This window comes from Oratosquilla oratoria, chromosome 4 (genome assembly GCF_046742065.1).
Source record: "Oratosquilla oratoria isolate Oo_2021 chromosome 4, ASM4674206v1, whole genome shotgun sequence".
Classification (NCBI taxonomy): domain Eukaryota; kingdom Metazoa; phylum Arthropoda; class Malacostraca; order Stomatopoda; family Squillidae; genus Oratosquilla; species Oratosquilla oratoria.
Window position 1 is genome coordinate 5,606,375 of NC_134780.1, and position 144,179 is coordinate 5,750,553.

A 144,179-nucleotide genomic window follows, 5' to 3' on the forward strand; every position below is an offset into this window, starting at 1 on the left:
TGACTGACTCGGTGAATTGAGTCACTCAAATACCCGATTCTCTTCAGTCACTCATAAAAACTCGAGTCACTAATAAAATTCGGATTTTTCATCACTACAGAGCTCAACAGGATATATTCAAGTCACCCCTGTACATATAGTAGCACATAATCTTTATAAATATATAATGTTAATATAACATATATATTTGCAATTGACAAATATTCTGTTTTATGAGTAATTTATAGTAATCATATAGTATCAAAGGCTTTTGCACATATTATTATACATGTTCTTCTTGCTACCGGTTTCTCTAGCTTGTATTTGTGTCTATATTACGTTTTACCCTGAAATTTGTGAGGTAATATTGCACTGATTAATTTAGTAAAGACAACTTATCTAGAGATCGTCTCCACATCATTGACATTGCCTTAAAGGATACTTCTACGAGAACCTTAGTACAACTAGGTAGCGACTGAGTGTATACGTGCCATTCACCTGCACTTTTTACCTTTTCATCTCTACTTGATTCGCCTCCTCTTCTCTTAATTTCATTCCAAAACATCTTTTTTATTACAAATAAAAAAAAAATTGTTACAATTATTTCTTTTTCCTGGCGCGAGAGGCGTTTGGGGGTAAATCGGTTACACCGCCAACTGCGGTGAAGAAGAACTCGCAGAAGAAGAAATCGAAGAACTCGATGAACTCAAAGAAGAAGAACTCGAAGAAGAAAAAGAAGAAGTAGAACTCGAAGAACTCGAAAAACTCAAAGAACTTGAAGAACTCGAAGAAGAACTTGAAGAAGAAAAAGAACTCGAAGAAGAACTCGAAGTAGAACTCGAAGAAGAACGAATGAAGAAGGAGGCTAGAAAGGAACGGAGAGAGGCCAAAGCAAAACCTTTAACAATTCGCAAAGTTTTGAAACAAGAAAAAATAAAAATTATTACTTAAAGGAAAAAATTAAAAATATATATAAAAAGGTGTTTTGAACGGAAATTTAACACCAGCACAAATCGCCTATGTAGATGACTTGCGAGAATAGCTAGATGTTGACAAGAAATAAAAAGCAATATGATTTTGATATTTTATTTTCCTAAAAAGGGGCGTAGCCCAGGGCGCTCAGGCCGATATTAACCTATTTCCTCGAGCAAGTCAAGCATACTAAACACCATTCCAAAATAGTACAAGTCTGCTGACCCTTGCGATTGCCCCAAATGTGGGTAACTCGAGCGCGCAATTTTTGGTAGTAGGGGACTGCGTTCGCGCTATCCCCTTAACTAATACATTGCCTAAGGAAGTGACAGAGCATTGTGTTAGTACTGAGCCCCTACATCGCGGTTAACCCATTAGTCTTTTCCTCGAGAAAGTTAAGCAAACGAAACAATCCCATTCAAAGATGGTAGAACACACTATATAAAGTCCCGGGATCGGAGCTCCGCGAAATGGGTCACATTTGTAAATCACAAAAACGCCACTGTCGACACTTAACTCAAAACGCTATGTCTGCCAGGCTGTTTCTTCCATCATGAATTCCAGAAGAAAAAAATCTCCACATATTTTCAGGTTCTCTCAATTTATCGTTCGTCCACTTTTTTAACATGCTTTCTCTGGGCCAGGTTTGCCAGATGTAAACTGCCGAAAGTCGCGAGCTGCAGGACTAAAAGTCGCAAATTTCTGACTAAAGTAGCCCAATATATAAGTATACATATATATATGTATATATAATATATATATATATATATTATATATATATATACTTACCTACAATCAACTTCTAGAGTGGTAATTTTCTGATTCTCCCCTCAAAGATGATGCGAGATGCGAGCGGGACGATCTACCACGTTGAATACGTTCCTGTAATATTCATATTCGAATACGTACATTTCGTACTGTGAGTCTGCGGGCCGAGAAGCGAGCGGGACGATCTAGCACGTTGAATACGTTTCTTTTAATTTTCATCCTACTGTTGGAAGGGGGTTTTGGTGGAGAATCACGGCTGAGTTTCTTCTGTTTAATTTCGTGAGTCTACAAGTTCTGCTTACAGTTATGGCTGGCAGATCCGAAGAAAACTTCGGAAGTGCCAGATCTTCCTAGCTAATTACAAAAATGGGCGTGCCCCACAAGAAGGCAGCAAATAGAACATATGATTACAAAAATAGGCGTGTCCTAGGAGAAGGGCAGCCAACAAAAATATTCTAGGTTTCGTAGATGGCAATCTTGTGGTGCCAGAGGCGTAGGCGTGAACTCTGACCCTGGATGAGCTAGATTTCATGTTGTTGGGATGATCTTGGCAGATGTATAGTGAAGGTCACTTCGTGACCTTCCGAGCGCACCTGCGGTCCAGGGAAGGCTCGCGCGATGAAAGGGCCCGTTCTCTTCGGTGGAGGTGAAAGAAATCACCTGATGAAATTTGTTATCATTTGTCGTTTGATTTTCATTTATTATTAGCTATGTGCCAATTTGTTATAATTTACTGTTTACCTGTTTGTTTGCTATTCAACTATACCTATTTATTTATTTATGTATTTTGTTTGTTGCAGACATTATTATATATATTTTTTATTATTCTATTATTGTTATTGATTTTTTTAGCATCCGACCTAGATATGGACCAAAAGGTCTCCTGTCGGCATGCTCCGCCTTTGTAATCCTTTGTGTTAGTACTGAGCCCCTACATCGCGGTTAACACATTAGTCTTTTCCTCGAGAAAGTTAAGCAAACGAAACAATCTCATTCAAAGATGGTAGAAGACACTATATAAAGTCCCGGGATCGGAGCTCCGCGAAATGGGTCACATTTGTAAATCACAACAACGCCTCTGTCGACACTTAACTCCAAACGGTATGTCTGCCAGGCTGTTTCTTGCATCATGAATTCCACAAGAAAAATAATCTCCACATATTTTCAGGTTCTCTCAATTTATCGTTCGTCCACTTTTTTAACATGCTTTCTCTGGGCCAGGGTTGCCAGATGTAAACTGCCGAAAGTCGCGAGCTGCAGGACTAAAAGTCGCAAATTTCTGCCTAAAGTAGCCCAATATATAAGTATACATATATATATATGTATATATATATATATATATATATATATATATATATATAATATATATATATATATATATATGTATATTATATATATATGTATATATATATATATATATATACTTACCTACAATCAACTTCTAGAGTGGTAATTTTCTGATTCTCCCCTCAAAGATGATGCGAGATGCGAGCGGGACGATCTACCACGTTGAATACGTTCCTGTAATATTCATATTCGAATACGTACATTTCGTACTGTGAGTCTGCGGGCCGAGAAGCGAGCGGGACGATCTAGCACATTGAATAAGTTTCTTTTAATTTTCATCCTACTGTTGGAAGGGGGTTTTGGTGGAAAATCACGGCGGAGTTTCTTCTGTTTAATTTCGTGAGTCTACAAGTTCTGCTTACAGTTATGGCTGGCAGGTCCGAAGAAAACTTCGGAAGTGCCAGATCTTCCTAGCTAATTACAAAAATGGGCGTGCCCCACAAGAAGGCAGCAAATAGAACTTATAATTACAAAAATGGGCGTGTCCTAGGAGAAGGGCAGCCAATAAAAATATCCTAGGTTTCGTAGATGGCAATCTTGCGGTGCCAGAGGCGTAGGCGTGAACTCTGACCCTGGATGAGCGAGATTTCATGTTGTTGGCATGATCTTGGCAGATGTATAGTGAAGGTCACTTCGTGACCTTCCGAGCGCAGCTGCGGTCCAGGAAAGGCGCGGGCGATGAAAGGGCCCGTTCTCTTCGGTGGAGGTGAAAGAAATAACCTGATGAAAGGGCCCGTTCTCTTCGATGGAGCCTCGCGTAATGAAGGGGCTTCTCTTCGGTGGTGAGAGAATTCATCTGCCGGCCGCCTCACACTACGTAGAACTCTCAAATCGGACTAAGGTTGCCTGGTTGGTTCTACCAAGAAAAAAATGACAACTGTCGCCAAAAACATGCCAAATCATGCCAAAATTACTTCCTGAATGCAGAAATAATCACTACTCCATTAGTCTTCATGAATGCAGAAGTAATAACTACCGGTCTTCTCATTAGTAGCCCAACTGACTTCAAAAGTAGCCCAAAATGTCGCAAGTCGCAAAACTCAAATTTAAGTCGCGCCGAGCTTTCAAAAGTAGCCCAATTTGCGACACGAACTTATTTGAATGGTAAATAGAAAGGAATATGATCCAATGTGGAAACTTCAGCGATGACGTCCAGGATCTAGCACACACACACACACATACACACACACACACACACACACACACACACACACACAAATTGAAAACGCATCGTATGTTTTTTTTCTCATGCTTGTTGTAGTTTTATAAATGAGACAAAAATTATATTTGGGTGATAAGATAGAAACTTTGTACAGAAGTTAAGTTCTGCCAAACATTGTGGAAATTTTCCATAGGATATGGTGAAGAGATTTACCCTTTGAGTCAGCGGCACCGTCCAGTTGGAGGGCTTGTACACTTCTATATAGCATACTTACCTGGCGCAGGAGATATACCATGATCACGAAGGTGGTTCTCCCAAGGCGAGGCTCCCCATTGCACTCCGGAGTTGCTGACCCTTGCGATTGCCTCAAATGTGGGTAACTCGAGCGCGCAATTTTTGGTAGTAGGGGACTGCGTTCGCGCTATCCCCTTACACAAAATAATCGTATAAAATATTACCAAGCTTAGACGTCTAGACTTCTGAGAGCATACATCGGAATTCACCGATATTAACCTACTTGCTCGAGCGAGTCAAGCATACTAAACACCATTCCAAAATAGTACAAGTCTCCTGACCCTTGCGATTGCCCAAAATGTGGGTAACTCGAGCGAGATATTTTTGGTAGTAGGGGACTGCGTTCGCGCTATCCCCTTAACTAATACATTGCCTAAGGAAGTGACAAAGCATTGTGTTAGTACTGAGCCCCTACATCGCGGTCAACCCATTAGTCTTTTCCTCGAGAAAGTTAAGCAAACGAAACAATCCCATTCAAAGATGGTAGAAGACACTATATAAAGTCCCGGGATCGGAGCTCCGCGAAATGGGTCACATTTGTAAATCACAAAAACGCCTCTGTCGACACTTAACTCGAAACGCTATATCTGCCCGACTGTTTCTTCCATCATGAATTCCACAAGAAGAAATCTCCACATATTTTCAGGTTCTCTCAATTCATCGTTCGTCCACTTTTTTAACATGCTTTCTCTGGGCCAGGGTTGCCAGATGTAAATTGCCAAAAGTCGCAAGCTGCAGGACTAAAAGTCGCAAATTTCTGACTAAAGTAGCCCAATATATAGGTATACATATATATATGTATATAATATATATATATATATATATATATATATATATATATATATATATATATGCTTACCTACAATCAACTTCTAGAGTGGTAATTTTCTGATTCTCCCCTCAAAGATGATGCGAGATGAGAGCGGGACGATCTACCACGTTGAATACGTGCCTGTAATATTCATATTCGAATACGTACATTTCGTACTGTGAGTCTGCGGGCCGAGAAGCGAGCGGGACGATCTAGCACGTTGAATACGTTTCTGTTCATTTTCATCCTACGTACAAGTCTCAAATCGGACTAAGGTTGCCTGGTTGGTTTTACCAAGAAAAAATGACAACTGTCGCCAAAAATATGCCAAATTATGCCAAAATTACTTCCTGAATGCAGAAATAATCACTACTCCATTAGTCTTCATGAATGCACAAGTAATAACTACCAGTCTTCTCATTAGTAGCCCAACTGACTTCAAAAGTAGCCCAAAATGTCGCAAGTCGCAAAACTCAAATTTAAGTCGCGCCGAGCTTTCAAAAGTAGCCCAATTTGCGACTTGTAGCCCAATCTGGCAACCGTGCTCTGGGCTGTGAAAAATCATTTCGCGAGTTAGGGTGGTCGGGGGATGGGTTGCTTATTAGTAATTTCGGACGTTTTCATTTTATTGATATGCCCAACTGGTTTTCATCAATAGTTCTATTGGAAATCAAATGTAAACCAAAGCAAAAAAATTAAGCCTTAAACTAGACGAACTTATTTGAATGGTAAATAGAAAGGAATATGATCCAATGTGGAAACTTCAGCGATGACGTCCAGGATCTAGCACACACACACACATACACACACACACACAAATTGAAAACGCATCGTATGTTCTTTTTCTCATGCTTGTTGTAGTTTTATAAATGAGAAAAAAATTATATTTGGGTGATAAGATAGAAACTTTGTACAGAAGTTAAGTTCTGCCAAACATTGTGGAAATTTTCCATAGGATATGGTGAAGAGATTTACCCTTTGAGTCAGCGGCACCGTCCAGTTGGAGGGCTTGTACACTTCTATATAGCATACTTACCTGGCGCAGGAGATATACCATGATCACGAAGGTGGTTCTCCCAAGGCGAGGCTCCCCATTGCACTCCGGAGTTGCTGACCCTTGCGATTGCCTCAAATGTGGGTAACTCGAGCGCGCAATTTTTGGTAGTAGGGGACTGCGTTCGCGCTATCCCCTTACACAAAATAATCGTATAAAATATTACCAAGCTTAGACGTCTAGACTTCTGAGAGCATACATCGGAATTCACCGATATTAACCTACTTGCTCGAGCGAGTCAAGCATACTAAACACCATTCCAAAATAGTACAAGTCTGCTGACCCTTGCGATTGCCCCAAATGTGGGTAACTCGAGCGCGATATTTTTGGTAGTAGGGGACTGCGTTCGCGCTATCCCCTTAACTAATACATTGCCTAAGGAAGTGACAGAGCATTGTGTTAGTACTGAGCCCCTACATCGCGGTTAACCCATTAGTCTTTTCCTCGAGAAAGTTAAGCAAACGAAACAATCCCATTCAAAGATGGTAGAACACACTATATAAAGTCCCGGGATCGGAGCTCCGCGAAATGGGTCACATTTGTAAATCACAAAAAAGCCACTGTCGAAACTTAACTCCAAACGCTATGTATGCCAGGCAGTTTCTTGGATCATGAATTCCAAAAGAAGAAATCTCGAAATATTTTCAGGTTCTCTCAATTTATCGTTCGTCCACTTTTTTAACATGCTTTCTCTGGGTCAGGGTTGCCAGATGTAAACTGCCGAAAGTCGCGAGCTGCAGGACTAAAAGTCGCAAATTTCTGACTAAAGTAGCCCAATATATAGGTATACATATATATATGTATATAATATATATATATATATATATATATATATATTTTTTTCAATTTTTCTAATAGTTTGTTTGATTCTTGAGGGGAGGTCAAACACAATACTTCCGAGATCCATTATGTTATTGATGTTATTTTGATGTTATTTTGTGTTATATTTTTCGTTCAATAACATCATGGATCTCGGAAGTATTGTGTTTGACCTCCCCTCAAGAATCAAACAAACTATTAGAAAAATTGAGAAAATCACTAAGAAGATAGTTGATATTGAATTAGCTCTGGTCTTCAATCGAACATGTCTACAAGAAAACTTACTGCCCATTTATACTAATATATATATATATATATATATATATATATATATATATATATATATATATATATATATATATATACTTACCTACAATCAACTTCTAGAGTGGTCATTTTCTGATTCTCCACTCAAAGATGATGCGAGATGCGAGCGGGACGATCTACCACGTTGAATACGTTCCTGTAATATTCATATTCGAATACGTACATTTCGTACTGTGAGTCTGCGGGCCGAGAAGCGAGCGAGACGATCTAGCACGTTGAATACGTTTCTGTTCATTTTCATCCTACGTACAAGTCTCATATCGGTCTAAGGTTGCCTGCTTGGTTTTACCAAGAAAAAAATGACAAACTGTCGCCAAAAATATGCCAAAATTACTTCCTGAATGCAGAAATAATCACTACTCCATTAGTCTTCATGAATGCACAAGTAATAACTACCAGTCTTCTCATTAGTAGCCCAAAAGGAGCCCAACTAACTTCAAAAGTAGCCCAAAATGTTGCAAGTCGCAAAACTCATATATAAGTCCCGCCGAGCTTTCAAAAGTAGCCCAATTTGCGACTTGTAGCCCAATCTGGCAACCGTGCTCTGGGCTGTGAAAAATCATTTCGCGAGTTAGGGTGGTCGGGGGATGGGTTGCTTATTAGTAATTTCGGACGTTTTCATTTTATTGATATGCCCAACTGGTTTTCATCAATAGTTCTATTGGAAATCAAATGTAAACCAAAGCAAAAAAATTAAACCTTAAACTAGACGAACTTATTTGAATGGTAAATAGAAAGGAATATGATCCAATGTGGAAACTTCAGCGATGACGTCCAGGATCTAGCACACACACACACATACACACACACACACACACACAAATTGAAAACGCATCATATGTTTTTTTTCTCATGCTTGTTGTAGTTTTATAAATGAGAAAAAAATTATATTTGGGTGATAAGATAGAAACTTTGTACAGAAGTTAAGTTCTGCCAAACATTGTGGAAATTTTCCATAGGATACGGTGAAGAGATTTACCCTTTGAGTCAGCGGCACCGTCCAGTTGGAGGGCTTGTACACTTCTATATAGCATACTTACCTGGCGCAGGAGATATACCATGATCACGAAGGTGGTTCTCCCAAGGCGAGGCTCCCCATTGCACTCCGGAGTTGCTGACCCTTGCGATTGCCTCAAATGTGGGTAACTCGAGCGCGCAATTTTTGGTAGTAGGGGACTGCGTTCGCGCTATCCCCTTACACAAACTAATCGTATAAAACATTGCAAAATTAGGACGACTCCTGAGAGCATACATCGGAGTTCACCGATATTAACCTACTTGCTCGAGCGAGTCAAGCATACTAAACACCATTCCAAAATAGTACAAGTCTGCTGACCCTTGCGATTGCCCCAAATGTGGGTAACTCGAGCGCGATATTTTGGGTAGTAGGGGACTGCGTTCGCGCTATCCCCTTAACTAATACATTGCCTAAGGAAGTGACAAAGCATTGTGTTAGTACTGAGCCCCTACATCGCGGTTAACCCATTAGTCTTTTCCTCGAGAAAGTTAAGCAAACGAAACAATCCCATTCAAAGATGGTAGAACACACTATATAAAGTCCCGGGATCGGAGCTCCGCGAAATGGGTCACATTTGTAAATCACAAAAAAGCCACTGTCGAAACTTAACTCCAAACGCTATGTATGCCAGGCAGTTTCTTGGATCATGAATTCCAAAAGAAGAAATCTCGAAATATTTTCAGGTTCTCTCAATTTATCGTTCGTCCACTTTTATAACATGCTTTCTCTGGGCCAGGGTTGCCAGATGTAAACTGCCGAAAATCGCGAGCTGCAGGACTAAAAGTCGCAAATTTCTGACTAAAGTAGCCCAATATATAGGTATACATATATATATGTATATAATATATATATATATATTTTTTTTTCTTCAATTTTTCTAATAGTTTGTTTGATTCTTGAGGGGAGGTCAAACACAATACTTCCGAGATCCATTATGTTATTGATGTTATTTTGATGTTATTTTGTGTTATATTTTTCGTTCAATAACATCATGGATCTCGGAAGTATTGTGTTTGACCTCCCTTCAAGATACAAACAAAACATTCGGAAAATTGGGAAAATCACTAAGATAATAGTTGATATTGAATTAGCTCTGCTCTTTAGTCGAACATGTCTACAAGAGAACTTACTGCCCATTTATACTAATATATATGTATGTGTATATATATATATATATATATATATATATATATATATATATATATATACATATAAATATATATATATATATATAAATATATATACTTACCTACAATCAACTTCTAGAGTGGTCATTTTCTGATTCTCCACTCAAAGATGATGCGAGATGCGAGCGGGACGATCTACCACGTTGAATACGTTCCTGTAATATTCATATTCGAATACGTACATTTCGTACTGTGAGTCTGCGGGCCGAGAAGCGAGCGAGACGATCTAGCACGTTGAATACGTTTCTGTTCATTTTCATCCTACGTACAAGTCTCAAATCGGTCTAAGGTTGCCTGCTTGGTTTTACCAAGAAAAAAATGACAAACTGTCGCCAAAAATATGCCAAAATTACTTCCTGAATGCAGAAATAATCACTACTCCATTATTCTTCATGAATGCAGAAGTAATAATTACCAGTCTTCTCATTAGTAGCCCAACTAACTTCAAAAGTAGCCCAAAATGTTGCAAGTCGCAAAACTCATATAAAAGTCCCGCCGAGCTTTCAAAAGTAGCCCAATTTGCGACTTGTAGCCCAATCTGGCAACCGTGCTCTGGGCTGTGAAAAATCATTTCGCGAGTTAGGGTGGTCGGGGGATGGGTTGCTTATTAGTAATATCGGACGTTTTCATTTTATTGATATGCCCAACTGGTTTTCATCAATAGTTCTATTGGAAATCAAATGTAAACCAAAGCAAAAAAATTAAGCCTTAAACTAGACGAACTTATTTGAATGGTAAATAGAAAGGAATATGATCCAATGTGGAAACTTCAGCGATGACGTCCAGGATCTAGCACACACACACACATACACACACATACACACACACACACACAAATTGAAAACGCATCGTATGTTTTTTTTCTCATGCTTGTTGTAGTTTTATAAATGAGAAAAAAATTATATTTGGGTGATAAGATAGAAACTTTGTACAGAAGTTAAGTTCTGCCAAACATTGTGGAAATTTTCCATAGGATATGGTGAAGAGATTTACCCTTTGAGTCAGCGGCACCGTCCAGTTGGAGGGCTTGTACACTTCTACAAAGCATACTTACCTGGCGCAGGAGATATACCATGATCACGAAGGTGGTTCTCCCAAGGCGAGGCTCCCCATTGCACTCCGGAGTTGCTGACCCTTGCGATTGCCTCAAATGTGGGTAACTCGAGCGCGCAATTTTTGGTAGTAGGGGACTGCGTTCGCGCTATCCCCTTACACAAAATAATCGTATAAAATATTACCAAGCTTAGACGTCTAGACTTCTGAGAGCATACATCGGATTTCACCGATATTAACCTACTTACTGGAGCGAGTCAAGCATACTAAAACACCATTCCAAAATAGTACAAGTCTCCTGACCCTTGCGATTGCCCCAAATGTGGGTAACTCGAGCGCGATATTTTTGGTAGTAGGGGACTGCGTTCGCGCTATCCCCTTAACTAATACATTGCCTAAGGAAGTGACAAAGCATTGTGTTAGTACTGAGCCCCTACATCGCGGTTAACCCATTAGTCTTTTCCTCGAGAAAGTTAAGCAAACGAAACAATCCCATTCAAAGATGGTAGAACACACTATATAAAGTCCCGGGATCGGAGCTCCGCGAAATGGGTCACATTTGTAAATCACAAAAAAGCCACTGTCGAAACTTAACTCCAAACGCTATGTATGCCAGGCAGTTTCTTGGATCATGAATTCCAAAAGAAGAAATCTCGAAATATTTTCAGGTTCTCTCAATTTATCGTTCGTCCACTTTTTTAACATGCTTTCTCTGGGCCAGGGTTGCCAGATGTAAACTGCCGAAAGTCGCGAGCTGCAGGACTAAAAGTCGCAAATTTCTGACTAAAGTAGCCCAATATATGGGTATACATATATATATGTATATAATATATATATATATATTTTTTTTTTCTTTCTATTTTTCTAATAGTTTGTTTGATTCTTGAGGGGAGGTCAAACACAATACTTCCGAGATCCATTATGTTATTGATGTTATTTTGATGTTATTTTGTGTTATATTTTTCGTTCAATAACATCATGGATCTCGGAAGTATTGTGTTTGACCTCCCCTCAAGAATCAAAAATAATATTAGAATTATTGAGAAAATCACTATGAAGATAGTTTATATTGAATTAGCTCTGGTCTTCAATAGAACATGTGTATTCTCTTGGTCTTTGGGTCTTTGGATCTCATGTCTACAAGAAAACTTACTGCCCATTTATACTAAATATAAATTTATATATATATATATATATATATATATATATATGTATATAATATGTATACATATATATATATATATATACTTACCTACAATCAACTTCTAGAGTGGTCATTTTCTGATTCTCCACTCAAAGATGATGCGAGATGCGAGCGGGACGATCTACCACGTTGAATACGTTCCTGTAATATTCATATTCGAATACGTACATTTCGTACTGTGAGTCTGCGGGCCGAGAAGCGAGCGAGACGATCTAGCACGTTGAATACGTTTCTGTTCTTTTTTTTTTTTTTTTTTTTTTTGTTGGATCTTTAAGGCTATCGACCTATAATGAGGTCATTAAGCCTGGTGTGAACCTGCGATCCTTTTTATTCTACCATTATAATTTCCACAATAGTCCTGATGTGCGCAAATAAAATACTACTTTGTCAATAAGTAAACGGTCATCGGTCAAAAGGTTTGTAGTGCTTAGTTGATTTTTTTTCAGTTTACAATATTGTATAAGCGCTTGGCGCTGTGTGTTGTACTTGGAGCAGTGTAGGAGTATGTGTCTTATGGATAATATGGTGTTGCAGGTGTTGCATTGGGGAGGAAATACGCCGTTTATGTATGGGTTTAAGTGGGTGAGGCGGGTCGAGTTCATCCTCAGTCTTGCTATGGCGATTTCCTCGAGTCTGTTGTTTCTGTATGATGTCGACCAATCTGTTATGTTTTCCTTTTGTTTGTGCAAGATGTGAAGGTTGTTCCACTGGAGTTGCCAGTGGGTGTGTAATTGTTTTCTTAGTATGGAATTGAAGGTACCTTTGTCCAGGGGTATGTCTGTAATAGAGTCCTTTTCTAAGGCAGATTTAGCTAAGGTGTCCGCTTTCTCATTCCCGAAGATCCCAATGTGACTGGGAACCCAAGAGAGAGTAATGGACTTGTTAGTCGTCGACAATGTGCTAATGATTTTGCCCAGGAGGAAATTTTCCATATGATTACTTATCTTAATTGTTTGAAGTGCGCTCAGAGAGTCTGTGAATATGACAAACTTACTATGTGTGTCAGATTGAGCGTTTTCTATGGCTTTGTATATGCCGAAGAGTTCTGCAATATATATGCTCGTATGGTCCGGCAATCTGAACATCATCCGGGTTTTGTTGGTGTATAACCCTGTCCCAGTTTTGTGGCCGCACTTGGAGCCATCCGTGTACAGTGCCCTGTGGTCATTGTACTTGTTAATCATTTCTAAGGTTTTCTGTCTTGTTTCTTCTATTGAGGATGATTTCTTCCTGAGGTCCTGGTTGGTGTTGACATTCAGGGCGATGTTTTTCCACGGCGGTGGGTACGTATGTTCTATCTTTTCTATTGACCACAGTGGCACCGAATACTGCTCGCACAAGAATCGGATCCTGGTGGAAAGGGAATTTAGGCTGGAGTTGGTGAAATGTTCGTGTTGGTTTACCGCTTGCTTGCAGGGATGTTGTTGGGTACGAAGCACTTTGGCGGCGTATCGTAGTGTGAGGTGCTCGCGCCTGTAGTGGAGGGGGGGTACGTTTGCTTCAACCTCCAGCCTCTCGATTCTTGTGCAGCGTAATGCTCCAAGTGCTATTCTTAGGCCTTTGTTTTGGATGATGTTCAGGGGTTGTAACGTGGTTGGTGTTGCCGAACCATAAATCTGACACCCATAGTCTAATTTAGATCTAATTAGGGACTTATAAATCATTAGCAGGGATTTCCTATCTGCTCCCCAATTTGTGCCCGTTAGTTTACGTAGCAAATTAATTCTCTTGTTGCACGCATCAACTAGGTATTTTACATGGGCCTTCCAGTTTAGCCTGGAGTCCAGTCTCAGGCCAAGGAAAAAGGTTGAGTTTTGTACTGGAATGGGAGTACCATGTAATTGCAGATTTATTTCTGCCTGGGCTCTGCGTGAAAATACAATTACTGTTGACTTTAATTCCGAAAACTTAAATCCCCATTTGTCGGACCAGTCCTGGAGCGAGTCCAGGGCCAGTTGTACGCGAGAGCCGGAAAACTTGGCATTCGGTGAGGAATGCCAGATTCCGACATCGTCAGCGTATAATGAGTATTTAAGGTTCCGAGGTGGAGCGGGTAGAATATCGTTTATAAGCAACATGAATAATGTGGGACTTAACACACTTCCCTGTGGTACGCCATTTTCTTGGGTGCGTATTGTTGAATAAAAGTTTTGATTTTTAACGGAAAAAGTTCGTTCATTTAAGAAATTTTGAATGAAAATAGGGAGATTCCCTCTAAGGCCAAGAGCATAGAGTTTTTCGAGGATACCACGTCGCCATGCCATATCGTAGGCTCTTTCCAAATCTAAAAAGCAAGCAACAAGGTATTCTTTCCTCTCGAAAGAGGAAAGGATATCGTGTTCTAAGTTGACCAAATGGTCAAGACTACTTCTATTTTTCCTGAAACCACATTGGGCAGGAACTATTAAATTTTGAGACTCTAGAATGAATTTTAATCTGTTATTGGCCATACGTTCTAATACTTTGCATAAGCAGTTGGTAAGCGCTATAGGGCGATAGGAGGAGGGACTCTTTGGGTCCTTCCCCCTTTTGAGAATAGGTATGACGTGGGCATGTCTCCATGTTTTTGGGAACTCATGACTAATCCAAATTGCGTTGTATATGTCTAGTAATTTTTTCAGTGAAATTGAATTCAAATGTTGCAGCATCTCATACCTAATCCCGTCTGGGCCAGCAGAGGTTCCTCTACACGAGCTTAAGGCTTGTTCAAGCTCGTGTAGTGTGAAGGGGGTGTTATAATCGTGGTGTGTCTGTGTATGGAAGATCAGTGGTTCTGCTTCCCGTCTTTGTTTTAGTTGTAAAAAGATTGGAGAATAGTTATTTGTGCTGCTTGTTTGCGTGAACGTGTCTGCGATTGTGTTTGCGATGTCCGTGGGAGCATCTACAAACGTGTTTCCAATGTTCAGGGTCTTGATGCTGGGGGTATATTTGCCGTCGATTTTTCGAACGGCTGACCAGATTTGTGTTAGAGGAGTGTTTGCGTTTATTGTGGAGATGTAATCACGCCAAGACTTTCGTTTGGCGTGTTTGATGGTTCTACGGGCCTCTGCTTGCGTCTTTTTAAAAGTAATAAGGTTTGGTGCAATGGGGTTGTTTTTAAAAGTTCGATATGCCCTATTCCGCTTGCAAAGTGCTTTTCTGCAGTCTGATGTCCACCAGGGAACTCTATGCTTGAGAAATACCGAGGGTTTTTGGTATATGCTTATGCGCTGAATTCAAAATTGAGTTTGATAAATTGAATATTTTGTCATCCATATTATCCCCTGTGATGTTGACGTTTGTGGTTGTGCGATACATTTCCCAGTTGGCTTTTTTGATGTTAAATTTGGGACAGGGAGGGGGTGGGTTGTCTCCGTAGGCTGGAGGAGCCGTAGCGTTATCACCCCCTGTTTTTAGGATTACTGGGAAATGATCGCTAAGCATGGTGTCGTCATGCGTGCTCCATTGGAGAATGTCAGACAACGCAGGAGATGATATGGATAAATCAATGCATGAAAAGGTACCCCTAGTATTGTCTACACGGGTGGGGCTGCCAGTATTTAGGAGGACCAGGTTGTTGGTATTGAGCACCTCGTCCATCTGCTCCCCTCGAGGAGACGTGTGGTTACTACCCCACGTGTGATGGTGGGAGTTAAAATCTCCCACTATCAGTTTGTGGTGGGGTAGCTGGCTGATCAACTCGTTGATTTCCACTAGTGGAAATCGAGGGTCGGGAGGTAGGTAAATGGAGCAGATGGTGACTAGTTTGTTTTGCAGTTTTGTTTTGATTGCGACTGCCTCCAAGTTGGTAGATAGTGGTAATTCCACTTGGGGAAGGCAGTCGCTGACTGCAACTGCGACCCCCCCTCCAGGCGCTAACCTGTCCTTCCTATATATGGTATAGCTTCGTAGTGTGAAGTCTACACTGGGCTTAAGATGTGTTTCCTGTAGACATATTACTGAGGGGTTGTTGAGGGCGTTTAATTTACTTCTAACACCTCGGCAATTCCACTGGATTATTTTCATTTTTATTTATTTTTTATTTATTTATTTATTTAATTTATTTTTTTTTTATTTTTTTTTTTTATTTTTTTTTATTTTTTTATATATATATATTTTTTATCTGCTTCGGTTTCTTCCTTTCTTGGCCTTAGTGGGAGAGGTGTGTTTAGCCCCGGCTGAACGGTCTGGGCTGGTTAGAGGACTTAAAAGTCGTTTTTGAGAGACGGAGATCTCCATATGGACATCCTCTTCAGTACGTGTGGACACACGTTTGGAAGGCTCTGGGATGGCCGGGGAAGGAAGGTGCGAGTGAGTTTGCCTGTTAGTTTGGCGGTGTTCTTTGTCCTTGGAGTGCTTGGTCTCAGTTTGCGTTTCAATGGTTCTGTAGGTTTTTTTTACTGCCGAAGCATAGGAAGTTGCTCCGGAAGTACCAGTTGGGGTAACTAGTCTTTCCATCACACGCTTCCTTGCTTCGTAAAAGGATATGCCACAAGTTGCTTTCTCGGTACAAATTTGTTTCTCTATATTGAAAGTGGGACATTCTCGGGAGGTTGATGCATGGTTGTTATTGGAGGGGCAGTTGACACATTGAAGCACCTTTGCAGAGCAAGCATCCATAGGATGTTCGCCTGCACATTTACCGCATACGACTGTTTGTTTGCTGCAGAATTTGGCTAGGTGACCATATTTAAAGCATTTGTTGCAGCGCAAAGGGTTGGGGACATATGGTCGTGTTGGGACATGTATATATCCAATTTTGACATGATCAGGGAGGGTTGTGGAATTGAACGTGAGGATTATCAGGGGCGTGTTCACTCGCATGTTTCTTTCCCGGTCCAGTCGCGTGATAAATTTAACATCCAAAATGCCTTCAGATTTCATCTCTTCGAGGATGTCACACTCTTCCATGGTCATCAAATCTCTGCAGTGGATTACTCCTCTGCAGGAGTTGAGTGACCTAGGGAGGGATGCAACAACATCGAAGGAATGAAACTTCCTGGCCTTGAGCAAATCGCGAGTCGCTTTCCCAGAGTTGGTGGTGATTTGGAGATCTCCGCTTCTAAGTTTCTTCACTTGGTTGATATCATCGGTAAATTGAGACAGACATTTCTTTAGCATGAATGGGTTAAGGTCAGCTAATCGGGTTTGGTCGGAATGTAAGAAAACATGTCTAGCCTTGTCCGGGTCGATATTGGGGTCGTCAGGGGAAGTCTTCCTAGTTTGCAGGGATGGAGTTGAGGACTCCATCCTGCGCGTTGGGGTGGGGGGACGAGCCCCCTGGTACACAGAAAAAATGTGCTCAGCAGAGCAAAAATACAATATAAAGGGGGTCACACAGCTTCCTTTGGCGACTGGTGACAGCCGCGTAATAGGACCACTGTGTGCCCAGTGGTACGGGGTCTACACTACTTCTAAACTACGATAGATGTTGCTAGATTTCGCCGGGCCGGACGACGAAGAAGTCTCACGAGCCAACAAGGGCTCGTGCGGATCCCGGAGAGCTACGAAATAACGAGAAAGGTGGTACAAGGAAAAAGTACTGGGAAATGCCCAGAGGTGGGTGGCAGTGTAACTGCCAAAAAAGCTTTCCAACGTAAAGCTGGACCACGATTACAGTTAACTCTAGGGAGTAGCCCTAGCAAGCTTAACTATGCTCGTGTGAGTGCGTCTGTCTGCTGCCAAGGGCTGCCGACGACTGTGGTTTCTGTTCATTTTCATCCTACGTACAAGTCTCAAATCGGTCTAAGGTTGCCTGCTTGGTTTTACCAAGAAAAAAATGACAAACTGTCGCCAAAAATATGCCAAAATTACTTCCTGAATGCAGAAATAATCACTACTCCATTAGTCTTCATGAATGCACAAGTAATAACTACCAGTCTTCTCATTAGTAGCCCAAAAGGAGCCCAACTAACTTCAAAAGTAGCCCAAAATGTTGCAAGTCGCAAAACTCATATATGAGTCCCGCCGAGCTTTCAAAAGTAGCCCAATTTGCGACTTGTAGCCCAATCTGGCAACCGTGCTCTGGGCTGTGAAAAATCATTTCGCGAGTTAGGGTGGTCGGGGGATGGGTTGCTTATTAGTAATTTCGGACGTTTTCATTTTATTGATATGCCCAACTGGTTTTCATCAATAGTTCTATTGGAAATCAAATGTAAACCAAAGCAAAAAAATTAAGCCTTAAACTAGACGAACTTATTTGAATGGTAAATAGAAAGGAATATGATCCAATGTGGAAACTTCAGCGATGACGTCCAGGATCTAGCACACACACACACATACACACACACACACACACACAAATTGAAAACGCATCGTATGTTCTTTTTCTCATGCTTGTTGTAGTTTTATAAATGAGAAAAAAATTATATTTGGGTGATAAGATAGAAACTTTGTACAGAAGTTAAGTTCTGCCAAACATTGTGGAAATTTTCCATAGGATATGGTGAAGAGATTTACCCTTTGAGTCAGCGGCACCGTCCAGTTGGAGGGCTTGTACACTTCTATATAGCATACTTACCTGGCGCAGGAGATACCATGATCACGAAGGTGGTTCTCCCAAGGCGAGGCTCCCCATTGCACTCCGGAGATGCTGACCCTTGCGATTGCCTCAAATGTGGGTAACTCGAGCGCGCAATTTTTGGTAGTAGGGGACTGCGTTCGCGCTATCCCCTTACATATAATAAACGGATAAAATGTTACAATTTTGACTTCTGAGAGCATACATCAGAGTTCACCGATATTCAACCTACTTACTCGAGCGAGTCAAGCATACTAAACATCATTCCAAAATAGTACAAGTCTGCTGACCCTTGCGATTGCCCCAAATGTGGGTAACTCGAGCGCGATATTTTGGGTAGTAGGGGACTGCGTTCGCGCTATCCCCTTAACTAATACATTGCCTAAGGAAGTGACAAAGCATTGTGTTAGTACTGAGCCCCTACATCGCGGTTAACCCATTAGTCTTTTCCTCGAGAAAGTTAAGCAAACGAAACAATCCCATTCAAAGATGGTAGAACACACTATATAAAGTCCCGGGATCGGAGCTCCGCGAAATGGGTCACATTTGTAAATCACAAAAAAGCCACTGTCGAAACTTAACTCCAAACGCTATGTATGCCAGGCAGTTTCTTGGATCATGAATTCCAAAAGAAGAAATCTCGAAATATTTTCAGGTTCTCTCAATTTATCGTTCGTCCACTTTTAACATGCTTTCTCTGGGCCAGGGTTGCCAGATGTAAACTGCCGAAAGTCGCGAGCTGCAGGACTAAAAGTCGCAAATTTCTGACTAAAGTAGCCCAATATATGGGTATACATATATATATGTATATAATATATATATATATATATATATATATATATATATATATATTTCAATTTTTCTAATAGTTTGTTTGATTCTTGAGGGGAGGTCAAACACAATACTTCCGAGATCCATTATGTTATTGATGTTATTTTGATGTTATTTTGTGTTATATTTTTCGTTCAATAACATCATGGATCTCGGAAGTATTGTGTTTGACCTCCCCTCAAGAATCAAACAAACTATTAGAAAAATTGAGAAAATCACTAAGAAGATAGTTGATATTGAATTAGCTCTGGTCTTCAATCGAACATGTGTATTCACTTGGTCTTTGGGTCTTTGGATCACATGTCTACAAGAAAACTTACTGCCCATTTATACTAATATATATATATATATATATATATATATATATATATATATATATATATAGATATATATATATATATATACTTACCTACAATCAACTTCTAGAGTGGTCATTTTCTGATTCTCCACTCAAAGATGATGCGAGATGCGAGCGGGACGATCTACCACGTTGAATACGTTCCTGTAATATTCATATTCGAATACGTACATTTCGTACTGTGAGTCTGCGGGCCGAGAAGCGAGCGAGACGATCTAGCACGTTGAATACGTTTCTGTTCATTTTCATCCTACGTACAAGTCTCAAATCGGTCTAAGGTTGCCTGCTTGGTTTTACCAAGAAAAAAATGACAAACTGTCGCCAAAAATATGCCAAAATTACTTCCTGAATGCAGAAATAATCACTACTCCATTAGTCTTCATGAATGCACAAGTAATAACTACCAGTCTTCTCATTAGTAGCCCAAAAGGAGCCCAACTAACTTCAAAAGTAGCCCAAAATGTTGCAAGTCGCAAAACTCATATATAAGTCCCGCCGAGCTTTCAAAAGTAGCCCAATTTGCGACTTGTAGCCCAATCTGGCAACCGTGCTCTGGGCTGTGAAAAATCATTTCGCGAGTTAGGGTGGTCGGGGGATGGGTTGCTTATTAGTAATTTCGGACGTTTTCATTTTATTGATATGCCCAACTGGTTTTCATCAATAGTTCTATTGGAAATCAAATGTAAACCAAAGCAAAAAAATTAAACCTTAAACTAGACGAACTTATTTGAATGGTAAATAGAAAGGAATATGATCCAATGTGGAAACTTCAGCGATGACGTCCAGGATCTAGCACACACACACACATACACACACACACACACACACAAATTGAAAACGCATCGTATGTTCTTTTTCTCATGCTTGTTGTAGTTTTATAAATGAGAAAAAAATTATATTTGGGTGATAAGATAGAAACTTTGTACAGAAGTTAAGTTCTGCCAAACATTGTGGAAATTTTCCATAGGATATGGTGAAGAGATTTACCCTTTGAGTCAGCGGCACCGTCCAGTTGGAGGGCTTGTACACTTCTATATAGCATACTTACCTGGCGCAGGAGATATACCATGATCACGAAGGTGGTTCTCCCAAGGCGAGGCTCCCCATTGCACTCCGGAGTTGCTGACCCTTGCGATTGCCTCAAATGTGGGTAACTCGAGCGCGCAATTTTTGGTAGTAGGGGACTGCGTTCGCGCTATCCCCTTACACAAAATAATCGTATAAAATATTACCAAACTTAGACGACTTCTGAGAGCATACATCGGAGTTCACCGATATTAACCTACTTGCTCGAGCGAGTCAAGCATACTAAACACCATTCCAAAATAGTACAAGTCTCCTGACCCTTGCGATTGCCCAAAATGTGGGTAACTCGAGCGAGATATTTTTGGTAGTAGGGGACTGCGTTCGCGCTATCCCCTTAACTAATACATTGCCTAAGGAAGTGACAAAGCATTGTGTTAGTACTGAGCCCCTACATCGCGGTTAACCCATTAGTCTTTTCCTCGAGAAAGTTAAGCAAACGAAACAATCCCATTCAAAGATGGTAGAAGATACTATATAAAGTCCCGGGATCGGAGCTCCGCGAAATGGGTCACATTTGTAAATCACAAAAACGCCACTGTCGACACTTAACTCCAAACGCTATGTCTGCCCGGCTGTTTCTTCCATCATGAATTCCACAAGAAGAAATCTCCACATATTTTCAGGTTCTCTCAATTCATCGTTCGTCCACTTTTTTAACATGCTTTCTCTGGGCCAGGGTTGCCAGATGTAAATTGCCAAAAGTCGCAAGCTGCAGGACTAAAAGTCGCAAATTTCTGACTAAAGTAGCCCAATATATAGGTATACATATATATATGTATATAATATATATATATATATATATATATATATATACTGTATATATATATATATATATATATATATATATATATATATATGCGTAAATAACCACTAGGAAAAAGTAAACTAACGAAGCAGAGCGCTTTCGTGTAATTACATCTTCAGTGCAGATACAAAGAAGGAATTATAAGATGAAGAAACAAGGTACAGAATATATGACATAGTGAAGAGGGCATTCGGAGAGGTAGTGGAAGAAGTACACGTGACGGACGCATGGGCCGTCCTGGTAGCCAACAAGTATGGGACGTTTGGGCTGTCCTGGTAACCAACAAATATGGGACAACTGCTCATAATTTATATTACAATTCAAACAATTTTGAAATTTCATGAGAAATAAAACTATCTAATTTGTACAAACCTTGATGAAGATTAACATTTATCCCCTTACTAGATTTGATCAAACTGCATTCAATTAAATTTCTTTCTGTTATGTTGTTGTTGTATGTGATGACTTTAGCGTTATCCCAGTCAACTGGGTGGTTAAAATGGTTCATGTGGTTGAATATACCGCTAGATTGGTTTCCCTCTCTAACGTATTTCTTATGTTGATTAATTCGTGTTGTGAGTGCTTTAGCAGTCTGACCAACATAAAACTGATTACATGATTTGCAAGGTATTTTGTACACACACCCTTTATTACTATTGACAGAATTATTTATGAGCAGTTGTCTTACAGTGTTCTTGTTATTGAAAACTACATTAATGTTAAATTTACGTAACATATTTGGAATATTTTGCAGGTTCTCTTGGTACGGTAAAATTAGCAAGTTATTCATATTGAAAGTTTGAGTTGACCTAAGGTTGTAAAATGTCCTTTTAGCACGATTGTAAGCTTTATCAAGAACATGTGTGGGGTATTGTAGCTTAGTACCAATGTCGTAAATACATCTTATTTCATCATCGATGTACTCTGGGCTGCAAATGCGTAGGGCCCTGAGATACATCGACGAGAAAACAGATACCTTCACGCCATCAGGGTGTGAGGAATAATAGTGTATATATGAACAAACGTTGGTTGGTTTGCGATATACACTAAACTTCAACTCACTTTCACGGCGGTAGATATTACAATCAAGGAAAGGCAAAACGCCTTCTTTCTCTATCTCCACCGTGAACTTAATGGAACTGACCAAATTATTAAGCTTACATAAAAAATCATTTACATTATCTTGAATGGGCCACAGACATAGGATGTCATCAATGTACCGCATCCATGTAATGTTGGGGGGAATGATCTTACTTAAAATTTTGGTTTCAAAAAACTCCATATATAGATTACTCAATACGGGGAGAGAGGATTACCCATGCTCATTCCAAATTTCTGAGAATAGAATTTATCATTAAATTGGAATTTGCAATCTTTAACACACAATTTGATCAGTTCAATTAAGGTGCCTGAAGGTAATGGTAAATCGTGCTTATTTAACTCTTCTTTAAGATAGATTAAAAGGTCATCCAAGGGAACTTTCGTAAACAAACTAACAATATCATAACTTACCAATTTAAATTCATAGTCTGGTTTTACCTCACTTAGTTTGTTAATGAGGTCCAAACTGTTCTTAACATGTGAAGTGGAAATAGTTCCAACTAGTGGACTAAGAATTGTTACCAACCATTTCGAAAGTTTGTATGAAGCTGAACCTATTGAAGAAACGATTGGTCTTACCGGGTTATTTGGTTTATGTGTCTTAATTAGACCATACATGTAAGGCAAAGGAGGGCTGATAGAAATAAACTTTTTGATTAGTTCACTATTTCCACTTAACAATTCTTTTATCTTCTTATTGAAATGGCTATTCACTGATTCAGTAGGATTCTTTAAAAGTTGGATGTAAGTAACTTGATCTCTAAGTAGTTATTTACGCATTTGTGAACACACGCTCCTAGTGTTTTTATTGCATTATGGATACCACACGATTCTTCGAGAACTTTACTCACCTGAACCCTGGACTTGCTCCTTATGTACACGACTTTTCCTGGTCATTGGTTAAAGCCCACAAGCTGCGACTACGTCTACAGTTTCTACAAAACTGCATGAAAGAACAAGTATTACCCAAGTCGGTCTTACCCCAACGGCTTGTGAAGATGTCTGATCGTCCATTTGATGATTTTCAGCGCATCATTCTTAAGAAACGAATCGACATTGCCAAATTAGAAGTCAAAGAAGCCTTTAGGATCAAGCGTATTAGTTTGCATAAATTCCAGTGTTGTGTATCATCTGATGTCAAAAATGTGCTTTTGGACTATTGTTATGGAAAAATGAGGATGGAGTGTGAGTACTTGTCAAGGAAGTTAAACATGAAATTACTAGCCCTCATTAATGACAGTGACTGGACCAAACATGCTAACCCAGATTTCGTGGTTAACTTGTCATCTAAGCCACTCACCAAGGTTCAATCCACAGCATTAGGATTTGGGCTCAGCTTTGCCAATAATTCTAATCCATCTAACATCATTAACATTGGTAAAGCTTTTTGTAATTTAAAATGTGATAAAGATCTGCCTATAGATGACGTTAATATATGTAAAGGTATTGTTTATGGTGCTTTAGCTAATCAGGTACCTCCCAGCTGTCCTGAACGTTTTATCACTGCTATTAATTCTCTCAAAAAGGATAGTGATTTACATATCACAAAAGCTGATAAATCAAACGCTGTAGTAATTATGAACAAAAATGATTATCTAAACAAAATGGATGTACTACTTAAAGATCAAGTTACTTACATCCAACTTTTAAAGAATCCTACTGAATCAGTGAATAGCCATTTCAATAAGAAGATAAAAGAATTGTTAAGTGGAAATAGTGAACTAATCAAAAAGTTTATTTCTATCAGCCCTCCTTTGCCTTACATGTATGGTCTAATTAAGACACATAAACCAAATAACCCGGTAAGACCAATCGTTTCTTCAATAGGTTCAGCTTCATACAAACTTTCGAAATGGTTGGTCCCAAGTCTTAGTCCACTAGTTGGAACTATTTCCACTTCACATGTTAAGAACAGTTTGGACCTCATTAACAAACTAAGTGAGGTAAAACCAGACTATGAATTTAAATTGGTAAGTTATGATATTGTTAGTTTGTTTACGAAAGTTCCCTTGGATGACCTTTTAATCTATCTTAAAGAAGAGTTAAATAAGCACGATTTACCATTACCTTCAGGCACCTTAATTGAACTGATCAAATTGTGTGTTAAAGATTGCAAATTCCAATTTAATGATAAATTCTATTCTCAGAAATTTGGAATGAGCATGGGTAATCCTCTCTCCCCCGTATTGAGTAATCTATATATGGAGTTTTTTGAAACCAAAATTTTAAGTAAGATCATTCCCCCCAACATTACATGGATGCGGTACATTGATGACATCCTATGTCTGTGGCCCATTCAAGATAATGTAAATGATTTTTTATGTAAGCTTAATAATTTGGTCAGTTCCATTAAGTTCACGGTGGAGATAGAGAAAGAAGGCGTTTTGCCTTTCCTTGATTGTAATATCTACCGCCGTGAAAGTGAGTTGAAGTTTAGTGTATATCGCAAACCAACCAACGTTTGTTCATATATACACTATTATTCCTCACACCCTGATGGCGTGAAGGTATCTGTTTTCTCGTCGATGTATCTCAGGGCCCTACGCATTTGCAGCCCAGAGTACATCGATGATGAAATAAGATGTATTTACGACATTGGTACTAAGCTACAATACCCCACACATGTTCTTGATAAAGCTTACAATCGTGCTAAAAGGACATTTTACAACCTTAGGTCAACTCAAACTTTCAATATGAATAACTTGCTAATTTTACCGTACCAAGAGAACCTGCAAAATATTCCAAATATGTTACGTAAATTTAACATTAATGTAGTTTTCAATAACAAGAACACTGTAAGACAACTGCTCATAAATAATTCTGTCAATAGTAATAAAGGGTGTGTGTACAAAATACCTTGCAAATCATGTAATCAGTTTTATGTTGGTCAGACTGCTAAAGCACTCACAACACGAATTAATCAACATAAGAAATACGTTAGAGAGGGAAACCAATCTAGCGGTATATTCAACCACATGAACCATTTTAACCACCCAGTTGACTGGGATAACGCTAAAGTCATCACATACAACAACAACATAACAGAAAGAAATTTAATTGAATGCAGTTTGATCAAATCTAGTAAGGGGATAAATGTTAATCTTCATCAAGGTTTGTACAAATTAGATAGTTTTATTTCTCATGAAATTTCAAAATTGTTTGAATTGTAATATAAATTATGAGCAGTTGTCCCATATTTGTTGGTTACCAGGACAGCCCAAACGTCCCATACTTGTTGGCTACCAGGACGGCCCATGCGTCCGTCACGTGTACTTCTTCCACTACCTCTCCGAATGCCCTCTTCACTATGTCATATATTCTGTACCTTGTTTCTTCATCTTATAATTCCTTCTTTGTATCTGCACTGAAGATGTAATTACACGAAAGCGCTCTGCTTCGTTAGTTTACTTTTTCCTAGTGGTTATTTACGCATTTGTGAACACACGCTCCTAGTGTTTTTATTGCATATATATATATATATATATATATATGCTTACCTACAATCAACTTCTAGAGTGGTAATTTTCTGATTCTCCACTCAAAGATGATGCGAGATGAGAGCGGGACGATCTACCACGTTGAATACGTTCCTGTAATATTCATATTCGAATACGTACATTTCGTACTGTGAGTCTGCGGGCCGAGAAGCGAGCGGGACGATCTAGCACGTTGAATACGTTTCTGTTCATTTTCATCCTACGTACAAGTCTCAAATCGGACTAAGGTTGCCTGGTTGGTTTTACCAAGAAAAAATGACAACTGTCGCCAAAAATATGCCAAATTATGCCAAAATTACTTCCTGAATGCAGGAATAATCACTACTCCATTAGTCTTCATGAATGCACAAGTAATAACTACCAGTCTTCTCATTAGTAGCCCAAAAGTAGGCCAACTGACTTCAAAAGTAGCCCAAAATGTCGCAAGTCGCAAAACTCAAATTTAAGTCGCGCCGAGCTTTCAAAAGTAGCCCAATTTGAGACTTGTAGCCCAATCTGGCAACCGTGCTCTAGGCTGTGAAAAATAATTTCACGACTTTAGGTGGTCGGGGGATGAGTTGCTTATTAGTAATTTCGGACGTTTTCATTTTATTGATATGCCCAACTGGTTTTCATCAATAGTTCTATTGGAAATCTAATGTAAATCAAAGCAAAAAAATTAAGCCTTAAACTAGACGAACTTATTAGAATGGTAAATAGAAAGGAATATGAAAATTAAGCCTTAAACTAGACGAACTTATTTGAATGGTAAATAGAAAGGAATATGATCCAATGTGGAAACTTCCGCGATGACGTCCTAGATCTAGCACACACACACACATACACACACACACACAAATTGAAAAAGCATGGTATGTTTTTTTTTTTTCTCCTGCTTGTTGTAGTGTTATAAATGAGAAAAAAATTATATTTGGGTGATAAGATAGAAACTTTGTACAGAAGTTAAGTTCTGCCAAACATTGTGGATATTTTCCATAGGATATGGTGAAGAGATTTACCCTTTGAGTCAGCAGCACCGTCCAGTTGGAGGGCTTGTACACTTCAATATAGCATACTTACCTGGCGCAGGAGATATACCATGATCACGAAGGTGGTTCTCCCAAGGCGAGGCTCCCCATTGCACTCCGGAGTTGCTGACCCTTGCGATTGCCTCAAATGTGGGTAACTCGAGCGCGCAATTTTTGGTAGTAGGGGACTGCGTTCGCGCTATCCCCTTACAAAAAAAAATCCAAAAAAATATTACAAAGCTTAGACGTCTAGACTTCTGAGAGCATACATCGGAGTTCACCGATATTAACCTACTTGCTCGAGCGAGTCGAGCATACTAAACATCATTCCAAAATAGTACAAGTCTGCTGACCCTTGCGATTGCCCAAAATGTGGGTAACTCGAGCGAGATATTTTTGGTAGTAGGGGACTGCGTTCGCGCTATCCCCTTAACTAATACATTGCCTAAGGAAGTGACAAAGCATTGTGTTAGTACTGAGCCCCTACATCGCGGTTAACCCATTAGTCTTTTCCTCGAGAAAGTTAAGCAAACGAAACAATCCCATTCAAAGATGGTAGAACACACTATATAAAGTCCCGGGATCGGAGCTCCGCGAAATGGGTCACATTTGTAAATCACAACAACGCCTCTGTCGACACTTAACTCCAAAAGCTATATCTGCCCGGCTGTTTCTTGCATCATGAATTCCACAAGAAGAAATCTCCACATATTTTCAGGTTCTCTCAATTTATCGTTCGTCCACTTTTTTAACATGCTTTCTCTGGGCCAGGGTTGCCAGATGTAAACTGCCAAAAGTCGCGAGCTGCAGGACTAAAAGTTGCAAATTTCTGAATAAAGTAGCCCAATATATAGGTATTATATATATATATATATATATATATATATATATATATATATATATATATATATATATATATATTTGAATAATTCGCTAGTGGACAGCGACATCAATCATACAATCCATGACCGTCGCGCAGAGGATTCGAACCACCGCCTATAGACTCGAGTGGTCTGTGGTCGAGTGGTTAAAGGCGGGTGCTGTGGACTCTCTCGAGTCTATAGGCGGTGGTTCGAATCCTCTGCGCGACGGTCATGGATTGTATGATTGATGTCGCTGTCCACTAGCGAATTATTCAAATAGTTACGATGGCGAAGCGTGAGGGGGATTCGATCTAGTCCTTACCATTCCCACTGGTGCGATTAGGTGTACTGTAAAAAATGGGGGTTATATGGGTGGCAGTTAGCAACCTCCCCAATCTCGGTAATCAGTTAGATTACGAGTTAGTACACTTTTAGATCGTCTGTGGTCGAGTGGTTAAAGGCTGGTGCTGTGGACTCTCTCGAGTCTATAGGCGGTGGTTCGAATCCTCTGCGCGACGGTCATGGATTGTAAGATATATATATATATATATATATATATTGGAGTAACGCGGCAAAATATTTTCTTTAAGGCATATAGAATTGTATGCAACAGCAAATTGAGCTCTGATGAGTTTCCGATGAAGAGTTTCAAGTCTTCTAAAGATCTCTCTAGCATGGAGAGGTAAAGAAAAAACCAAGTTGCCGATAGAAGCCATCTAATGGGGTAGAACAGGATACAAGACGTTTCGCTAATCACAGTTAGCATTTTCAATTGTGACAATAGCAAAGAAATGGAAGATTATAAATACAGAAAGTAAACACTAGGAAAGATTACAAAGAAATGACCGTTATTCTGGTCTGAAACTGGGAAAGGACACTTTGAATATCGGGGAAAGGAACGCGGGATGGGGAACTGTGACCACTGGGAAAGGACACTCAGATGACCGTTACTGTGGCCTGGGTGTCCGTCGCGGACGGAGTGACTGCTCATGGGAGGGCTGATTTGTCTCGTAGCTGGGTTGTCTGGTTTGGCGGATTCTGAATGGTTTGAGGCTGGGAAGAATGGTGGGGGCTTCCTGTTGGGTGTTCAGTGTAGGTTGGCTGTATTTAATGTGGAGGGCCTCAAGGAGGGCAAGGCGGACCACCGACTCTGAGGAGCGTGAACACCTTCACTGCCTCCTTCAGGAAGTGTCAGGCCTTCGATTTACGACGGAGGAGGCGACAGACGGCGTCCTTCCTTTTCTTGATGTGCTCCTCACCCAGAAAACCGACGGGAGCACCCACACAGCAGTGTACACCAAGCCAACTAATCCTGGATTGTGCTTGAATGGAGAGAGTGAGTGCCCTCAAAAATATAAGGACTCTACTATTGCATCCTTCTATAGGAGAGCCCTCACCCATTGCTCCAGTTGGACCTCCACCCAGAAAGAAATTGACCGGTCTACACAGCTCTTAGTCAACAATGGCCACTCAAACAGCGACTGCCAACGTGTACTGCGGGCCGTCATGAGCAAGTGGTACGAAGGGCAACAGACTCCTGTAGAAGAAGGCAATACCTTTACCTTGTTCTATAGGGCCTACATGTCGAGCGCTTATAAGGAGGATGAGAAAGCGCTTCTTCGTATCATCAAGGACAATGTGACCCCCACCAACGAGATGGACCGCATTAAACTTGCCATTTATTATAAGAACAAGAGGACTAAAGACCTTATAATGAAAAATAACAGCTCCCCACGCCCATCCGACATCGAGTGTGTGAGTCTGGTGTACCAGTTTAAGTGTCCTTTTGGGGACTGTACGCCCCAAGATTCCTACATCGGACTCACTACCACTCGCCTTTCCAGACGGTTGACATACCACCTTAACAATGGAGGCCCTAAGCGACACCTTCAGGAGACCCATAACATTCCAATCACCAGATCCATCCTAGTGGACAATACCACCATTTTAGACCAAGAAAGTGACAAGCGCCGCCTTGCCCTCCTTGAGGCCCTCCACATTAAATACAGCCAACCTACACTGAACACCCAACAGGAAGCCCCCACCATTCTTCCCAGCCTCAAACCATTCAGAATCCGCCAAAACCAGACAACCCAGCTACGAGACAAATCAGCCCTCCCATGAGCAGTCACTCCGTCCGCGACGGACACCCAGGCCGCAGTAACGGTCATCTGAGTGTCCTTTCCCAGTGGTCACAGTTCCCCATCAAAGTGTCCTTTCCCAGTTTCAGACCAGAATAACGGTCATTTCTTTGTAATCTTTCCTAGTGTTTACTTTCTGTATTTATAATCTTCCATTTCTTTGCTATTGTCACAATTGAAAATGCTAACTGTGATTAGCGAAACGTCTTGTATCCTGTTCTACCCCATTAGATGGCTTCTATCGGCAACTTGGTTTTTTCTTTACCTCTCCATGCTAGAGAGATCTTTAGAAGACTTGAAACTCTTCATCGGAAAACTCATCAGAGCTCAATTTGCTGTTGCATACAAAATATATATATATATATATATATGCTTACCTACAATCAACTTCTAGAGTGGTAATTTTCTGATTCTCCCCTCAAAGATGATGCGAGATGAGAGCGGGACGATCTACCACGTTGAATACGTTCCTGTAATATTCATATTCGAATACGTACATTTCGTACTGTGAGTCTGCGGGCCGAGAAGCGAGCGGGACGATCTAGCACGTTGAATACGTTTCTGTTCATTTTCATCCTACGTACAAGTCTCAAATCGGACTAAGGTTGCCTGGTTGGTTTTACCAAGAAAAAATGACAACTGTCGCCAAAAATATGCCAAATTATGCCAAAATTACTTCCTGAATGCAGGAATAATCACTACTCCATTAGTCTTCATGAATGCAGAAGTAATAACTACCAGTCTTCTCATTAGTAGCCCAAAAGTAGGCCAACTGACTTCAAAAGTAGCCCAAAATGTCGCAAGTCGCAAAACTCAAATTTAAGTCGCGCCGAGCTTTCAAAAGTAGCCCAATTTGAGACTTGTAGCCCAATCTGGCAACCGTGCTCTAGGCTGTGAAAAATAATTTCACGACTTTAGGTGGTCGGGGGATGAGTTGCTTATTAGTAATTTCGGACGTTTTCATTTTATTGATATGCCCAACTGGTTTTCATCAATAGTTCTATTGGAAATCTAATGTAAATCAAAGCAAAAAAATTAAGCCTTAAACTAGACGAACTTATTAGAATGGTAAATAGAAAGGAATATGATCCAATGTGGAAACTTCCGCGATGACGTACTAGATCTAGCACACAAAAAACAAATTGAAAAAGCATGGTATGTTTTTTTTTTCTCCTGCTTGTTGTAGTTTTATAAATGAGAAAAAAAAATGAAAATTGGGTGATAAGATAGTAAGTTTGTACAGAAGTTAAGTTCTGCCAAACATTGTGGAAATTTTCCATAGGATATGGTGAAGAGATTTACCCTTTGAGTCAGCAGCACCGTCCAGTTGGAGGGCTTGTACACTTCTATATAGCATACTTACCTGGCGCAGGAGATACCATGATCACGAAGGTGGTTCTCCCAAGGCGAGGCTCCCCATTGCACTCCGGAGATGCTGACCCTTGCGATTGCCTCAAATGTGGGTAACTCGAGCGCGCAATTTTTGGTAGTAGGGGACTGCGTTCGCGCTATCCCCTTACATATAATAAACGGATAAAATGTTACAATTTTGACTTCTGAGAGCATACATCAGAGTTCACCGATATTCAACCTACTTACTCGAGCGAGTCAAGCATACTAAACATCATTCCAAAATAGTACAAGTCTGCTGACCCTTGCGATTGCCCCAAATGTGGGTAACTCGAGCGCGATATTTTGGGTAGTAGGGGACTGCGTTCGCGCTATCCCCTTAACTAATACATTGCCTAAGGAAGTGACAAAGCATTGTGTTAGTACTGAGCCCCTACATCGCGGTTAACCCATTAGTCTTTTCCTCGAGAAAGTTAAGCAAACGAAACAATCCCATTCAAAGATGGTAGAACACACTATATAAAGTCCCGGGATCGGAGCTCCGCGAAATGGGTCACATTTGTAAATCACAAAAAAGCCACTGTCGAAACTTAACTCCAAACGCTATGTATGCCAGGCAGTTTCTTGGATCATGAATTCCAAAAGAAGAAATCTCGAAATATTTTCAGGTTCTCTCAATTTATCGTTCGTCCACTTTTTTAACATGCTTTCTCTGGGCCAGGGTTGCCAGATGTAAACTGCCGAAAGTCGCGAGCTGCAGGACTAAAAGTCGCAAATTTCTGACTAAAGTAGCCCAATATATGGGTATACATATATATATGTATATAATATATATATATATATATTTCAATTTTTCTAATAGTTTGTTTGATTCTTGAGGGGAGGTCAAACACAATACTTCCGAGATCCATTATGTTATTGATGTTATTTTGATGTTATATTTTTCGTTCAATAACATCATGGATCTCGGAAGTATTGTGTTTGACCTCCCCTCAAGAATCAAACAAACTATTAGAAAAATTGAGAAAATCACTAAGAAGATAGTTGATATTGAATTAGCTCTGGTCTTCAATCGAACATGTCTACAAGAAAACTTACTGCCCATTTATACTAATATATATACATACTTATATGTGTATATATATATATATATATATATATATATATTTCTATATATATATGCTTACCTACAATCAACTTCTAGAGTGGTAATTTTCTGATTCTCCACTCAAAGATGATGCGAGATGCGAGCGGGCCGATCTACCACGTTGAATACGTTCCTGTAATATTCATATTCGAAAACGTACATTTCGTACTGTGAGTCTGCGGGCCGAGAAGCGAGCGAGACGATCTAGCACGTTGAATACGTTTCTGTTCATTTTCATCCTACGTAGAACTCTCAAATCGGACTAAGGTTGCCTGGTTGGTTCTACCAAGAAAAAAATGACAACTGTCGCCAAAAATATGCGAAATCATGCCAAAATTACTTCTTGAATGCAGAAATAATCACTACTCCATTAGTCTTCATGAATGCACAAGTAATAACTACCAGTCTTCTCATTAGTAGCCCAACTGACTTCAAAAGTAGCCCAAAATGTCGCAAGTCGCAAAACTCAAATTTAAGTCGCGCCGAGCTTTCAAAAGTAGCCCAATTTGCGACTTGTAGCCCAATCTGGCAACCGTGCTCTGGGCTGTGAAAAATCATTTCGCGAGTTAGGGTGGTCGGGGGATGGGTTGCTTATTAGTAATTTCGGACGTTTTCATTTTATTGATATGCCCAACTGGTTTTCATCAATAGTTCTATTGGAAATCAAATGTAAACCAAAGCAAAAACATCAAGCCTTAAACTAGACGAACTTATTAGAATGGTAAATAGAAAGAAATATGATCCAATGTGGAAACTTCAGCGATGACGTACAAGATCTAGCACACAAAAAACAAATTGAAAAAGCATCGTATGTTTTTTTTCTCATGCTTGTTGTAGTGTTATAAATGAGAAAAAAATTATATTTGGGTGATAAGATAGAAACTTTGTACAGAAGTTAAGTTCTGCCAAACATTGTGGATATTTTCCATAGGATATGGTGAAGAGATTTACCCTTTGAGTCAGCAGCACCGTCCAGTTGGAGGGCTTGTACACTTCAATATAGCATACTTACCTGGCGCAGGAGATACCATGATCACGAAGGTGGTTCTCCCAAGGCGAGGCTCCCCATTGCACTCCGGAGATGCTGACCCTTGCGATTGCCTCAAATGTGGGTAACTCGAGCGCGCAATTTTTGGTAGTAGGGGACTGCGTTCGCGCTATCCCCTTACACAAAAAAATCGAATAAAAAATTACCACACTACTCAGTCAAGACTTCTGAGAGCAAACAACGGAATTCACCGACATTCAACCTACTTACTCGAGCGAGTCAAGCATACTAAACATCATTCCAAAATAGTACAAGTCTGCTGACCCTTGCGATTGCCCCAAATGTGGGTAACTCGAGCGCGATATTTTTGGTAGTAGGGGACTGCGTTCGCGCTATCCCCTTAACTAATACATCGCCTAAGGAAGTGACAAAGCATTGTGTTAGTACTGAGCCCCTACATCGCGGTTAACCCATTAGTCTTTTCCTCGAGAAAGTTAAGCAAACGAAACAATCCCATTCAAAGATGGTAGAAGACACTATATAAAGTCCCGGGATCGGAGCTCCGCGAAATGGGTCACATTTGTAAATCACAAAAACGCCACTGTCGACACTTAACTCCAAACGCTATGTCTGCCCGGCTGTTTGTTGCATCATGAATTCCACAAGAAGAAATCTCCACATATTTTCAGGTTCTCTCAATTTATCGTTCGTCCACTTTTTTAACATGCTTTCTCTGGGCCAGGGTTGCCAGATGTAAACTGCCAAAAGTCGCGAGCTGCAGGACTAAAAGTTGCAAATTTCTGAATAAAGTAGCCCAATATATAGGTATACATATATATATGTATATAATATGTATACATATATATATATATATATACACTGTATATATATATATATATATATATACTGTATATATATATATATATATATATATATATATATATATATATATATATATACTTACCTACAATCAACTTCTAGAGTGGTCATTTTCTGATTCTCCACTCAAAGATGATGCGAGATGCGAGCGGGACGATCTACCACGTTGAATACGTTCCTGTAATATTCATATTCGAATACGTACATTTCGTACTGTGAGTCTGCGGGCCGAGAAGCGAGCGGGACGATCTAGCACGTTGAATACGTTTCTGTTCATTTGCATCCTACGTACAACTCTCAAATCGGACTAAGGTTGCCTGCTTGGTTTTACCAAGAAAAAAATGACAACTGTCGCCAAAATTACTTCCTGAATGCAGAAATAATCACTACTCCATTAGCCTTCATGAATGCAGAAGTAATAACTACCAGTCTTCTCATTGGTAGCCCAAAAGGAGCCCAACTTACTTCAAAAGTAGCCCAAAATGTCGCAAGTCGCAAAACTCAAATTTAAGTCGCGCCGAGCTTTCAAAAGTAACCCAATTTGAGATTTGTAGCCCAATCTGGCAACCGTGCTCTGGGCTGTGAAAAATCATTTCGCGAGTTTAGGTGATCGGGGGATGGGTTGCTTATTAGTAATTTCGGATGTTTTCATTTTATTGATATGCCCAACTGGTTTTCATCAATAGTTCTATTGGAAATCAAATGTAAACCAAAGCAAAAAAAATTAAGCCTTAAACTAGACGAACTTATTTGAATGGTAAATAGAAAGGAATATGATCCAATGTGGAAACTTCAGCGATGACGTACAAGATCTAGCACACAAAAAACAAATTGAAAAAGCATGGTATGTTTTTTTTTTTTCTCCTGCTTGTTGTAGTGTTATAAATGAGAAAAAAATTATATTTGGGTGATAAGATAGTAAGTTTGTACAGAAGTTAAGTTCTGCCAAACATTGTGGAAATTTTCCATAGGATTTGGTGAAGAGATTTACCCTTTGAGTCAGCGGCACCGTCCAGTTGGAGGGCTTGTACACTTCTATATAGCATACTTACCTGGCGCAGGAGATATACCATGATCACGAAGGTGGTTCTCCCAAGGCGAGGCTCCCCATTGCACTCCGGAGTTGCTGACCCTTGCGATTGCCTCAAATGTGGGTAACTCGAGCGCGCAATTTTTGGTAGTAGGGGACTGCGTTCGCGCTATCCCCTTACAAAAAATAAACGAATAAAATATTATCTAGCTTAGACTTCTGAGAGCATAAATAGTCCACCGATATTAACCTACTTGCTCGAGCGAGTCAAGCATACTAAACACCATTCCAAAATAGTACAAGTCTGCTGACCCTTGCGATTGCCCCAAATGTGGGTAACTCGAGCGCGATATTTTTGGTAGTAGGGGACTGCGTTCGCGCTATCCCCTTAACTAATACATTGCCTAAGGAAGTGACAAAGCATTGTGTTAGTACTGAGCCCCTACATCGCGGTTAACCCATTAGTCTTTTCCTCGAGAAAGTTAAGCAAACGAAACAATCCCATTCAAAGATGGTAGAACACACTATATAAAGTCCCGGGATCGGAGCTCCGCGAAATGGGTCACATTTGTAAATCACAAAAAAGCCACTGTCGAAACTTAACTCCAAACGCTATGTATGCCAGGCAGTTTCTTGGATCATGAATTCCAAAAGAAGAAATCTCGAAATATTTTCAGGTTCTCTCAATTTATCGTTCGTCCACTTTTTTAACATGCTTTCTCTGGGCCAGGGTTGCCAGATGTAAACTGCCGAAAGTCGCGAGCTGCAGGACTAAAAGTCGCAAATTTCTGACTAAAGTAGCCCAATATATGGGTATACATATATATATATATATATGTATATAATATAATATATATATATATATATTTTTTTTTTTTTTTTTTCAATTTTTCTAATAGTTTGTTTGATTCTTGAGGGGAGGTCAAACACAATACTTCCGAGATCCATTATGTTATTGATGTTATTTTGATGTTATTTTGTGTTATATTTTTCGTTCAATAACATCATGGATCTCGGAAGTATTGTGTTTGACCTCCCCTCAAGAATCAAACTAACTATTAGAAAATTTGAGAAAATCACTAAGAAGATAGTTGATTTTGAATTAGCTCTGGTCTTCAATCGAACATGTGTATTCACATGTCTACAAGAAAACTTACTGCCCATTTATACTAATATATATATATGTATATTATATATATATGTATATATATATAATATATATATATATATATATATATACTTACCTACAATCAACTTCTAGAGTGGTCATTTTCTGATTCTCCACTCAAAGATGATGCGAGATGCGAGCGGGACGATCTACCACGTTGAATACGTTCCTGTAATATTCATATTCGAATACGTACATTTCGTACTGTGAGTCTGCGGGCCGAGAAGCGAGCGAGACGATCTAGCACGTTGAATACGTTTCTGTTCATTTTCATCCTACGTACAAGTCTCAAATCGGTCTAAGGTTGCCTGCTTGGTTTTACCAAGAAAAAAATGACAAACTGTCGCCAAAAATATGCCAAAATTACTTCCTGAATGCAGAAATAATCACTACTCCATTAGTCTTCATGAATGCACAAGTAATAACTACCAGTCTTCTCATTAGTAGCCCAAAAGGAGCCCAACTAACTTCAAAAGTAGCCCAAAATGTTGCAAGTCGCAAAACTCATATATAAGTCCCGCCGAGCTTTCAAAAGTAGCCCAATTTGCGACTTGTAGCCCAATCTGGCAACCGTGCTCTGGGCTGTGAAAAATCATTTCGCGAGTTAGGGTGGTCGGGGGATGGGTTGCTTATTAGTAATTTCGGACGTTTTCATTTTATTGATATGCCCAACTGGTTTTCATCAATAGTTCTATTGGAAATCAAATGTAAACCAAAGCAAAAAAATTAAACCTTAAACTAGACGAACTTATTTGAATGGTAAATAGAAAGGAATATGATCCAATGTGGAAACTTCAGCGATGACGTCCAGGATCTAGCACACACACACACATACACACACACACACACACAAATTGAAAACGCATCGTATGTTTTTTTTCTCATGCTTGTTGTAGTTTTATAAATGAGAAAAAAATTATATTTGGGTGATAAGATAGAAACTTTGTACAGAAGTTAAGTTCTGCCAAACATTGTGGAAATTTTCCATAGGATATGGTGAAGAGATTTACCCTTTGAGTCAGCGGCACCGTCCAGTTGGAGGGCTTGTACACTTCTACAAAGCATACTTACCTGGCGCAGGAGATATACCATGATCACGAAGGTGGTTCTCCCAAGGCGAGGCTCCCCATTGCACTCCGGTGTTGCTGACCCTTGCGATTGCCTCAAATGTGGGTAACTCGAGCGCGCAATTTTTGGTAGTAGGGGACTGCGTTCGCGCTATCCCCTTACACAAAATAATCGTATAAAATATTACCAAGCTTAGACGTCTAGACTTCTGAGAGCATACATCGGAATTCACCGATATTAACCTACTTGCTCGAGCGAGTCAAGCATACTAAACACCATTCCAAAATAGTACAAGTCTCCTGACCCTTGCGATTGCCCAAAATGTGGGTAACTCGAGCGAGATATTTTTGGTAGTAGGGGACTGCGTTCGCGCTATCCCCTTAACTAATACATTGCCTAAGGAAGTGACAAAGCATTGTGTTAGTACTGAGCCCCTACATCGCGGTCAACCCATTAGTCTTTTCCTCGAGAAAGTTAAGCAAACGAAACAATCCCATTCAAAGATGGTAGAACACACTATATAAAGTCCCGGGATCGGAGCTCCGCGAAATGGGTCACATTTGTAAATCACAAAAACGCCTCTGTCGACACTTAACTCCAAACGCTATGTCTGCCCGGCTGTTTCTTCCATCATGAATTCCACAAGAAGAAATCTCCACATATTTTCAGGTTCTCTCAATTCATCGTTCGTCCACTTTTTTAACATGCTTTCTCTGGGCCAGGGTTGCCAGATGTAAATTGCCAAAAGTCGCAAGCTGCAGGACTAAAAGTCGCAAATTTCTGACTAAAGTAGCCCAATATATAGGTATACATATATATATGTATATATAATATATATATATATATATATATATATATATATATATATATATATGCTTACCTACAATCAACTTCTAGAGTGGTAATTTTCTGATTCCCCCCTCAAAGATGATGCGAGATGAGAGCGGGACGATCTACCACGTTGAATACGTGCCTGTAATATTCATATTCGAATACTGTACGTACATTTCGTACTGTGAGTCTGCGGGCCGAGAAGCGAGCGGGACGATCTAGCACGTTGAATACGTTTCTGTTCATTTTCATCCTACGTACAAGTCTCAAATCGGACTAAGATTGCCTGGTTGGTTTTACCAAGAAAAAATGACAACTGTCGCCAAAAATATGCCAAATTATGCCAAAATTACTTCCTGAATACAGGAATAATCACTACTCCATTAGTCTTCATGAATGCACAAGTAATAACTACCAGTCTTCTCATTAGTAGCCCAAAAGTAGGCCAACTGACTTCAAAAGTAGCCCAAAATGTCGCAAGTCGCAACACTCAAATTTAAGTCGCGCCGAGCTTTCAAAAATACCCCAATTTGAGACTTGTAGCCCAATCTGGCAACCGTGCTCTAGGCTGTGAAAAATAATTTCACGACTTTAGGTGGTCGGGGGATGAGTTGCTTATTAGTATATTCGGACGTTTTCATTTTATTGATATGCCCAACTGGTTTTCATCAATAGTTCTATTGGAAATCTAATGTAAATCAAAGCAAAAAAATTAAGCCTTAAACTAGACGAACTTATTAGAATGGTAAATAGAAAGGAATATGATCCAATGTGGAAACTTCCGCGATGACGTACAAGATCTAGCACACAAAAAACAAATTGAAAACGCATGGTATGTTTTTTTTTTTTCTCCTGCTTGTTGTAGTTTTATAAATGAGAAAAAAAATGAAAATTGGGTGATAAGATAGTAAGTTTGTACAGAAGTTAAGTTCTGCCAAACATTGTGGAAATTTTCCATAGGATATGGTGAAGATATTTACCCTTTGAGTCAGCAGCACCGTCCAGTTGGAGGGCTTGTACAATAGTATGTAGCATACTTACCTGGCGCAGGAGATACCATGATCACGAAGGTGGTTCTCCCAAGGCGAGGCTCCCCATTGCACTCCGGAGATGCTGACCCTTGCGATTGCCCCAAATGTGGGTAACTCGAGCGCGCTATTTATGGTAGTAGGGGACTGCGTTCGCGCTATCCCCTTACACAAAGTAATCGTATAAAATATTACAAAGTTTGGATGACTCCTGAGAGCATACATCGGAGTTCACCGATATTAACCTACTTACTCGAGCGAGTCAAGCATACTAAACATCATTCCAAAATAGTACAAGTCTGCTGACCCTTGCGATTGCCCCAAATGTGGGTAACTCGAGCGCGATATTTTGGGTAGTAGGGGACTGCGTTCGCGCTATCCCCTTAACTAATACATTGCCTAAGGAAGTGACAAAGCATTGTGTTAGTACTGAGCCCCTACATCGCGGTTAACCCATTAGTCTTTTCCTCGAGAAAGTTAAGCAAACGAAACAATCCCATTCAAAGATGGTAGAACACACTATATAAAGTCCCGGGATCGGAGCTCCGCGAAATGGGTCACATTTGTAAATCACAAAAAAGCCACTGTCGAAACTTAACTCCAAACGCTATGTATGCCAGGCAGTTTCTTGGATCATGAATTCCAAAAGAAGAAATCTCGAAATATTTTCAGGTTCTCTCAATTTATCGTTCGTCCACTTTTTTAACATGCTTTCTCTGGGCCAGGGTTGCCAGATGTAAACTGCCGAAAGTCGCGAGCTGCAGGACTAAAAGTCGCAAATTTCTGACTAAAGTAGCCCAATATATAGGTATACATATATATATATGTATATAATATATATATATTTTTTTTTTCAATTTTTCTAATAGTTTGTTTGATTCTTGAGGGGAGGTCAAACACAATACTTCCGAGATCCATTATGTTATTGATGTTATTTTGATGTTATATTTTTCGTTCAATAACATCATGGATCTCGGAAGTATTGTGTTTGACCTCCCCTCAAGAATCAAAGAAACTATAAGAAAAATTGAGAAAATCATTAAGAAGATAGTTGATATTGAATTAGCTCTGGTCTTCAATCGAACATGTCTACAAGAAAACTTACTGCCCATTTATACTAATATATATATATATATATATATATATATATATATATATATATACTTACCTACAATCAACTTCTAGAGTGGTCATTTTCTGATTCTCCACTCAAAGATGATGCGAGATGCGAGCGGGACGATCTACCACGTTGAATACGTTCCTGTAATATTCATATTCGAATACGTACATTTCGTACTGTGAGTCTGCGGGCCGAGAAGCGAGCGAGACGATCTAGCACGTTGAATACGTTTCTGTTCATTTTCATCCTACGTACAAGTCTCAAATCGGTCTAAGGTTGCCTGCTTGGTTTTACCAAGAAAAAAATGACAAACTGTCGCCAAAAATATGCCAAATTATGCCAAAATTACTTCCTGAATGCAGAAATAATCACTACTCCATTATTCTTCATGAATGCAGAAGTAATAATTACCAGTCTTCTCATTAGTAGCCCAAAAGTAGGCCAACTCACTTCAAAAGTAGCCCAAAATGTTGCAAGTCGCAAAACTCATATATAAGTCCCGCCGAGCTTTCAAAAGTAGCCCAATTTGCGACTTGTAGCCCAATCTGGCAACCGTGCTCTGGGCTGTGAAAAATCATTTCGCGAGTTAGGGTGGTCGGGGGATGGGTTGCTTATTAGTAATTTCGGACGTTTTCATTTTATTGATATGCCCAACTGGTTTTCATCAATAGTTCTATTGGAAATCAAATGTAAACCAAAGCAAAAAAATTAAGCCTTAAACTAGACGAACTTATTTGAATGGTAAATAGAAAGGAATATGATCCAATGTGGAAACTTCAGCGATGACGTCCAGGATCTAGCACACACACACACATACACACACACACACACACAAATTGAAAACGCATCGTATGTTTTTTTTCTCATGCTTGTTGTAGTTTTATAAATGAGAAAAAAAATTATATTTGGGTGATAAGATAGAAACTTTGTACAGAAGTTAAGTTCTGCCAAACATTGTGGAAATTTTCCATAGGATATGGTGAAGAGATTTACCCTTTGAGTCAGCGGCACCGTCCAGTTGGAGGGCTTGTACACTTCTATATAGCATACTTACCTGGCGCAGGAGATATACCATGATCACGAAGGTGGTTCTCCCAAGGCGAGGCTCCCCATTGCACTCCGGAGTTGCTGACCCTTGCGATTGCCTCAAATGTGGGTAACTCGAGCGCGCAATTTTTGGTAGTAGGGGACTGCGTTCGCGCTATCCCCTTACACAAAATAATCGTATAAAATATTACCAAGCTTAGACGTCTAGACTTCTGAGAGCATACATCGGAATTCACCGATATTAACCTACTTGCTCGAGCGAGTCAAGCATACTAAACACCATTCCAAAATAGTACAAGTCTCCTGACCCTTGCGATTGCCCAAAATGTGGGTAACTCGAGCAAGATATTTTTGGTAGTAGGGGACTGCGTTCGCGCAATCCCCTTAACTAATACATTGCCTAAGGAAGTGACAAAGCATTGTGTTAGTTCTGAGCCCCTACATCGCGGTCAACCCATTAGTCTTTTCCTCGAGAAAGTTAAGCAAATGAAACAATCCCATTCAAAGATGGTAGAAGACACTATATAAAGTCCCGGGATCGGAGCTCCGCGAAATGGGTCACATTTGTAAATCACAAAAACGCCTCTGTCGACACTTAACTCCAAACGCTATGTCTGCCCGGCTGTTTCTTCCATCATGAATTCCACAAGAAGAAATCTCCACATATTTTCAGGTTCTCTCAATTCATCGTTCGTCCACTTTTTTAACATGCTTTCTCTGGGCCAGGGTTGCCAGATGTAAATTGCCAAAAGTCGCAAGCTGCAGGACTAAAAGTCGCAAATTTCTGACTAAAGTAGCCCAATATATAGGTATACATATATATATGTATATAATATATATATATATATATATATATATATATATATATATATGCTTACCTACAATCAACTTCTAGAGTGGTAATTTTCTGATTCTCCCCTCAAAGATGATGCGAGATGAGAGCGGGACGATCTACCACGTTGAATACGTTCCTGTAATATTCATATTCGAATACGTACATTTCGTACTGTGAGTCTGCGGGCCGAGAAGCGAGCGGAACGATCTAGCACGTTGAATACGTTTCTGTTCATTTTCATCCTACGTACAAGTCTCAAATCGGACTAAGGTTGCCTGGTTGGTTTTACCAAGAAAAAATGACAACTGTCGCCAAAAATATGCCAAATTATGCCAAAATTACTTCCTGAATACAGGAATAATCACTACTCCATTAGTCTTCATGAATGCACAAGTAATAACTACCAGTCTTCTCATTAGTAGCCCAAAAGTAGGCCGACTTCAAAAGTAGCCCAAAATGTCGCAAGTCGCAAAACTCAAATTTAAGTCGCGCCGAGCTTTCAAAAGTAGCCCAATTTGAGACTTCTAGCCCAATCTGGCAACCGTGCTCTAGGCTGTGAAAAATAATTTCACGACTTTAGGTGGTCGGGGGATGAGTTGCTTATTAGTAATTTCGGACGTTTTCATTTTATTGATATGCCCAACTGGTTTTCATCAATAGTTCTATTGGAAAGCTAATGTAAATCAAAGCAAAAAAATTAAGCATTAAACTAGACGAACTTATTAAAATGGTAAATAGAAAGGAAAATGATCCAATGTGGAAACTTCCGCGATGACGTACAAGATCTAGCACACAAAAAACAAATTGAAAAAGCATCGTATGTTTTTTTTCTCATGCTTGTTGTAGTTTTATAAATGAGAGAAAAAAAATGAAAATTGGGTGATAAGATAGTAAGTTTGTACAGAAGTTAAGTTCTGCCAAACATTGTGGAAATTTTCCATAGGATATGGTGAAGAGATTTACCCTTTGAGTCAGCAGCACCGTCCAGTTGGAGGGCTTGTACACTTCTATATAGCATACTTACCTGGCGCAGGAGATACCATGATCACGAAGGTGGTTCTCCCAAGGCGAGGCTCCCCATTGCACTCCGGAGATGCTGACCCTTGCGATTGCCCCAAATGTGGGTAACTCGAGCGCGCAATTTATGGTAGTAGGGGACTGCGTTCGCGCTATCCCCTTACACAAAGTAATCGTATAAAATATTACAAAGTTTGGATGACTCCTGAGAGCATACATCGGATTTCACCGATATTAACCTACTTGCTCGAGCGAGTCATGCATACTAAACATCATTCCAAAATAGTACAAGTCTGCTGACCCTTGCGATTGCCCCAAATGTGGGTAACTCGAGCGCGATATTTTTGGTAGTAGGGGACTGCGTTCGCGCTATCCCCTTAACTAATACATTGCCTAAGGAAGTGGCAAAGCATTGTGTTAGTACTGAGCCCCTACATCGCGGTTAACCCATTAGTCTTTTCCTCGAGAAACTTAAGCAAACGAAAAAACCTCATTCAATGATGGTAGAACACACTATATAAAGTCCCGTGATCGGAGCTACGCGAAATGGGTCACATTTGTAAATCACAAAAACGCCTCTGTCGACACTTAACTCGAAACGCTATGTCTGCCCGGCTGTTTCTTGCATCATGAATTCCAGAAGAAATCTCCACATATTTTCAGGTTCTCTCAATTTATCATTCGTCCACTTTTTTAACATGCTTTCTCTGGGTCAGGGTTGCCAGATGTAAACTGCCGAAAGTCGCGAGCTGCAGGACTAAAAGTCGCAAATTTCTGACTAAAGTAGCCCAATATATAGGTATACATATATATATATATATATATATATATATATATATATATATATATATATATATATATATATATATATATATGTATATAATATAATATATATATATATACTGCCCTAAAATCAACTTCTAGAGTGGTAATTTTCTGATTCTCCCCTCAAAGATGATGCGAGATGCGAGCGGGACGATCTACCACGTTGAATACGTTCCTGTAATATTCATATTCGAATACGTACATTTCGTACTGTGAGTTTGCGGGCCGAGAAGAGAGCGGGACGATCTAGCACGTTGAATACGTTTCTTTTCATTTTCATCCTACGTACAAGTCTCAAATCGGACTAAGGTTGCCTTGGTTGGTTTTACCAAGAAAAAAATGACAAATGTCGCTAAAAATATGCCAAATTATGCCAAAATTACTTCCTGAATGCAGAAATAATCACTACTCTATTAGTCTTCATGAATGCAGAAGTAATAACTACCAGTCTTCTCATTAGTAGCCCAAAAGGAGCCCAACTGACTTCAAAAGTAGCCCAAAATGTCGCAAGTCGCAAAACTCAAATTTAAGTCGCGCCGAGCTTTCAAAAGCAGCCCAATTTGAGACTTGTAGCCCAATCTGGCAACCGTGCTCTGGGTTGTGAAAAATGATTAAGCGAGTTTAGGTGGTTGGGGGATGAGTTGCTTATTAGTAATTTCGGACGTTTTCATTTTATTGATATACCCAACTGGTTTTCATCAATAGTTCTATTGGATATCATATGTAAACCAAAGCAAAAAAATTAAGCCTTAAACTAGACGAACTTATTAGAATGGTAAATAGAAAGGAATATGATCCAATGTGGAAACTTCCGCGATGACGTACAAGATCTAGCACAAAAAAACAAATTGAAAACGCATCATATGTTTTTTTTCTCATTCTTGTTGTAGTTTTATAAATGAGAAAAAAAATGAAAATTGGGTGATAAGATAGTAAGTTTGTACAGAAGTTAAGTTCTGCCAAACATTGTGGAAATTTTCCATAGGATATGGTGAAGAGATTTACCCTTTGAGTCAGCAGCACCGTCCAGTTGGAGGGCTTGTACACTTCTATTTAGCATACTTACCTGGCGCAGGAGATACCATGATCACGAAGGTGGTTCTCCCAAGGCGAGGCTCCCCATTGCACTCCGGAGATGCTGACCCTTGCGATTGCCTCAAATGTGGGTAACTCGAGCGCGCAATTTTTGGTAGTAGGGGACTGCGTTCGCGCTATCCCCTTACACAAAATAATTGTATAAAATAATACGAAGCTTAGACGACTTCTGAGAGCATACATCGGAGTTCATCGATAACCTACTTCCTCGAGCGAGTCAAGCATACTAAGCACCATTCCAAAATAGTAAAAGTCTGCTGACCCTTGCTATTGCCCCAAATGTGGGTAACTCGAGCGCGCAATTTTTGGTAGAAGGGGACTGCGTTCGCGCTATCCCCTTAACTAATACATCGCCAAAGGAAGTGACAAAGCAAACTATCCGGTAATAGATTCAATTTGGAAGTAGGTAGAAACAACTTTGCCAATCGTGTAGTTAATGAATGGAATAAACTTCCTGCACAGGTAGTGCAATGTAGTTCAGTTCGAAGCTTTAAGACTCATTTAGATAAACACCTAAGCAAGATGCTGTAATAATTATAATCTATTTTATATTATTTGTTTTTGCTTTGTTATCATTTGTCGTTTGATTTTCATTTATTATTAGCTATGTGCCAATTTGTTATTATTTACTGTTTACCTGTTTGTTTGCTATTCAACTATACCTATGCATTTATTTATGTATTTTGTTTGTTGCATACATTATTATAGTTTTTTTTTTAATTATTATTCTATTATTATTATCGATTTTTTTTCGCACCCGACCTAGATATGGACCAAAAGGTCTCCTGTCGGCATGCTCCGCCTTTGTAATCCTTTGTGTTAGTACTGAGCCCCTACATCGCGGTTAACCCATTAGTCTTTTCCTCGAGAAAGTTAAGCAAACGAAACAATCTCATTCAAAGATGGTAGAAGACACTATATAAAGTCCCGGGATCGGAGCTCCGCGAAGTGGGTCACATTTGTAAATCACAACAACGCCACTGTCGACACTTAACTCCAAACGGTATGTCTACCCGGCTGTTTCTTGCATCATGAATTCCAGAAGAAAAATAATCTCCACATATTTTCATGTTCTCTCAATATATCGTTCGTCCACTTTTTTAACATGCTTTCTCTGGGTCAGGGTTGCCAGATGTAAACTGCCGAAAGTCGCGAGCTGCAGGACTAAAAGTAGCAAATTTCTGACTAAAGTAGCCCAATATATAAGTATACATATATATATATGTATATAATACATATATAAATATATATGTATGTATATATATACATATATATATATATATATATATATATATATATATATATCACAACTAACACCAAAGAAAAAGTTGCGTAAGCGGAACTATATATTTCGATTGCTACCTGCAATCCTCTTCAGTAGTACAAAGTGGCAGGGAGGAGGCTATCTTAAGTAGCAACCTCTTACATAAGAAAGGGAACACGAGAAAATACAGAACATCTCTGCCCCAACCCTAGTTGACCTGAGGCTGACACGAGGTCGGGTCAGGGGGAGGGGGAGGAAGCTTGTTGACAATATTTTTGGTGATGAATAGTCCTGAAATGATGTCTGGGGTCCATTGACCCTTGGAAATATTCATCGTGGGCAGATAATCAATGTTGATTCCACCATTTTCCTTCTGAACCCACACCCTGATTTGTAAATGAGATCAGATTTCTCCCAGTCCATCCGGTGATTAAATTTATCAACGTGTTGAAACACTGCTGAATTTATTTGGCCATATCTAATCGACCTTTTGTGTTCATTTAATCTTGTCAGGACTATTCATCACCAAAAATATTGTCAACAAGCTTCCTCCCCCTCCCCCTGACCCGACCTCGTGTCAGCCTCAGGTCAACTAGGGTTGGGGCAGTGATGTTCTGTATTTTCTCGTGTTCCCTTTCTTTTGTAAGAGGTTGCTACTTAAGATAGCCTCCTCCCTGCCACTTTGTACTACTGAAGAGGATTGCAGGTAGCAATCGAAATATATAGTTCCGCTTACGCAACTTTTTCTTTCGTCCGACTGTGGTGTTAGTTGTGATTTATAAATGTGTTACTACATTTCTCACCTGTGATATATATATATATATATATATATATATATATATATATAAATATATATATATAAATATATATGTATATATATACTTACGTACAATCAACTTCTAGAGTGGTAATTTTCTGATTGTCCACTCAAAGATGATGCGAGATGCGAGCGGGACGATCTAGCACGTTGAATACGTTCCTGTAATATTCATATTCGAATACGTACATTTCGTACTGTGAGTTTGCGGGCCGAGAAGCGAGTGGGACGATCTAGCACGTTGAATACGTTTCTCTTCATTTTCATCCTACGTACAAGTCTCAAATCGGACTAAGGTTGCCTGGTTGGTTTTACCAAGAAAAAAATGCAAACTGTCGCTAAAAATATGCCAAATGATGCCAAAATTACTTCCTGAATGCAGAAATAATCACTACTCCATTAGTCTTCATGAATGCAGAAGTAATAACTACCAGTCTTCTCATTAATAGCCCAAAAGGAGCCCAACTTACTTCAAAAGTAGCCCAAAATGTCGCAAGTCGCAAAACTCAAATTTAAGTCGCGCCGAGCTTTCAAAAATACCCCAATTTGAGACTTGTAGCCCAATCTGGCAACCGTGCTCTGGGTTGTGAAAAATGATTTGGCGAGTTTAGGTGGTCGGGGGATGAGTTGCTTATTAGTGATTTCGGACGTTTTCATTTTATTGATATACCCAACTGGTTTTCATCAATAGTTCTATTGGGAATCAAATGTAAACCAAAGCAAAAAAAAAAAAAAAAAAATTAAGCCTTAAACTAGACGAACTTATTAGAATGGTAAATAGAAAGGAATATGATCCGATGTGGAAACTTCCGCGATGACGTACAGAATCTTGCACACATAAAACAAAGTGAAAACGCATCATATGTTTTTTTCTCATTCTTGTTGTAGTTTTATAAATGAGAAAAAAAAATGAAAATTGGTTGATAAGATAGTAACTTTGTACAGAAGTTGAGTTCTTCCAAACATTGTGGAAATTTTCCATAGGATATGGTGAAGAGATTTACCCTTTGAGTCAGCAGCACCGTCCAGTTGGAGGGCTTGTTCCTGTATGTATAGCATACTTACCTGGCGCAGGAGATACCATGATCACGAAGGTGGTTCTCCCAAGGCGAGGCTCCCCATTGCACTCCGGAGATGCTGACCCTTGCGATTGCCTCAAATGTGGGTAACTCGAGCGCGCAATTTTTGATAGTAGGGGACTGCGTTCGCGCTATCCCCTTACACAAAATAATCGTATGAAAAATTACCAAGCTTAGACGCCTTCTGAGAGCATACATCGGAGTTCACCAATATTTACCTACTTGCTCGAGCGAGTCAAGCATACTAAACACCATTCCAAAATAGTACAAGTCTGCTGACCCTTGCGATTGCCCCAAATGTGGCTAACTCGAGCGCGATAATTTTGGTAGTAGGGGACTGCGTTCGCGCTATCCCCTTAACTAATACATTGCCTAAGGAGGTGACAAACCATTGTGTTAGTACTGAGCCCCTACATCGCGGTTAACCCATTAGTCTTTTCCTCGAGAAAGTTAAGCAAACGAAACAATCCAATTCAAAGATGGTAGAAGACACTATATAAAGTCCCGGGATCGGAGCTCCGCGAAATGGGTCACATTTGTAAATCGCAAAAACGCCACTGTCGACACTTAACTCCAAACGCTATGTCTGCCCGGCTGTTTCTTGCATCATGAATTCCACAAGAAAAAATCTCCACATATTTTCAGGTTCTCTCAATTTATCGTTCGTCCACTTTTTTAACGTGCTATCTCTAGGCCAGGGTTGCCAGATGTAAACTGCCGAAAGTCGCGAGCTGCACGACTAAAAGTAGCAAATTTCTGACTAAAGTAGCCCAATATATAAGTATACATATATATATAATATATATATATATACTTACCTACAATCAACTTCTAGTGGTAATTTTCTGATTCTCCACTCAAAGATATTGCGAGATGCGAGCGGGACGATCTAGCACGTTGAATACGTTCCTGTAATATTCATATTCGAATACGTACATTTCGTACTGTGAGTCTGCGGGCCGAGAAGCGAGCGGGACGATCTAGCACGTTGAATACGTTTTTGTTCATTTTCATCCTACGTACAAGTCTCAAATCGGACTAAGGTTGCCTGGTTGGTTTTACCAAGAAAAAAAAATGACAACTGTCGCCAAAAATATGCCAAATTATGCCAAAATTACTTTCTGAATGCAGAAATAATCAATACTCCATTATTCTTCATGAATGCAGAAGTAATAACTACCAGTCTTCTCATTAGTAGCCCAAAAGGAGCCCAACTGACTTCAAAAGTAGCCCAAAATGTCGCAAGTCGCAAAACTCAAATTTAAGTCGCGCCGAGCTTTCAAAAGTAGCCCAATTTGCGACTTGTAGCCCAATCTGGCAACCGTGCTCTGGGCTGTGAAAAATCATTTCGCGAGTTTAGGTGGTCGGGGGATGGGTTGCTTATTAATAATTTCGGACGTTTTCATTTTATTGATATGCCCAACTGGTTTTCATCAATAGTTCTATTGGAAATCAAATGTAAACCAAAGCAAAAAAATTAAGCCTTAAACTAGACGAACTTATTAGAATGGTAAATAGAAAGGAATATGATCCAATGTGGAAACTTCAGCGATGACGTACAAGATCTAGCACACAAAAAACAAATTGAAAAAGCATCGTATGTTTTTTTTCTCATGCTTGTTGTAGTTTTATAAATGAGAGAAAAAAAATGAAAATTGGGTGATAAGATAGTAACTTTGTACAGAAGTTAAGTTCTGCCAAACAATGTGGATATTTTCCATAGGATATGGTGAAGAGATTTACCCTTTGAGTCAGCAGCACCGTCCAGTTGGAGGGCTTGTACTATAGTGTATAGCATACTTACCTGGCGCAGGAGATACCATGATCACGAAGGTGGTTCTCCCAAGGCGAGGCTCCCCATTGCACTCCGGAGATGCTGACCCTTGCGATTGCCTCAAATGTGGGTAACTCGAGCGCGCAATTTTTGATAGTAGGGGACTGCGTTCGCGCTATCCCCTTACACAAAATAATCGTTAAAAATATTAATAAGTTTGGACGACTCCTGAGAGCATTCATCGGAGTTCACCGATATTAGCCTACTTGCTCCAGCGAGTCGAGCATACTAAACACCATTCCAAAATAGTACAAGTCTCCTGACCCTTGCGATTGCCCAAAATGTGGGTAACTCGAGCGCGACATTTTTGGTAGTAGGGGACTGCGTTCGCGCTATCCCCTTAACTAATACATCGCCTAAGGAAGTGACAAAGCATTGTGTTAGTACTGAGCCCCTACATCGCGGTTAACCCATTAGTCTTTTCCTCGAGAAAGTTAAGCAAACGAAACAATCCAATTCAAAGATGGTAGAAGACACTATATGAAGTCCCGGGATCGGAGCTCCGCGAAATGGGTCACATTTGTAAATCACAACAACGCCACTGTCGACACTTAACTCCAAACGCTATGTCTGCCCGGCTGTTTCTTAGATCATGAATTCCAGAAGAAAAAATCTCCACATATTTTCAGGTTCTCTCAATTTATCGTTCGTCCACTTTTTTAACATGCTTTCTCTGGGTCAGGGTTGCCAGATGTAAACTGCCGAAAGTCGCGAGCTGCAGGACTAAAAGTCGCAAATTTCTGACTAAAGTAGCCCAATATATAAGTATACATATATATATATGTATATTATATATATATGTATATATATATATATATATATACTTACCTACAATGAACTTCTAGAGTGGTAATTTTCTGATTCTCCCCTCAGAGATTTTTTTTTTTTTTTTTTTTTCATCTTTAAGGCTATCGACCTATAATGAGGTCATTAAGCCTGGTGTGAACCTGCGATCCTTTTTATTCTACCATTATAATTTCCACAATAGTCCTGTAGTGCGCAAATGAAATACTACTTTGTCAATAAGTAAACGGTTGTCGGTCAAAAGATTTGTGGTGCTTAGCTGAATTTTCTTAAGTTTGCAGTGTTGTATAAGCGCTTGGCGCTGTGTGTTGTATCTTGAGCAGTGTATGAGTATGTGTCTTATGGATAGTATAGTGTTGCAGGTGTTGCATTGGGGAGGAAATACGCCGTTAATGTATGGGTTAAGGTGGGTGAGGCGGGTCGAGTTCATCCTCAGTCTTGCTATGGCGATTTCCTCCTGTCTGTTATTTCTGTATGATGTCGACCAATCTGTTATGTGTTCCTTTTGTTTGTGCGAGATGTCAAGGTTGTTCCACTGGAGTTGCCAGTGGGTGTGTAATTGTTTTCTTAATACAGAATTGAAGGTTCCTATGTCCAGGGGTATGTCTGTAATAGAGTCTTTTTCTAAGGCAGTTTTGGCTAAGGTGTCCGCTTTCTCATTCCCGAAGATCCCAATGTGACTGGGAACCCAAGAGAGAGTAATGGACTTGTTAGTTATCGACAATGTGCTAATGATTTTGCCCAAGAGGAAGTTCTCCATATGGTTACCTGACTTAATTGACTGAAGTGCACTTAGTGAATCTGTGAATATGACGAAATTACTATGTGTGTCAGATTGAGCATATTCTATGGCTTGATATATACCGTAGAGTTCGGCGATATATATGCTCGTATGGTCCGGCAATCTGAACATCATCCGGGTTTTGTTGCAGTATAACCCTGTCCCAGTTTTGGGGCCGCACTTGGAGCCATCAGTGTACAGTGCCCTGTGGTCATTGTAATTTACTCATGGATGGTCTCCAGGGTCTTCTGTTTGAGTTCTTCTGTGGAAGACTTTTTCTTGAGTTCTTGAATGTTGATCTTGAGGGCGATGCTTTTCCACGGTGGTAAGTGGGTGGCTTCCATCTGCTCTATTGACCACAGTGGCACTAAATATTGCTCACACAAGGATCGGGTCCTGGTGGAAAGGGGATTTAGGCTGGAGCTGGTGAAGTGTTTGTGTTGTTTGATCGTCTCCTTGCAGGGATGTCGAGGGATACGGAGCACTTTGGCGACGTATCGGAGTGCAAGGAGTTCGCGCCTGTAGTGGAGGGGGGGTACGTTTGCTTCAACCTCCAGCCTCTCGATCCTTGTGCAGCGTAATGCTCCAAGTGCTATTCTTAGGCCTTTGTTTTGGATGATGTTCAGGGGTTGTAACGTGGTTGGTGTTGCCGAACCATATATCTGACACCCATAGTCTAGTTTAGATCTAATCAGGGACTTATAAATCATTAGGAGGGGTTTCCTATCTGCTCCCCAATTTGTGCCCGTTAGTTTACGTAGCAAGTTAATTCTCTTGTTGCACGCATCAACTAGGTATTTTACATGGGCCTTCCAGTTTAGCCTGGAGTCCAGTTTCAGGCCAAGGAAAAAGGTTGAGTTTTGTACTGGAATGGGGTTACCATGTAATTGCAGATTTATTTCTGCCTGGGCTCTGCGTGAAAATACAATTGCTGTTGACTTTAATTCCGAAAACTTAAATCCCCATTTGTCAGACCAGTCCTGGAGCGAGTCCAGGGCCAGTTGTACGCGAGAGCCGGAAAACTTGGCGTTCGGTGAGGAATGCCAGATTCCGACGTCGTCAGCGTATAATGAGTATTTAAGGTTCCGAGGTGGAGCGGGTAGAATATCGTTTATGAGTAACATAAATAATGTGGGACTTAACACACTTCCCTGTGGTACGCCATTTTCTTGTGTGCGTACTGTTGAATAGAAATTTTGATTTTTGACCGAAAATGTACGGTCTTTTAATTTTTTTTGAATGAAAATAGGGAGATTCCCTCTAAGGCCAAGTGCATAGAGTTTTTCGAGGATACCACGTCGCCATGCCATGTCGTAGGCTCTTTCTAAATCTAAAAAAGCAAGCAACAAGATATTCTTTCCTCTCGAAGGAGGAGAGGATATCTTGTTCTAAGTTGACCAAATGGTCAAGACTACTATTTTTCCTGAAACCACATTGGGCAGGAACTATTAAATTTTGAGACTCTAGGATGAATTTTAATCTGTTATTGGCCATACGTTCTAATACTTTGCATAAGCAGTTGGTAAGCGCTATAGGGCGATAAGAGGAAGGACTTTTTGGGTCCTTCCCCTTTTTGAGAATAGGTATGACGTGGGCATGTCTGCATGATTTTGGGAATTCTTGACTAATCCAAATTGCGTTGTATATTTCTAATAATTTTTTCAGTGAAATTGAATTCAAATGTTGCAGCATCTCATACCTAATCTCATCTGGGCCAGCAGAGGTTCCTCTACACGAGCTTAAGGCTTGTTGAAGCTCGTGTAGTTGGAAGGGGGTGTTATAATCGTGGTGTGTCTGTGTATGGAAGATCAGAGGTTCTGCTTCCCGTCTTTGTTTGTGTTGTAAAAAGGTTGGTGAATAGTTATTTGTGTTGCTTGTTTGCGTAAATGTGTCTGCGATTGTGTTTGCGATGTCCAGATGAGCATCTACAAACGTGTTTCCAAAGGTTAGGGTCTTAATGTTTGGTGTGTATTTGCCGTCGATTTTACGGACGGCTGACCAGATTTGTGATAGAGGAGTGTTTATGTTTATTGTGGAGATGTAATCATGCCAAGACTTTCGTTTGGCTTGTTTTATTGTTCTACGGGCCTCTGCTTGCGTCTTTTTAAAAGTAATAAAATTTGGTGGAATGGGTTTATTTTTAAAAGTTCGGTAAGCCCTATTCCGCTTGCAAAGTGCTTTTCTGCAGTCTGATGTCCACCAGGGAACTCTATGCTTGTGAAATACCGAGGTTTTTGGTATATGCTTAATAGCTGAATTCAAAATTGAGTTTGATAAATTTAATATTTTGTCATCCATATTATCCCCTGTGATGTTGACGTTGGTGGTTGTGCGATACATTTCCCAGTTGGCTTTTTTGATGTAAAATTTGGGACAGGGGGGGGGGTTGTCTCCGTAGGCTGGAGGAGCCGTAGCGTGGTCACCCCCTATTTTTAATATTACTGGGAAATGATCGCTGAGCATGGTGTCATCATGCGTATTCCATTGCGTGTTGTCAGACAACGCAGGAGATGATATGGATAAATCTATACATATTGTCTACTCGAGTGGGACTGCCAGTGTTTAGGAGGACCAGGTTGTTAGAGTTGAGCACTTCTTCCATCTGCTCCCCTCGACGAGAGGTTTTGTTGCTACCCCACATGCGATGGTGGGAGTTGAAATCTCCCACTATCAGTTTGTGGTGGGGTAGTTGTTTTATTAGCTCGCTTAATTCCTCTAGTGGGAAACGAGGGTCGGGAGGTAAAGGGAGCAGATGGTCACGAGTTTGTTGTGTAGCTTTGTTTTTATAGCGACTGCTCCTAAGGTGGTGGCCATTGGTAATTCCACTTGGGGAAGGCAGTCGCTGACTGCTATTGCGACCCCCCCTCCAGGCGCCAACCTGTCCTTCCTGTAGGTGGTATAGTTCTTAAGTCTGAACTGAACACTGGGGTCAAGGTGAGTCTCTTGTAGACATATAACTCGAGGGGTTGTTGAGCAAATTAAAAATTGTTAAGTCATTTAATTTACTTCTAACACCTCGGCAATTCCACTGGATTATTATTATTATTATTATTATCATTATTATTATTATTATTATTATTATTATTATTATTATTTTTTTTTTTTTTAATCTGCTTCGGTTTCTTCCTTTCTTGGCCTTAGTGGGAGAGGTGTGTTTAGCCCCGGATGAACGGTCTGGGCTAGAAATTGGACTTAAAAGTCGTTTTTGGGAAACGGAGATCTCCATATTGACATCCTCTTCAGTACGTGTGGGCACACGTTTGGAAGGCTCTGGGATGGCCGGGGAAGGAAGGTGCGAGTGAGTTTGCCTGTTACTTTGGCGGTGTTCTTTGTCCTTGGAGTGCTTGCTCTCTGTTTGCGTTTCAATGGTTCTATAGGTTTTCTTTACTGCCGAAGCATAGGAAGTTGCTCCGGAGGTACTAGTTGGGGTAACTAGTCTTTCCATCACACGCTTCCTTGCTTCGTAAAAGGATATGCCACAAGTTGCTTTTTCGGTACAAATTTGTTTTTCTATATTGAAGGTTGGACAGTCTCGGGAGGTGGATGCATGGTTATTATTGGAGGGGCAGTTAACACATTGAAACACCTTGGCAGAGCAAGCATCCATGGGATGTTCGCCTGCACACTTACCGCATACGACTGTTTGTTTGCTGCAGAATTTGGCTAGGTGACCATATTTGAAGCATTTGTTGCAGCGTAAAGGGTTGGGGACATATGGTCGTGTTGGGACATGGATATATCCAATTTTGACATGATCAGGGAGGGTTGTGGAATTGAACGTGAGGATTATGTGAGGCGTGTTCACTCGCATGTTCTTTTCCCGGTCCAGTCGCGTGATAAACTTAACATCTAGAATGCCTTCAGATTTCATCTCTTCAAGGATGTCACACTCGTCCATGGTCATCAAATCTCTGCAGTGGATTACTCCTCTGCAGGAGTTGAGTGACCTAGGGAGGGATGCAACAACATCGAAGGAATGAAATTTCCTGGCCTTGAGCAAATCGCGAGTAGCTTTTCCAGAGTTGGTGGTGATTTGGAGGTCTCCGCTTCTAAGTTTTTTAACTTGGTTAATATCGTCCGTGAATTGAGATAGACATTTCTTAAGCATAAAAGGATTGAGGTCAGCTAATCGGGTTTGGTCGCAATGTAGAAACACATGTCTAGCCTTGTCAGGGGAAGTCTTCCTAGTTTGCAGGGATGGAGTTGAGGACTCCATCCTGCGCATTGGGGTGGGGGGACGAGCCCCCTGGTACACAGAAAAATGTGCTCAGCAGAGCAAAATATAATATAACGGGGGTCACACAGCTTCCTTTGGCGACTGGTGACAGCCGCGTAGAAGGACCACTGTGTGCCCAGTGGGTACGGGGTCTACACTACTTCTAAACTACTACAGAATTTACTAGATTTCGCCGGGCCGGACGACGAAGAAGTCTCACGAGCCAACAAGGGCTCGTGCGGATCCCGGAGAGCTATGAAATGACGAGAAAATGGTATAAGGTCAAAGTGCTGGGAAATGCCCAGAAGTGGGTGGCAGTGTTAACTACCAACAAGGCTATCCAACGTAAAGTTGGATTGCGTGAACAAGTTAACTCTAGGGAGTAGCCCTAGCGAGTATAACTATGCTCGTGCAAGTACGGACTGTCTGCTGCTAAGAGCTGCCGACGTCTGATGCCCTCAAAGATGATGCGAGATGCGAGCGGGACGATCTAGCACGTTGAATACGTTCCTGTAATATTCATATTCGAATACGTACATTTCGTACTGTGAGTTTGCGGGCCGAGAAGCGAGCGGGACGATCTAGCACGTTGAATACGTTTCTGTTCATTTTCATCCTAAGTACAAGTCTCAAATCGGACTAAGGTTGCCTGGTTGGTTTTACCAAGAAAAAAATGACAACTGTCGCTAAAAATATGCCAAATTATGCCAAAATTACTTCCTGAATGCAGAAATAATCACTACTCCATTAGTCTTCATGAATGCAGAAGTAATAACTACCAGTCTACTCATTAGTAGCCCAAAAGGAGCCCAACTGATTTCAAAAGTAGCCCAAAATGTCGCAAGTCGCAGAACTCAAATTTAAGTCGCGCCGAGCTTTCAAAAGTAGCCCAATTTGCGACTTGTAGCCCAATCTGGCAACCGTGCTCTGGGCTGTGAAAAATCATTTCGCGAGTTTAGGTGGTCGGGGGATGGGTTGCTTATTAGTAATTTCGGACGTTTTCATTTTATTGATATACCCAACTGGTTTTCATCAATAGTTCTATTGGAAATCAAATGTAAACCAAAGCAAAAAAATTAAGCCTTAAACTAGACGAACTTATTAGAATGATAAATACAAAGGAATATGATCCAATGTGGAAACTTCCGCGATGACGTACAAGATCTAGCACACAAAAAACAAATTGAAAACGCATCGTATGTTTTATTTCTCATGCTTGTTTTAGTTTTATAAATCAGAAAAAAAAAATGAAAATTGGGTGATAAGATAGTAAGTTTGTACAGAAGTTAAGTTCTGCCAAACATTGTGGATATTTTCCATAGGATATGGTGAAGAGATTTACCCTTTGAGTCAGCAGCACCGTCCAGTTGGAGGGCTTGTACACTTCTACAAAGCATACTTACCTGGCGCAGGAGATACCATGATCACGAAGGTGGTTCTCCCAAGGCGAGGCTCCCCATTGCACTCCGGAGATGCTGACCCTTGCGATTGCCTCAAATGTGGGTAACTCGAGCGCGCAATTTTTGGTAGTAGGGGACTGCGTTCGCGCTATCCCCTTACACAAAATAATCGTATAAAATATTACAAAGTTAGGACGACTCCTGAGACCATTCATCGGAGTTCACCGATATTAACCTACTTGCTCGAGCGAGTCAAGCATACTAAACACCATTCCAAAATAGTACAAGTCTGCTGACCCTTGCGATTGCCCCAAATGTGGGTAACTCGAGCGCGATATTTTTGGTAGTAGGGGACTGCGTTCGCGCTATCCCCTTAACTAATACATTGCCTAAGGAAGTGACAAAGCATTGTGTTAGTACTGAGCCCCTACATCGCGGTTAACCCATTAGTCTTTTCCTCGAGAAAGTTAAGCAAACGAAACAATCCCATTCAAAGATGGTAGAAGACACTATATAAAGTCCCGGGATCGGAGCTCCGCGAAATGGGTCACATTTGTAAATCACAAAAACGCCACTGTCGACACTTAACTCCAAACGCTATGTCTGCCCGGCTGTTTCTTGCATCATGAATTCCAGAAGAAAAAATCTCCACATATTTTCAGGTTCTCTCAATTTATCGTTCGTCCACTTTTTTAACATGCTTTCTCTGGGTCAGGGTTGCCAAATGTAAACTGCCGAAAGTCGCGAGCTGCAGGACTAAAAGTCGCAAATTTCTGACTAAGGCCCAATATATAAGTATACATATATATATGTATATTATATATATATGTATATATATATAATATATATATATATATATATATATATATATATATATATATATGTATAACTTATAATATATATATATATACTTACCTACAATCAACTTCTAGAGTGGTAATTTTCTGATTCTCCCCTCAAAGATGATGCGAGATGCGAGCGGGACGATCTAGCACGTTGAATACGTTCCTGTAATATTCATATTCGAATACGTACATTTCGTACTGTGAGTTGCGGGCCGAGAAGCGAGCGGGACGATCTAGCACGTTGAATACGTTTCTGTTTATTTTCATCCTACGTACAAGTCTCAAATCGGACATGGTTGCCTGGTTGGTTTTACCAAGAAAGAAATGACAACTGTCGCCAAAAATATGCCAAATCATGCCAAAATTACTTCCTGAATGCAGAAATAATCACTACTCCATTAGTCTTCATGAATGCAGAAGTAATAACTACCAGTCTTCTCATTAGTAGCCCAAAAGGAGCCCGACTTCAAAAGTAGCCCAAAATGTCGCAAGTCGCAAAACTCAAATTTAAGTCGCGCCGAGCTTTCAAAAGTAGCCCAATTTGAGACTTGTAGCCCAATCTGGCAACCGTGCTCTGGGCTGTTTTTTTTTTTTTTTGTTGGATCTTTAAGGCTATCGACCTATAATGAGGTCATTAAGCCTGGTGTGAACCTGCGATCCTTTTTAATCTACCATTATAATTTCCACAATAGTCCTGTAGTGCGCAAATAAAATACTACTTTGTCAATAAGTAAACGGTCGTCGGTCAGAAGATTTGTGGTGCTTAGTTGAATTTTCTTAAGTTTGCAGTGTTGTATAAGCGCTTTGCGCTGTGTGTTGTATCTTGAGCAGTGTATGAGTATGTGTCTTATGGATAGTATAGTGTTGCAGGTGTTGCATTGTGGAGGAAATACGCCGTTAATGTATGGGTTTAGGTGGGTGAGGCGGGTCGAATTCATCCTTAGTCTTGCTATGGCGATTTCCTCCTGTCTGTTATTTCTGTATGATGTCGACCAATCTGTTATGTGTTCCTTTTGTTTGTGCGAGATGTCGAGATTGTTCCACTGGAGTTGCCAGTGGGTGTGTAATTGTTTTCTTAAAACAGAATTGAAGGTTCCTATGTCCAGGGGTATGTCGGTAATAGAGTCTATTTCTAAGGCAGTTTTGGCTAAGGTGTCCGCTTTCTCATTCCCGAAGATCCCAATGTGACTGGGAACCCAAGAGAGAGTAATGGACTTGTTAGTTATCGACAATGTGCTTATGATTTTGCCCAAGAGGAAGTTCTCCATATGGTTACCTGACTTAATTGACTGAAGTGCACTTAGTGAATCTGTGAATATGACGAAATTACTATGTGTGTCAGATTGAGCATATTCTAAGGCTTGATATATACCGTAGAGTTCGGCGATATATATGCTCGTATGGTCCGGCAATCTGAACATCATCCGGGTTTGGTTGCAGTATAACCCTGTCCCAGTTTTGGGGCCGCACTTGGAGCCATCAGTGTACAGTGCCCTGTGGTCATTGTACTTATGGATGGTCTCCAGGGTCTTCTGTCTAAGTTCTTCTGTGGAAGACGTCTTCTTCTTGAGGTCTTGATTGATTTTGACCTTCGGGGCGATGTTTTTCCACGGTGGTAGATGGGTGGCTTCCAGTTGTTCTATTGACCACAGTGGCACTGAGTACTGCTCACACAAGGATCGGATCCTGATGGAAAGGGGATTTAGGCTGGAGTTGGTGAAGTGCTCGTGTTGTTTGATGGTCTCCTTGCAGGGATGTCGAGGGATACGGAGCACTTTGGCGACGTATCGTAGTGCAAGGAGTTCGCGCCTGTAGTGGAGGGGGGGTACGTTTGCTTCAACCTCCAGCCTCTCGATCCTTGTGCAGCGTAATGCTCCAAGTGCTATTCTTAGGCCTTTGTTTTGGATGATGTTCAGGGGTTGTAACGTGGTTGGTGTTGCCGAACCATATATCTGACACCCATAGTCTAGTTTAGATCTAATCAGGGACTTATAAATCATTAGCAGGGATTTCCTATCTGCTCCCCAATTTGTGCCCGTTAGTTTACGTAGCAAATTAATTCTCTTGTTGCACGCATCAACTAGGTATTTTACATGGGCCTTCCAGTTTAGCCTGGAGTCCAGTTTCAGGCCAAGGAAAAAGGTTGAATTTTGTACTGGAATGGGGTTACCATGTAATTGCAGATTTATTTCTGCCTGGGCTCTGCGTGAAAATACAATTACTGTTGACTTTAATTCCGAAAACTTAAATCCCCATTTGTCAGACCAGTCCTGGAGCGAGTCCAGGGCCAGTTGTACGCGAGAGCCGGAAAACTTGGCGTTCGGTGAGGAATGCCAGATTCCGACGTCGTCAGCGTATAATGAGTATTTAAGGTTCCGAGGTGGAGCGGGTAGAATATCGTTTATGAGCAACATAAATAGTGTGGGACTTAACACACTTCCCTGTGGTACGCCATTTTCTTGTATGCGTACTGTTGAATAATAATTTTGATTTTTAACGGAAAAAGTTCGTTCTTTTAAGAAATTTTGAATAAAAATAGGGAGATTCCCTCTAAGGCCAAGTGCATAGAGTTTTTCGAGGATACCACGTCGCCATGACATGTCGTAGGCTCTTTCCAAATCTAAAAAGCAAGCAACAAGATATTCTTTCCTCTCGAAAGAGGAGAGGATATCTTGTTGTAATCTGGGCTGTGAAAAATTAAGCGAGTTTAGGTAGTCGGGGGATGAGTTGCTTATTAGTAATTTCGGACGTTTTCATTTTATTGATATACCCAACTGGTTTTCATCAATAGTTCTATTGGAAATCAAATGTAAACCAAAGCAAAAAAATTAAGCCTTAAACTAGACGAGCTTGTTAGATTGGTAAATAGAAAGGAATATGATCCAATGTGGAAACTTCAGCGATGACGTACAAGATTTAGCACACAAAAATCAAATTGAAAACGCATCGTATGTTTATTTTTTCTCATGCTTGTAGTTTTATAAATGAGAAAAAAAAAATGAAAATTGGGTGATAAGATAGTAAGTTTGTACAGAAGTTAAGTTCTGCCAAACATTGTGGATATTTTCCATAGGATATGGTGAAGAGATTTACCCTTTGAGTCAGCAGCACCGTCCAGTTGGAGGGCTTGTACACTTCTACAAAGCATACTTACCTGGCGCAGGAGATACCATGATCACGAAGGTGGTTCTCCCAAGGCGAGGCTCCCCATTGCACTCCGGAGATGCTGACCCTTGCGATTGCCTCAAATGTGGGTAACTCGAGCGCGCAATTTTTGGTAGTAGGGGACTGCGTTCGCGCTATCCCCTTATACAAAATAATCGTATAAAAATTATGACTAGTTTACCAGGACTGCTAGGTTCTCTAATTTTTTTGCATTTTGGTTTATATGTGTAGTTAAAAATAATGTGTATAACTACATTACAATATGAAAAATATTTTTTACTGTTGACTAGCCAATATAAAACAATACCATATGATATAACCAAGATCAATTTATATTATTCATGTACATCATCATTTAATTCTAGTGGTACTGTAATGAACCACCATCCTCTGAAATAAATCTACTTACAACACTGTGTGTGAAAAGGAAAGATATGAGCTTCCAAAATAAAATATATTATACTCCATATTATGTGAGAAAGAAAAAATATTAACTAAAAAAAATACATAACGTTCAAGTTCCTAAGAAAAAAAATTGGTATCATCTACAATAAATCAAACGAGTTTATAAAACTGCCTCCTAGAGACTCTGACATACATAAATAAAGAATATATTTATGACTTTTTTATTGAGTCTAACTATAATCAAAAGCACCATCAGATTCAGAAATGTTTGATGAACCACTCCGTTAATATATAATTTCACTGGAGAAGAGCTGAAACATCCTTTGGCTAGGCACAAAATCTTTTCAGCATTTCCCTCTGAAACGTAGATGAGTGCGTATGCGGATAACTTCATCTAACATTTTCACTCCCATCCTGTTTCTTAACTTGTTCTTCACATAAGCCACATGTGAGAACACCCTTTCAACCACAGCATTACTGACAAGGGCACTAGGCATGAAAGTACATATTCGGATATTTCTATTAAAGGGTGGGAGCCTATTACCTTTTTGGAACCTACACCAACCCAAAAAGCTTTACTGTCTTCTGGTATTTTGCCAACTGAACACAGGTTCCTCACCCCAGTTTACATACAAAAATTTCCTGTACTGTTCTTCAATTTAACCAAAGTTACTTTCAATGAAATGTGGGAAGGCGAGATCTTGAAACTTTGCCCTCTCTAACTGATTAAGAATCTTTACTGGGCTCAATGCTGACAACTTCTTGAATGTATTTTCAGTGGGAGGAAGGCGCCTTTCTAACTGCAGTATGGTTTAATTGATGAAAGAAATATACTTGCAACTTGATGCAAGTAGAATGATCTCTTATCATGACTGGGTATTTAAAAACGCCAGAAAAAAATGCCATATTCCAAAAAATGCCACCCAACAAAATTTCCTGCCAAACACAGAAAAAAAAAAAAAAAAAAAAAAATGGCATTAAAAACGCCAATCTGGCAACCCTGGCTATGACGACTTCTGGGCTCATACATGGGGTTCACCGATATAATTCTACTTCCTCGAGCGAGTCAAGCAAACGAAACACTAATCCAAAATAGTACAAGTCTGCTGACCCTTGCGATTGCCCTAAATGTGGGTAACTCGAGCGCGATATTTTTGGTAGTAGGGGACTGCGTTCGCGCTATCCCCTTACCTAATACATCGCCTAAGGAAGTGACAAAGCACTGTGTTATTACTGAGCCCCTACATCGCGGTTAACCCATTAGTCTTTTCCTCGAGAAAGTTAAGCAAACGAAACAATCTTATTCAAAGATGGTAGAAGACACTATATATAAAGTCCCGGGATCGGAGCCCCGCGAAATGGGTCACATTTGTAAATCACAAAAAACGCCACTGTCGACACTTAACTCCAAACGGTATGTCTGCCCGGCTGTTTCTTGGATAATGAATTCCATAAGAGAAAAAAAAAAAAAAAAAAAAAAAAAAATCTCCACACATTTTCAGGTTCTCTCAATTTATTGTTCGTCCACTTTTTTAACATCATTGTAACTTGTATTCCAATATTTTACATATTACCTTTCATGACCACCTTTTTCAGTAGTCCGAACATTCATGATTCCAATTTAATATTTGCTATTGGTTATGACGCGATCTTAATGTCAACCTCACGGGACTTTTATTGTGTCTCTACCATCTTGACAAGGGATTGGTTCGTTTGCTCAACTTTCTCGAGGAAACAAGACAATCAGTTAACCGCGATGTAGGGGCTCAGTAGTCGAATAGACAATACTTTGTCACTTCCTTATACGATTCTATTATCTATGGGGATAGCGCGAACGCAGTCCCCTACTACCAAAAATTGAGCGCTCGAATGATTGATATTTGGGGCAATCGCAAATGTCAGCATCGATGAACTGCGATGTAGGGCTCAGTAGACTTGTACTGTTTTGGAATGGTGTTTCGTTTGCTTGACTCCTCACGGAAGTAAGATTAAATCGGTGAACCCCGATGTATGAGCCCAGAAGTCGTCAAAGCTTGGTAAAATCTTGATACGATTATTTTGAGGTAGGGGATGCGCGAACGCACTCCCCTACTAAAAAAAAATGCGCGCTCGAGTTACCCACATTTGGGGCAATCGAAAGGGTCAGCAGACTTGTACTATTTTGGATTAGTGTTTCGTTTGCTTGACTCGCTCGAGGAAGTAGGATTATTTCGTTGGACTCCGATATGTGAGCCCTGAAGTCGTCATGGCTTGGTATTGCTTTAATACGATTACTTTAGGTAAGGGGATAGCGCGAACGCAGTCCCCTACTATCAAAAATTGCGCGCTCGAGTTACCCACATTTGGGGCAATCGCAAGGGTCAGCATCTCCGGAGTGCAATGGGGAGCCTCGCCTTGGGAGAACCACCTTCGTGATCATGGTATCTCCTGCGCCAGGTAAGTATGCTTGGTAGAAGTGTACAAGCCCTCCAACTGAACCGTGCTGCTGACTCACAGGGTCATCTCTTCACCATATCCTATGGAAAATTTCCACAATCTTTCGCAAAACTTAACTTCTGTACAAACTTACTATTTTATCACTCAATTTTCGTTTTTTCTCATTTATAAAACTACAACAAGCATCAGAAAAAAACATACGATGCATTTTCAATTTATCTTTGTGTGCTAGATCTTGTACGTCATCGCCGAAGTTTCCACATTGGATCATATTCCTTTCTATTTACCATTCTAATAAGTTCGTCTAGTTTAAGGCTTATTTATTTATATATTTTTTGCTTTGGTTTACATTTGATTTCCAATAGAACTATTGATGAAAACCAGTTGGGTATATCAATAAAATGAAAACGTCCGAAATCACTAATAAGCAACTCATCCCCCGACCACCTAAACTCGCCAAATCTTTTTTCTCAGCCCAGAGAAAGCATGAAGGATCACATACGTGTGTGTGTGTGTGTGTGTGTGTACTAGAATATCTGATGTATGCCTTCCAACGGTTTAATGCTTAGGAACATCCCGCTATATCCATTTTCGTATCGAAAACTGACAACCTGATCCGCAAATTCCACTTCTACAAATTAGAAATGCCCTCTTTTATTTGCTACCCACGTGTTAATTAATTTTGTATATATTCTGTATATAGTATAGGAGGCTGTATAGTACAAAAAGTCTCACATTTTTCTCATCAAAACAACGAGTATCCTGTGGCACTTCGGCATGGCAACAGGGAGAAAAAGAGCTCTTGCCATGTGTCACAGAATTTATTCAAATAGTTTTTATTTTAGAATGACTCTCGTTGAACAATGGTTTACAAGACAGTTTCACAACGAGTTGTCATCCAAAATATGTTAATTGCATCGATGTTGTAAAAGTTTTGTTATGCTTTGAAATACAGAGGGCCGAAATTTGGTTATATGAACTTTAAAGTCAAGGGCTACTATATGTCTCAGATATGGAGTTTATGATTTTATGTACTAATATCCTAGTGAGGGATATCTGACTCCATGAGTAATACTATCCAAATCTGCGTTCACTCACAACTGTTCTGACTTTCCCTTTTTGTCCTTCAGAGGCTTAGTTTAGTATAACAATGTTTGATGTTACAAATTGGTTTCCACCTTTGTTTTGCTAGTCATACATTCTGTTGCTAGCAGTGCCCCATTTACAGTTGCTGTCTTCAACCTATTTCTTGCCTTAGTTTTGAAGTTTAATTTGACTAAAAACTCACATTCTGCTTTCGAATGTTGGCGAAGAATCCAGTGCAATCTGTGAAAGGTCTGTTAAGTTTGATTTATATTTTAATAATGCGACCCAAAACTCAAGTTCCTTCACCAAAAACACCTTTCACTTCACAAGTGTTCAACTATGGAACTCACTACCTATGTCCATTAAGCAGGCAAATAGCAAGGTTACTTTCAAGAAAAAAGTCACAGACTATTATATGGCTCTGTTATGGACCGAGAACAGCCTTGATTTTATATACTACTAGCCTAGTGAGGGGTACCAGACTCCATGAGTAATACCATCCAAATCTGCGTTCACTCATAACTGTTCTGACCTCCCCCTTTGTCCTTCGGAGGTTTAGCATAGTATAACAATGATGTTCAAAACTGGTTTCTACCTTTGTTTTGCTTGTCATATGGTATATGTCTCAGGTATGGTCCAAGAACAGATATGATTTGATCATAAAGCCTTTTGAATCAGGGCACCAGGCAACAAGGTAATTGGACCTTTCCCTCGATCTCCTTCTTGTTTTACTCATACGAGTACTGGTCCCCTGTACCCTACTTCTGGTGCTTCAGGTTATATTGTACTACTTCCTAGTGCTCATACTAGTGTGTAATTGCCCACTCCGTCCTGAGGTACAGGTAAATTTTGGATTTAATTAATAGGTGACCATAGCTGCCATATAGCATTCTGTATAACAACATGTTGATATCGTTGATGGCCTGCTACCTTTTATACCGTGGTACTTGATATCTACTCTCACCCTGGGATGGACCCCCCCCCCCTTTATCGTCCTACACTTGCTGCTACACCTGTAGAATAATGTAGTATATCATTAATGGTACTACAGTGATCTGGTACTCATATTGTTTTGGTACCTTTTAGCAATATTTTGTTGTTCCTGATGCATAATACAATGTTCCTTATTGGGATGGTACTCAAGTTTTGGTCTCAATATCCTACGTGTTACGAACATTTTAGCAGTACTAGCAAATCTATAATAATGTTTATGTCATATGTGTACTGATTGGTATTACTCATGATTGTCTCTGGTCCCCTTAACCCCTACGTATGTTGCCTGTGTAACTTAGTGTAGAAAATCAATCTAATGAGGACCACAATGGAAATAAGCTTACTTGTTTTTTGTGTTATCTTGGGCAATTGTAATTGTTATTTCGAACTGTGTGTTCTTTTCATTATCTGCACGTCATGTATATTGATTCAATGCCAAGTAAACTTAATAGGCATGCATAAGTAAATAAAAAACAAATAAACGAATAAACAAATTAATAAGTAAATAGATAAATGTACAAATAATAAATGAAGACCAGTAAAATATATACATATATATATATATATATATATATATATATATATATATGAAGATTTGCAATGGTGTCTGAAAATTCTCGTCCGCCAGGTTGAATTACAAACACAATGTGACTTTCAAAAGCAACTGTCCTGAATGTTAATACACATTTTATCTTTTTTTGCCTCGTTACCAGAGAGGTTAGGGTCCACCTTCTTTGCCATTGTTCTAAAGAAACATAAAAGTAAAATTAAGTTTCTTTAGTTATTGGTAGCCCTGCATTCTTGTTTGAGGCAAAGACATTAGTCATTTCTTTTCATACCATTATGCCCTCGTGAACAGGTATATTCGAAGGTGTGAATTGAACTAAAAAAAATGTGGAACGTGAGAAAAGAATTGTCAAAATATTGCCAGTAATTCTGTATATTTAGCCTAGTTCTAGTTTTTAGAGGAATGGAAAAACTCGCAGTCTCTTGCTTTTCAATTATCATATCTGGCCTCGAGTTCGTATATGGTTCCCAATTGGTATCTATTCCGGTAACAAGCAAACATATTTCTCACTTTTTTCTCTCTTGCATTTGGAAGATCTGAAACATGGACATTTCACACGAAATTTGCGTTGTTCAATAGCTCGTAACTTAACCTAACGAAACCATTCCATACTGGGGAAAAATTCAAATACAAATAAACAAATAAATACATAATAGAACAAATAAAGTGAAAAATGTTTCTGTATGATCATGGAATAAAAGCGAAGGGTCTATTTTCATACAGAATGGTCAGGTTAGGAGATATTAGACAACTTATGTTTCATGTCATATATCTGTGCTTGGGTGTTTCAGGGATTTTAGCCCCTCCCTCCTAATTGTACCCGGTTGTGCTCAAATAGAACGTCTTGTTTTGTCTTTTGGGTTATATTTCAGTATCACACAAACACATTAAATACCATGCTTCTGTGATTCTGGAACTTTAGTCTTTTGTACTAATGGAATAAAATGTTACTTGTTGTCAAACGTGAATATTTTGTGTTTGTCAAAAATAAAATATTGATGATTTTCACTTGGGCCCCTCACACAAGACTTTATACAAATGGATGGCCTGAAGTGTACTGTTATGGGGAACAATAAGCCTTCCATCATGCAAAATCTCACATTTACCTACACGAAATGATCCGAGCACACTTGTGTGTGGCAGAAAATCTTTCAGGTTTTCCCGCGCAATTCGTGAAAGCCACAAACTTCGTATTCTGGTGGATTTTTCATCAGATATATTTCTTTGTCAAGGCTCGTGCCGCTTCAATTGTTTTTATCGGCTTAAGAAACCTGCACAGTGAAGCTATAGTGATAATCCCATACCACACTCCTGGTCATATGGCCACTTCCCGAAGGTTGAGTGTGGTTGAAATTTTCCGCCAGAATCATCAGAAATTTCAAATTCCAGGCTCTGTGCAGGCATGCGCATTGTCAACTCCAGCTCCCCCTCCCTTCTTAGCCGGCTCGTCTGAGTCGTCACTTCAATGAGAAATGAAGGCTTCGCCTGTGGGAGGAGGGAGGGACCCTAAATCTATGCAGGTTTCTTAAGCCGATAAAAACAATTTAAGCGGCATGAGCCGTGACAAAGAAATATTATCGGCTGAAAGAAACCTGCACAGCGAAGCTATGCATGAGACAAGGACAGGTGGGAGGAGAGGTGAAGTCTGATTCAAACCGTTATTACGTGTCTTTCCTATAGGAGACTTATTCATTTTATCACTCAGTAGAGGGGAGAAAAGAAGCGTCATGTACCCACACCCAAGAATGTGACATGCACAACATTGCACTGTTCACACAGTGTAAATTATACGAAAATCATATCCTGTTCAGCGGTTCTTGGGCCCCTCCCCACTCCTTGGTCGCCCTTTGCCCCCTCCCCCTTTTTTTTTGGGGGGGGGGCATATTTTAAAAACAATTTGGCAGAATTTTGTCAGAAGTTGGCATTATTCCTGGGAGAAAACCTAGCAGCCATGGTTACCTTGGCATATTTTTAAAAACGATTATTTTGTGTAAGGGGATAGCGCGAACGCAGTCCCCTACTACCAAAAATTGCGCGCTCGAGTTACCCACATTTGAGGCAATCGCAAGGGTCAGCATCTCCGGAGTGCAATGGGGAGCCTCGCCTTGGGAGAACCACCTTCGTGATCATGGTATCTCCTGCGCCAGGTAAGTATGCTACACTCTCTTGTACAAGCCCTCCAACTGGACGGTGCTGCTGACTCAAAGGGTAAATCTCTTCACCATATCCTATGGAAAATTTCCACAATCTTTGGCAGAACTTAACTTCTGTACAAACTTACTATCTTATCACCCACTTTTCATTTATTTTTCTCATTTATAAAACTACAAGCATGAGAAAAAAAAACATACGATGCTTTTTCAATTTGTTTTTTGTGTGCTAGATCTTGTACGTCATCGCGGAAGTTTCCACATTGGATCATATTCCTTTCTATTTACCATTCTAATAAGTTCGTCTTGTTTAAGGCTTAATTATTTTGCTTTGGTTTACATTTGATTTCCAATAGAACTATTGATGAAAACCAGTTGGGTATATCAATAAAATGAAAACGTCCGAAATTACTAATAAGCAACTCATCCCCCGACCACCTAAACTCGCTTAATCATTTTTCACAGCCCAGAGCACGGTTGCCAGATTGGGCTACAAGTCTCAAATTGGGCTACTTTTGAAAGCTCGGCGCGACTTAAATTTGAGTTTTGCGACTTGCGACATTTTGGGCTACTTTTGAAGTCAGTTGGGCTCCTTTTGGGCTACTAATGAGAAGACTGGCAGTTATTACTTCTGCATTCATGAAGGCTAATAGAGTAGTGATTATTTCTGCATTCAGGAAGTAATTTTGGCATAATTTGGCATATTTTTGGCGACATTTTTTTTTTTTTTTTTGTAAATCCAACCAGTTAACCTTAGTCTGATTTGAGACTTCTACGTGGGATGAAAATTAACAGAAACGTATTCAACGTGCTAGATCGTCCCGCTCGCTTTTCGGCCCGCAGACTCAGTACGAAATGTACGTATTCGAATATGAATATTACAGGAACGTATTCAATGTGCTAGATCGTCCCGCTCGCATCTCGCATCATCTTTGAGGGGAGAATCAGAAAATGACCACTCTAGAAGTTGATTGTAGGTAAGTATATATATATATATATGTATATATATATATATATATATATTGATTAAAATCAACTGCGCTAATAGCTTTGGCTATCTTGAGGTTCAAATTCTTCAACAAAAACAACAAAATCAAGGTGCATCCGAACCCCAACTAGACCAATACCTTCACCAAAACCCTCAGCAGCTTCAAAATTCCCAGCCCACAGGACCCATAACCAGAAGTCGAGCGAGACTTTCCTCCACAAGCTCCGGAACAAGACTGGTGTCCTTGCCTACCTATCCTAGTGACCTCACCCAGGAGCTCCTCCACCCCGTCCCACAACCCGACGGTCGTCTGATTGGGGGGGGGGGGGAGGTTTACTCATGAGAGGGGCCTTTCAGTCCTATACCCGCCGCCGGCGCGGAGGGGAGGAGGGAAGGACCAGGAGGGAGTGTGGTCTGCGCGGCCGGAGCCGGAGGCTCGTTAGAAGGCTGCTCTGGAGGGGGGGGGGGATGCTCTGGTCTGCGCGGCCTGAAAGGCCGGATAGCGGGATAGGGCAGAGTCGAAGACGGGGCCTATCAGGGACGGAAGGAGGGTGGTGCCGTGATCGGGATGTGGAGGGTGTGGACGAGCTGAGCGTCTTAGGCCTCTTGGAAGAGATAGACTCTTTCTCGAGCGGGACTTCCCGTTGGGTCTACGTGAGCGGCTCCGGGAGGAAGGTGGGCTCACGGACCCGCCCGAAAAGGCAAGCCGAAAGGTGTTAGAGGGCCACGGCCTGAGTCTTGGCTTTGGCCTGGGCCTGAGCCTGGGCTTCGGCCTCGGCCTGGGCTCCGGCTTCGGCCTGAGCCTGGGCTTCGGCCTCGGCCTGGGCTCCGGCTTCGGCCTTGGCCTGAGCATGGGCCTGTGCCTGGTCCTGGGCTTCGGTCTGGGTCTGGGTCTCGACCTGGGGCTGCCGAGAGGCCTGATGACCCTCGGGGGCGCCACCCTTCGTACCATAAGACACGTCCCCCTGTCCTTCGAGAGGACTCGGGTTGTTTAACAGGGACGACTCGGAGACGAGGACGGATTGCGAGCGTATAAGGTCAAAGTCTACGCATAGGGCCTGACGAAGCAAGCCGTCAGGCGTTAGAGGACCATTGATGGTCGGAGGTATGGGGCTGCCGAGAGGCCTCATGACCCTCGGGGGAGCCACCCTCCGTATCATAAGACACGTCCCCCCCGTCCTCCGAGAGGCCCGGGTTCTTTCCACGAACGACCCAAAGACGTATGGGGAACGGATTACGAGTGCAAAAGGTCAAAATCCACGCCTAGGGCCTGACGATGCAAGCCGTCAGGCGTTAGAGGACCATTGATGGTCGGAGGTATGGGGCTGCCAAGAGGCCTAATGACCCTCGGGGGCGCCACCCTCCGTCCCCCGAGAGGCCCGGGTTCTTACCTCGGACGACCCGAAGAATCTTCGGACTACTGAAAAAGGTGGTCATGAACGGTATATGTAAAACATTGGAATACAAGTTACAACAATATAATGATAAAAAAAAAGTGGACGAACGATAAATTGAGAGAACCCGAAAATATGTGGATTTTTTTTTTCTTCTTCTTCTGGAATTCATGATCCAAGAAACAGCCGGGCTGACATACCGTTTGGAGTTAAATGTCGACAGTGGCGTTTTTGTGATTTAAAAATGTGACCCAGTACTAACACAATGCTTTGTCACTTCCTTAGGCGATGTATTAGTTAAGGGGGATAGCGCGAACGCAGTCCCCTACTACCATAAATTGCGCGCTCGAGTTACCCACAATTGGGGAAATCGAAAGGGTCAGCAGACTTGTACTATTTTGGAATGGTGTTTCGTTTGCTTGACTCGCTCGAGGAAGTAGGATTATCGGTGAACCCCAATATGAGCCCAGGCGTTATAAGCTCATAGCTGAATTTAATTTCTATACGATTATATTGTGTAAGGGGATAGCGCGAACGCAGTCCCCTACTACCAAAAATTGCGCGCTCGAGTTACCCACATTTGGGGCAATCGCAAGGGTCAGCATCTCCGGAGTGCAATGGGGAGCCTCGCCTTGGGAGAACCACCTTCGTGATCATGGTATCTCCTGCGCCAGGTAAGTATGCTACCCACTGTTGTACAAGCCCTCCAATTGGACGGAGCTGCCGACTCAAAGGGTCATCTCTTCACCATATCCTATGAAAAATTTCCACAATCTTTGGCAAAACTTAACTTCTGTACAAACTTACTATCTATCACCCAATTTTCATTTTTATTCATTTATAAAACTACAACAAGCATCAGAAAAAAACATACGATGCATTTTCAATTTGTTTTTGTGTGCTGATCTTGTACGTCATCGCCGAAGTTTCCACATTGGATCATATTCCTTTCTATTTACCATTCTAATAAGTTCGTCTAGTTTAAGTTTTTTTTTTTTTTTTTTTTGCTTTGGTTTACATTTGATTTCCAATACAACTATTGATGAAAACCAGTTGGATATATCAATGAAATGAAAACGTCCGAAATTACTAATAAGCAACTCATCCCCCGACCACCTAAACTCGCCAAATCATTTTTCACAGCCCAGAGAAAGCATGAAGGATCACCTACGTGTGTGTGTGTGTGTGTGTGTACTAGAATATCTGATGTATGCCTTCCAACGGTTTAATTCTTAGGAACATCCCGCTATATCGATTTTCGTATCTAAAACTGACAACCTGATCCGCAAATTCCACTTCTGCAAATTAGAAATGCCCTCTTTTATTTGGTATCCATGTGTTAATTAATTTTGTATATATTCTGTATATAGTATAGGGGGCTGTATAGTACAAAAAGTCTCACATTTTTCTCATCAAAACAACGAGTATCCTGTGCCACTTCGGTGTGGCAACATGGAGAAAAAGCGCTGTTGCCATGTGTCACAGAATTTATTCAAATAGTTATTATTTTAAAGCGACTCTCGTTGAACAATGGTTTACAAGACAGTTTCACAACGAGTTGTCATCCAAAATATGTTAATTGCATCGATGTTGTAAAAGTTTTGTTATGCTTTGAAATACAGAGGGCCGAAATTTCATTATATGAACTTTAAAGTCTAGGGCTACTATATGTCTCAGATATGGAGTTTATGATTTTATGTACTACTATCCTAGAGAGGGATATCTGACTCCATGAGTAATACTATCCAAATCTGCGTTCACTCACAACTGTTCTGACTTTCCCTTTTTGTCCTTCAGAGGCTTAGTTTAGTATAACAATGTTTGATGTTACAAATTGGTTTCCACCTTTGTTTTGCTAGTCATACATTCTGTTGCTAGCAGTGCCCCATTTACAGTTGCTGTCTTCAACCTATTTCTTGCCTTAGTTTTGAAGTTTAATTTGACTAAAAACTCACATTCTGCTTTCGAATGTAGGCAAAGAATACAGTGCAATCTGTGAAAGGTCTGTTAAGTTTGATTTATATTTTAATAATGCGACCCAAAACTCAGTTCCTTCACCAAAAACAGCTTTCACTTCACAGGTGTTCAACTATGGAACTCACTACCTATGTCCATTAAGCAGTCAAATAGCAAGGTTACTTTCAAGAAAAAAGTCACAGACTATTATATGGCTCAGTTATGGACCGAGAACAGCCTTGATTTTATATACTACTAGCCTAGTGAGGGGTACCAGATTCCATGAGTAATACCATCCAAATCTGTGTTAACTCATAACTGTTCTGACCTCACCCTTTGTCCTTCGGAGGTTTAGCATAGTATAACAATGATGTTCAAAACTGGTTTCCACCTTTGTTTTGCTTGTCATAGTATGGTATATGTCTCAGGTATGGTCCGAGAACAGATATGATTTGATCAAAATACAAGCCTGATTAATCAAGGCACCAGGCAACAAGGTAATTGGACCTTTCCCTCGATCTCCTTCTTGTTTTACTCATACGAGTACTGGTCCCCTGTACCCTACTTCTGGTGCTTCAGGTTATATTGTACTATTTCCTAGTGCTCAATGCTCATACTAATGTGTAATTGCCCACTCCGTCTTGAGGTACAGGTAAATTTTGGATTTAATTAATAGGTGACCCTACCTGCCATATAGCATTCTGTATAACATGTTTATCGTTGATGGCCTGCTACCTTTTATACCGTGGTACTTGATATCTACTCTCACCCTGAGATGGACCCCCCCCCCTTTATCGTCCTACACTTGCTGCTACACCTGTAGAATAATGTAGTATATCATTAATGGTACTACACTGATCTGGTACTCATACTGTTTTGGTACCTTTTAGCAATATTTTGTTGTTCCTGATGCATAATACAATGTTCCTTATTGGGATGGTACTCAAGTTTTGGTCTCAATATCCTACGTGTTACGAACATTTTAGTAGTATTAGCAAATCTATAATAATGTTTGTCATATGTGTACTGATTGGTATTACTCATGATTGTCTCTGGTCCCCTTAACCCCTACGTATGTTGCCTGTGTAACTTAGTGTAGAAAATCAGTCTAATGAGGACCACAATGGAAATAAGCTTACCTGTTTTTTGTGTTATCTTGGGCAATTGTAATTGTTATTTCGAACTGTGTGTTCTTTTCATTATCTGCACGTCATGTATATTGATTCAATGCCAAGTAAACTTAATATGCATGCATAAGTAAATAAAAAACAAGTAAACGAATAAACAAATTAATAAGTAAATAGATAAATGTACAAACAATAAATGAAGACCAGTAATATATATATATATATATATATATATATATATGTATATATGAAGATTTGCAATGGTGTCCGAAAATTCTCGTCCGCCAGGTTGAATTACAAACACAATGTGACTTTCAAAAGCAACTGTCCTGAATGTTAATACACATTTTATCTTTTTTTGCCTCGTTACCAGAGAGGTTATGGTCCACCTTCTTTGCCATTGTTCTAAAGAAACATAAAAGTAAAATTAAGTTTCTTTAGTTATTGGTAGCCCTGCATTCTTGTTTGAGGCAAAGACATTAGTAATTTCTTTTAATTTATTTTCATACCATTATGCCCTCGTGAACAGGTATATTCAAAGGTGTAAATTGAACTAAAAAAAAAATGTGGAAAGTGAGAAAAGAATTGTCAAAATATTGCCAGTAATTCTGTATATTTAGCCTAGTTCTAGTTTTTAGAGGAATGGAAAAACGCGCAGTCTCTTGCTTTTCAATTATCATATCTGGCCTCGAGTTCATATATGGTTCCCAATTGGTATCTATTCCGGTAACAAGCAAACACATTTCTCACTTTTTCTCTCTTGCATTTGGAAGATCTGAAACACACATTTCACACGAAATTTGCGTTGTTCAATAGCTCGTAACTTAGCCTAACGAAACCATTCCATACTGGGGAAAAATTCAAATACAAATAAACAAATAAATACATAATAGAACAAATAAAGTGAAAAATGTTTCTGTATGATCATGGAATAAAAGCGAAGGGTCTATTTTCATACAGAATGGTCAGGTTAGGAGATATTAGACAACTTATGTTTCATGTTACATATCTGTGCTTGTGTGTTTCAGGTATTTTAGCCCCTCCCTCCTAATTGTACACGGTTGTCCTCAAATAGAACGTCTTGTTTTGTCTTTTGGGTTATATTTCAGTATCACACAAACACATTAAATGCCATGCTTCTGTGATTCTGGAACTTTAGTCTTTTGTACTAATGGAATAAAATGTTACTTGTTGTCAAACGTGAATATTTTGTGTTTGTCAAAATAAAATATTGATGATTTTCACTTGGGCCCCTCACACAAGACTTTATACAAATGGATGGCCTGAAGTGTACTGTTATGGGGAACAATAAGCCTTCCATCATGCAAAATCTCACATTTACCTACACGAAATGATCCGAGCACACTTGTGTGTGGCAGAAAATCTTTCAGGTTTTCCCGCGCAATTCGTGAAAGCCACAAACTTCGTATTCTGGTGGATTTTTCATCAGATATATTTCTTTGTCAAGGCTCGTGCCGCTTCAATTGTTTTTATCGGCTTAAGAAACCTGCACAGTGAAGCTATAGTGATAATCCCATACCACACTCCTGGTCATATGGCCACTTCCCGAAGGTTGAGTGTGGTTGAAATTTTCCGCCAGAATCATCAGAAATTTCAAATTCCAGGCTCTGTGCAGGCATGCGCATTGTCAACTCCAGCTCCCCCTCCCTTCTTAGCCGGCTCGTCTGAGTCGTCACTTCAATGAGAAATGAAGGCTTCGCCTGTGGGAGGAGGGAGGGACCCTAAATCTATGCAGGTTTCTTAAGCCGATAAAAACAATTTAAGCGGCATGAGCCGTGACAAAGAAATATTATCGGCTGAAAGAAACCTGCACAGCGAAGCTATGCATGAGACAAGGACAGGTGGGAGGAGAGGTGAAGTCTGATTCAAACCGTTATTACGTGTCTTTCCTATGGGAGACTTATTCATTTTATCACTCAGTAGAGGGGAGAAACGTCATGTACCCACACCCAAGAATGTGATATGCACAACATTGCACTGTTCACACAGTGTAAATTATACGAAAATCGTATCCTGTTCAGCGGTTCTTGGGCCCCTCCCCACTCCTTGGTCGCCCTTTGCCCCCTCCCCCTTTTTTTTTTTTGGGGGGGGGGCATATTTTAAAAACAAATTGGCAGAATTTTGTCAGAAGTTGCCATTATTCCTGGGAGAAAACCTAGCAGCCATGGTTACCTTGGCATATTTTTAAAAACGATTATTTTGTGTAAGGGGATAGCGCGAACGCAGTCCCCTACTACCAAAAATTGCGCGCTCGAGTTACCCACATTTGAGGCAATCGCAAGGGTCAGCATCTCCGGAGTGCAATGGGGAGCCTCGCCTTGGGAGAACCACCTTCGTGATCATGGTATCTCCTGCGCCAGGTAAGTATGCTACACTCTCTTGTACAAGCCCTCCAACTGGACGGTGCTGCTGACTCAAAGGGTAAATATCTTCACCATATCTTATGGAAAATTTCCACAATCTTTGGCAGAACTTAACTTCTGTACAAACTTACTATCTTATCACCCACTTTTCATTTATTTTTCGTATTTATAAAACTACAAGCATGAGAAAAAAAAAACATACGATGCTTTTTCAATTTGTTTTTTGTGTGCTAGATCTTGTACGTCATCGCGGAAGTTTCCACATTGGATCATATTCCTTTCTATTTACCATTCTAATAAGTTCGTCTTGTTTAAGGCTTAATTATTTTGCTTTGGTTTACATTTGATTTCCAATAGAACTATTGATGAAAACCAGTTGGGTATATCAATAAAATGAAAACGTCCGAAATTACTAATAAGCAACCCATCCCCCGACCACCTAAACTCGCCAAATCATTTTTCACAGCCCAGAGCACGGTTGCCAGATTGGGCTACAATTAGCAAATTGGGCTACTTTTGAAAGCTCGGCGCGACTTAAATTTGAGTTTTGCGACTTGCGACATTTTGGGCTACTTTTGAAGTCAGTTGGGCTCCTTTTGGGCTACTAATGAGAAGACTGGCAGTTATTACTTCTGCATTCATGAAGGCTAATAGAGTAGTGATTATTTCTGCATTCAGGAAGTAATTTTGGCATAATTTGGCATATTTTTGGCGACATTTTTTTTTTTTTTTTTTTTTGTAAATCCAACCAGTTAACCTTAGTCTGATTTGAGACTTCTACGTGGGATGAAAATTAACAGAAACGTATTCAACGTGCTAGATCGTCCCGCTCGCTTTTCGGCCCGCAGACTCAGTACGAAATGTACGTATTCGAATATGAATATTACAGGAACGTATTCAATGTGCTAGATCGTCCCGCTCGCATCATCTTTGAGGGGAGAATCAGAAAATGACCACTCTAGAAGTTGATTGTAGGTAAGTATATATATATATATATAAATATATATATATATTGATTAAAATCAACTGCGCTAATAGCTTGGGCTATCTTGAGGTTCAAATTCTTCAACAAAAACAACAAAATCAAGGTGCATCCGAACCCCAACTAGACCAATACCTTCACCAAAACCCTCAGCAGCTTCAAAATTCCCAGCCCACAGGACCCATAACCAGAAGTCGAGCGAGACTTTCCTCCACAAGCTCCGGAACAAGACTGGTGTCCTTGCCTACCTATCCTAGTGACCTCACCCAGGAGGTCCTCCACCCCGTCCCACAACCCGACGGTCGTCTGATTGGGGGGGGGGGAGGTTTCCTCATGAGAGGGGCCTTTCAGTCCTATACCCACCGCCGGCGCGGAGGGGAGGAGGGAAGGACCAGGAGGGAGTGTGGTCTGCGCGGCCGGAGCCGGAGGCTCGTTAGAAGGCTGCTCTGGAGGGGGGGGGGATGCTCTGGTCTGCGCGGCCTGAAAGGCCGGATAGCGAGATAGGGCAGAGTCGAAGACGGGGCCTATCAGGGACGGAAGGAGGGTGGTGCCGTGATCGGGATGTGGAGGGTGTGGACGAGCTGAGCGTCTTAGGCCTCTTGGAAGAGATAGACTCTTTCTCGAGCGGGACTTCCCGTTGGGTCTACGTGAGCGGCTCCGGGAGGAAGGTGGGCTCACGGACCCGCCCGAAAAGGCAAGCCGAAAGGTGTTAGAGGGCCACGGCCTGAGTCTTGGCTTTGGCCTGGGCCTGAGCCTGGGCTTCGGCCTCGGCCTGGGCTCCGGCTTCGGCCTGAGCCTGGGCTTCGGCCTCGGCCTGGGCCTGAGCATGGGCCTGTGCCTGGTCCTGGGCTTCGGTCTGGGTCTGGGCCTGGGTCTCGACCTGGGGCTGCCGAGAGGCCTGATGACCCTCGGGGGCGCCACCCTTCGTACCATAAGACACGTCCCCCTGTCCTTCGAGAGGACTCGGGTTGTTTACCAGGGACGATTCGGAGACGAGGACGGATTGCGAGCGTATAAGGTCAAAGTCTACGCATAGGGCCTGACGAAGCAAGCCGTCAGGCGTTAGAGGACCATTGATGGTCGGAGGTATGGGGCTGCCGAGAGGCCTCATGACCCTCGGGGGAGCCACCCTCCGTATCATAAGACACGTCCCCCCCGTCCTCCGAGAGGCCCGGGTTCTTTCCACGGACGACCCAAAGACGTATGGGGAACGGATTACGAGTGCAAAAGGTCAAAATCCACGCCTAGGGCCTGACGATGCAAGCCGTCAGGCGTTAGAGGACCATTGATGGTCGGAGGTATGGGGCTGCCAAGAGGCCTGATGACCCTCGGGGGCGCCACCCTCCGTACCATACGACACGTCCCTCCGTCCCCCGTGAGGCCCGGGTTCTTACCACGGACGACCCGAAGAATCTTCGGACTACTGAAAAAGGTGGTCATGAACGGTATATGTAAAACATTGGAATACAAGTTACAATAATATAATGATAAAAAAAAGTGGACGAACGATAAATTGAGAGAACCCGAAAATATGTGGATTTTTTTTTCTTCTTCTGGAATTCATGATCCAAGAAACAGCCGGGCTGACATACCGTTTGGAGTTAAATGTCGACAGTGGCGTTTTTGTGATTTACAAATGTGACCCAGTACTAACACAATGCTTTGTCACTTCCTTAGGCGATGTATTAGTTAAGGGGGATAGCGCGAACGCAGTCCCCTACTACCAAAAATTGCGCGCTCGAGTTACCCACAATTGGGGAAATCGAAAGGGTCAGCAGACTTGTACTATTTTGGAATGGTGTTTCGTTTGCTTGACTCGCTCGAGGAAGTAGGATTATCGGTGAACCCCAATATGAGCCCAGGCGTTATAAGCTCATAGCTGAATTTAATTTCTATACGATTATATTGTGTAAGGGTATAGCGCGAACGCAGTACCCTACTAACAAAAATTCCGCGCTCGAGTTACCCACATTTGGGGCAATCGCAGGGGTCAGCACCTCCGGAGTGCAATGGAGGGCCTCACCCCGGGAGAACCGCCTTCATGATCACGGTATCTCCTGCGCCAGGTAAGTATGCTACACACTGTTGTACAAGCCCTCCAATTGGACGGAGCTGCTGACTCAAAGGGTCATCTCTTCACCATATCCTATGGAAAATTTCCACAATCTTTGGCAAAACTTAACTTCTGTACAAACTTACTATCTTATCACCCAATTTTCATTTTTTCTCATTTATAAAACTACAACAAGCATCAGAAAAAAACATACGATGCATTTTCAATTTGTTTTTGTGTGCTGATCTTGTACGTCATTGCCGAAGTTTCCATATTGGATCATATTCCTTTCTATTTACCATTCTAATAAGTTCGTCTAGTTTAATTTTTTTTTTTTTTTTTTTTTTTTTTTTTGCTTTGGTTTACATTTGATTTCCAATACAACTATTGATGAAAACCAGTTGGATATATCAATGAAATGAAAACGTCCGAAATTACTAATAAGCAACTCATCCCCCGACCACCTAAACTCGCCAAATCGTTTTTCACAGCCCAGAGAAAGCATGAAGGATCACCTACGTGTGTGTGTGTGTACTAGAATATCTGATGTATGCCTTCCAACGGTTTAATGCTTAGGAACATCCCGCTATATCCATTTTCGTATCTAAAACTGACAATCTGATCCGCAAATTCCACTTCTGCAAATTAGAAATGCCCTCTTTTATTTGCTATCCATGTATTAATTAATTTTGTATATATTCTGTATATAGTATAGGGGGCTGTATAGTACAAAAAGTCTCACGTTTTTCTCATCAAAACAACGAGTATCCTGTGCCACTTCGGTATGGCAACATGGAGAAAAAGTGCTGTTGCCATGTGTCACAGAATTTATTCAAATAGTTATTATTTTAAAGCGACTCGTTGAACAATGGTTTACAAGACAGTTTCAAAACAAGTTGTCATCCAAAATATGTTAATTGCATCGATGTTGTAAAAGTTTTGTTATGCTTTGAAATAGAGGGCCGAAATTTGATTATATGAACTTTAAAGTCTAGGGCTACTATATGTCTCAGATATGGAGTTTATGATTTTATGTACTACTATCCTAGTGAGGGATATCTGACTCCATGAGTAATACTATCCAAATCTGCGTTCACTCACAACTGTTCTGACTTTCCCTTTTTGTCCTTCAGAGGCTTAGTTTAGTATAACAATGTTTGATGTTACAAATTGGTTTCCACCTTTGTTTTGCTAGTCATACATTCTGTTGCTAGCAGTGCCCCATTTACAGTTGCTGTCTTCAACCTATTTCTTGCCTTAGTTTTGAAGTTTAATTTGACTAAAAACTCACATTCTGCTTTCGAATGTAGGCAAAGAATACAGTGCAATCTGTGAAAGGTCTGTTAAGTTTGATTTATATTTTAATAATGCGACCCAAAACTCAGTTCCTTCACCAAAAACAGCTTTCACTTCACAGGTGTTCAACTATGGAACTCACTACCTATGTCCATTAAGCAGTCAAATAGCAAGGTTACTTTCAAGAAAAAAGTCACAGACTATTATATGGCTCAGTTATGGACCGAGAACAGCCTTGATTTTATATACTACTAGCCTAGTGAGGGGTACCAGATTCCATGAGTAATACCATCCAAATCTGTGTTAACTCATAACTGTTCTGACCTCACCCTTTGTCCTTCGGAGGTTTAGCATAGTATAACAATGATGTTCAAAACTGGTTTCCACCTTTGTTTTGCTTGTCATAGTATGGTATATGTCTCAGGTATGGTCCGAGAACAGATATGATTTGATCAAAATACAAGCCTGATTAATCAGGGCACCAGGCAACAAGGTAATTGGACCTTTCCCTCGATCTCCTTCTTGTTTTACTCATACGAGTACTGGTCCCCTGTATCCTACTTCTGGTGTTTCAGGTTATATTGTACTATTTCCTAGTGCTCATACTAATGTGTAATTGCCCACTCCGTCTTGAGGTACAGGTAAATTTTGGATTTAATAGGTGACCCTAGCTGCCATATAGCATTCTGTATAACAACATGTTTATGGTTGATGGCCTGCTACCTTTTATACCGTGGTACTTGGTATCTACTCTCACCCTGAGATGGACCCCCCCCCCCTTTATCGTCCTACACTTGCTGCTACACCTGTAGAATAATGTAGTATATCATTAATGGTACTACACTGATCTGGTACTCATACTGTTTTGGTACCTTTTAGCAATATTTTGTTGTTCCTGATGCATAATACAATGTTCCTTATTGGGATGGTACTCAAGTTTTGGTCTCAATATCCTACGTGTTACGAACATTTTAGTAGTATTAGCAAATCTATAATAATGTTTGTCATATGTGTACTGATTGGTATTACTCATGATTGTCTCTGGTCCCCTTAACCCCTACGTATGTTGCCTGTGTAACTTAGTGTAGAAAATCAATCTAATGAGGACCACAATGGAAATAAGCTTACCTGTTTTTTGTGTTATCTTGGGCAATTGTAATTGTTATTTCGAACTGTGTGTTCTTTTCATTATCTGCACGTCATGTATATTGATTCAATGCCAAGTAAACTTAATATGCATACATAAGTAAATAAATAACAAGTACACGAATAAACAAATTAATAAGTAAATAGATAAATGTACAAATAATAAATGAAGACCAGTAAATATATATATATATATATAAAGATTTGCAATGGTGTCTGAAAATTCTCGTCCGCCAGGTTGAATTACAAACACAATGTGACTTTCAAAAGCAACTGTCCTGAATGTTAATACACATTTTATCTTTTTTTTGCCTCGTTACCAGAGAGGTTATGGTCCATCTTGTTTGCCATTGTTCTAAAGAAACAAAAAAGTAAAATTAAGATTCTTTAGTTATTGGTAGCCCTGCATTCTTGTTTGAGGCAAAGTCATTAGTAATTTCTTTTAATTTCTTTTCATACCATTATGCCCTCGTGAATAGGTATATTCAAAGGTGTGAATTGAACTAAAAAAAAAAAAAAATGTGGAACGCGAGAAAAGAATTGTCAAAATATTGCCAGTAATTCTGTATGTTTAGCCTAGTTCTAGTTTTTAGAGGAATGGAAAAACTCGCAGTCTCTTGCTTTTCAATTATCATATCTGGCCTCGAGTTCGTATATGGTTCCTAATTGGTATCTATTCGGGTAACAAGCAAACACATTTCTCACTTATTTCTCTCTTGCATTTGGAAGATCTGAAACACACACATTTCACACGAAATTTGCGTTGTTCAATAGCTCGTAACTTAGCCTAACGAAACCATTCCATACTGGGGGAAAAATTCAAATACAAATAAATACATAATAGAACAAATAAAGTGAAAAAAAAAATTCTGTATGATCATGGAATAAAAGCGAAGGGTCTATTTTTATACAGAATGGTCAGGTTAGGAGATATTAGACAACTTATGTTTCATGTTATATATCTGTGCTTGGGTGTTTCGGGGATTTTAGCCCCTCCCTCCTAATTGTACCCGGTTGTGCTCAAATAGAACGTCTTGTTTTGTCTTTTGGGTTATATTTCAGTATCACACAAACACATTAAATACCATGCTTCTGTGATTCTGGAACTTTAGTCTTTTGTACTAATGGAATAAAATGTTACTTGTTGTCAAACGTGAATATTTTGTGTTTGTCAAAAATAAAATATTGATGATTTTTACTTGGGCCCCTCACACAATAAGACTTTATACAAATGGCTGGCCTGAAGTGTACTGTTATGGGGGCCCCTCACACAATAAGACTATACAAATGGATGGCCTGAAGTGTACTGTTATGGGGAACAAAAAGCCTTCCATCATGCAAAATCTCACATTTACCTACACGAAATGATCCGAGGAGACTTGTGTGTGGCAGAAAATCTTTCAGGTTTTCCCGCGCAATTCGTGAAAGCCACAAACTTCGTATTCTGGTGGATTTTTCATCAGATATATTTCTTTGTCAAGGCTCGTGCCGCTTCAATTGTTTTTATTGGCTTAAGAAACCTGCACAGTGAAGCTATAGTGATAATCCCATACCACACGCCTGGTCATATAGCCACTTCCCGAAGGTTGAGTGTGGTTGGAATTTTCCGCCAGAATCATCAGAAATTTAAAATTCCAGGCTCTGTGCAGGCATGCGCATTGTCAACTCCACCTCCCCCTCCCTTCTTAGCCGGCTCGCCTGAGTCGTCACTTCAATGAGAAATGAAGGCTTCGCCTGTGGGAGGAGGGACCCTAAATCTATGCAGGTTTCTTAAGCCGATAAAAACAATTTAAGCGGCACGAGCCGCGACAAATATTATCGGCTGAAAGAAACCTGCACAGCAAAGCTATGCATGAGACGAGGACAGGTGGGAGGAGAGGTGAAGCCTGATTCAAACCGTTATTACGTGTGTCTTTCCTATGGGACACTTATTCATTTTATCATTCAGTAGAGGGGAGAAAAGAAACGTCAAGTACCCACACCGAAGAATGGGACATGCACAACATTGCACTGTTCACACAATGCGTAAATTATACGAAAATCGTATCGTATCCTGTTCCGCAGTTCTAGGGCCCCGCCCCACACCGCGGTCGCCCTGTGCCCCCTTCACCGCCCCCCCCCTTTTTTTTTTGACACATGGGAGAGGGCCGACCGAGTGGTAGAGACACCGTGTCCCTAAGGGAGTCGTCGATGTCCAGCACCTAGGTCCCACACCCGCTCCAGAGTGGGTGCGGAGAAACGCCAGCGATGCCGCGAAGTCCCTGATGCTGTGGGCGTGCGGGGCATGGCTCGGGTCGGCTCTCTCCAAAATGCGGCAAGGCAGGTGCGCCCGGGACCTCGGGGTTAGGGGAATCCTAAATTTCGAGTTGTAGAAGAGATGATCCTCAGAAATCTCTTCCATGTGCTCCACGTAGTCTTCGAACGCACGGACCGGGCGCAGCGGTTGTGTGCGTCCTCCCTCCCGGAAGGATTGTATTCTGAGAGGGCCAATCATGTCCGCTCGGCCATTCCTGGCCAGGAATCTTGGTGATGGAGAGAGGGTTAGGGCCGAGCTGTCCTCCTCCAGTTTGGAGAAGGACGGGTGGCGGGTGATTGCCGCCAGCTGTAAAGCCCTGTAGTCCGTAGTCAAGGCGAGCAGAAAGACGACACGTTGAGGGAACTGTTCTTCCTCCATAATGGCCTTTTCGAACGCCAGGTACTGCAGAACACGATGCAAGGACCAGGTCAGGACCGGTTGATGTCTCGGCTCTCGAGGCGCTGATCCCCTTCATTAGGAGGGTTCGCGCCCTCTGTGGCACTCGGAAGTTCATGAGGGTACCGGCCCGGGCAGGTCGCGCGGGAGGAGCAGTATGCTCCTGTCGACCTCCCGTACCAGCCGTCGGCGCCCCAAGCGGCTCAGTAGAAGGGCCGGAGTCGCGAAGTTGAGGCACCCCCCCCCTCCCGGAGTGCTGACCGGACCTGAGCCACCGACACCTATTGAATCGCAGGGCTTTCAAGAATTTCTTCAGTGCGCTCAGGTTCATAGCCAGTCTCGTTTTTCCTGGGCCTTTTTTGGTATGGTAAAGAGAATCAAAGTAGTAGGGCAAGGTGGATCCCGATCCCCGGAGGGTGTAGTCAAGTCACAAAATCGATTGTAGAACGTATAACAACATATATGCGAGGCCGAGGTCGTTTCCGAGCGACCTCGTCCGTGGGCGTTGGTCAAGAGGCTTCGTCCTGGGTGAAGACGTTCCCTGAACGTCTCCCGCTAAGACGGGCCTGGACCCTCGGTATGCATCCAACTCACCCCAAGCCTACCCGCGGGAAGTCCTCCAAGCCCGTGGCGAGCGTCCTCATCCAATAGTATGCTATGGCAGTTTGTGACGTCTCATCACCCACAAGCTGACTTCCATATGTTTAATACCTAGTGACATCATGTGATTATACTGTCACGTCACCGGATTTAATCATGGCGTCATAGGATCGCCTCGTGACGTCACACGGACACAAACTGAAGTCATAGGACTACATCGTGACGTCATTTAGCACATAATGACGTCATCACACCGTGACATCACTTTATCGCATATTGACGTTACCTGATCACATCGTGGCATATAATCATATCGTGACACCAACAAAATGACGTCACAGGACCCCCATCGTGACGTCATATGTTTTCATTGTAATTCCACTGGACCATACAGTAATGATACAGAATTAGTGATGTCACATGGTCACATCGTGATGCCACAGGGTCACATTGTGATGTCACAGCATCACATGACGTCATAGGATCACATCACGGCGTCATAGGATCACATCGTGATGTCACAAACACATCGTGACATCCAAGATCCATATAATGACTTCAAAGGATCACTGATGTCACAGGATCACATTGTGATATAGCGAGGTGTCATATCCTGGGTGCCTGGGCAGCCTAGTAGGGCCCAGTCCACATCGAGACGTCAAATGATGTCATTCAGGTGATGAGAGGACCCCGTACTGAGGAGCGTTTCCACCAGGCGAGACCCCCTCTTTGCTGAATAAAATCCCTCGCCGCTACACTAGTGGGGTGTAGGTAAGGTCATACCATGAGAAGGGGCGGATCTCGTAAGAGTCCGTCGTGGAAGGAGGATAAGGTAAAGATGAACGGAGGTGGTCCTCCACCCCGTCCCACAACCCGACGGTCGTCTGATTGGGGGGGGGGGGAAAGGTTTCCTCATGAGAGGGGCCTTTCAGTCCTATACCCACCGCCGGCGCGGAGGGGAGGGAAGGACCAGGAGGGAGTGTGGGAGGGGGGGGGGACGGAGCCGGAGGCTCGTTAGAAGGCTGCTCTGGAGGGGGGGGGGGATGTTCTGGTCTGCGCGGCCTGAAAGGCCGGATAGCGAGATAGGGCAGAGTCGAAGACGGGGCCTATCAGGGACGGAAGGAGGGTGGTGCCGTGATCGGGATGTGGAGGGTGTGGACGAGCTGAGCGTCCTAGGCCTCTTGGGAGAGATAGACTCATTCTCGAGCGGGACTTCCCGTTGGGTCTACGTGAGCGGCTCCGGGAGGAAGGTGGGCTCACGGACCCGCCCGAAAAGGCAAGCCGAAAGGTGTTAGAGGGCCACGGCCTGAGTCTTGGCTTTGGCCTGGGCCTGAGCCTGGGCTTCGGCCTCGGCCTGGGCTCCGGCTTCGGCCTGAGCCTGGGCGAGTCTGGGCTTCGGCCTCGGCCTGGGCTCCGGCTTCGGCCTGGGCCTGACCATGGGCCTGTGCCTGGTCCTGGACTTCGGTCTGGGCCCGGGCCTGGGTCTCGACCTGGGGCTGCCGAGAGGCCTGATGACCCTCGGGGGCGCCACCCTTCGTACCATAAGACACGTCCCCCTGTCCTCCGAGAGGACCCGGGTTGTTTACCAGGGACGACTCGGAGACGAGGACGGATTGCGAGCGTATAAGGTCAAAGTCTACGCCTAGGGCCTGACGAAGCAAGCCGTCAGGCGTTAGAGGACCATTGATGGTCGGAGGTATGGGGCTGCCGAGAGGCCTCATGACCCTCGGGGGAGCCACCCTCCGTATCATAAGACACGTCCCCCCGTCCTCCGAGAGGCCCGGGTTCTTTCCACGGACGACCCGAAGACGTATGGGGAACGGATTACGAGTGCAAAAGGTCAGAGTCCACGCCTAGGGCCTGACGATGCAAGCCGTCAGGCGTTAGAGGACCATTGATGGTCGGAGGTATGGGGCTGCCAAGAGGCCTGATGACCCTCGGGGGCGCCACCCTCCGTACCATACGACACGTCCCTCCGTCCCTCGAGAGGCCCGGGTTCTTACCACGGACGACCCGAAGAATCTTCGGACTACTGAAAAAGGTGGTCATGAACGGTATATGTAAAACATTGGAATACAAGTTACAATAATATAATGATAAAAAAAAGTGGACGAACGATAAATTGAGAGACCCTGAAAATATGTGATTTTTTTCTTTCTTCTGAAATTCATGATCCAAGAAACAGCCGGGCAGACATACCGTTTGGAGTTAAATGTCGACAGTGGCGTTTTTGTGATTTACAAATGTGACCCAGTACTAACACAATGCTTTGTCACTTCCTTAGGCGATGTATTAGTTAAGGGGGATAGCGCGAACGCAGTCCCCTACTACCAAAAATTGCGCGCTCGAGTTACCCACAATTGGGGCAATCGAAAGTGTCAGCAGACTTGTACTATTTTGGAATGGTGTTTCGTTTGCTTGACTCGCTCGAGGAAGTAGGATTATCGGTGAACCCCAATATGAGCCCAGGCGTTATAAGCTCATAGCTGAATTTAATTTCTATACGATTATATTGTGTAAGGGGATAGCGCGAACGCAGTCCCCTACTACCAAAAATTGCGCGCTCGAGTTACCCACATTTGGGGCAATCGCAAGGGTCAGCATCTCCGGAGTGCAATGGGGAGCCTCGCCTTGGGAGAACCACCTTCGTGATCATGGTATCTCCTGCGCCAGGTAAGTATGCTACGCACTGTTGTACAAGCCCTCCAATTGGACGGAGCTGCTGACTCAAAGGGTCATCTCTTCACCATATCCTATGGAAATTTTCCACAATCTTTGGCAAAACTTAACTTCTGTACAAACTTACTATCTTATCACCCAATTTTCATTTTTTCTCATTTATAAAACTACAACAAGCATCAGAAAAAAACATACGATGCATTTTCAATTTGTTTTTGTGTGCTGATCTTGTACGTCATCGCCGAAGTTTCCACATTGGATCATATTCCTTTCTATTTACCATTCTAATAAGTTCGTCTAGTTTAAGGCTTATTATTATTATTATTTTTTTTTTTTTGCTTTGGTTTACATTTGATTTCCAATAGAACTATTGATGAAAACCAGTTGGATATATCAATAAAATGAAAACGTCCGAAATTACTAATAAGCAACTCATCCCCCGACCACCTAAACTCGCCAAATCGTTTTTCACAGCCCAGAGAAAGCATGAAGGATCACCTACGTGTGTGTGTGTACTAGAATATCTGATGTATGCCTTCCAACGGTTTAATGCTTAGGAACATCCCGCTATATCCATTTTCGTATCTAAAACTGACAATCTGATCCGCAAATTAGAAATGCCCTCTTTTATTTGCTATCCATGTATTAATTAATTTTGTATATATTCTGTATATAGTATAGGGGGCTGTATAGTACAAAAAGTCTCACGTTTTTCTCATCAAAACAACGAGTATCCTGTGCCACTTCGGTATGGCAACATGGAGAAAAAGTGCTGTTGCCATGTGTCACAGAATTTATTCAAATAGTTATTATTTTAAAGCGACTCGTTGAACAATGGTTTACAAGACAGTTTCAAAACAAGTTGTCATCCAAAATATGTTAATTGCATCGATGTTGTAAAAGTTTTGTTATGCTTTGAAATACAGAGGGCCGAAATTTGATTATATGAACTTTAAAGTCTAGGGCTACTATATGTTTCAGATATGGAGTTTATGATTTTATGTACTACTATACTAGAGAGGGATATCTGACTCCGTGAGTAATACTATCCAAATCTGCGTTCACTCATAACTGTTCTGACTTTCCCTTTTTGTCCTTCAGAGGCTTAGTTTAGTATAACAATGTTTGATGTTACAAATTGGTTTCCACCTTTGTTTTGCTAGTCATACATTCTGTTGCTAGCAGTGCCCCATTTACAGTTGCTGTCTTCAACCCATTTCTTGCCTTAGTTTTGAAGTTTAATTTGACTACAAACTCACATTCTGCTTTCGAATGTAGGCAAAGAATACAGTGCAATCTGTGAAAGGTCTGTTAAGTTTGATTAATATTTTAATAATGCGACCCAAAACTCAGTTCCTTCACAAAAAACAGCTTTCACTTCACAGGTGTTCAACTATGGAACTCACTACCTATGTCCATTAAGCAGTCAAATAGCAAGGTTACTTTCAAGAAAAAAGTCACAGACTATTATATGGCTCAGTTATGGACCGAGAACAGCCTTGATTTTATATACTACTAGCTTAGTGAGGGGTACCAGACTCCATGAGTAATAACATCCAAATCTGCGTTAACTCATAACTGTTCTGACCTCCCCCTTTGTCCTTCAGAGGTTTAGCATAGTATAACAATGATGTTCAAAACTGGTTTCCACCTTTGTTTTGCTTGTCATATGGTATATGTCTCAGGTATGGTACGAGAACAGATATGATTTGATCAAAATACAAGCCTGATGAATCAAGGCACCAGGCAACAAGGTAATTGGACCTTTCCCTCGATCTCCTTCTTGTTTTACTCATACGAGTACTGGTCCCCTGTACCCTACTTCTGGTGCTTCAGGTTATATTGTACTACTTTCTAGTGCTCATACTAATGTGTAATTGCCCACTCCGTCCTGAGGTACAGGTAAATTTTGGATTTAATTAATAGGTGACCCTAGCTGCCATATAGCATTCTGTATAACAACATGTTGATATCGTTGATGGCCTGCTACCTGTTATACCGTGGTACTTGATATGTACTCTCACCCTGAGGTGGACCCCCCCCCCTTTATCGTCCTACACTTGCTGCTACACCTGTAGAATAATGTAGTATATCATTAATGGTACTACACTGATCTGGTACTCATACTGTTTTGGTACCTTTTAGCAATATTTTGTTGTTCCTGATGCATAATACAATGTTCCTTATTGGGATGGTACTCAAGTTTTGGTCTCAATATCCTACGTGTTACGAACATTTTAGTAGTATTAGCAAATCTATAATAATGTTTATGTCATATGTGTACTGATTGGTATTACTCATGATTGTCTCTGGTCCCCTTAACCCCTACGTATGTTGCCTGTGTAACTTAGTGTAGAAAATCAGTCTAATGAGGACCACAATGGAAATAAGCTTACCTGTTTTTTGTGTTATCTTGGGCAATTGTAATTGTTATTTCGAACTGTGTGTTCTTTTCATTATCTGCACGTCATGTATATTGATTCAATGCCAAGTAAACTTAATATGCATACATAAGTAAATAAATAACAAGTACACGAATAAACAAATTAATAAGTAAATAGATAAATGTACAAATAATAAATGAAGACCAGTAAATATATATATATATATATATGAAGATTTGCAATGGTGTCTGAAAATTCTCGTCCGCCAGGTTGAATTACAAACATAATGTGACTTTCAAAAGCAACTGTCCTGAATACATTATATCTTTTTTTTTTTTGCCTCGTTACCAGAGAGGTTATGGTCCATCTTGTTTGCCATTGTTCTAAAGAAACAAAAAAGTAAAATTAAGTTTCTTTAGTTATTGGTAGCACTGCACTCTTGTTTGAGGCAAAGTCATTAGTAATTTCTTTTAATTTCTTTTCATACCATTATGCCCTCGTGAACAGGTATATTCAAAGGTGTGAATTGAACTAAAAAAAAAAAAAAATGTGGAACGCGAGAAAAGAATTGTCAAAATATTGCCAGTAATTCTGTATGTTTAGCCTTGTTCTAGTTTTTAGAGGAATGGAAAAACTCGCAGTCTCTTGCTTTTCAATTATCATATCTGGCCTCGAGTTCGTATATGGTTCCTAATTGGTATCTATTCGGGTAACAAGCAAACACATTTCTCACTTATTTCTCTCTTGCATTTGGAAGATCTGAAACACACACATTTCACACGAAATTTGCGTTGTTCAATAGCTCGTAACTTAGCCTAACGAAACCATTCCATACTGGGGGAAAAATTCAAATACAAATAAATACATAATAGAACAAATAAAGTGAAAAAAAAAATTCTGTATGATCATGGAATAAAAGCGAAGGGTCTATTTTTATACAGAATGGTCAGGTTAGGAGATATTAGACAACTTATGTTTCATGTTATATATCTGTGCTTGGGTGTTTCGGGGATTTTAGCCCCTCCCTCCTAATTGTACCCGGTTGTGCTCAAATAGAACGTCTTGTTTTGTCTTTTGGGTTATATTTCAGTATCACACAAACACATTAAATACCATGCTTCTGTGATTCTGGAACTTTAGTCTTTTGTACTAATGGAATAAAATGTTACTTGTTGTCAAACGTGAATATTTTGTGTTTGTCAAAAATAAAATATTGATGATTTTTACTTGGGCCCCTCACACAATAAGACTTTATACAAATGGCTGGCCTGAAGTGTACTGTTATGGGGGCCCCTCACACAATAAGACTATACAAATGGATGGCCTGAAGTGTACTGTTATGGGGAACAATAAGCCTTCCATCATGCAAAATCTCACATTTACCTACACGAAATTATCCGAGCACACTTGTGTGTGGCAGAAAATCTTTCAGGTTTTCCCGCGCAATTCGTGAAAGCCACAAACTTCGTATTCTGGTGGATTTTTCATCAGATATATTTCTTTGTCAAGGCTCGTGCCGCTTCAATTGTTTTTATTGGCTTAAGAAACCTGCACAGTGAAGCTATAGTGATAATCCCATACCACACGCCTGGTCATATAGCCACTTCCCGAAGGTTGAGTGTGGTTGGAATTTTCCGCCAGAATCATCAGAAATTTAAAATTCCAGGCTCTGTGCAGGCATGCGCATTGTCAACTCCACCTCCCCCTCCCTTCTTAGCCGGCTCGCCTGAGTCGTCACTTCAATGAGAAATGAAGGCTTCGCCTGTGGGAGGAGGGACCCTAAATCTATGCAGGTTTCTTAAGCCGATAAAAACAATTTAAGCGGCACGAGCCGCGACTAATATTATCGGCTGAAAGAAACCTGCACAGCAAAGCTATGCATGAGACGAGGACAGGTGGGAGGAGAGGTGAAGGCTGATTCAAACCGTTATTACGTGTGTCTTTCCTATGGGACACTTATTCATTTTATCATTCAGTAGAGGGGAGAAAAGAAACGTCAAGTACCCACACCGAAGAATGGGACATGCACAACATTGCACTGTTCACACAATGCGTAAATTATACGAAAATCGTATCCTGTTCAGCAGTTCTTGGGCCCCTCCCCACTCCTCGGTCGCCCTTTGCCCCCTTCACCGCCCCCCCCCTTTTTTTTTTGACACATGGGAGAGGGCCGACCGAGTGGTAGAGACACCGTGTCCCTAAGGGAGTCGTCGATGTCCAGCACCTAGGTCCCACACCCGCTCCAGAGTGGGTGCGGAGAAACGCCAGCGATGCCGCGAAGTCCCTGATGCTGTGGGCGTGCGGGGCATGGCTCGGGTCGGCTCTCTCCAAAATGCGGCAAGGCAGGTGCGCCCGGGACCTCGGGGTTAGGGGAATCCTAAATTTCGAGTTGTAGAAGAGATGATCCTCAGAAATCTCTTCCATGTGCTCCACGTAGTCTTCGAACGCACGGACCGGGCGCAGCGGTTGTGTGCGTCCTCCCTCCCGGAAGGATTGTATTCTGAGAGGGCCAATCATGTCCGCTCGGCCATTCCTGGCCAGGAATCTTGGTGATGGAGAGAGGGTTAGGGCCGAGCTGTCCTCCTCCAGTTTGGAGAAGGACGGGTGGCGGGTGATTGCCGCCAGCTGTAAAGCCCTGTAGTCCGTAGTCAAGGCGAGCAGAAAGACGACACGTTGAGGGAACTGTTCTTCCTCCATAATGGCCTTTTCGAACGCCAGGTACTGCAGAACACGATGCAAGGACCAGGTCAGGACCGGTTGATGTCTCGGCTCTCGAGGCGCTGATCCCCTTCATTAGGAGGGTTCGCGCCCTCTGTGGCACTCGGAAGTTCATGAGGGTACCGGCCCGGGCAGGTCGCGCGGGAGGAGCAGTATGCTCCTGTCGACCTCCCGTACCAGCCGTCGGCGCCCCAAGCGGCTCAGTAGAAGGGCCGGGGTCGCGAAGTTGAGGCACCCCCCCCTCCCGGAGTGCTGACCGGACCTGAGCCACCGACACCATATTGAATCGCAGGGCTTTCAAGAATTTCTTCAGTGCGCTCAGGTTCATAGCCAGTCTCGTTTTTCCTGGGCCTTTTTTGGTATGGTAAAGAGAATCAAATTAGTAGGGCAAGGTGGATCCCGATCCCCGGAGGGTGTAGTCAAGTCACAAAATCGATTGTAGAACGTATAACAACATATATGCGAGGCCGAGGTCGTTTCCGAGCGACCTCGTCCGTGGGCGTTGCTCAAGAGGCTTCGTCCTGGGTGAAGACGTTCCCTGAACGTCTCCCGCTAAGACGGGCCTGGACCCTCGGTATGCATCCAACTCACCCCAAGCCTACCCGCGGGAAGTCCTCCAAGCCCGTGGCGAGCGTCCTCATCCAATAGTATGCTATGGCAGTTTGTGACGTCTCATCACCCACAAGCTGACTTCCATATGTTTAATACCTAGTGACATCATGTGATTATACTGTCACGTCACCGGATTTAATCATGGCGTCATAGGATCGCCTCGTGACGTCACACGGACACAAACTGAAGTCATAGGACTACATCGTGACGTCATTTAGCACATAATGACGTCATCACACCGTGACATCACTTTATCGCATATTGACGTTACCTGATCACATCGTGGCATATAATCATATCGTGACACCAACAAAATGACGTCACAGGACCCCCATCGTGACGTCATGTTTTCATTGTAATTCCACTGGACCATACAGTAATGATACAGAATTAGTGATGTCACATGGTCACATCGTGATGCCACAGGGTCACATTGTGATGTCACAGCATCACGTGACGTCATAGGATCACATCACGGCGTCATAGGATCACATCGTGATGTCACAAACACATCGTGACATCCAAGATCCATATAATGACTTCAAAGGATCACTGATGTCACAGGATCACATTGTGATATAGCGAGGTGTCATTTCCTGGGTGCCTGGACAGCCTAGTAGGGCCCAGTCCACATCGAGACGTCAAATGATGTCATTCAGGTGATGAGAGGACCCCGTACTGAGGAGCGTTTCCACCAGGCGAGACCCCCTCTTTGCTGAATAAAATCCCTCGCCGCTACACTAGTGGGGTGTTGGTAAGGTAATACCATTATAAGGGGCGTATCTCGTAAGTGTCCGTCGTGGAAGTTGGATAAGTTAAAGATGAACGGAGGTGGTCCTCCACCCCGTCCCACAACCCGACGGTCGTCTGATTGGGGGGGGGGGGAAAGGTTTCCTCATGAGAGGGGCCTTTCAGTCCTATACCCACCGCCGGCGCGGAGGGGAGGGAAGGACCAGGAGGGAGTGTGGGAGGGGGGGGGGGACGGAGCCGGAGGCTCGTTAGAAGGCTGCTCTGGAGGGGGGGGGGATGTTCTGGTCTGCGCGGCCTGAAAGGCCGGATAGCGAGATAGGGCAGAGTCGAAGACGGGGCCTATCAGGGACGGAAGGAGGGTGGTGCCGTGATCGGGATGTGGAGGGTGTGGACGAGCTGAGCGTCCTAGGCCTCTTGGGAGAGATAGACTCATTCTCGAGCGGGACTTCCCGTTGGGTCTACGTGAGCGGCTCCGGGAGGAAGGTGGGCTCACGGACCCGCCCGAAAAGGCAAGCCGAAAGGTGTTAGAGGGCCACGGCCTGCGTCTTGGCTTTGGTCTGGGCCTGGGCTTCAGCCTCGGCCTGGGCTCCGGCTTCAGCCTGGGCCTGAGCATGGGCCTGTTGCGAGTCTGGGCTTCGGCCTCGGCCTGGGCTCCGGCCTGAGCATGGGCCTGTGCCTGGTCCTGGACTTCGGTCTGGGCCCTGGCCTGGGTCTGGACCTGAGGCTGCCGAGAGGCCTGATGACCCTCGGGGGCGGCACCCTCCGTACCATAAGACACGTCCCCCTGTCCTCCGGGAGGACCCGGGTTGTTTACCAGGGACGACTCGGAGACGGGGACGGATTGCGAGCGTATAAGGTCAAAGTCTACGCATAGGGCCTGACGAAGCAAGCCGTCAGGCGTTAGAGGACCATTGATGGTCGGAGGTATGGGGCTGCCGAGAGGCCTCATGACCCTCGGGGGAGCCACCCTCCGTATCATAAGACACGTCCCCCCCGTCCTCCGAGAGGCCCGGGTTCTTTCCACGGACGACCCAAAGACGTATGGGGAACGGATTACGAGTGCAAAAGGTCAGAGTCCACGCCTAGGGCCTGACGATGCAAGCCGTCAGGCGTTAGAGGACCATTGATGGTCGGAGGTATGGGGCTGCCAAGAGGCCTGATGACCCTCGGGGGCGCCACCCTCCGTACCATACGACACGTCCCTCCGTCTCCTGAGAGGCCCGGGTTCTTACCACGGACGACCCGAAGAATCTTCGGACTACTGAAAAAGGTGGTCATGAACGGTATATGTAAAACATTGGAATACAAGTTACAATAATATAATGATAAAAAAAAGTGGACGAACGATAAATTGAGAGACCCTGAAAATATGTGGATTTTTTATTTTATTTCTTCTGGAATTCATGATCCAAGAAACAGCCGGGCAGACATACCGTTTGGAGTTAAATGTCGACAGTGGCGTTTTTGTGATTTACAAATGTGACCCAGTACTAACACAATGCTTTGTCACTTCCTTAGGCGATGTATTAGTTAAGGGGGATAACGCGAACGCAGTCCCCTACTACCAAAAATTGCGCGCTCGAGTTGCCCACAATTGGGGCAATCGAAAGGGTCAGCAGACTTGTACTATTTTGGATTAGTGTTTCGTTTGCATGACTCGCTCGAGGAAGTAGGATTATCGGTGAATCCCAATATGAGCCCAGGCGTTATAAGCTCATAGCTGAATTTAATTTCTATACGATTATATTGTGTAAGGGGATAGCGCGAACGCAGTCCCCTACTACCAAAAATTGCGCGCTCGAGTTACCCACATTTGGGGCAATCGCAAGGGTCAGCATCTCCGGAGTGCAATGGGGAGCCTCGCCTTGGGAGAACCACCTTCGTGATCATGGTATCTCCTGCGCCAGGTAAGTATGCTACACACTGTTGTACAAGCCCTCCAATTGGACGGTGCTGCTGACTCAAAGGGTCACCTCTTCACCATATCCTATGAAAATTTTCCACAATCTTTGGCAAAACTTAACTTCTATACAAACTTACTATCTTATCACCCAATTTTCATTTTTTCTCATTTATAAAACTACAACAAGCATCAGAAAAAAACATACGATGCATTTTCAATTTGTTTTTGTGTGCTGATCTTGTACGTCATCGCCGAAGTTTCCACATTGGATCATATTCCTTTCTATTTACCATTCTAATAAGTTCGTCTAGTTTAAGGCTTATTATTATTATTATTTTTTTTTTTTTTGCTTTGGTTTACATTTGATTTCCAATAGAACTATTGATGAAAACCAGTTGGATATATCAATAAAATGAAAACGTCCGAAATTACTAATAAGCAACTCATCCCCCGACCACCTAAACTCGCCAAATCGTTTTTCACAGCCCAGAGAAAGCATGAAGGATCACCTACGTGTGTGTGTGTGTGTACTAGAATATCTGATGTATGCCTTCCAACGGTTTAATTCTTAGGAACATCCCGCTATATCGATTTTCGTATCTAAAACTGACAACCTGATCCGCAAATTCCACTTCTGCAAATTAGAAATGCCCTCTTTTATTTGCTATCCATGTGTTAATTAATTTTGTATATATTATGTATATAGTATAGGGGGCTGTATAGTACAAAAAGTCTCACATTTTTCTCATCAAAACAATGAGTATCCTGTGCCACTTCGGTATGGCAACATGGAGAAAAAGTGCTGTTGCCATGTGTCACAGAATTTATTCAAATAGTTATTATTTTAAAGCGACTCTCGTTGAACAATGGTTTACAAGACAGTTTCAAAACAAGTTGTCATCCAAAATATGTTAATTGCATCGATGTTGTAAAAGTTTTGTTATGCTTTGAAATACAGAGGGCCGAAATTTGATTATATGAACTTTAAAGTAAAGGGCTACTATATGTCTCAGATATGGAGTTTATGATTTTATGTACTACTATACTAGAGAGGGATATCTGACTCCGTGAGTAATACTATCCAAATCTACGTTCACTCACAACTGTTCTGACTTTCCCTTTTTGTCCTTCAGAGGCTTAGTTTAGTATAACAATGTTTGATGTTACAAATTGGTTTCCACCTTTGTTTTGCTGGTCATACATTCTGTTGCTAGCAGTGCCCCATTTACAGTTGCTGTCTTCAACCTATTTCTTGCCTTAGTTTTGAAGTTTGACTAAAAACTCACATTCTGCTTTCGAATGTAGGCAAAGAATACAGTGCAATCTGTGAAAGGTCTGTTAAGTTTGATTTATATTTTAATAATGTGACCCAAAACTCAGTTCCCTCACCAAAAACAGCTTTCACTTCACAGGTGTTCAACTATGGAACTCACTACCTATGTCCATTAAGCAGGCAAATAGCAAGGTTACTTTCAAGAAAAAAGTCACAGACTATTATATGGCTCAGTTATGGACCGAGAACAGCCTTGATTTTATATACTACTAGCCTAGTGAGGGGTACCAGACTCCATGAGTTATACCATCCAAATCTGCGTTCACTCATAACTGTTCTGACCTCCCCCTTTGTCCTTCAGAGGTTTAGCATAGTATAACAATGATGTTCAAAACTGGTTTCCACCTTTGTTTTGCTTGTCATATGGTATATGTCTCAGGTATGGTCCAAGAACAGATATGATTTGATCATAAAGCCTGATGAATCAGGGCACCAGGCAACAAGGTAATTGGACCTTTCCCTCGATCTCCTTCTTGTTTTACTCATACGAGTACTGGTCCCCTGTACCCTACTTCTGGTGTTTCAGGTTATATTGTACTACTTCCTAGTGCTCATACTAATGTGTAATTGCCCACTCCGTCCTGAGGTACAGGTAAATTTTGGATTTAATTAATAGGTGACCATAGCTGCCATATAGCATTCTGTATAACAACATGTTGATATCGTTGATGGCCTGCTACCTTTTATACCGTGGTACTTGATATCTACTCTCACCCTGGATGCCCCCCCCCCCTTTATCGTCCTACACTTGCTGCTACACCTGTAGAATAATGTAGTATATCATTAATGGTACTACACTGATCTGGTACTCATACTATTTTGATACCTTTTAGCAATATTTTGTTGTTCCTGATGCATAATACAATGTTCCTTATTGGGATGGTACTCAAGTTTTGGTCTCAATATCCTACGTGTTACGAACATTTTAGTAGTATTAGCAAATCTATAATAATGTTTATGTCATATGTGTACTGATTGGTATTACTCATGATTGTCTCTGGTCCCCTTAACCCCTACGTATGTTGCCTGTGTAACTTAAGTGTAGAAAATCAGTCTAATGAGGACCACAATGGAAATAAGCTTACCTGTTTTTTGTGTTATCTTGGGCAATTGTAAATGTTATTTCGAACTGTGTGTTCTTTTCATTATCTGCACGTCATGTATATTGATTCAATGCCAAGTAAACTTAATAGGCATGCATAAGTAAATAAAAAACAAATAAACGAATAAACAAATTAATAAGTAAATAGATAAATGTACAAATAATAAATGAAGACCAGTAAAATATATACATATATATATATATATATGAAGATTTGCAATGGTGTCTGAAAATTCTCGTCCGCCAGGTTGAATTACAAACACAATGTGACTTTCAAGAGCAACTGTCCTGAATGTTAATACACATTTTATCTTTTTTTGCCTCGTTACCAGAGAGGTTATGGTCCACTTTCTTTGCCATTGTTCTAAAGAAACATAAAAGTAAAATTAAGTTTCTTTAGTTATTGGTAGCCCTGCATTCTTGTTTGAGGCAAAGACATTAGTAATTTCTTTTAATTTATTTTCATACCATTATGCCCTCGTGAACAGGTATATTCAAAGGTATAAATTGAACTAAAAAAAAATGTAGAACGTGAGAAAAGAATTGTCAAAATATTGCCAGTAATTCTGTATATTTAGCCTAGTTCTAGTTTTTAGAGGAATGGAAAAACGCGCAGTCTCTTGCTTTTCAATTATCATATCTGGCCTCGAGTTCGTATATGGTTCCCAATTGGTATCTATTCCGGTAACAAGCAAACACATTTCTCACTTTTTTCTCTCTTGCATTTGGAAGATCTGAAACATGGACATTTCACACGAAATTTGCATTGTTCAATAGCTCGTAACTTAACCTAACGAAACCATTCCATACTGGGGAAAAATTCAAATACAAATAAACAAATATATACATAATAGAACAAATAAAGTGAAAAATGTTTCTGTATGATCATGGAATAAAAGCGAAGGGTCTATTTTTATACAAAATAGTCAGGTTAGGAGATATTAGACAACTTATGTTTCAGGTTATATATCTGTGCTTGGGTGTTTCGGGGATTTTAGCCCCTCCCTCCTAATTGTACCCGGCTGTTTTGTCTTTTGGGTTATATTTCAGTATCACACAAACACATTAAATACCATGCTTCTGTGATTCTGGAACTTTAGTCTTTTGTACTAATGGAATAAAATGTTACTTGTTGTCAAACGTGAATATTTTGCGTTTGTCAAAAATAAAATATTGATGATTTTCACTTGGGCCCCTCACACAATAAGACTTTATACAAATGGCTGGCCTGAAGTGTACTGTTATGGGGAACAAAAAGCCTTCCATCATGCAAAATCTCACATTTACCTACACGAAATGATCCGAGGAGACTTGTGTGTGGCAGAAAATCTTTCAGGTTTTCCCGCGCAATTCGTGAAAGCCACAAACTTCTTATTCTGGTGGATTTTTCATCAGATATATTTCTTTGTCAAGGCTCATGCCGCTTCAATTGTTTTTATCGGCTTAAGAAACCTGCACAGTGAAGCTATAGTGATAATCCCATACCACACTCCTGGTCATATGGCCACTTCCCGAAGGTTGAGTGTGGTTGAAATTTTCCGCCTGAATCATCAGAAATTTAAAATTCCCAGCTCTGTGCAGGCATGTGCATTGTAGACCCCACCTCCCCCTCCCTTCTTAGCCGGCTCGCCTGAGTCGTCACTTCAATAAGAAATGAAGGCTTCGCCTGTGGGAGGAGGGAGGGACCCTAAATCTATGCAGGTTTCTTACATACATACATATACCAAGGCTTTTTCCCCCCTTACAAGGGAGGTAGCCAAAAAGGGAAAGGCATAAAAACACTCCCACCCATTTCATCCCTACATACACTCCACACCCCTCCCACCCTCCCTCTCATCTGAGCACCTCCTGGATGACGGGTCATCCCTGCACCCTGCCCTGCCCTGCAGGTTTCTTAAGCCGATAAAAGCAATTTAAGCGGCATGAGCCGTGACAAAGAAATATTATCGGCTGAAAGAAACCTGCACAGCAAAGCTATGCATGAGACAAGGACAGGTGGGAGGAGAGGTGAAGTCTGATTCAAACCGTTATTACGTGTCTTTCCTATGGGAGACTTATTCATTTTATCACTCAGTAGAGGGGAGAAAAGAAACGTCATGTACCCACACCGAAGAATGTGATATGCACAACATTGCACTGTTCACACAATGTGTAAATTATACGAAAATCGTATCCTGTTCAGCGGTTCTTGGGCCCTCCCCACTCCTTGGTCGCCCTTTGCCCCCTCCCCTTTTTTTTTTTTTTTTTTGGGGGGGGGGGCATATTTTAAAAACAATTTGGCAGAATTTTGTCAGAAGTTGGCATTATTCCTGGGAGAAAACCTAGCAGCCATGATTAGCTTGGCATCTTTTTTTAAAACGATTATTTTATGTAAGGGGATAGCGCGAACGCAGTCCCCTGCTACCAAAAATTGCGCGCTCGAGTTACCCACATTTGAGGCAATCGCAAGGGTCAGCATCTCCGGAGTGCAATGGGGAGCCTCGCCTTGGGAGAACCACCTTCGTGATCATGGTATCTCCTGCGCCAGGTAAGTATGCTTTGTACGATTCTACGACCCCTCCAACTGGACGGTGCTGCTGACTCAAAGGGTAAATCTCTTCACCATATCCTATGGAAAATATCCACAATGTTTGGAAGAACTCAACTTCTGTACAAAGTTACTATCTTATCATCCAATTTTCATTTTTTTTTCTCATTTATAAAACTACAACAAGAATGAGAAAAAAACATACGATGCGCTTTCACTTTGTTTTATGTGTGCTAGATCTTGTACGTCATCGCGGAAGTTTCCACATTGGATCATATTCCTTTCTATTTACCATTCTAATAAGTTCGTCTAGTTTAAGGCTTATTTTTTTTTAGCTTTGGTTTACATTTGATTTCCAATAGAACTATTGATGAAAACCAGTTGGGTATATTAATAAAATGAAAACGTCCGAAATTACTAATAAGCAACTCATCCCCCGACCACCTAAACTCGCCAAATCATTTTTCACAGCCCAGAGCACGGTTGCCAGATTGGGCTACAATTAGCAAATTGGGCTACTTTTGAAAGCTCGGCGCGACTTAAATTTGAGTTTTGCGACTTGCGACATTTTGGGCTACTTTTGAAGTAAGTTGGGCTCCTTTTGGGCTACTAACGAGAAGACTGGTAGTTATTACTTCTGCATTCATGAAGACTAATAGAGTAGTGATTATTTCTGCATTCAGGAAATAATTTTGGCATAATTTGGCATATTTTTGGCGACAGTTGTCTTTTTTTTTTTTTTCCCGTAAAACCAACCAAACCTAATTCTGATTTGAGATTTCTACGTAGGATGAAAATTAACAGAAACGTATTCAACGTGCTAGATCGTCCCGCTCGCTTTTCGGCCCGCAGACTCAGTACGAAATGTACGTATTCGAATATGAATATTACAGGAACGTATTCAATGTGCTAAATCGTCCCGCTCGCATCTCGCATCATCTTTGAGGGGAGAATCAGAAAATTACCACTCTAGAAGTTGATTATAGGTAAGTATATATATATATAAATATATATATTATATATATACTTAAATATTGGGCTACTTTAGTTGGAAATTTGCTACTTTTAGTTCTGCAGCTTGCGACTTTCGGCAGTTTACATCTGGCAACCCTGACCCAGAGAAAGCATGTTAAAAAAGTGGACGAACGATAAATTGAGAGAACCTGAAAACATGTGGAAATTTTTTCTTCTTCTGGATTCCATGATCCAAGAAACAGCCGGGCAGACATACCGTTTGGAGTTAAGTGTCGACAGTGGAGTTTTTGTGATTTACAAATGTGACCCATTTCGCGGAGCTCCGATCCCGGGACTTTATATAGTGTCTTCTACCATCTTTGAATGGGATTGTTTCGTTTGCTTAACTTTCTCGAGGAAAAGGCTAATCAGTTAACCGCGATGTAGGGGCTCAGTACTAACACAATGCTTTGTCACTTCCTTAGGCAATGTATTAGTTAAGGGGATAGCGCGAACGCAGTCCCCTACTACCAAAACTATCGCGCTCGAGTTACCCACATTTGGGGCAATCGCAAGGGTCAGCAGACTTGTACTATTTTGGAATGGTGTTTAGTATGCTTGACTCGCTCGAGCAAGTAGGTTAATATCGGTGAACTCCGATTTATGCTCTAAGAGGTGTTCTAAACTTTGTAATATTTTATACGATTATTTTGTGTAAGGGGATAGCGCGAACGCAGTCCCCTGCTACCAAAAATTGCGCGCTCGAGTTACCCACATTTGAGGCAATCGCAAGGGTCAGCATCTCCGGAGTGCAATGGGGAGCCTCGCCTTGGGAAAACCACCTTCTTGATCATGGTATCTCCTGCGCCAGGTAAGTATGCTATGCACAACTGTACAAGCCATCCAACTGGACCGTGCTGCTGACTCAAAGGGTAAATCTCTTCACCATATCCTATGGAAAATTTCCACAATCTTTGGCAGAATTTAACTTCTGTACAAACTTACTATCTTATCACCCAATTTTCATTTTTTTTCTCATTTATAAAACTACAAGCATGAGAAAAAAAAACATACGATGCTTTTTCAATTTGTTTTTTGTGTGCTAGATCTTGTGCGTCATCGCTGAAGTTTCCACATTGGATCATATTCCTTTCTATTTACCAGTCTAATAAGTTCGTCTAGTTTAAGGCTTATTTTTTTTTAGCTTTGGTTTACATTTGATTTCCAATAGAACTATTGATGAAAACCAGTTGGGTATATCAATAAAATGAAAACGTCCGAAATTACTAATAAGCAACTCATCCCCCGACCACCTAAACTCGCCAAATCATTTTTCACAGCCCAGAGCACGGTTGCCAGATTGGGCTACAATTAGCAAATTGGGCTACTTTTGAAAGCTCGGCGCGACTTAAATTTGAGTTTTGTGACTTGCGACATTTTAGGCTACTTTTGAAGTCAGTTGGGCTCCTTTTGGGCTACTAATGAGAAGACTGGTAGTTATTACTTCTGCATTCATGAAGACTAATAGAGTAGTGATTATTTCTGCATTCAGGAAGTAATTTTGGCATAATTTGGCATATTTTTGGCGACATTTTTTTTTTTTTTGTAAATCCAACCAGGCAACCTTAGTCTGATTTGAGACTTCTACGTGGGATGAAAATGAACAGAAACGTAGTCAACGTGCTAGATCGTCCCGCTCGCTTTTCGGCCCGCAGACTCCGTACGAAATGTACGTATTCGAAACGTATTCGAATATGAATATTACAGGAACGTATTCAATGTGCTAGATCGTCCCGCTCGCATCTCGCATCATCTTTGAGCGGAGAATCAGAAAATGACCACTCTAGAAGTTGATTGTAGGTAAGTATATATATATATATATATATATTTTATATTAAAATCAACTGCGCTAATAGCTTTGGCTATCTTGAGGTTCAAATTCTTCAACAAAAACAACAAAATCAAGGTGCATCCGAACCCCAACTAGACCAATACCTTCACCAAAACCCTCAGCAGCTTCAAAATTCCCAGCCCACAGGACCCATAACCAGAAGTCGAGCGAGACTTTCCTCCACAAGCTCCGGAACAAGACTGGTGTCCTTGCCTACCTATCCTAGTGACCTCACCCAGGGCCGCCTTCCGACTTCGCCCGCTTCTCCAAGTGACCTCCCCCAGAGACTCCTGTCGTCCTCGCCTTCCACTAGTGACCTCACCCAGAGATTTCACTTAATATCTCCTCCTTCTAGTGACCTCACCCAGAAACTTCTAACCTCCAGTGACCTCTCCCAATACCCTTACCATCCTGCTTTGTAAGGACTGACAGTCGGCCAGAGACATCTTCGACGATAGCAGACCTAGTTAGCCTTGATATTATAGTTCTTCTCACCCTGAAGAAGCCTCCGTGAGAGGCGAAAAGACTTAAGTTTTCGGTGATTGTGTCAACAGCTTTTGTACTGTGACCTTGTGTTATTATAACCATTGGCATTCAGCAGCACCTTTTACTGCACCCTCTTCTCCATGATTTTGAAATCATGAATGATTATGTTCATACTTTGAACTCTGAAGACAAAAGATTATTCTTCAAACTGAAGAATTTGAACCTCAAGATAGCCAAAGCTATTAGCGCAGTTGATTTTAATCAAAATTGTCTACATGAAAACCTGTGCCCTAGAAAAAAAAATATATATATATAATGTATTATATATATACTTATTTTTATATATTGGGCTACTTTAGTTAGAAAGTTGCTACTTTTAGTCCTGCAGCTTGCGACTTTCGGCAGTTTACATCTGGCAACCCTGACCCAGAGAAAGCATGTTAAAAAAGTGGACGAACGATAAATTGAGAGAACCTGAAAATATGTGTTGATTTTTTCTTCTTCTGGATTTCATGATCCAAGAAACAGCCGGGCAGACATACCGTTTGGAGTTGTTATTACAGGAACGTATTCAACGTGCTAGATCGTCCCGCTCGCATCTTGCGTCATCTTTGAGGGGAGAATCAGAAAATTACCACTCTAGAAGTTGATTATAGGTAAGTATATATATATATATATATTTTTATATAATATATATATATATATATATATATATATACTTAAATATTGGGCTACTTTAGTTGGAAATTTGCAAGTCTAAGCTAGATAATATTTTATACGATTATTTTGTGTAAGGGGATAGCGCGAACGCAGTCCCCTGCTACCAAAAATTGCGCGCTCGAGTTACCCACATTTGAGGCAATCGCAAGGGTCAGCATCTCCGGAGTGCAATGGGGAGCCTCGCCTTGGGAGAACCACCTTCGTGATCATGGTATCTCCTGCGCCAGGTAAGTATGCTATACAATGTAGTACAAGCCCTCCAACTGGACGATGCTGCTGACTCAAAGGGTAAATCTCTTCACCATATCCTATGGAAAATTTCCACAATCTTTCGCAAAACTTAACTTCTGTACAAACTTACTATCTTATCACAAAATTTTCATTTTTTTTTCTCATTTATAAAACTACAACAAGCATGAGAAAAAAAACATACGATGCTTTTTCAATTTGTTTTTTGTGTGCTAGATCTTGTACGTCATCGCGGAAGTTTCCACATTGGATCATATTCCTTTCTATTTACCATTCTAATAAGTTCGTCTACTTTAAGGTTTATTTATTTATTTTTTGCTTTGGTTTACATTTGATTTCCAATAGAACTATTGATGAAAACCAGTTGGGTATATCAATAAAATGAAAACGTCCGAAATCACTAATAAGCAACCCATCCCCCGATCACCTAAACTCGCCAAATCATTTTTCACAGCCCAGAGCACGGGTGCCAGATTGGGCTACAATTAGCAAATTGGGCTACTTTTGAAAGCTCGGCGCGACTTAAATTTGAGTTTTGCGACTTGCGACATTTTGGGCTACTTTTGAAGTCAGTTGGGCTCCTTTTGGGCTACTAATGAGAAGACTGGTGATTATTACTTCTGCATTCATGAAGACTAATGGAGTAGTGATTATTTCTGCATTCAGGAATTAATTTTGGCATAATTTGGCATATTTTTGGCGACAGTTGGCTTGAGGGGAGAATCAGAAAACTACCACTCTAGAAGTTGATTGTAAGTACACACACACACACACACACATATATATATATATATATATATATATATGTGTACACTTATATATTGAGCTACTTTAGTTAGAAATTTGCTACCTTTAGTCCTGCAGCTTGCGACTTTCGGCAGTTTACATTTGGCAACCCTGACCCAGAGAAAGCATGTTAAAAAAGTGAACCTGAAAATATGTGGAGTTTTTTTTTCTGGAATTCATGATCCAAGAAACAGCCGGGCAGACATACCGTTTGGAATTAAGTGTCGATAGTCGCGTTTTTGCGATTTACAAATGTGACCCATTTCGCGGAGCTCCGATCCCGGGACTCGCTCGATTAAGTAGGATAGTATCGGTGAACTCCGATTTATTCTCTCAGAAGTTGTCTAGCTTTGTAATATTTTATACGATTATATTGTGTAAGGGGATAGCGCGAACGCAGTCCCCTGCTACCAAAAATTGCGCGCTCGAGTTACCCACATTTGAGGCAATCGCAAGGGTCAGCATCTCCGGAGTGCAATGGGGAGCCTCGCCTTGGGAAAACCACCTTCGTGATCATGGTATCTCCTGCGCCAGGTAAGTATGCTACACACTGTTGTACAAGCCCTCCAACTGGACGATGCTGCTGACTCAAAGGGTAAATCTCTTCACCATATCCTATGGAAAATTTCCACAATCTTTGGCAGAACTTAACTTCTGTACAAACTTACTATCTTATCACCCAATTTTCATTTTTTTTCTCATTAATAAAACTACAACAAGCACGAGAAAAAAACATACGATGCTTTTTCAATTTGTTTTTTGTGTGCTAGATCTTGTATGTCATCGCCGAAGTTTCCACATTGGATCATATTCCTTTCTATTTACCATTCTAATAAGTTCGTCTAGTTTAAGGCTTAATTTTTTTGCTTTGGTTTACATTTGATTTCCAATAGAACTATTGATCAAAACCAGTTGGGTATATCAATAAAATGAAAACGTCCGAAATTACTAATAAGCAACCCATCCCCCGACCACCTAAACTCGCGAAATGATTTTTCACAGCCCAGAGCACGGTTGCCAGATTGGGCTACAAGTCGCAAATTGGGCTACTTTTGAAAGCTCGGCGCGACTTCAATTTGAGTTTTGCGATTTGCGACATTTTGGGCTACTTTTGAAGTCAGTTGGGCTACTAATGAGAAGACTGGTAGTTATTACTTCTGCATTCATGAAGACTAATGGTGTAGTGATTATTTCTGCATTTAGGAAGTAATTTTGGAATATTTTTGGCGACAGTTGTCATTTTTTTTTTCTTGGTAAAACCAACCAGGCAACCTTAGTCCGATTTGAGACTTGTACGTAGGATGCAAATGGACAGAAACGTATTCAACGTGCTAGATCGTCCCGCTCGCTTCTCGGCCAGCACTCACAGTACGAAATGTACGTATTCGAATATGAATATTACAGGAACGTATTCAACGTGCTAGATCCTCCCGCTCGCATCTCATCTTTGAGGGGAGAATCAGAAAATTACCACTAGAAGTTGATTGTATGTATATATATATATATATATATATATATATATATATATATATATATATATATATATATATAAATATATATATATATATATATAAATATATATATATATATATATATTGGGCTACTTTAGTCAGAAATTTGCGACTTTTAGTCCTGCAGCTCGCGACTTTCGGCATTTACATCTGGCAACCCTGGCCCAGAGAGAGCATGAAAAAGTGGACGAACGATAAATTAAGAGAACCTGAAAATATGTGGAGATTTTTTCTTCTGGATTTCATGATCCAAAAAACAGCCAGGCAGACATACCGTTTGGAGTTAAGTGTCGACAGTGGCGTTTTTGTGATTTACAAATGTGACCCATTTCGCGGAGCTTCGATCCCGGGACTTTATATAGTGTCTTCTACCATCTTTGAATGGGATTGTTTCGTTTGCTTAACTTTCTCGAGGAAAAGACTAATCAGTTAACCGCGATGTCGGGGCTCAGTACTAACACAATGCTTTGTCACTTCCTTAGGGGATAGCGCGAACGCAGTCCCCTACTACCAAAAATATCGCGCTCGATTTACCTACATTTGGGGCAATCGCAAGGGTCAGCAGACTTGTACTATTTTGGAATGGTGTTTAGTATGCTTGACTCGCTCGAGCAAGGAGGTTAATATCGGTGAACCCCGGTATACGAGCCCAGAGGTCGTCATGCCTTACAGCTTCATACAATTTCAAATGATTTTTATGTGTAAGGGTATAGCGCGAACGCAGTACCCTACTAACAAAAATTCCGCGCTCGAGTTGCCCACATTTGGGGCAATCGCAGGGGTCAACACCTCCAGAGTGCAATGGAGAGCCTCACCCCGGGAGAACCGCCTTTGTGATCACGGTATCCCCTGCGCCAGGTAAGTATGCTAGTCACTAAGGTACAAGCCCTCTAACTGAACCGTGCTGCTGACTCAAAGGGTCATGTCTTCACCATATCCTATGGAAAATTTCCACAATCTTTCGCAAAACTTAACTTCTGTACAAACTTACTATCTTATCACCCAATTTTCATTTTTTCTCATTTATAAAACTACAACAAGCATCAGAAAAAAACATACGATGCATTTTCAATTTGTTTTTTGTGTGCTAGATCTTGTACGTCATCGCCGCAGTTTCCACATTGGATCATATTCCTTTCTGTTTACCATTCTAATAGATTCGTCTAGTTTAAGGCTTATTATTATTATTTTTTTTTGCTTTGGTTTACATTTTATTTCCAATACAACTATTGATGAAAACCAGTTGGGTATATCAATAAAATGAAAACGTCCGAAATTACTAATAAGCAACCCATCCCCCGACCACCTAAACTCGCCAAATAATTTTTCACAGCCCAGAGAAAGCATGAAGGATCACCTCTGTGTGTGTGTGTGTATTCACTTGGTCTTTGGATCACGTGTGTGTGTGTGTGCTAGAATATCTGATGTATGCCTTCCAACGGTTTAATGCTTAGGAACATCCCGCTATATCGATTTTCGTATCTAAACCTGAACCTGGTCCGCAAATTCCACTTCTGCAAATTATAAATGCCCTCTTTTATTTGCTATACATGTGTTAATTAATTTTGTATATATTATGTATATAGTGTAGGAGGCTGTATAGTACAAAAAGTCTCACATTTTTCTTATCAAAACAACGATTATCCTGTGCCACTTCGGCGTGGCAACATGGAGAAAAAGCGTTGTTGCCATGTGTCACAGAATTTATTCAAATAGTTATTATTTTAAAGCGACTAGTTGAACAATGGTTTACAAGACAGTTTCGCAACGAGTTGTCATCCAACATATGTTAATTGCATCGATGTTGTAAAAGTTTTGTTATGCTTTGAAATACGGAGGGCCGAAATTTCATTATATGAACTTGAAAGACAAGGGATATGTCTCAGATATGGAGTTTATGATTTTATGTACTACTATCCTAGTGAGGGATATCTGACTCCATGAGCAATACTATCCAAATCTGCGTTCACTCACAACTGTTCTGACCTCCCCTTTTTGTCCTTCAGAGGCTTAGTTTAGTATAACAATGTTTGATGTTACAAATTGGTTTCCACCTTTGTTTTGCTAGTCATAGTATGGTATATGCCCAAGTAATTATAACTAAAGTTAGTGGGTCTGCCCCACACCTATCAAAACTCTAACTTCCTTCTATTTCGTTCTTTTCTTCCATTAGGCCTCCAAATCCCCCTCTTATCTATCCTACCCTTTACTTACTCCTAAGTAGTGTCCTAAAACAGTCATGATCTGACCATAGTACAAGCCTAGTGAATCAGTGCACCAGGCAACAAGGGAATTGGACCTTTCCCTCGATCTTTGTTATACTCATACGAGTACTGGTCCCCTGTTCCCTACCTCTAGTGCTTCAGGTTATAATGTACTACTTCCTAGTGCTCATACTAATTACCACTCCGTCCTGATGTACAGGTAAAATTTGGAATCAATAGGTGACCCTAATTGCAATGTAGCATTCACTATAATATATTGATACAGCTGTAGAATAATGTAGTATATCCTTAATGGTACTACTCTGATATAGTACTCATACTTTTTTTTTTTTTTTTTTTTCCTTTAGCATTATTTTGTTGTTCCTTTGCATAATGCAGTTCCTTATTGTGATGGTGCTCAAGTTTTGGCCTCAATATCCTACGTGTCACGAACATTTGAATAATATTAGCAAAACTATAACAATGTTTATGTGTCTTGATTGGTATTACTCAAAACTGTCTTTAGTCCCCTTTACGTATGTTGTCTGTGTAACTTAGTATAGAAGAACAATCTAATGGGGACTACAATGGAAATAAGCTTACATGCTTTATTGTGTTATCCTCGGCATTTGCAATTGTTATTTTGAACTGTATTCCTGTCAGTATCTACACTATATATATATATGTATATATATGGACTTATAAGGTGGTCATTAAGCCTGGTTTGAATTTGTACAGTATCGAGGTGTGGGGAGTCACTATAGTTCTTTTTTTTTTTTTTTTTTTAAAGGCTATCGACTTATAGTCATTAAGCCTGGTGTAAATTTGTACAGTCTCGATGTTTTAGTTATAGGGCAGGATAGATAAGATGGGGGAGAGGGGGATTTGGGGAATTAGTAGAATGACAGAATGAAATGGAAGGAAGTTTAAAGTTATGATAGGTGTAGGGGAGATCCACTTGCTCGGTTATTTTTATAGTCGCGTGGACTTAGAGGGCAGGATAGATAAGATGGGGGAGAGGGAGGGAAGGGGGGATTTGGGGGTTTAGTACAAGGAAAGGGAGAAATGGAAGGAAGTTCGAGTTATGATAGATGTGGGGCAGACCCACTTGCACGGTTATTATTGTAGTCTCGTGGAATTCGTGTGTATTCATGACTATATGTATATTGATTCTTTGACAAATAAACTTCTTACTATTATTATAAAGAAACCTGTAGCAAAAATTTTATAAAATTTGTGCCAAAAACCTTTGCTAGTAGATCACATTTCACGTAATTACTATAAATTATTTAGTAAACAAAACAGTCACATTAATTACCCAAAAAATATATATTTACACAATGGATATATATATATATATATATATATATTGCTACATGTACAGGGGTAACTTAATTATATCTTGTTGAGCGGGTTTTTCACTACTAAGCAAGATGGTGCAGGAAAGTGTAATGAGGGGAAACTGATAGTAAGAAAGTAAACATAAAAGAATTAACAAAAGCACCAGTAGGTTAGAACGTGCGACGACCTATGTCAATGACAGATTAAAACCAGCAAAAGCCATAGGGGCAAAACTAAGGAGATTCAAAGCAATGTCAAAGAAAGTTAAAAGTTCAGTACACTAACATAAAACTTTGATGAGACCAATAAATCAGTTCATAGGACTACCTCTGGAGCTTCAGCTTACAGATTGGGAGGCAAAATTAAACGAAAGGCCTGTAGATCAGATGTGGGAAATATTTCAAAATACGCTCACTAAGATGATTCAAACTTACATTCCTTTTAAGGACAGACGTCCCCCAAATCAGGCTCGCCCAAAGTGGCTCGACAAAGAAACTGAAAAAAGTATTGCTAAAAAGAGACAGGCTTATAAGAAATATAAGTGCTCGGGTGCATCTAATGACTATGAAACTTATGTATCAATACAGAGAGATTTAAAAAAGACAATAAGAAAAAGAAAACGACAATACGAAATTAACATCGCTGATAAATCCAAAGAGAATCCCAAAGAATTCTATAGTTGTTAGGAATCACATTGGTCCACTATTATCTGCTGACGGTCAACTTGAATATTCAAATGAAGGAATGTGTAATATCTTAAACAATTATTTTAGCTCAGTATTCGTAAACGAAACACCTCAAAGTGAATTCCAAACTGAAACCTGTGAAAAGTCTGGGGTAAACTTACTACGGTAAATATAACAAAAGAAAAAATTAAAAGGTGTATAGACAAACTCAAAGTTAATAAAACACCAGGGCCTGACGGTTGGCATCCAAGAATCTTAAAGGAAATGAAAAATGAGATTGTTGTTCCATTAGAAATGATTTTCAAGAAATCCATCATATCCGGAGATGTCCCAAGAGAATGGAAGCTAGCTAATGTTACTCCCATATTCAAAAAAGGTGACAAAAAGAAACCAAATAACTATAGGCCTATAAGTTTGACTTCAATCGTAGGAAAAATAATGGAAACTATCATCAGAGATGCTATCGAACATCATTTAGAAAGTAACCGTTTGATAAATGATAGCCAGCATGGTTTCAGACGGAAATGTTCTTGCGTGACTAACTTACTCGAATTCTACAACAAAGTTATCTCGAATTATGACAAAAGAAACAATATAGATTTAATATATCTAGACTTTGCAAAAGCTTTTGATACCGTCCCACACGAAAGACTACTTACTAAACTAGCTTTGCATGGAATAAGTGGTAGCCTATTAGGTTGGACTAGTAATTGGTTGAATGGTCGAAAACAGAGAGTTGTTTTAAATGGACAAACTTCTGGATGGAAAAGTGTTGCAAGTGGAGTTCCTCAGGGTTCCGTTCTTGGGCCACTTCTATTCATAGTATATATAAATGATATAGACCATGGACTAAAATCTACTGTTTCCAAATTTGCTGATGATACAAAACTGTGCGGAGTGGCAAATGATCACTCAAACCAATTAGATATTCAAGAAGATTTAGATCAATTACAGCAATGGTCTGAAAAGTGGCTAATGAAATTTAACACAAGTAAATACAAGGTAATGCACATAGGTAAAAATAACAGTAAGTACGATTACAAGTTATTTGGAAATTCGTTAACAAAAGTCGATAGTGAAAAAGATCTCGGCGTAATTATCAGTAACGACCTCAAATCATCCAAGCAATGTATTTCAGCCTCTGAGAAAGCAAATAAGATTCTAGGACTGATTGCGCGATCTTTTGATTTCAAAAGTCCATCACTCATTAACAAGCTATATAAATCGTTAGTTCGTCCACATTTGGAATATGCTGTTTCCGTATGGTCACCGAATCTCATTAAAGACATTGACAGAATGGAAAAAGTACAACGGCGAGCCACAAAACTGATTCCAAATATCAAAAATAAACCATACGAAAATCGACTAAAGCACATGAATCTGTTTTCCCTAAAAAAGCGTAGACTCAGAGGTGACTTGATACTGGTCTTTAAGATTTTAAAGGGAATTGACAACATCAAAAGTGACCAAATTTTTACATTGAATGAGAATCAGACAAGAAACAATGGTCTCAAACTGTCCGGAAATAGATTCAATTTGGAAGTAGGTAGAAACAACTTTGCCAACCGTGTAGTTAATGAATGGAATAAACTTCCTGCACAGGTAGTGCAATGTAGTTCAGTTCGAAGCTTTAAGAATGTTTTAGATAAATACCTAAGTAAGATGCTGTAATGATTATAATTTATCTTATATTATTTGTTTTGTTATCATTTGTCTGTGATTTTCATTTATTATTAGTTATATGTCAATTTACTATTTACCTGTTTGTCAATTATTTTAACTATACTTATGCATTTATTTATGTATTTTATTTGTTATTTACATTATTATAGTTTTTATTATTTTATTATTGATATTTTTTTTTGCATCCGACCTAGATATGGATCAAAAGGTCTCCTGTCGGCATGCTCCACCTTTGTAAACCTTTGTAATAGAATACCCATACATCCCTCTCGATACTCTATCGAAAAATCACCTACAGCAACTACAAAGCCTTCATAACAAGTTCCTATGATTTGCCAGTGGTCAAACCCCACCATTTCATGAAACAAATGAATCGACAAAAGGACCAACTCAGAACCTCTCAACATCAGACTCCACCGTATGGCCAATCTAATTTGGGACAAATTACTTGAACACAGCCCCATGCATGGTGGCCAAAGAGTTTACCAAGAACCCACACATTATCACCACAACCAGTAAACATTGCATCAGACCAACCTGGTAGTTAAGTAATCCACATTAGAACTTTGCAAGAAAAGATGAAAAAGAAAAACAGGCTATCTAGCTTAGCTACTCCTAATTAATTCACAAGGGGAGTCGTCCCACTCTTTCCATAACAGTGTTCTCCCTTTCCAACTTCATACACGACCATAAGGCCGTGACTTTTTTCCTGATCTACTAAACTCTTACCTAGTAAAAATGGAGATGTCACGAAGAATCTTCATGATTCTTTGCAACATCATAGATATTGGAAACCATAGCTGTGCTTTAATATTGAGAAATTCAAATAAATTATTTTTCACAAATTAGTGTTTCATTGGAAATGATCAAATAATCACATTTGAACACATAACATACTTCAATAAAGAAAAAAATTTCATATATGTAATTAAAAATAACTATTAATATTCTAGATATAACCTATACCTTAGAATATGAGGCAGGGCTCACGTAGAAACGTGAAAAATAGCGGCATGTGGCAACTGCGCGAGGGAAAATTTCCTACATGTCAGCGGGCTGTTCAAAACATTTACAAACTCAAGCTGTTTAAAAATCATGTAACTAGTTATCAAATAATAAATGATACATCAAAATATATGACTTTTATTAGTAATTATGTTACTTATAAAATATTGTACCACAAAAGATACGTTTTTACGGTGAAGAAAAAATTCTACGCTAAAGTTTCAGCTTTCTTTTTGCGATAATAATATAAAAAAGAATTTTTAGATTTTACTGAATATGTTAGGGCATGAGGGCCTTATATACATTCAAGAACATATGAAAAAATAGAACCAACATTTTGTCAAAGTTTGACAAGTATATTATGCTATGAAAGTTGGCACACGCCCAAGGAAAATGTATGCCCCGGTATGGCAACACTCTCCCATTCTACACGGGTGTAGAAAATGCAGCAACCCTGATGTGAGGTATCACTGTATTGTTCCTTGGCTACCAAGAGAGAATACATATAATTTGTTGGATTAAATTTTTACAGCATGATCAAGTAGACATCATACATTCTGTTGCTAGCAGTGCCCCATTTACAGTTGCCGTCTTCAACCTATTTTTTGCCTTAGTTTTGAAAAGTTTAATTTGACTAAAAACTCTCACATTCTGCTTTCGAATGTAGGCGAAGCATACAGTGCAATCTGTGAAAGGTCTATTAAGTTTGATTTATATTTTAATAATGCGACCCAAAACTCAAGTTCCTTCACCAAAAACAGCTTTCACTTCACAGGTGTTCAACTATGGAACTCACTATCTATGTCCATTAAGCAGACAAATAGCAAGGTTACTTTTAAGAAAAAAGTCACGGACTATTATATGGCTCAGCTATGGACCGAGAACAGCCTTGATTTTATGTACTATTAGCCTAGTGAGGGGTACCAGATTCCATGAGTAATACCATCCAAATCTGCGTTCACTCATAACTGTTCTGACCTCACCCTTTGTCCTTTAGAGGTTTAGTTTAGTATAACAAAGTTTGATGACCAAAACTGGTTTCCACCTTTGTTTTGCTTGTCATAGTATGGTATATGTCTCAGGTATGGTCCGAGAACAGATATGATTTGATCATAATACAAACCTGGTGAATCAGGGCACCAAGCAACAAGGTAATTGGACCTTTCCCTCGATCTCCTGTACAGGTAAATTTTGGATTTAATTAATAGGTGACCATAGCTGCCATATAGCATTCTGTATAACAACATGTTGATATCGTTGATGCCCTGCTACCTTTTATACCGTGGTACTTGATATATACTCTCACCCTGGGATGGACCCCCCCCCTTTATCGTCCTACACTTGCTGCTACAGCTGTAGAATAATGTAGTATATCATTAATGGTACTACACTGATCTGGTACTCATACTGTTTTGGTACCTTTTAGCAATATTTTGTTGTTCCTGATGCATAATGCAATGTTCCTTATTGGGATGGTACTCAAGTTTTGGTCTCAATATCCTATGTGTTACGAACATTTTAGTAGTATTAGCAAATCTATAATAATGTTTATGTGTCATATGTGTACTGATTGGTATTACTCATGATTGTCTCTGATCCCCTTAACCCCTACATATGTTGTCTGTGTAACTTAGTGTAGAAAATCAGTCTAATGAGGACCACAATGGAAATAAGCTTACATGCTTTTTGTGTTATTTTGGGCAATTGTAATTGTTATTTCAAACTGTGTGTTCTTTTCATTACCTGGACGTCATGTATATTGATTCAATGCCAAGTATCCTTATTATGCATGCACAAGTAAATAAAAAAGAAGTAAACGAATAAACAAATTAATAAGTAAATAGATAAATGTACAAATAAATAATAAAGACCAGTAATATATATATATATATATATATATATATATATATATATGAAGATTTGCAATGGTGTCAATGAAAATTCTTGTCCGCCAGGTTGAATTACAAACACAATGTCAAGAGTGACTTTCAAAAGCAACTGTCCTGAATGTTAATACACATTTTATCTTTTTTGCCTCGTTACCAGAGAGGTTATGGTCCACCTTATTTGTCATTGTTCTAAAAAAACATAAAAGTAAAATTAACAGTTTCTTTCGTTATCCTGGTAGCCCTGCATTCTTGTTTGTGGCAAAGACATTAGTAATTTCTTTTAATACCATTATGCCCTCGTGAACAGGTATATTCGAAGGTGTGAATTGAACTAAAAAAATGTGGAACGTGAGATAATAATTGTCAAAATATTGCCAGTAATTCTGTATATTTAGCCTAGTTTTAGTTTTTAGAGAAATGGAAAAACTCGCAGTCTCTTGCTTTTCAATTATCATATCTGGCCTCGAGTTCGTATATGGTTCCCAATTGGTATCTATTCTGGTAACAAGCAAACACATTTCTCACTTTTTCTCTCTCTTGCATTTGGAAGATCTGAAACATGGACATTTCACACGAAATTTGTGTTGTTCAATAGTTCGTAACTTAACCTAACGAAACCATTCCATACTGGGGAAAAATTCAAATACAAATAAATACATAATAGAACAAATAAAGTGAAAAATGTTTCTGTATGATCATGGATTAAAGCGAAAGGTCTATTTTTATACAGAATGGTCAGGTTAGGAGATATTAGACAACTTATGTTTCATGTTATATACAGGTAGTCACTTACGACCTTTACGACTGATCGACTTTACGACCACGAGATGGTGTAATAATATCTAACATTTAATAGAGTAATAGAATTGGCACAATGTTATGCCTGGCAGTGCAGTACATTACTCCGCACGCTGCGAGACGCGAGTACGATAGTTTTGGCAGGCTGCCGGCAGCGTCAGCATCCCAGCTGTTGTATTATTGCTATTGCTTTGTACTATCATTACCATTGCTATTCCATTACTATTGCGCATGTCGGCGTTCACGCCTATGTTGACTGATCTTACATAATAATAAACAGTGTGTACAAGCTTCCCACGCGTATCATTCACCCGACATGGTGGCAGCGGGTGGTTTTTCGACTATTTACGCAATTAATAGTCGAATACCGAGAAACCACGTCTCGTAAGACACGCTATAAACTTCAGTGACCATCCTCAATTGGGAAAATCACGAAGAACTATAGCCGTTGTGGACAGAAAATCGTGTGAAAATCGTGCCAGACTGCCGAGTTCGGTGCAAGTGCGAGCGAGTGGTTTTCAGACTATTTCAGTGCTGTTTAATCGAATACCGAGAAACCACGTCTCGAGAGATACGCTATAAACTTCAGTGAACATCCTCAATTGGGAAAATCACGAAGAAAAACTACCATAGTGGACTAGAAGTGCGTGTGTAACTTGCACAGACTACCGAGTTCGGTGAAGGAGCGTGCCCTTCCCTCAGTGTTACATAAGTTTCCCCTCTTGCTTACGTAAACGCCCACGACGGACGATCGCAAATCGTTTATATCGGTACTGCTGACAGTGTTACGCTACCCTAGGCTATTCGTGAACAGTGTAATTCAGTGTAATTATTCCCTACTGGCGACGGTAAACGACGTATCTTCTCAAATAAACCTCTGAAAACGTTGTGGTTGTGCACTGGCGTTCGACAACGCAAACGACATCCACAGCAGTGACGACAGTGGAAGGATAGTCTACGATGTCTGCATACCAGATTCCAGCACCCCCACCCATGTCTTTGAAAGGAGACGTGGTGGAGAACTGGAAGGTTTTTGAAAACTCGTGGCACTACTACACAATTGCCACTGATCTGAACTTACAATTGAAGAACGCTGATGGATCAGATAACACTGAGGTAATGAATAAAGTGGCTGCCACTCTATGTACTGTCATGGGAACCGAGTGCCAAAAAGTTATGAATTCTCTTCCTACGCTGACAGAGCAAGACAAGAAGAATCCTGCTAGAATACTCGCCGAGCTGCAGAAGCAGTTCATACCCCAGCGGAATGTTTTGTATGAACGGTTTCTCTTCTACTCAGCCGCTCAGAGGAGCAACGAATCCGTCGACGAGTATGTGCTCAGTCTTCGTCAGCTCAGCGAATCCTGTGAGTTTGCAAACTTGAAAGACTCTCTCCTTCGTGACAGAATTGTCGTAGGTACAACGGATGAAGCAGGGAGAGAACGACTACTCCGTGAACGGCCTGTCCTAGACCTCAACAAAGTGATCGAAAGCCTCAGAGCAGCAGAAATCTCCAGAACACATAAGCAAGTAATTACAGGTAAAGTGCAAGCTGCAGTTGAGTACACAAACAAGCGGAAAGGTGCCAGTACATCTTCAACGAGGAAATTTGTGCACCAAAGACACCTTAATGAAGATGTAAGGAAACCACCGAAACCGAAACAGACAGGAAAGAAGAGAGGTGAATCTCCTTTCAAAGCGTCTGGGTTTAGCCCGCCTAGATGTAGATGGTGTGGGAACACAGATGGACATTTCAGAAAAAACTGCCCAGCCAGAAATTCCAAATGTCACATATGCGCACGTGTCGGCCATTATGCTTTGGCTTGCCTAAAGTCAACATCTATTCACGATATAGATGAGGATGATTGTGATGAAGTAGATAATTCTTTTATGTTAGGGGAAGTCAAATCTGCTAGTGAGAATTTTTGGTCAGTTGATGTGACAATAGATAGGAAAGTGACTAACTTTAAACTTGATTGTGGATCCAAAGTGACAATTGTTAGTGACAAAACACCTTGGCTTAAGGAGTGTAACCTCACAAAAGCAGATAGTGACTTCCGAGGACCAGGGGAAGTCAATCTCAATCACCTTATTAAAGGGAAAATTGTAGATGCTGTACTTGAATTAGGTGGTAGGAGACATATAGAAAATGTGTATGTTATGATAGGTCAGAGTAATAATCTTTTGTCAAAATCAGCAATTGAAGCTCTCAAACTGCTGAAACCTGCTAAAGAGGTGTATAACATAGACAAGGCAGTGAACTTCAAGGAAGAATTTCCCAAGCTTTTCAGCGGACTAGGGTTACTCAAATCTACATACAGAATTTCTTTGCACAAAGATGCTACTCCTCATTGCCTCTATACCCCAAAACGGGTACCCCATCCTCTGCTACCCAAAGTTAAGAAGAAATTAGAGTCCATGGTTCACCAAAAAGTCATTTCGCCTGTAACTGTACCTACAGAGTGATGCTCAGGGATGGTTAACGTTGTTAAACCCAATGGTGATGTGAGAATTTGTGTGGATCTGACACCTTTGAATAAGGCCGTGAAGAGGGAAGTACACCCTATGGCCAGTGTAGATGAGAATCTTGCCAAGAGGTAGCAAAGTTTTTACGAAACTTGATGCCAACTCTGGATTCTGGCAGATACCACTTGATGAAGAGTCAAGATTGCTGACAACCTTTGTGACTCCATTTGGACGTTTTTGCTTCAATCGCCTACCCTTCGGCATTAGCTCCGCCCCTGAAATCTTCCAAAGAACCATGTCTACCATACTGGAAGGTTTAGAAGGAGTTGTTTGCCACATGGATGATATCCTCATCCATGGGCCCACACAGGAGATTCATGACAATCGAGTTCGAGAAGTGTTATGTCGACTACAGGGAGCAGGAATCACCCTAAACGACAAATGCGAGTTTTCAAAAGGACACATGAAATTCCTGGGCCACATCATTTCAGAGAAAGGCATTGAAGCAGATCCAGGAAAAACCAAAGCTGTCCAAGATTTCCCAAGACCCAGGAATGTAACTGAACTGCAAAGGTTCAACGGTATGGTAAATCAGCTTGCCAAGTTCATTCCTGACCTAGCCAATGTAAATGAACCACTTCGCCAGCTTCTAAGGAAGAGTCAACAATGGTTCTGGGACCAACCACAAGAAACTGCATTTGAAACAATCAAACAGAAACTTGTGTCCACAGAGATCCTAGCCCATTACGACCCAAACAAGAAATGCATTATTGCTGCAGATGCTTGTCAAGATGGTCTTGGCGCTGTTCTTATACAAATGGATGACACAGGGCACCGTCGTCCTATTGCTTATGCTTCAAGATCACTCAGTGACACTGAGAAGAGGTATGCAGTTATTGAAAAAGAGGCTTTAGCAACTACTTGGGCTTGTGAAAAGTTTAAGGACTACGTTTTAGGAACGGTCTTCAAGCTTGAAACAGATCACCGCCCTTTAGTGCCTTTGCTCTCAAGTACTGATTTGTCAAAACTTCCATCTAGAATTCTTCGCTTCCATCTTCGACTAGCAAGATATTCACCAGAAGTGACATATGTACAAGGCGTTCATCAGAAAACAGCTGATGCTCTATCGCGAGCTCCTACAAATCTTCCTACAAAAGCTGATCTAGAGCTTATAGAAGAAGTGGAAGAAAGTCAAGAAGGTAATTTTAAAGTTATCCCAGCTACAGAACGACGCCTGGGAGAGATCAAAGCAGCTCAACAAGCAGATGCCATCTGCAAACAAGTACAAGCTTATTGTCTAGATGGGTGGCCTTCAATAATGCCTTCTTAGCCACTCTTGAAACCATACTGGGAGAAGAAACAGCATTTGACAGTCAACCAAGGACTACTAATGTTTAACAACCGCATTGTTGTTCCAACCTCCCTACAGCTGGATATTCTCAATGCTTTACATGAAGGTCATTTAGGAATTACTAAGTGCCAAGGAAGAGCAAGTTACTCAGTTTGGTGGCCTCTCATCACAAAGCAGATAGAATCTATGGTTAACAAGTGCCATATTTGTGCTAAGCTACGACCTGAACCAAAGGAATCTCTCTTACCGATGTCCTTTCCAGACAAACCTTGGAGCCGAATCGGTACAGATCTTTTTGAATTAGAGGGTAAGTCATACATCATTGCAGTTGATTATTCCAGTAGATGGTTTGAGTTCAGAGAACTGAAGAATACCACAACTACTGCAGTCACAACAGCTCTTGCAGATATTTTCTCCATACATGGAATTCCTGAAACTGTTGTATCCGATAATGGACCTCAGTACTCCAGCCAGGAGTTCAAAGAATTTGCCAAGTGTTGGGGGTTTACCCATGTTACCTCATCACCCCTACACCCACAAGCAAATGGGGAGGCAGAACGGGCAGTCCAGACAGCTAAAAACATCCTTAAAAAGAACGCTAACCCTTATTTAGGACTACTTGCCTATCGTTCAGCTCCACTTAGAAATGGTTTGACCCCAAGTGAAATACTGATGAGTAGAAAAATAAGAACAAAATTGCCAGTACTCCCTGATACGTTGAGACCAAAGGGATATAACCAAGATGACCTACTAGAAAAAGAGGAACTCTATAGAGAGAAATACTCTAAGAACTACAACAACCACCATCGTATCCAGACATTGCCAGCTCTTCAAGCAGGCGATAAGGTATACATACGAGACCAAGAACGTTATGGAGAAGTAACACAGAGACTGACTCAAACGAGATCATACAAAGTCCTGACTGATGCAGGTTCCACAATAAGAAGAAACCGACACTCTCTCATACACACAGGTGAACACAGTAAATTGCCTAACACTGAACCCAAAGAAGGGACTCCCACCCTGCTCGGTTCTTCTGATAATTCCATCCATGTCAGTGATATTCCTAAAGGTGCATCTACTTCTGTTGTTTGTCCTAGCACTAAACCTAGTGTACCTAGCCCATCACAAATTGAAGTTAGAAGGTCCGGCAGAGTGCCTAAACCCAATGTACAACCAGAAATGGTTTACTACTAATAGTGTATGTTATGTATCACAAATAATAGTATCTAATTTTGTACTTAATTCTAAAGGTTTACTCTAGTTGATATGTCATCACTATGCTTTCTTTTGCAGCCCTTTGGGGAATTACTAACTGTTACTTACTGATAAGTTTATTTTGAGATTTTGTAAACTTGAAGGGGGATGTTGTATTATTGCTATTGCTTTGTACTGTACTATCATTACCATTGCTATTCCATTACTATTGCGCATGTCTGCGTTCACGCCTATGTTGACTGATCTTACATAATAATAAACAGTGTGTACGAGCTTCCCACGCGTATCATTCACCCGACACCAGCCAGCTAAATATTCTTTCATTTTGTTTGTTTGAAGTAAAATGTTTCCTAATTTTGCATTGCATTTTGTATTTTTGTATGTTTTGCAATTAATAAAATATAACAAACTTTTTATGCCTAGGCTAGTTTGTTGTCGATTACAATATGTTCGGAACAGTACTTAAACGAAAAGAATGTGTTTTGTTGAAATATAAAAAATCTTAATTTTGCCTTACATTTTGTATTTTTATGTTTTGCAATTAATAAAATGTAACTATTTTTTTATGCCTAGTCTGTTGTCAATGACAAAATGTTCGGTACAGCATTTTGTATTTTTATGTTTTGCGATTAATAAAATGTAACAGTAAACTTTGTTTATGCCTAGTCTGTTCTCGATAACAATATTTTCTGTACAGTACGTAAACGAAAAGAATGTGTTTCGAAATATTTTTTTTTCCTAATTTTGCTTAACAATGATTTTAATGTAACCAACAAAAAAGGATTTGTAGGTCAAAGATGACAGGACTTTATTCAGTATGCATAGGCCTAGGCTACGTTTCCTAACGAAAATGATAAAAAGTTAATGAATACTAAACAACGTAGCTCAAGGATAATAAGATTTTATTCAGTATGCATTCGTTTCCTAAAGAAAGTCTGATGGTAAAATAATACAAAGGTTAACAAATACAGTATTAAATATCATAGGTCAAAGATGATAGGATTTTATTCAATATGCTTAGGCCTAGGCTACGTTTCCCAAAGAAAATCAGATGAAATTATAAAAAGGTTAAAAATACTATACAACATAGTTCAAAGATGCTATGATTATTTCAGTGTGCTAAATGTACAATATATATATATATATATATATTATATAAAGGGTAATATATACTGTATATATATATAGACCGACTTGCGTCCAGATCGACTTACGACCTGTCTGTCGGAACCGAACTCGGTCGTAAGTCGACGACTACCTGTATCTGTGCTTGGGTGTTTCGGGGATTTTAGCCCCCATCCTAATTGTACCGGGTTGTGCTCAAATAGAACGTCTTGTTTTGTCTTTAGGGTTATATTTCAGTATCACACAAACACATTTTCACTTCTTTTTCATAAATGATTTTTTACCTACGGAATGGTTACGTTAGGTTAGTTTAAGAGCTATTGAACAGTGAACATTTCATGTTAAATACTGTGCTTGTGTGATTCTGGAACTTTAGTCTTTTGTACTAATGGAATAAAATGTTACTTGTTTCTCAAACGTGAATATTTTGTGTTTGTCAAAAATAAAATATTGATGATTTTCACATGGGCCCCTCACACAATAAGACTTTATACAAATGGCTGGCCTGAAGTGTACTGTTATGGGGAACAATAAGCCTTCCATCATGCAAAATCTCAGATTTACCGATACGAAATGATCCGAGCAGACTTGTGTGTGGCAGAAAATCTTTCAGGTTTTCCCGTGCAATTCGTGAAAGCCACAAACTTTGTATTCTGGTGGATTATTCATCAGATATGTCTTCTTGAATTGTTGTGATCAATAGAAAACAATATACTGTTTACTCTACATCCACATAAGACACTAGCACAGTATATCGCTCTCTTACTAAATTTCTTGGAATTTTATGGAAATGCTTCCGAACAATAAGTACAGTAGTACAGGGCAGGATAGATAAGATGGGGGAGAGGGGGATTTGGAGGTTAGTGTAAGGAAAGAATGAAATGGAAGTTAGAGTTGTGATAGGTGTGGGGCAGACCCACTTGCTCGGTAGTAGTAGTAGTACAGGGCAGGATAGATAAGATGGGGAGAGGGGGGGAAGGGGGATTTGGGGGGTTAGTGTAAGGAAAGAATGAAATGGAAGGAAGTTAGAGTTATAATAGGTGTGGGGCAGACCCACTTGCTCGGTTATTTATCATTGGGAATAATAAGTAGTACAGGGCAGGATAGACAAGAGGGGGAGGGGAGATTTGGAGGGTTAGTGTAAGGTAAGAATGAAATGGAAGTTAGAGTTGTGATAGGTGTGTATTAAATATACATAACATATTTATAAAGACTATATATTACTACAAGGGGTAACTTAAATATATCATGTTGTCACAGTAATGATGAAAAATTCTATTCTTATCACTCGAGTTTTTATGAGTGATTCACTAAAGAGAATCGGGTATTTGAGTTACTCGATTCACCGAGTCAGTAGCCTGCATGCTGCAGCGGGTCGAGTACTTGTGCCAGCTGAGCTAGCTATGCTTGAATGTTGGTAATATCTTCATCCCAGTCGAATATTTCTGATTTGGAACCTGCAATTTGACCGTTATTCTTATTCTTTAAAGCCTAGAAGTTAGTGATTGCTCATAAAAAGCTTTTTTTTTTTTCAAAATTAAAATCCTATTCCAAACCGTGATTGCATACCATTTGCCTTGCGTAACTTTTCAACCAACTTGGCTGCCAAAGTAGTGAACAAATAATGTATTGCAACGACATTTAAAAAAAAAAAAAAAAAAAAAAAACACCTTAGTCCTGTTGACATTTTTTTTTTTTACTTTGCTTGCCAGCTACTAGATATCTGAGGGTTTTCCATAACTGTTTATTACCATTTTCTTCAACCTGACCTCTAATATATATTTTTTTAGCATTGCTGATCGAGTTTATGTGATTTGTTCCTAGTCTTCTTGTACCTATCATACTTCTCAGAACACTGTGACACTTTGAAGTCTTTCAGTAGTTTGTTCCTAAGATGACTGTGACTTTGGATTTCACTAAATATCCAACCTTCAGACCTTTGCTTAAACCTGTTTTGGTTGGAGCCACCTTACCTAGAACTGCTGTTAAAACAATCCTGATTTTTTACCCAGACTTTGTTAACATCTATACAATTCAATACTACTGACTAAGGAATACTAGATAATTTTTCAATGAAACTCTCCTTATTTTAGTGTTTCAAGGAGTGAATATCAACAGCCAGATGAGCGTTTACTTGTTTCTTAATCACTTCGTGTACAAAATATTATGTTGTGGTCACTTACACCCTAGGCTAATACACCGATATTTGAAATTCTTTGCTCATCTGTTGCCAGGATCAGAACCACACATTTCCGAAATTCTCGTACATTAATTGATTAGTTCGTTTAGAGATGGTGATCTGCATAGGGCTTTTAGACACAATTACTTGAATCTACGCATGGACCTGTGCTCTTGAGAAATACCGCAGGAATTCTGTTGGTCTAGTGCATGGTGTCGACGAGGTATTAGGATGTCGAGCTAATCGCCTTGTTAGACGATCTGTGTTACACTTGGAGTTCTCACCAGCTAATATACATTGTGAATTTTTTGCTTGCATGGAGGTTAGAGGAAGTTTAGAATGTGAAAAGTCAGGACTTCGTATGTTCATTAGTATGAAGACACAATTTCTCATACCACAGGACCACTGACCTCAAGGCTGCATATTGCGGACTTGAGTAGTGTAGTGTAGTGAGGGTGACCAAGATGTCTCAGTGCTCAATTAGGCATGAGATGCTGCAACATCTAAATTCAATCTCGATCAACAAATTACTGCAACTGTACAACGAAATTTGGATTAATCATGACTTCCCAGAAACATGGAGACATGCCCACGTCATACCTATTCTCAAAAAGGGAAAGGAACCAAAAGTCCTTCCTCTTATCGCCCTATAGCACGTACCAACTGTTTATGCAAAGTATTAGGACGTATGGTCAATAGCAGATTAAAATTCATTCTCGAATCTCAAGATAGTTCCTGCCCAATGTGGTTTCAGGAAAAATCTTAGTAGTCTCGACCATTTGATCAACTTAGAACATGATATTCTTTCAAGTTTCGAGAAGAAAGATTTCCTTGTAGCTTGTTTGTAAGATTTAGAAAGAGCCTACAACATGGTATGGCGATGTGGTATCCTCGAAAAACTCTATGCACTTGGCCTTAGAGGGAATCTCCCTATTTTTATTCAAAACTTTTTACTAGAGCGAATATTCTCTATCAAAATTCAAGATTACTTTTCATCAGTACGCCTACAAGAAAATGGCGTACTACAGGTGAGTGTGTTCCCCACATTATTTATGTTACTTATTAACGATATTCTACTTGCTCCACCTCGGAACCTTACATATTCATTATACGCTGACGACGTCGGAATCTGGCATTCCTTATCAAACACTATTTTTTCTGGCTCTCGTGTACAATTTGCCCTGTACTCGCTCCAGGAATGGTTTGATGAATGGGGATTAAGTTTTCGGAAATAAAGTCAACAGTGGTTGTATTTTCACGCAGAGCACAGGCAGAAATTGATCTGCAATTACATGGAAATCCCATTCCAGTACAAAATTCAACTTTTTTTCCTTGGCCTGAAACTGGACTCCAGGCTAAACTGGAAGGCCCATGTAAAGTATCTATAACTAACGCAACGAGAACTGCCCGCTAAGGCGGAGTTAGGGAATTTCCCGGTGTTGCCACATCTCCACAGATAACACGGCTCACCTGCCTGCCTGCCCGCTCTCTCTCTTCTCTCTCTCTCTATATATATATATATATCACATACTAACGCGTGACTAAATAATATTGCAGAAACCACAGGGAAAATAAAGTCGGAATACTAAACGTTTTCGTCTATTACGACATCCTCAGAGTACAAGAGAAAATAGAACATAATATCTATACAGAAATTGGAAAATTGGGAAAGATTATAGCCACATAAAAGCTATGTATATTGTACGAAGCTTTTATGTGGCTATAACCTTTCCCAGTTTTCCAATTTCTGTATAAATGTTATGTTCTATTTTCTCTTCCTTGTACTCTGAGGATGTCGTAATAGACGAAAACGTTTAGTATTCCGACTTTATTTTCCCTGTGGTTTCTGCAACAATATATATATATATATATATATATATATATATATGTATATATATATGTATATATATACAGGTATATATAAGTATATATATATATATAATGTATATATCGATGATGGGAACGGGCGTGGCCAGAGAAGGGATGGAGTGGCAATCTCGCTCTCTTTCGCTCATATGCCATGTCCACGACTCGAGGAAACTAAACCTTGGTATAGAAAACATTGCTTTGATTTTTACCTCAGTGGTGGTGTGTGACAAAAAATTATAATATAATTATATGTGGCAACATTATAAAATTATAAAATCAAATTTAAGATGAAAAAATTATAAAATAATTATATGTGGCAACACAGGGAGAATCCCCGTGCTCCGTCTTAACGGCCAGTTCTCGATGCAGCGAGTATAGTTGAAGCGTGCAACAAGAGACTTAATTTGCTACGCAAACTAACAGGCACAAATTGGGAAGCAGATAAGAACTCTTTGCTAATGACTTATGAGTCCCTAATTAGATCGAAATTAGACTATGGGTGTCAGATTTATGGTTCGACAACAACAACCATGTTACAACCCCTGAACATCATCCAAAACAAAGGCCTACGACTTGCACTTGGAGCATTACGCTACACAAGGATCGAGAGGCTGGAAGTTGAAGCCAATGTTCCCCCCCCCTCCACTACAGGCGCGAACTTCTTACACTCCACTACGCCACCAAAGTGCTCCGTATCCCACGACATCCCTGCAAGCGGGTGGCGTCCCAATACGAGCACTTTACCAACTCCAGCCTCCCCTTTCCATCAGGATCCGATCCTTGCGCGAGCAGTATTCAGTGCCACTTTGGTCTATTGAAAAATTGAAGACATTCCACATACCACCGTTGGAAAAGATCACCCTGAATGTCGACATCAATGAAGACCTCCACAAGAAATTGTGCTCGGTGGAAGAACTCCGACAGAAGACCCTACAAGTCATCAATGGGTACACTGGGCACAGGGCACTGTATACGGATGGTTCCAAGTGTGGCCGTATGACAGGGACAGTGTATAGCTCCACAACCCGGATGATGTTCAGATTGCCGGGCCATACGAGCATTTATATTGCCGAACTCTTCGGAATATTCAAAGCGATAAAAAATGCTCAATCTGACACACATGGTAACTTTGTTATTTTCTCAGACTCTTTGAGTGCATTACAATCAATTAAGTCAGGTAACCAAATGGAGAATTCTCTCCTGGGCAAAATCATTAGCGCACTTTCGACGACCAACAGGTCCACTCTCTCTTGGGTTCTCAGCCACATTAGGATTTCCGGAAACGAGAAAGCGGACACGCTGGCCAAATCTGCGTTAGAAAATGACTATTATAGATATACCCATAGACATGGGCACTTTCAATTCAATCTTAAGAAAACAAACACATGTTCACTGGCAACACCAGTGGGACAATCTCCATATCACTCATAAACAAAAGGAGCACATAACAGACTCAGACTGGTCAACATCATATAGCAGAAGCAATAGACGGGAGGAAATCACCATGGCAAGGCTGACGATGAATTCCACCTACATCACCTACCTAGATCCTTACATCACTGGCGTATTTCCTCCCCAGTGCAACACCTGCAACACTATGCTATCTATAAGACACATACTTATACATTGCACCAAATATAACACAGCGCCAGGCGCTTATACATCACTGCACACTCAACAACATTCAGTTAAACGTGACAAATCTTTTGGCCAATGACTGTATCCTTATTGACAAAGTAGAGTTTTATTTGCTCACAGGACTGTTGTGGAAATTGTAATGGTAAATTAAACAGGATCGGAGGCTTAATGACCCCTTTATGGGTCGATAGCCTTAATATATTAATAATAATACAAAAAGAGATTGTCTATACCTTAGTTGACTCCTGCAGTGAGAGGCCAGGGTTGCACGTGGTTTGTACTAGTTGTGCACAACAATTGGCCAGGGCTGCACGTGGTTTGTACTAGTTGTGCACAGCAATTGCACAATCGTATAAGTAATTATACCATGATAGTACGATATCTGTGTAGTACAGAAGTACTCCGAGATGTCAGTCAAGTCTGGCACGATGGACCAGTTCTTCCACGGTCTTTAATTTGAGGACATTTAGGCGTTACAAGGAGCATAAATTTTAAGGATATTGTCGGTTTTGAGGAAACTTAGTGAAGACGTGATATTTCACAAGAGTATATTACGAATCGTATGGAACGAAATCGAATTGAATATATAAATTATTTAGCACTACAGAGACAAAACGTGCACTCACTAGAAGGCGAAATGAAGACTGGCCGTTTGGGAGATGCTAAGGCGTACGCCCAACAGGTGTTCAATTCAGTTTCTCAGATGGGCAATTTGACTTTTTAGGGAGGCTATTGAGGACAACGGAGGAAGTCTGGGTTATTTTTTATTTTATTCTATTAATTTTGTTTTTCATTGATGCCTTGTTCCTTTGAAGTAGTTTTAAAATAAGGTTTAATGTTTTTGCAGCTGAAGGGGATTTTATTTTTCAAATGATAAGAATTGTATATTATCACATGGGGGCCATTAGGATTTTAAAGCTGATTAGGTGGGGCATGACCAAAAGATATTGAGAAACACTGGTTTACACGCTTGATCTGCTTCGTTAGGGTTGTGTGTGTAGTGACGTGATGTATCCTACGACCCGTCACACACTGATCTAAGAAATCTTCAAGTTCCTGTAGTTGGCAAGCGTAGTTCGCAAGGGTGTCCCTGCCAGCCAGCGGTCAGCCAATCAGGAACTTGGAAAGCTCCTCACGTTCCCGCCAGCCTCCCTTAAAAGGTCGGCGTTTCGCCGAGATGGGCAGAACAGTATCAACCAGCGTACACAACAACATCTCCTCGTCCAATCTTCTAGCCGTCCCATCGAGCCTCGCCGTCATCATCTGCTACCGCCTCGCTGACGTTAGGCTCCACGTCCAGCTACAACCATAAGCTCCACTAAGCTGTGGCCTTAGTCCGAGCTTCACCTACATTTCTCATGTGACACTTCTAGTGTCGCACCTTGTGGCTAATTGCCAAAAGAAAGAGATTAGATATTTTGTGTTGATTTTCATTTGTCCTGCCGTTGTTCCGAACTAAAACTACTACATGTGTACTCTAAAGATGACGGAACGAATTTTTGGTGTCGTGTGCAAAAAGTCTATTATCCTTTTCTTTTCAGAGCGATTAATGAGCTGTGTAGTGATTCGGTACATTTCTCAGTTTCCAGTAATAATAATAATAATAATTATAACCATAATAATAATAATAGTAATACATATACCAAGGGCTCTTTCTTCCTTACAAAGGAGGTAGTCATAGTCAAAAGGCATAATTCCACACCCACCTATTTCATCCCCACATACTCCACTCCCATTCACCACCCTCCCTTTTTTCTTGGCTCCTCCTGGATGACAACTCCTTTTCCATCCCCCACTCTCCTCCTCGTTTCTCACTCTATCCAGCCTAGTAATTCCTACCACGCTCCTCAGACATTTCATCTCAAATACATTTAAACTCCTCTCTTGTGTTCCATGTTTCTAGCCCCATACAGTGCTGTCGGCACAATCACTCGTTCATACAATCTTCTCTCAGCCTCCATTCCCAAATATCTATTTCTCATTACACTTTTTAATCCCCCAAGGTATTTACTTGCTTCTCTCAATCTACCTCCACTCCACTCCTCCCTTCCCCACCACATGCGCCGCCAAGTATCAAAACCTATTCACTTCCTCCAGCCTCTCTCCTTTAATACTCACTTTCAATTTGCTGCCATCCTCTCCCCTTGTGCATCTCACCACCTTACTTTTACCCACATTTACCTTTAACTTCATCCTTTCGTCAGTATCTTCCCTTATCCGTTCCAACAAAAGCAATCTGATGCGTTCATCAGCGCGTTTGCTAAATCTAAAGCAAAACAAAATTATTTTGAGCCAAAAATTAACAAGATTTTACAGTTGTTAATATGAAAAAACGAGTGAAAGAAAATAAGTTTATAACTTTTTTTGAGACTTTATTCTAAGGTCAGTTTTAAAAATCTGCTCAATCTCACATACGAATAATGTAAAACATAATATAACAAGCAAACATATAATAATTGAAGGTACATAAATCTTGCACCTCCTTGTAAAACAAACTATTTTTTCAATGAGCAGTAGGTTACCTTACATAGTGAAAATACATATAATTAATTCTACAAATCTGAAAAATGTTAGAAAAATAAATCTATTGATTCAAGAATGATTCATGAAACATAAATTATATATTACTTTAAGCTGTTTGACTGCCAATCAAGTACAATTCTAGGAAGAAATTAAATGTTTACGAACTAAATAAGTTTGATCAATCTGGTCCCACTACGTGGATCAAGCAAAACTGTAGGCTATAAAAAAATGTTTGGTGTCATTTCGAATTGAGTACAGACTAATAACATTAAATTCAGTATTCACCCTACTCTTCAATATAGTGAGGTATTAAAGTGTATTCGTGTATAGTACCAAATTTCATATATTGAAATATTTTGAAACTAAAGTAGAACATTTCAGTTTTACCTTAATATCAAACAAGGAAATAAATCCCAATAGGAAATATGCAGTATACATATTTACTATTTAATCTATATTTTTCATCCTGAGACTTTCTTAAATTTTATGTCGTCATTTAATATTTCCATTTCTTGATTGATTTCACACTTATATGGTTCATGCATTAAACAATTTTAGTCAAGATACGAATGCAATATTTATGTTGATCGTTACCATGTACGAAACATATAAAAAAAAACCTCGATGAAAAAACTATCATATTCTAATGGACTAACAGAAAGTCGTCATACTAAGCCAAAAAATAACGTTTTCAATAACAGACTAGAGGGGTTATCACACTGGGCTTCCACCGTCTTCACCGCCAACTGTTGAGAGTTCGAGTGAAAATAACTTCAGTTGAAAAAATATATATATTTTTCCAAGTCTCCAAATATCAAATCACCTTTGCGTCATATGTTGTGAACCTGAATGATAGATTAACAAATTATAAACAGATTCGAATTTTAGACATACTGTTGAAACGCTCTTATAAAATTCTAGATTTCTGTAAGCGAATTCACATCCTAGTTATTCAAATGGAGGTTGGAGGTATGATGTAGGAGCAAAACTAGCCAGTGTAGTAATCCCTCAACTCTGCAGTACTTCTCATGGAGCATATCCATGTTGTCAAAGAAATTGCTTAGGTATGTGCCCTTTTTTGACACATTTTTTACTACGTTCAAATTGCTACTTTTGCCGGCGTCAAGGATGATTATATATATATATCCATACACACTTCTATATTTTTGTAGTTTATACAAAAAAAAAGTAAATAGGCAAGATCTAGTTTGGCAACAGTCGTTACTGAATAAAATATACTTAGCCATGTAATGAGCGTTGTAACTTTTTGTTGTTTTAATAGAAAGTTTTATAATTTTATGGATAGGGACGACAGGTGATATGGGACATGGAACTGACTAGTGTAGACTTTATGATCTCTTGCAGTCTCAATCATTTTTATGTTCTATGCAAGAAGATTAACTCTTGCGTATGATCCGATTGTAAAATATATTTTGTATTTTAATGAAACTATAATAAGAATAAATATGTAGACGTATGGAATATATATATATATATATATATATATATATATATATATATATACACACACACCTGTTTCGACAGTGCGTTAGCCAATATATGTCATGCGATGTTATATGTCTCCACTCTCATTTGAGCGATCCTAATAGTATGAGAACAATATGAAATGGCATATATATATATATATATATTATAAACAATGAAAATTAAAATATTTACAGGGTAATTTCATAAGATTCGTATACATAGCCATGCATGTTCATTTCATCTTGAATTAAAACACGTGTGAATATGCAATGAACCAATTTGTTTTGTGCTAAATCTTATGTAAATTGATAAAGTTTTATTATATTTTGCCTTATTGTTTAGGGCATTTTTATAATTACTATTATTTTCATAATTTAGCACTTTTGAGGCAAACAAATTTTTAGGGTCAATTATAAATAACGTTACCAATACTGCGAAACTATCAAATGCCAATTAGATTACCAAAAAGATGGTATGGTTACGGTAAATACATACAGGAATTTAAGTAAACAATGCATTGGAGGCCACTGACATATCGAGTCGTCACATTCAGACGAATAAAGTGGTACGGTCTAAATATTCAAAACATGTAGGTGTGTGTGTGTGTATGTATATATATATATATATATATATATATATATATATATATATATATATATGTATGTATATGAGTGGATGAGGCAACTTTAGACCATTCTGAACACAGCATTTCATGATTAAAGTTGATTTTCCGTACTTGGCTCGATTTATATATTTTTCATATATAAATATTTTTTCTCGGATAAAGAATACAGTATATGCCTACATTGACATGAAATCCTTAGAACAATTCGATCTGTAGCCGCAATTATTTGCATGCAATAAAGCGTCGTTTACACTTGCTTTTTCACTTTGGAAAAACATCTAAAGACCGGTTGACTCGTCGCAGCTTTAGACGCTGGACGCGAGCGATAAAGTTGAACATGTTTAACCTTATGGCAGCGTCAAACAGTGGAAATTCATTATTCTAATCTCTAGCGAATTAAGTCCAAAGCGAATGGAAGCAGCTGCGTACAAACGACGCTTAATTCGCTAGCGACTAAAATAATTAATTCATAGCGTCTGTTTTACGCTGCGATAAAGTTAGTGTTCAACTTTATCGAGCGTTTCAGTAGCGAATAAAGAAGCTACCTATTGAAACAAAGACGCGCGCAGTAAAGTTGATCATATACAACTTTATCGCAGCGTTAAACAGACGCTGCGAATTAAGACGCTTGTCCAGAGCGAATAAAAGCAGCGCCGTGTACACGACGCTTAAAAAATCTTGGTAATATAGGGAAAAGTGGTGAGATCTTCTTTTTATGTTTATTTCTTTTCTTCGATATTTTGCATCTTAAAATTATAGTGCGTCCTTGACGCCGGCAAGTAGGTAAACAGTTTTCATAAAAAAGGACAAATACAGAACCTCAAAACAATAAGACAGGAATTGCATTCCTTAATAAATAAAATGCAACAGAATAAAACATAAATTAGCAACAATAATTTTTCTCATAACTAGAAAACATCAAAGTGCATCTGAATTATATATCAAAATAAATATAAAGAAGTTTTCTGGAAGCAGGTGGATGAAGAAATCCATAGCAGATGAGAAGTAAGATTTGTGATGAGTAAAAGATTACTAATAGTGAAAGTCAGTGTTAAGTGGATAGGAATGAGGACTCAAAAATTTGGTAAACACTTGGAAATTCAAATGTTGATGCTATACAATGGTAGAACGAGATGCAGTTTTTCTTTTTCAAATTAATGTAAAAGAAGTGGAGATGTAGTGGCACTTGAAATCTGGAGTGGAGGAAGTGGATGAAGTGAATTCAATGATTATAAAAAGAGGGAGATAAGGCAATAATTAGGAAGTATTTATGAAGGATATGTAATATACGTTACGAGAGGAAATTACCCAGTTACTGAAAGATAGCATGCATTGTGGCAATATATATGGGGAAAAATGGCAAACTCAAGTGCAAGAACTATATTAATAACCTGTCCAGCACCCTACATACAGTGTATGGCATTATTGTGTTACAGTGGATGATGAAAGGAAAGTTGAGGAATAGTATTTTTTGTCAAAGAATGGGATATGAATATTAGATAATCATATAAGCTCAGTGAGAAAACTTGCAAGAAAAGAAAGTGATTGTGATTATACCTGTGTTTTATGAAATTGGAGAAGTCAAAAGGGTTGATAGGAAGAGTTACGGAGTATGGAAGACCATGTGACTGAATGGAATGGGGTGGAGGGTGGAATAATTATGATAATCATTGAATGGAAATTCATGAGCCCAATGGTACTTGGGTCCTTGCTGTTAAGTTTTGAAGATGGGTAGCTGGGAGATGAAGATGATTCTGATATCGTTCTTCCAGTACCACCACTAGTAGATATCCATAATCAATCTGGCACTTGAAATTTCCACATTTTCATGAACTTCCATTTATTTAACACTTTTTCTCATGGTTTGGCATTATTTATTTTTTTCTTTACCAAGCTGTGAAAAAAAACAATAACATGTACAGGCTCATAACTGTTACTTGTAACAATTTTGTGCCATTCTGGATTGCTATTCAATGCAGTATGCACTATACTGTACTACCTAAAGCTAAAAAATGCAAAAGCCCACCTCTCGCTCATTCGCTTCACTCCCTCACAACTCTCCTCTTTTATTTTCTATTATTACTATTTTTGTCAGACCCCACTCACATGCCTGCATTGGTATCAATGAAAATATAAGTCTGGAGGAAGAGACTGGCCCTAGGGTGAGAAAGAAACTAAAGGGAACCCTGAGAATAGTATGAAGCAGTGGTTCATAACACCTAGGTCATGACCCAAAGTTGGGTCGCCGGGCCATTTGAATAGGTCCTTAAGGATTTGTGGACTTATTATTTTCCCAATATTCCTTATGAAAATATTATCATGAATAATAATACTGTATTCGAATATCTAAATCATTAACATCTAAGCACAATGTCAGAGATGATTTAATTGAGTACAATTATTTTAAAATTTAAACGAAACTAAATGTTTAAGAGGATATAGATTGCCATGATCGATTTGGACAGGATTTTGGGTCACTGCCAAAAAAAGTTATGAACCATTGATATAAAGAAATAAAAGGCTGTTAATAGATGCAATGAAGGGAATGCAGAAAACAATAATTGTGCCCGTTGTTATGTATGGGTAATGAGTGCGGGAGAGATAGGTTTTGTGAAAGCTGCAAAATTGAGGTACTTGAAGGCTACTTATGGAGTTATGAAATATGCCGAAATAAAGACTGATAAATGTTTACGAATGAATTGTGGTGCAGATGGAATTAGGAGGAGTAGAGCAGGCCAACCTGGAGTGGTCTGGTTATGTTATGATAATGTACAAGAATTAAATGTTTTCAAAGACGTTATGAATCAGTGGTGCCAAGAACGAGAGCAAGGGGTAGACCTATGAAAATGTGCCCAACAAGCATATGGTCAGGATATCAAACAAGTGAAAATGTGCATTGACGAGAGGTGAGAATTGGGAAAGAATGTGTAGACAAAACTGATAACCTGCTCCACGAAAGAGATACACTGGGAATAAACTGATAATAGTATTGGGAGTGAAAAATCATGCAATTTTCACGTGGTAAGCATGAGGGAATGAAAGGGAGTGAAGATTCATCCTTCCCATTCCTTGCTCTGCAGGAAATGGCATATAAATTGAAAAATAAAGTAAGCTAAGCACCAAGTCAGTCAATTAGATATATTACTTCTATTTCACGATCATATGTTGGATTGATCGAATTATAATTTCTTGATCATTTTGTGAACACATCTTTAAGTATCATGTCTACATACCCATAAGAAAATAATGGAAAGGTTTGAAATATAAAATTAAAGCATCATTAGAACCAATATCCACAAAGCAAATTCCACCTTTGTAACTGTCCATTAATTAAAAATCTTGTGTTAAAAGACTGCTACAAATCATGATGGCAGTTAGAGTTTCTTAGCTGAGCATCATTGATGTCAGTATCAAGCCAAGAATTGTACAACTTTTAGATCTTGGATAATTACATCACACAAATTCGTACCGTATTTCCATATACCGTATTACTGAAAATTTTCTATGGAATTCTCTTTCGTAATCAGCTAGTGGTAACATTGTTTTTCTTTCTTTAATTCCATTATTTTTTTCATATTACATTGTGTTTAGATATGTATCATTATATCATACTGTAGCTATGCAATGTCATGATATCTATCCACACTGATAAACTGATTGATATCACAGAGTAATGAACATGCATGTAAGTTTACTAGTTGGAGGAAAGAAATTAATTACATTAATTTTCTTTCCCAAATAAAGGTGGTGGATGCAGAATGCTGCCACTGTGTTCCTATTTATGCCATAGGTAACTATATAGGATAAAGTATAGAGACTATGAATCCCACACCTTGTATTTTTTTTTCTACAAAAAGTCAAGGCATACGAGCCTGGCTGGAGGATTCTGACTCAAATCTTAGTAATTGGATCATTGGTTGTGTCTAGATGAGGTATGGGTGAGAGCAATAGGTAGGATATTAGTACTATATTTGTGGGAAGAAAGATGGATGTGTTTGAGTTAAGTGAAATGAAACTGAAAGGGAAAAGTAAGTTGGTGTTTGGGAACATGGTGGGTAGGGTAGGAGAAGTGGCAAGTGGACAATGGAAAGGAGTGGCATTGCTGGTAAATGATAAGATTGACTTAGCCACCCCCTTATATGGGGAAGAGGGCCTTTGATAAATGGAAGTAATGTATTGATGAGATTCCAAAATGTGGACTGTATCAAAGAACACATATAAAAAAAAAAAAAATGAAATATTTGCTGGGGAAATTTGCTTTGTGGATCCTGGCTTAGATATGTAATTCTTAAATTCATATTTCTACTACCATAAATTTCAAACCTTGTTTTGACAGTCTAGAAAATCTGTAAGCCAGATGGAACAATGCATTTGAGGAACCTCATCAGCAACACAACGGTGATAATAATTCCATAATACAAATAATGATAAAATAAATATAAACCATGATTACAATAAATTATGATAAATGATAATTAAAGTCACAATAAAAATTACCATTAAAGTAGCAGTAAGCCAAAATAATAATGATAAAACATGATTTAGATTAAATTCAAATTATGCTGCAAAAGATTAAATCTACATGTGACCAGAACTTAACACTAATTTGGTATTAAAATCATAGCACATATAAACCTTTCAAGACAATCCTGACTTGACAAAATTATAAATCTTAAAGATTTTTTTTTTCAACACTGGTATGAAATTTATCCTAAGTATGCTTTAAGCCATCCTTTATCACTTCTGATATTTGCTGCATTGGGTCAGGACTTGACGCAAAAAGGTTAAATACCCAGTATCCATTATAAAGCTTCAATAATACCATTGCACATGTTACATTCAAAAGTAAAAACTTAAAGCTTTCCACCCTATTTTCTTTCACTAGATGAAGTTCTTCTTGTGCCTAGATTACACCATAGCATTCTCCAAGATCTTATAGCTAATACACTCATTTCTTTCAATTCAATCCAATATCACTTCTAATCTTCAACAACATGCACTGCTCTCCTTGGTCTATGAATACATCTAGCCAACATGTACTTGATCTTCCTGCAGGGTCTTCTAAAGATCATTTCTACTGTTAATACCATTTCACATCTTCAGTATTTGATCAACCTCTCTACAAGGCAAAATAATTTCAATAATGCTTTCCTTCTCACACCATGACTGCATCCTCTAACTTCACACTCTCTACATGATTATTCCCTCTGATATTTAACAATGTAAACAAATATTTCATTTCTAACACATCTACATCTTCAGTCTTCACTGTCTTTCTGTCCAAAGCTTTGATACTCTATGAGTAGAACTACCACATTTCACTTATTTATCTTCATTTTACTATTCATTCTTGTTCTTTCTCCTATCTCTTTTAATCAATTACTCATGAATTTCCCTATTGCCTTTATTCTCTTTCCCATCTGACCAAACTACATTCTCCTGATCCAACTTTACTAATTTCAAAACTTCTCACATCTCTGTATCCTACTAGCAAGAGATTTTCTTCCTCTCCTTCTTTACTAATACAATACTCTTCCTCAGTAATGGTAATCTTTCTCAAGTCTCATTACTACTATAATGAACACAACTTAGTACTCAAATCAATATACCATATCACCACAAACAAGACTTATGGAGGTTTCTAAATCCAGTTTTAAATCCTTCTCAGTAGGAGTTCTATATGACCATTAGACAGTATTGGATGGCGTGTGCACACTTTTCAACCATGCTTTTCACTGTCTCAATTCTTGAATAACCTTTGATATTCCCATATCTTACACTGTCACCTCAGACGGAGCCCAAACCTTAAGGAAGTTTGTGTGGTACGTGCATGCCAATACTCCTTGGCGATAAGCAGTCTGGCAAAAAGCAAAAATACACATTATTAAATGCTAGTAGCATAACTAATAATTTTCTTAGGCTAAAGATGATAATTTTTTCCAGAGTCAAAAGTGACAAAATCTATATACCAAAGGCTTTTCTCCCCTTATAAGGGGAGCAGTCAAGTCAGAAGGGATGTATCCACTTCCATCCACCACTCTTTCCTCCCTCTAATTTAGTGACAAAATACAGTATATAAAACTATCTATATTCATACATACATATCAAGAGGCCTTCTCCCCTCTTATAAGTGGTGGATGGCCAAATTAATATACATAGACAGCAAATACCTTTTATGTGGTGTCAAAGTCAAAGTATATATCCAATTAGCAAAACCATTTCTTCCTCATCTATCTTTCATATTTCCATACCACGTCTTTTTTCCTTAGTTTCCCAAACATCTATTAAGTTTTCCCTTCTCCCCATTCACATATAAATGTCATTACTTTAATAATAATGCTCTGATATAACCCTCCAGCCTCTCTCACTACAATCACACACCAACTCTTTCCGAACTGACATATGAGCAAAGACTGTCCAAACTAAATTACCAACTTTGGAACAAAGAAGGGAAAGAGGAGACTTGCTGACTATCTATAGAATAATGAAAGGAATGGAAGTCTTAGATAAGAATGACTTGTTAATATGTGACAATGGTAAAACAAGAGGACACGAAAAGAAACTAAAAAAGGATAGTTACAGAAGAGATTTGAAAAGGTACATCTTCCCACACAGAGTGATAGATACTTGGAACAAATTAGACAACGAAACAGTGTATGCAAACACTATTCAAGATTTTAAGAAAAAACTTGATGCTGAGAGATACAAAGACGAGTCACCACGAGCATAGCTCTCTTCCCGTATAATACAACTAGGTAAATCAGTTCCTGATCCACAACAATATGAACCACCTTCAACTATGTTTCCACAGCATGGTTCTCAACAGTCAACAAGATAAACACAAATAATTTACAAACTTTACAGAATGGAGCACTGAGAGTAATAACAGGATACATCAATCTTGCCCCTACTGGACACCTACAAAGAGAAACCAAAATCCTCCTCATAGGACACTCCATGAAGACGACAGGAACACAATTCTATGCCATGAGCCCTAAACACCACACACACCCATCACACTTTATCTCACAAGCACCACCGACATAATGAAACAAAAAACTAATGCAGCTACTACTCATTTATAACAACCTGTCTCCAATACCAAACGAAAACATCCACACAAAAACACACTAGCAATCAAATCACTAAACAAACCCTAGGCCCCAAAGAAGAACCTCTCCCATGCCTGATGAGAGCCACACTAGTACACGTGCACTCAGGACACCATCGAGCATTAAAACAGCACCAACACAGAATAGGCCCGATCACAGATTCAATTTATTTATTCGATTTTATTTATTTATTATTTATTCTTATTTTTTGGGGAGATAGGTGTTGGAAAGATGATCCTCTTTGAAGTCTGTCCCATAGAATCTCTTTGTCAAGTGTCCATCATTGGTTCTATTACGCATAACAATTATACACAAAAGGAATGCTAGTTAAATCATTACATACAATCCACATTCTTGAACTTACCCCTACACACTGTGGTTTTGTTTCATCTGACAGAGTCGCCCAAGTCTTGGCTGGCCAACTTGGGCTATGCACTTTAATGCTGCCATCACGTGAGGCTGTCAAGAGACTGCCATAACCACCAATCACCTTTGTTACTTTGTCTGTATGGCCAACATTATCGGACTGTAAGAGAAAAGAAAGAAAAAATGTATATAATAATAATTAGGGGTGTGCCAACTAATTGGCATCAGCAAGAATTGGCACTTTTTATGTGAATCGGCATGTTTTTGTTTAGAATGGGATTCGGCATCGGCAATATTTTGCTGATGCCAATGCTGATGCTTTTAAAATAACAGAAGTCGGAGTAAAGGCTAGAGCAAATTATATTAATTTCTAATATTATTTTTCTATCCTGATGGAGGGGTGTGTTGTGTATTCAGGGATGGAATGGGTGGGAATGATTTTATGCCTTTTCCTTTTTGGCTACCTCCCTTGTAAGGAGGCAAAAGCCTTGGTATATGTATGTATGTATGTACTCATAACTTCTGCCATTTCTTGTTCTGCTGCATATTCATGACTTCCTTGGTGCAGCTTTTCCATTTCCTGTTTTTTAGTTTACCATTCACATATCTGTAAAATAGTTTAGGCTGTTTCTTGCATTTTTCTATAATTTCCTTTTCATAATTTCTCTTTTCTTCTCTGCGTATTTTTACCTAATCTTTTCTTAGTTTGATATATGTTTGCCATTTCCTCGTTTCCCCCCCCCCCATTTTTTCCAGGCTTTGTCTCTTATCCTTAGCTTCACTACATTTCTTGTTGTACCAGTTCTTTATGCATGTTCTTTCTTGCTTTTGTTGTGGTACATATTTGATCACACCCTCATTATAGATTTCTTTAAGTATATTTCATTTCTCTTCCATCCTTGTTCCTTCATTTAGGAATTTTTCCAAATTTGCATTACAAATTTTTCGAGTTTCTCAAAATTCGTTTTGTTGTACATTAGTCTTCCTATTCCATGTTTCTCATTTCTTCTTAGGTCTATTTGCTCTTTTAGTTTGAATTCTATTAGTACATGGTCACTCTTTCCTATAGGTGTTTTGTAATCTATTCTGTCTACAATTTCAGTCTCGAAGTTTCCTCATTGTTTCTGTATCTGGTATTTTCCTTTATCCACTGAGTCATTGTGTATGCAATGATCATAATATCGAGTAGCATGCTGCCCCATATGTCCTCTCCACCCTTTACTGTCATTTCTTCCCAACATATTTCTTTTGAGTTAAAATCACCCATAATTACTGTATTTCCTCTTTCAGTATATCAGTTAGTTCATATCTAGTACTCCCTCTCCTTGTTTTTTCCTTTCTATTCTTCATCCAGCAGTTGTATATACCTTATCCTACAGTGTTTGGTGGTAGATTACCTTTTAGTTTAGTTTCTACTATTCCCATTATGTCCAGTTTTTCTGATGCCAGGTAATCATTTAGTTCATTCAGTCCTGAGATCATTCCATCTATGTTGGTATAGGCTAATTTTAATTTTTTTCTTTCTCATCTTTTTCTGTCTGCTTTGTTTCCTTTTTCCTGATATACCATTTTCTCAGCCTCTGGTCCAAAAAACAAAACAAAACAAAAAAACAGTCTCAGTTCTTTTCTCTTTTTTTTTCATTTGTTTCATTTCTAAGCTCCTTTTCTTTTTCTTCATCACTCATTTCTTTTTTCATCCATATATTTTTATGATTTTCACTGTTTGCTAGTTTTGCTGTTCTGGATAGTACTTCCTCTGCTATCATTTGTGACCCAAGTTTTACTTTTAGTGGCCTATATTGTTTTTCTTTTGAGTATCTACCTATTGGATGGCGGTTCGAATCCTGCCACCGTTGAAGTTGAACCAAGGGCATAGTTCATTAAATTCCACACTACAAAGGCCTCTGTGAGGGGCACCATCCTAGCCTTCCGATAG

General features: G+C 40.1%; 1 protein-coding gene and 31 non-coding genes across 34 annotated transcripts in view; 19 read left to right on the forward strand and 13 right to left on the reverse strand.

Annotated features, from left to right (window-relative positions):
- The first annotated feature begins 4,494 nt into the window (after nt 1–4,494).
- Nucleotides 4,495–4,659, forward strand: LOC143025048 (U1 spliceosomal RNA). The gene has a single exon (XR_012966351.1). It is a non-coding gene; the product is annotated as a U1 spliceosomal RNA (small nuclear RNA).
- A 1,702-nt stretch (nt 4,660–6,361) lies between these two features.
- On the forward strand, nt 6,362–6,526 carry LOC143025049 (U1 spliceosomal RNA). Its single transcript, XR_012966352.1, has one exon. It is a non-coding gene; the product is annotated as a U1 spliceosomal RNA (small nuclear RNA).
- Nucleotides 6,527–8,565: 2,039 nt separating this feature from the next.
- LOC143025052 (U1 spliceosomal RNA) lies at nt 8,566–8,730 on the forward strand. The gene has a single exon (XR_012966354.1). It is a non-coding gene; the product is annotated as a U1 spliceosomal RNA (small nuclear RNA).
- Nucleotides 8,731–10,784: 2,054 nt separating this feature from the next.
- Nucleotides 10,785–10,949, forward strand: LOC143025053 (U1 spliceosomal RNA). The gene has a single exon (XR_012966355.1). It is a non-coding gene; the product is annotated as a U1 spliceosomal RNA (small nuclear RNA).
- A 7,537-nt stretch (nt 10,950–18,486) lies between these two features.
- On the forward strand, nt 18,487–18,649 carry LOC143025030 (U1 spliceosomal RNA). The gene has a single exon (XR_012966334.1). It is a non-coding gene; the product is annotated as a U1 spliceosomal RNA (small nuclear RNA).
- A 2,074-nt stretch (nt 18,650–20,723) lies between these two features.
- On the forward strand, nt 20,724–20,888 carry LOC143025054 (U1 spliceosomal RNA). Its single transcript, XR_012966356.1, has one exon. It is a non-coding gene; the product is annotated as a U1 spliceosomal RNA (small nuclear RNA).
- Nucleotides 20,889–27,223: 6,335 nt separating this feature from the next.
- Nucleotides 27,224–27,388, forward strand: LOC143025055 (U1 spliceosomal RNA). Its single transcript, XR_012966357.1, has one exon. It is a non-coding gene; the product is annotated as a U1 spliceosomal RNA (small nuclear RNA).
- Nucleotides 27,389–31,538: 4,150 nt separating this feature from the next.
- On the forward strand, nt 31,539–31,701 carry LOC143025031 (U1 spliceosomal RNA). The gene has a single exon (XR_012966335.1). It is a non-coding gene; the product is annotated as a U1 spliceosomal RNA (small nuclear RNA).
- A 1,983-nt stretch (nt 31,702–33,684) lies between these two features.
- On the forward strand, nt 33,685–33,847 carry LOC143025032 (U1 spliceosomal RNA). The gene has a single exon (XR_012966336.1). It is a non-coding gene; the product is annotated as a U1 spliceosomal RNA (small nuclear RNA).
- Nucleotides 33,848–35,591: 1,744 nt separating this feature from the next.
- Nucleotides 35,592–35,756, forward strand: LOC143025056 (U1 spliceosomal RNA). Its single transcript, XR_012966358.1, has one exon. It is a non-coding gene; the product is annotated as a U1 spliceosomal RNA (small nuclear RNA).
- Nucleotides 35,757–37,808: 2,052 nt separating this feature from the next.
- On the forward strand, nt 37,809–37,973 carry LOC143025058 (U1 spliceosomal RNA). The gene has a single exon (XR_012966360.1). It is a non-coding gene; the product is annotated as a U1 spliceosomal RNA (small nuclear RNA).
- A 1,704-nt stretch (nt 37,974–39,677) lies between these two features.
- Nucleotides 39,678–39,840, forward strand: LOC143025040 (U1 spliceosomal RNA). Its single transcript, XR_012966343.1, has one exon. It is a non-coding gene; the product is annotated as a U1 spliceosomal RNA (small nuclear RNA).
- A 1,998-nt stretch (nt 39,841–41,838) lies between these two features.
- On the forward strand, nt 41,839–42,003 carry LOC143025057 (U1 spliceosomal RNA). Its single transcript, XR_012966359.1, has one exon. It is a non-coding gene; the product is annotated as a U1 spliceosomal RNA (small nuclear RNA).
- A 1,687-nt stretch (nt 42,004–43,690) lies between these two features.
- LOC143025064 (U1 spliceosomal RNA) lies at nt 43,691–43,853 on the forward strand. The gene has a single exon (XR_012966365.1). It is a non-coding gene; the product is annotated as a U1 spliceosomal RNA (small nuclear RNA).
- Nucleotides 43,854–45,574: 1,721 nt separating this feature from the next.
- On the forward strand, nt 45,575–45,737 carry LOC143025033 (U1 spliceosomal RNA). The gene has a single exon (XR_012966337.1). It is a non-coding gene; the product is annotated as a U1 spliceosomal RNA (small nuclear RNA).
- Nucleotides 45,738–48,749: 3,012 nt separating this feature from the next.
- On the forward strand, nt 48,750–48,912 carry LOC143025041 (U1 spliceosomal RNA). Its single transcript, XR_012966344.1, has one exon. It is a non-coding gene; the product is annotated as a U1 spliceosomal RNA (small nuclear RNA).
- A 1,655-nt stretch (nt 48,913–50,567) lies between these two features.
- Nucleotides 50,568–50,730, forward strand: LOC143025042 (U1 spliceosomal RNA). Its single transcript, XR_012966345.1, has one exon. It is a non-coding gene; the product is annotated as a U1 spliceosomal RNA (small nuclear RNA).
- A 7,071-nt stretch (nt 50,731–57,801) lies between these two features.
- Nucleotides 57,802–57,964, forward strand: LOC143025035 (U1 spliceosomal RNA). The gene has a single exon (XR_012966338.1). It is a non-coding gene; the product is annotated as a U1 spliceosomal RNA (small nuclear RNA).
- A 3,833-nt stretch (nt 57,965–61,797) lies between these two features.
- LOC143025036 (U1 spliceosomal RNA) lies at nt 61,798–61,960 on the forward strand. Its single transcript, XR_012966339.1, has one exon. It is a non-coding gene; the product is annotated as a U1 spliceosomal RNA (small nuclear RNA).
- A 2,542-nt stretch (nt 61,961–64,502) lies between these two features.
- On the reverse strand, nt 64,503–64,665 carry LOC143025028 (U1 spliceosomal RNA). The gene has a single exon (XR_012966332.1). It is a non-coding gene; the product is annotated as a U1 spliceosomal RNA (small nuclear RNA).
- Nucleotides 64,666–69,296: 4,631 nt separating this feature from the next.
- On the reverse strand, nt 69,297–69,459 carry LOC143025037 (U1 spliceosomal RNA). The gene has a single exon (XR_012966340.1). It is a non-coding gene; the product is annotated as a U1 spliceosomal RNA (small nuclear RNA).
- Nucleotides 69,460–72,355: 2,896 nt separating this feature from the next.
- Nucleotides 72,356–72,518, reverse strand: LOC143025039 (U1 spliceosomal RNA). The gene has a single exon (XR_012966342.1). It is a non-coding gene; the product is annotated as a U1 spliceosomal RNA (small nuclear RNA).
- A 4,627-nt stretch (nt 72,519–77,145) lies between these two features.
- LOC143025038 (U1 spliceosomal RNA) lies at nt 77,146–77,308 on the reverse strand. The gene has a single exon (XR_012966341.1). It is a non-coding gene; the product is annotated as a U1 spliceosomal RNA (small nuclear RNA).
- A 2,888-nt stretch (nt 77,309–80,196) lies between these two features.
- On the reverse strand, nt 80,197–80,359 carry LOC143025029 (U1 spliceosomal RNA). The gene has a single exon (XR_012966333.1). It is a non-coding gene; the product is annotated as a U1 spliceosomal RNA (small nuclear RNA).
- An 8,231-nt stretch (nt 80,360–88,590) lies between these two features.
- Nucleotides 88,591–88,753, reverse strand: LOC143025051 (U1 spliceosomal RNA). Its single transcript, XR_012966353.1, has one exon. It is a non-coding gene; the product is annotated as a U1 spliceosomal RNA (small nuclear RNA).
- An 8,214-nt stretch (nt 88,754–96,967) lies between these two features.
- Nucleotides 96,968–97,130, reverse strand: LOC143025062 (U1 spliceosomal RNA). Its single transcript, XR_012966363.1, has one exon. It is a non-coding gene; the product is annotated as a U1 spliceosomal RNA (small nuclear RNA).
- A 4,795-nt stretch (nt 97,131–101,925) lies between these two features.
- LOC143025043 (U1 spliceosomal RNA) lies at nt 101,926–102,088 on the reverse strand. Its single transcript, XR_012966346.1, has one exon. It is a non-coding gene; the product is annotated as a U1 spliceosomal RNA (small nuclear RNA).
- A 1,662-nt stretch (nt 102,089–103,750) lies between these two features.
- On the reverse strand, nt 103,751–103,913 carry LOC143025045 (U1 spliceosomal RNA). Its single transcript, XR_012966348.1, has one exon. It is a non-coding gene; the product is annotated as a U1 spliceosomal RNA (small nuclear RNA).
- Nucleotides 103,914–106,203: 2,290 nt separating this feature from the next.
- Nucleotides 106,204–106,366, reverse strand: LOC143025044 (U1 spliceosomal RNA). Its single transcript, XR_012966347.1, has one exon. It is a non-coding gene; the product is annotated as a U1 spliceosomal RNA (small nuclear RNA).
- Nucleotides 106,367–107,545: 1,179 nt separating this feature from the next.
- LOC143025046 (U1 spliceosomal RNA) lies at nt 107,546–107,708 on the reverse strand. Its single transcript, XR_012966349.1, has one exon. It is a non-coding gene; the product is annotated as a U1 spliceosomal RNA (small nuclear RNA).
- A 1,672-nt stretch (nt 107,709–109,380) lies between these two features.
- Nucleotides 109,381–109,543, reverse strand: LOC143025047 (U1 spliceosomal RNA). The gene has a single exon (XR_012966350.1). It is a non-coding gene; the product is annotated as a U1 spliceosomal RNA (small nuclear RNA).
- A 22,923-nt stretch (nt 109,544–132,466) lies between these two features.
- Nucleotides 132,467–144,179, reverse strand: part of LOC143024601 (F-box/WD repeat-containing protein 9-like) — a 35,770-nt gene continuing 24,057 nt past the window's right edge. For 2 of the 3 annotated variants that reach the window (XM_076183451.1, XM_076183453.1), the window contains 2 exons: nt 142,242–142,403; nt 132,467–140,623 (listed from right to left, as the gene is read on the reverse strand). In XM_076183451.1, the coding sequence (XP_076039566.1) occupies nt 140,540–140,623; nt 142,242–142,403 (246 nt within the window). In that variant the 3' untranslated portion in view covers nt 132,467–140,539. The remainder of the gene's footprint in view (nt 140,624–142,241; nt 142,404–144,179) is intronic. The other variant, XM_076183452.1, reaches the window with a different exon arrangement.